The sequence below is a fragment of the Phoenix dactylifera genome, chromosome 1 (genome assembly GCF_051530095.1).
Source record: "Phoenix dactylifera cultivar Ajwa chromosome 1, Ajwa_hap1_PhDact_Kaust_v1.1, whole genome shotgun sequence".
NCBI classification, from domain to species: Eukaryota; Viridiplantae; Streptophyta; class Magnoliopsida; order Arecales; family Arecaceae; genus Phoenix; species Phoenix dactylifera.
In genome coordinates, this window is record NC_143190.1 from 22,277,806 (window position 1) to 22,402,242 (window position 124,437).

Here is a 124,437-nt window from a genome sequence, read left to right on the forward strand (position 1 = left end):
ATAATAATAATAATTGAATATCCATGATTCACTGTTCATATGAACAGTGTCCCGTGAAAACACTATTCATATGAACAGTGTTACAAAAAAAAATAACAAAACTAATCCCACTGTTCATCTTCTTCCTCCCTCCTTGCATCAGGGCCATCCACCTTCCTCTCGTCGTTCTCGCGACCAGATTCGCCGCCCGTGCCAGCCGCATCAGCCGCGTGCCATCCGCCCGTGATGCAGCCCGTTCCACCTCCCAGCAGCCGAGATCCAGCTCCTCCGCCATCAGCCTCCCGTCGTTCCTGCAAACAGCGAATCAGGCGTTCGTCCGAAGCGTCTTCAATGCGTTCATGGCACGATTCAAGGCTGCAGCGAATCTCCGGCCATCCTTCCATTTCGAATACAGCCGAGGCGTCCCAGATTTCAGCTCCCAATCGCGACCAGCATCCTGTTTTTCGCCATCACCGTCCGCATCTTCTCCGGATTCAAAACCCCCAAATCACAGATTGACGCCCTTCACCCGAGATCCAGCCATTCTCCCAGCATCACGCCCTCGCGTGCAACAGGAATCAAGCCTCCGCGAGATCGAAGACCTCAGACCACGCCCTGAATCCATCGCTGGGTCTTCAGCGGTCTATAAGAAGAGCTCGATTGGGAAGAATGGAGGAGGGCACGGTTCCAAGAAAAAAAAAGCAGAGCTTGCTCTGTTTTGAAGAGAAAAAGAAAACCAAAAAAAAAGAGAAGAGGATAAAAAAATAGAGAGGGTTTGAGGCGGATGGCAAAGGAGTTCTTCAGCCAACCAATGGAGATGACAAGCACCATGAGCAGCTGAGCCTCAGTTTAGGGGTTTGATGAAGCCATAGAGGAGTATTCGTTTCATTTTTATTGATTTGAGTTTGTATTGTAAGATGGTTGCATGATGAAGAATTTATCAATTGATCTTATGATTTATCCAATTTATGTGAATCATTTATCTTGCATAAAATATTTTACATAGATTGATCTATTTCATCGAATCCAACACCTGTGGTTTGGAGGAGATATTCATGTGACATCGATTTCATGTTTAATGACTTAATGATCAGATGCATCATGCTAAGTTAGACAGGTCATGCAGAGTAGATGGTTTGTGCTAGACTTAGATGATTCATGCTAAAAATTAGTTATAATTTTCTTTTATGATTGCTTTGGCTTGTAGTCGGAAGCAATCAAGTCTTAAATACAACTCAATCATTGAAAGCGTCACGAATATAAATCTATCGGTGGACTCTAGCCCTAAACATCTCTCTCCATAGATAATTCATACTATTACATCCATATTGATTTTTAGTTTTTATCATTCACTCTAGCTTATACCCTTTGAAGTAATTATTTAATTAGGAAAAATAACTTGTCTCCAATCCCTGTGGACCGACATCCGTAATCACTATCCTACAGGATACGTGCTATTGCGTGGTTTATTTTTGAAATTGAAAAGAACCGATCAATTTTTGGCGCCGTTGCCGGGGATTGCTAGCATAGTTATTTTTCCTATCATTAAAAAAAATTAATTAATTAAAAAAAACTTTCAAATATATATATATATATAAAAATAAAAAAAATTATTTTCTATTATTGTTACTTTTCTTATCTCTTTTTTCTCTTCTACTAATTTTTTTTAAATTTTCTTTTGATCTTATTTGATCAGGAATTGAAGGAAAAATCTGGGATGATCAAAAAGAGAACTGCTGGAAAAGGAATGCTGTAGAGGTTTGCCTAAAAAAAAAAATTAAATTGCTGGGGAAATTTTCTTTGGTAACCTCTAAAACTTTCTTATTTAAATTAAGTATTAGCTTGAAATTTTGTGGTGATTGTTTGATTTTAATTTCAGCAAAAGTGTGAATGCATGCCTGATACACATACACCAACTAATCTGCACTTAGTAAGGGCAATCACCCCAACAAGATAAGAGCCGGATTTCATCACCGGACTCTTGCCCAACTTAGGTGAACTCAATCTCACATAGTGTCACTTTAATTAAAATCAATTAGACATTGGCCCCTAGGGACATTCGAGCTCAATAGGACGAAGATCACCGAAAGTTGCACCAATTTCGCTCTGTGGCTTAGTTGATGTCTAGGCAAGCTTTGTCCCTATAAGGGAGACAGTTCATCTGTTCGAGGCAAGTGGGTTTTAAGTGGGACCTTTGCGAACGCACGTGACCCCTCCACTTACCTGGGAGCTTACCTGGTCAACTCGGTTCATTAGACCGGATTGGAGGCTTAGGTGCCCTCTTCAAACCAGTTAGGAGCTGTCTAGTGATTTTAGGACAAAGACTAGGATTGATATGCTTTTCTCTTTTATTGCATGCTTGATTGATCGAGTACTAGTGTATGCACGGTACTCGTTCTAGAGTACGAAACCTATTACCTTTTGACCCTGAAATAGAACGAACCCTTAGGAACATTCTGTCACGACCCCCGCCCCGTTCCCGGCGGGCCGCCGCAACGGTCCTAGGGTGCGGGTAGGCATAAGGCCACCAGCCACCGCGTAGAACCCTACTACCTATCAATCATCAATAGATCTTGAAAAATTTGGCATGATACATGCACAAAATGACCACTTTTCCTATAGTGACCTGTCAGGATTATCTCAATACATACAACACACTACCTGTCAGAGCAGCAATCACATAATCCGTCACATAATGAACCTGGACAATATATATCAATACATTATCTCAGGCATATAACTCATCTGTATAAAAATCTGGTTCCCATTCCATCCATGGTCAAACCCATATCCACAACAGGATCTATGATTGTAACTATGCACTATATACAATAGAAGGTTTATAATACACCAAAAGGGTATAAACCTCTATCTACATTATACTATACTATGGAGCGGCACAGCTAGCAGGCAACCACTAATCCTGCTCTTCTCTATACAATACCTGCCCTGCAATCAAAAACACCAAACTGGGGAGTGAGTATATAAATACTCAGTGAGTGGAGTAGAGAGTACTATGCACATGAGACAGAATATAATCATGGCTCGAGATGAAATCTCAAGATCAATAACAACATGAACATGAACTCAACATAGAGAATATAGAGTAAATCATCAATATCACCACAATCAATATCAACTCATCTGAAGCATATATGGAATAATCAAGTAAACATATATGCTACTCATGAATATGCTCAACAGATCATAATGCTGGAACATACAAATCAGGTGTCAATATGCTGAAATCATCACTAGACAGCTGTCGGGAGGTGGGTTTTACGCCCCAGGCGAACCAGCAACAACTCCCTACTGTCACATGCATATGCAGGATAAGACACCATATCGATAATGTAAATGCTAGACAGCTGTCGGAAGGTGGGTTTTACGCCCCAGGCGAACCAGCAACAACTCCCTACTGTCACATGCATATGCAGGATAAGACACCATACCGATAACATAAATGCTAGACAGCTATCGGAAGGTGGGTTTTACGCCCCAGGCGAACCAGCAACAACTCCCTACTGTCACATGCATATGCAGGATAAGACACCACACTGATCATATAAATGCTGGCCAGTATCCAGAACAGAAATCCATCTCACATCTACATACTAAACGGCACCTCGCGGGAATTCTACATCCGCGGAAAGCCATACTGCACCTCGCGGGGTCTTACTATGCCCGGCGGCAAGCAGAATATAAGTCGTAGGACCGGCCGATCCTACGCCTAGGGCCGTGTCCCCCCCTAGGAAGGGACTGGGCTCCGCCCACCCAGAAGGCTACTATGTGCACAAAGGCCGATGTTCAACCCCATCGACTATAGGTGTCCTGCAGATACTGCCAAACCATGCATAAATGCCATAATGCACCCTCCCAATACTCTACTAAAAAGGAGTATGATCAAGACTACCACTCACTCGATCATGACCCAATCATAAACTAACATCAGGGTTAGGAGTGAGGGTCAAGGAAGTGCAATACAACTCAATATACCACTAAGAAGGTTCTACAAATCTTTGAAATGGAGGAAATGAAATCAATTTACAAAAGAAGTTATTTCACAATTTGGAACCAATTTAATTACTCATAAAAGAGTATAATCAAGCTACGACTCACAAGTCTTTAAAATAGAGGAAATGAAATCAATTTACAAAAGAAATCATTTCACAATTCGGAATCAATTTGATTACTCATCAACCCCTCGTAATTCCTCTCAATGTTCCCTCAAATGCATGTACAGAATAATCAAGCATGGAGAATCAAGATTATAGAGGAATCTACTACAATATCAATCAATATGCTCAAGTGGAATCAATTCACACTTGGCGACATTCATGAAAATGAATTAAGAATGCTCATAGTGCAAAGTACATGACTCCCACTCACCTGTCAATTCGGCACAGCCCTGATACGCCTCCAAAAATCTACAGCAGACAGTGGGGAACTTCTTCCTCTTGTTCCCTAGCTTCTTGCCCAACTGTGACATGCATTTACAATACATTTAGTCTTGTATCAAGGGCCATAATCTACGTGCCAATTATAATATAGGGAACTTTAATTGATTCAACTCCCCCGTTCCCTAAATCTTTTCTTTTCTTTCTCTTTTTCTTTTTCTATTAATTAACTCATCATTTATGTATACTAGGGATTCCCTTGCATGAGTACAAGGTCCCTTTTAGCTTGATCTAGGCTTAATACCCTATTATGGCATGAAATCCCTTATTTTCCACCCGGATGAACAGTAACCCGAACTGACAGTGGGTTACTTCATCCCGGTTTTGATCCACTTTCAGGACTCCAAATTTGATGAAATTTTTACCTAACATTCTACACTCATAGAGGATTCCAAAGAGATAATATGCATCATCATCGGAGGCCGTTTGACCCCCTAAATAATTCGCCGATGTTGGGACTTCGACACAGTTTTTCCGTAGTGCCGGAAAAATTTGTTAAAATCCGATTCTTCCTCTTTTAACCACCTCTACAACCCTTATCCGACCCCTCTAGACTATATCCACCCTTTGTATAGCCTAATGTCATCAAAAGACTAGATAGGGACGGATATTTACCTTTTTCTTTTTGGAAATCGAGGTCCTTGCGTAGAGGGGAAGGAGATCTACGTTTTTCCCTTCAGCTGGAAGTGCAACCGGGATCCCTTTCCTTCTTGAATCCCCTTCCTCTTCTTCTTTCTTCTTCTTCTTCTTCTCTTTTTCTTTCTTTCTTTCCTCTGTTTCACGCCTGAGAACCCCCTCCCTCTTTCTCTCGGTTTCATTCCAAAAGCCAGCTCAAACCCTCCAATTAAATCACATCAAAGCACTATTCACCTTTGTTTAATATTATTAATTTCCCATTTTGCCCTTGCCACTTCGATATATCTGCAATTATGCCATTATCTTTTGATTCCTTCCCTTTTTGCCCCTAACACTTCAACGCATCTACTATTATGCCATTAACTTTTGATTCCTTCCAATTTTACCCCTTATATCAATTTTAAAGGACTATTCTATCCTTTTTTTATATAAAAAAAATATTTTGGGGTTATTACATCCTCCCCCCCTTATATAAAATTCGTCCTCGAATTTAAAAGAGTAAATTACCTGTCATAGCTGCATTCGATGTCTGTGCCTCCTGTGGATTTACCGTGAACACCCTTCCTTGCCCTCTGCCTACTGGAGCTGACAGTTGAGATGGTCCAGCACTCTGCTGTGATGTTTGTGCTTAACCTCTACCTCTGCCTACAGGCTCCCTACTACTAGGCCTGTCCATCTGCACAGAAGGATAGGATGCCAAAGGCACAAACTGCTGGGTGGCACCCTGCGGGCATTCTCTGACAAAATGACCCGGCTGTCCACATCTGTAGCACACTCCCTGACCCATTCTGCATCTGCCAGGGTGCTGCTTCCCACATATGCCACATACTGGCCATGATTGGAACCTAGATTCAGTTCTGGCTATAGTGACTGGAGGACGAGGTACTGATGGTAGAAAAGTATCTTGTGATTGACCTCTTTCCCTCCATTTCCTCTTACATGGGGCAGGTGGAGCTGAGCGTACAGACTGCTCCATCGGGCCCTCCGAGAGATCTACTCCCTCAGATCTATCTCTACTGCTTTGCCTTTTCCCCATACTCATTTTCCTCTGTTCTCTTTCAGCTCTTTCCTCTTTGTTTCTGGTCTCCCACTGTTTTGCTTTATCAATCAGCCTAGATAAGGTGGGGACCTCTACTGCCAGTACTGCATTATAAAGCGGGAAAATCAGACCCCGCCTGAATCTTTCTATCCTGGCAGCTTCAGTGGGGATGATGTAAGGAGCATACTTCCCCAATCTAGTGAACTCACGAGCGTACTCAGATATGCTCATTCCGGGCATCTGCTTCAGCCTCTCAAACTGAAGAGCCCGATTCTGCCTCTCAGCCGGAGACAAAAACTCATCCATCACTGCTTGCCTGAACTCTTCCCAGGTTGGAGGATTCCTACTGTACAATCTGTCCTCCACGTGCCTCTGGTACCAGCCCCAAGCATCTTCCTTCATTGTAAGCCCTACAAGTTCTATAGCTCTTGCATCAGAAATGGGCAGTCTCCGTATCATCTTTTCAATCTCCTCCAGAAATCTCTGAGGATCTTCACCTTCTTCCCCCTTAAACTCCGGGGTTCTGAGCCTAAGAAATTCCTGTACAGTAATCCCCTCATCATCTAGAGCCCGCCTGGCCAAACTTCTTGGCACAGGTACAGGAGGTGGGATTGATACTACTGACGGGGCAGGAGGTTTCCCCCGAGCAATCTGCTCTCTCAGAGCCTGATTCTCCGCCAGTAACCGTTCCATCAATGCATCTCTACTTCCTACCTCTCCTTGATCATTAACCCTCCGTCTATCAGCAGGAGGAGATTTTTCTCTTTGGGGCTCGACATGTGCAGAACCCGCATCCAATGCTATATCTGGCTCCATCCTCCTTCCAGAACGAGCAGGTCCTCTCCTTGGAGGTATTCTTTATATCTCTCTAAAAAGTCAAAAAGAGAGGATGGTCGTTACACACTGAGTCATGATATATTTTACTGAGTTGTAAATGACTCATAAAATAACATACAGAAAAATCCTATGCTCCATAGTATAATCCTATACTTAATCCTGACTCATCCTATTGCTCTGACAGGACTCTTATTTAACCTTTGCTCTGATACCAAGCTTTGTCACGACCCCCGCCCCGTTCCCGGCGGGCCGCCGCAACGGTCCTAGGGTGCGGGTAGGCATAAGGCCACCAGCCACCGCGTAGAACCCTACTACCTATCAATCATCAATAGATCTTGAAAAATTTGGCATGATACATGCACAAAATGACCACTTTTCCTATAGTGACCTGTCAGGATTATCTCAATACATACAACACACTACCTGTCAGAGCAGCAATCACATAATCCGTCACATAATGAACCTGGACAATATATATCAATACATTATCTCAGGCATATAACTCATCTGTATAAAAATCTGGTTCCCATTCCATCCATGGTCAAACCCATATCCACAACAGGATCTATGACTGTAACTATGCACTATATACAATAGAAGGTTTATAATACACCAAAAGGGTATAAACCTCTATCTACATTATACTATACTATGGAGCGGCACAGCTAGCAGGCAACCACTAATCCTGCTCTTCTCTATACAATACCTGCCCTGCAATCAAAAACACCAAACTGGGGAGTGAGTATATAAATACTCAGTGAGTGGAGTAGAGAGTACTATGCACATGAGACAGAATATAATCATGGCTCGAGATGAAATCTCAAGATCAATAACAACATGAACATGAACTCAACATAGAGAATATAGAGTAAATCATCAATATCACCACAATCAATATCAACTCATCTGAAGCATATATGGAATAATCAAGTAAACATATATGCTACTCATGAATATGCTCAACAGATCATAATGCTGGAACATACAAATCAGGTGTCAATATGCTGAAATCATCACTAGACAGCTATCGGGAGGTGGGTTTTACGCCCCAGGCGAACCAGCAACAACTCCCTACTGTCACATGCATATGCAGGATAAGACACCATATCGATAATGTAAATGCTAGACAGCTGTCGGAAGGTGGGTTTTACGCCCCAGGCGAACCAGCAACAACTCCCTACTGTCACATGCATATGCAGGATAAGACACCATACCGATAACATAAATGCTAGACAGCTATCGGGAGGTGGGTTTTACGCCCCAGGCGAACCAGCAACAACTCCCTACTGTCACATGCATATGCAGGATAAGACACCACACTGATCATATAAATGCTGGCCAGTATCCAGAACAGAAATCCATCTCACATCTACATACTAAACGGCACCTCGCGGGAATTCTACATCCGCGGAAAGCCATACTGCACCTCACGGGGTCTTACTATGCCCGGCGGCAAGCAGAATATAAGTCGTAGGACCGGCCGATCCTACGCCTAGGGCCGTGTCCCCCCTAGGAAGGGACTGGGCTCCGCCCACCCAGAAGGCTACTATGTGCACAAAGGCCGATGTTCAACCCCATCGACTATAGGTGTCCTGCAGATACTGCCAAACCATGCATAAATGCCATAATGCACCCTCCCAATACTCTACTAAAAAGGAGTATGATCAAGACTACCACTCACTCGATCATGACCCAATCATAAACTAACATCAGGGTTAGGAGTGAGGGTCAAGGAAGTGCAATACAACTCAATATACCACTAAGAAGGTTCTACAAATCTTTGAAATGGAGGAAATGAAATCAATTTACAAAAGAAGTTATTTCACAATTTGGAACCAATTTAATTACTCATAAAAGAGTATAATCAAGCTACGACTCACAAGTCTTTAAAATAGAGGAAATGAAATCAATTTACAAAAGAAATCATTTCATAATTCGGAATCAATTTGATTACTCATCAACCCCTCGTAATTCCTCTCAATGTTCCCTCAAATGCATGTACAGAATAATCAAGCATGGAGAATCAAGATTATAGAGGAATCTACTACAATATCAATCAATATGCTCAAGTGGAATCAATTCACACTTGGCGACATTCATGAAAATGAATTAAGAATGCTCATAGTGCAAAGTACATGACTCCCACTCACCTGTCAATCCGGCACAGCCCTGATACGCCTCCAAAAATCTACAGCAGACAGTGGGGAACTTCTTCCTCTTGTTCCCTAGCTTCTTGCCCAACTGTGACATGCATTTACAATACATTTAGTCTTGTATCAAGGGCCATAATCTACGTGCCAATTATAATATAGGGAACTTTAATTGATTCAACTCCCCCGTTCCCTAAATCTTTTCTTTTCTTTCTCTTTTTCTTTTTCTATTAATTAACTCATCATTTATGTATACTAGGGATTCCCTTGCATGAGTACAAGGTCCCTTTTAGCTTGATCTAGGCTTAATACCCTATTATGGCATGAAATCCCTTATTTTCCACCCGGATGAACAGTAACCCGAACTGACAGTGGGTTACTTCATCCCGGTTTTGATCCACTTTCAGGACTCCAAATTTGATGAAATTTTTACCTAACATTCTACACTCATAGAGGATTCCAAAGAGATAATATGCATCATCATCGGAGGCCGTTTGACCCCCTAAATAATTCGCCGATGTTGGGACTTCGACACAGTTTTTCCGTAGTGCCGGAAAAATTTGTTAAAATCCGATTCTTCCTCTTTTAACCACCTCTACAACCCTTATCCGACCCCTCTAGACTACATCCACCCTTTGTATAGCCTAATGTCATCAAAAGACTAGATAGGGACGGATATTTACCTTTTTTCTTTTTGGAAATCGAGGTCCTTGCGTAGAGGGGAAGGAGATCTACGTTTTTTCCTTCAGCTGGAAGTGCAACCGGGATCCCTTTCCTTCTTGAATCCCCTTCCTCTTCTTCTTTCTTCTTCTTCTTCTTCTCTTTTTCTTTCTTTCTTTCCTCTGTTTCACGCCTGAGAACCCCCTCCCTCTTTCTCTCGGTTTCATTCCAAAAGCCAGCTCAAACCCTCCAATTAAATCACATCAAAGCACTATTCACCTTTGTTTAATATTATTAATTTCCCATTTTGCCCTTGCCACTTCGATATATCTGCAATTATGCCATTATCTTTTGATTCCTTCCCTTTTTGCCCCTAACACTTCAACGCATCTACTATTATGCCATTAACTTTTGATTCCTTCCAATTTTACCCCTTATATCAATTTTAAAGGACTATTCTATCCTTTTTTTATATAAAAAAAATATTTTGGGGTTATTACACATTCGAGCTAAGATCAAAACATTAGGATCATCCCCACCTCTTAAGATGGCTGAAGAACAACCCAAACTCCTGAGGGAGTACTTTACTCCCACTATTTACACTTCCCCATCTTACATTCGATTACCCGAGGTAGCAGCTGTACAATATGAAATAAAGTCTAGTGTGATCCAAATGCTCCCATCTTTTTATGGGCTCACCAACGAAGACCCATACAAACATTTAGATGAATTTCTTGAGATTTGCACCACTGTCAAGATTCAGAACTTCACTGATGATGCCCTGAAACTTAGGTTATTCCCTTTCTCCCTTAAAGATAGAGCCAAACAATGGCTGAATTCTTTAGAAGCTAACTCAATTCGTTCTTGGGATCAAATGCAACAAGAATTCCTTAAAAAATACTTTCCTATAGGAAGAACGAACCAGTTTAGACGTGCCATTACAAGCTTCTCCCAAACCGAGGGAGAAGAATTTCATGAAACTTGGAAGAGATTTCGGGACCTAATCCGTAAATGCCCTCATCATCAAATACCTAAGTGGCAGCTAGTGCAATGTTTTTATGACGGTTTGACTGAACGAAACCGTCAGATGATCGATGCTGCATGCGGGGGGACTTTCATGCTTCGAAATGAGCATGAAGCATGGCAACTATTTGAAAATCTTAATGAAAACTCCCTCCACCATGCTTCATGTTCTCGTCAAGCACCCCCGAATTTTCAAAGAAAAGGGGCCATTTATGAAATAAGTCATTCTATGGACCTGTCTAGCAAGGTAGATGCATTGTCCCATAAGATTGACCAACTAATGATAGGAGGACATGTCGTTAGCTCTTCCCAAGCACAAGTGTGTGCTATCTGTTCTAGCCCATCGCATCCTATTCATGAGTGCCCCTCAGCACCCCAATATCCCGAACTCGTGCAAGAACACATCAATGCTGCCCAAACATAGCCCAGACCGGGTAATGATCCATTTTCCAATACATATAATCCGGGATGGCGGAATCATCCAAATTTTTCTTGGAGGTAGCAAGCTTCTAATACCTCCCAACCCTTCTCCCAAAATTTTCAAAACCCTCAGAATTTCCATCTCTACCGTCCCTTCACTCAATTTCAGCATCCTACTCCTCCAACCCAAAGAAATACAGCCTTTGATGAGAAGGTGTTGACTGCCTTTCAAGGTTTGGAGGCAAACACACAACTATTGCACTCTCACACGTAATCAATTGCTAAGCTAGAATCCCAAATGGGTCAACTAGCTAATGCATTAAACAAGTGAGAGGAAGGTAAGCTTCCAAGTCAACCAATGAGTAATCCTAGGGGACAATACGTGGCTCAAGAAACTCAACTAAATCATGAGCAAGCTAATGCTTTGACTACCCTAAGGAGTGGACGTATAATAGATAATAAGGTTGGGGAGGGTAACAATAAGGAAGGAGAAGAAAAAGAGAAGAATGTGTCACATGAAAACCCAAAACCTTCTTCAGCTAGTCCACCATCTGCCACAACCCACATTCCAAAGGCTTCATTCCCTGAAGCACTTAATGCACCCTCTCCCTTTGGCAAGAAGGGAACTTCATTAGAAGAGATGATGGAGGTCTTCAAACAAGTTAAAGTCAACCTCCCACTCCTTGATGCTATCAAACAAGTTCCCTCCTATGCCAAATTTCTCAAAGACCTTTGCACCCAAAAGCAGAAATCTAGGACACATGTGCCTAAAAAGGTCCTCCTAACTGAGCAGGTAAGTTCCATTCTCCAACACAACACCCCTCCAAAATTCAAAGATCCTGGCGCTCCCACTATTTTCTGTGTCATAGGAGATAACTTCATTGATCGAGCACTTTTAGATCTAGGGGCAAGTGTGAATCTTCTACCCTATTCAGTCTATGAAAAATTTGGGTTGGGTGAATTGAAACCTACCTCGGTATCTTTACAATTGGCTGATCGATCGGTGAAGATGCCAAGGGGGATGATTGAAGATGTTCTTATCAAGGTAGACAAATTCTATTTTCCAGTAGATTTTATCGTCCTTGACATGGAACATGTGCCCAACCTTAAAAAATAAATCCCTGTGATTCTTGGTCGTCCCTTTTTAGCTACAGCCAATGCATGTATCAACTGTAGAACTGGGGCAATGGATATATCATTTGGGAACATGAAAATTAAGTTGAATGTGTTTCATGCCGCTGACCAACATGTGAGGGAAGACGGGTGTTGCCTAATTGATGAAATGGATGATCTTGTAGAGGAAGTCCTTCCCTATATCTTAGCAAATGACCCCCTAGAGGCATGCTTGGCCCATTTTGACATTGACAACTTTGACTTAGACAAGGCTATAGAAGAAGTCAACATCTTACTCGACAATCAATCTCCCATGAGTTCCCTTCCTTGGAAGATCCGACCTGAACCTCTTCCCCCCATTGCTAGCGCACCACTTTGTCCTTCCATTGATTCTCCACCTAAACTTGAGTTGAAGCCACTTCCGACAAATCTTAAGTATGCCTTTCTAGGACCAGAAGATAGCCTCCCTGTAATCATCGCAGCCAACTTATCTACTGAACAGGAGGGTAAACTTTTAAGGATGCTAGAAGAGAATAAACATGCCATAGGATGGTCTGTAGCCGATTTGAAAGGGGTTGACCCCTCTGTTTGTATGCATCGAATTCATCTCGAAGATGATGCAAAGCCCACCCAAGAAATGCAAAGAAGACTCAATCCTAACATGAAGGAGGTAGTCAAGAAAGAAGTGGTGAAGTTATTAGATGCCGGAATCATTTATCCAATTTCTGATAGTAAGTGGGTGAGTCCGACACAAGTGGTACCCAAGAAATCAAGTATCACTGTGGTTGAAAATACGGAAGGAGAATTGATACAAACACGCACAACCACGGGTTGGCGCGTGTGTATTGACTACAGAAAACTTAATTCGATGACTAGGAAAGACCATTTCCCTCTATCTTTCATAGATCAAATTCTGGAACGGTTGGCTGGTCAAGGTTTCTACTGCTTCTTAGATGGTTATTCTGGATATAATCAAGTACCTGTTTACCCGGACGATCAAGAGAAAACCACGTTTACTTGCCCATTTGGGACATTTGCATATAGGAGGATGCCTTTTGGACTATGCAATGCACCCGCAACTTTTCAACGATGCATGATGGCCATTTTTTCAGATATGGTGGAAAACTTTCTAGAAGTGTTCGTTGATGATTTCTCAGTTTTTGGCCTATCTTTTGACTATTGTCTGGATAATTTGACCTTAGTTTTGAAAAGATGTAAGGAGACCAACCTAGTATTAAGTTGGAAAAAGAGCCATTTCATGGTTCAAGAAGGCATAGTTTTAGGACACGTCATGTCCAAGAGGGGCATTGAAGTAGATAAAGCCAAAGTCGATCTTATTTCCAATCTTCCTCCACCCAAAACTGTGAAACAAATCCGATCATTCCTTGGCCATGCTGGTTTCTACCGTCACTTCATTCAGGATTTCAGTAAAATTTTCAAACTCTTGTGCAATCTTCTGGCCAAGGACACTCCCTTTGTCTTTGATAAAGCATGCGAGGAGGCATTTGAAAATCTTCGCTCGAAATTGACCACTGCACCTATCATACGGCCCCCTAATTGGCCCCTTCCATTTGAATTAATGTGTGACGCATCCGACTATGCAATTGGGGCAGTTTTAGGGCAACGGCTAGATAAGGTACCTCATGTCATCTACTACGCTAGTAAAGCACTCTTAGATGCACAATTGAACTACACCACCACTGAAAAAGAATTGCTAGCTGTAGTATTCGCACTAGACAAGTTTCGATCTTACCTATTAGGATCCAAGGTTACCGTATTCACTGATCATGCTGCCCTTCGACACCTTCTTGCAAAGAAAGACACCAAACCCCGTCTGATTCGATGGATTCTTTTACTACAAGAATTTGACCTAGAAATTCGTGATAAGAAAGGAACTGCAAATGTCGTAGCGGACCACTTATCTAGGATTCTTCTTGAGCCCTCTCAAAATACCTCACCCTTACACGATTCTTTTCCAGATGATCAATTATTTGAGGTACAAGGAATAAAAACACCATGGTTTGCAAACATAGTAAATTACCTTGCCATAGGACGAATTTCTGATGATTGGTCAACTCAAGACAAGAACCGATTCTTTTCACAAGTAAAGTTCTATTATTGGGATGATCCCGATCTATTCAAGTATTGTCCCGATCAAGTAATCCGTCGATGTGTCCCCGAATGCGAATTTCAAAGTATTCTTTCATTCTGCCATTCACAAGCTTGTGGGGGATATTTTGGGGGTAGAAAAACTGCAGCAAAAGTTTTACAGAGTGGATTTTATTGGCCCACTCTTTTCAAAGATGTCCATAACTTTTGCCAAACTTGTGAACGGTGCCAACGGATGGGTACCATCTCCCGTAGAGATATGATGCCTCTCAATCCTATTTTAATTGTAGAAATATTTGATGTCTGGGGTATTGACTTTATGGGCCCTTTCCCACCATCCTTTGGTTTCGAATATATTCTTGTAGGGGTTGATTATGTTTCAAAATGGGTAGAAGCTGTCGCCACTAAAACTAATGACCACAAGGTTGTGATTAAATTTTTACATGAAAACATCTTTTGTCGTTTTGGCACACCCCGAGCCATCATCAGTGATGGGGGATCTCATTTTTGCAACCGGTCTTTCGAGGCTTTGGCTCGCAAATATAACATCACCCACAAAGTTGCTACCCCATATCATCCCCAAACGAGTGGACAAGTCGAGGTGTCCAATAGGGAGTTAAAACACATCTTAGAAAAAACGGTACGTCCCGATAGGAAAGATTGGTCTCAAAGGATAAATAATGCACTCTGGGCCTATCGTACTGCCTACAAAACTCCTATTGGCATGTCTCCCTACCGATTAGTTTTTGGAAAAGCTTGTCACTTACCGGTAGAACTTGAACATAGAGCTTTCTGGGCTATCAAAAAGTTTAACTTAGATATGGCAGTAGCTGGTCCTCACCGAAAACTCCAACTAAGTGAACTTGAAGAATTATGCAATGAGGCTTATGAAAATGCTAAAATTTATAAAGCAAGGACAAAGGCTTTCCATGATAAAAATATTAACCGTAAGTCCTTTGAACCTGGTCAAAAGGTTTGGCTATTCAATTCAAAATTGCGACTCTTCCTGGGTAAACTTCGCTCTAGGTGGGATGGACCATTCGTAGTGAAAAATGTTTCTCCTCATGGTGCAGTAGAGATCCAACACCTCAATGGTAGACCTGTTTTAAAAGTCAATGACCAAAGGTTAAAACCTTATATGGACTGTATTACCGATGGGCAATTGATCGAATCCCTTAATTTAACGAATCCTGTTTATCAAAATAATTAAGGATGCACTGTGTCTGGCTGAAGACAATAAACTTAGCGCTTGTTGGGAGACAACCCAATTCTCTTAGATTTCTTTAACATTGAGGACAATATTAGGTTTAGGTTTGGGGGTATTTTTAAGTATTTTTTTTATTTTTTGTTTTGTTTGCATCTCTTGCATTCATTTTCACTTCATAATGTCATGTTTATCAAAAAGAAATAAAAAAATAAAAAAATAAAAATATCTTTTAAAAAAAATGTGTTCATTTTCATTTTTTATAAAATAATAAAAAAAATTAAAAAAAAAGTTTTTGTTTTTTTAAAAAAAAAACCCATTTCTATACATTAATGCGAGAATGCTAAACACACAAGGAATATAAAATCTAAAAAGCCCAATGACTAGTCGGAAGTAATACAAATTTAAGTTCTTTTCATTAAGTCTCTCTTAGGGAGTTGTAAGCTAATTAATACTTCGGAATTTCACTACACACTGGCCGACACTTCTAAGGTCTAGGCTCGACATTATATTGATAGTATAGTAGCAACCTTGGACCCTGATGAATCATACTTATCTAATCCAAAAAAAAAAAATCATCAATAAAAAAGGATTTAGTCAGGAACATCGAAAAGGGCTACCTATTGTCAAAGGTCAGGTGGGCTTGTGATGAGGACTCTGAGCATAAGTCTGTAGGGGAGTCTTGATGCCCGACATCTTATGCCAACTGGTGTGAGAGTTGTCGAATTGCTCGTTACACGGAGAAATCACCACAAGAGTAAAAGTGCACAATATATATAAAAAGGAACCAAAAAAAAAACTCTCTATTGACCTTGAAAAAGACAATAGTGTGAAAGCCGTCGTTGTAAAAATTCGAGTAAACTGGAATATTACAGATAAAGCCCGTGAGGTACTAAAGTAAATATCCACAACTCTCGAAATCCTGCAGATAAAATGATTTTGAATCAGTGAACAGGTCCTTTTGACCAATCCTTGGAAACTACTAGTCTTTGCAATATTTTGTTGATCCGAACCCTTAGCTTGTGCACGGCCCAGATTTCACCAAGCACTCCAGTATAAATAAGTCTTACAACTCCCTAACGGAAACTTAATGACTTCAACTTGAATTGCATCTTGACCTAAGATTTGGGCTGACTTAGTAAATAAAACCATGTGTGCTTTGAAATTCTTATCATTTATGTATCTTAAATTAGATTAAAAAAAGAAGAAGAAGAAGAAGAAGAAGAAGAAGAGAGTTTTCGAAATTCTTAGCTAATATGCATTTGGAATTTAATTTTCACCTCATAGATCAATTGATTTTTTTTTAAATTAATAATAACAATAATGATAAATAGAAGTTTGTGGGTATCTTCACTGAAAATCCTCACGAGACTACAATGTTGGGTTTCCCAGTGCCCTAGGGCGCAGCAGAAGATACGGGATTATAAAATTTTCTTATACAACCCATTATATGAAACCCTAATAAGCCAAGATCGCCTTAATAGTATAACCAAATAATGTAGAAAATATAATCTTGGTATAGAAGAATACCTATCACGCTATATCCAATATGTCTGAAGACGTCCTAAAGTGCCCAAATGTTCACCCTCCGATGTTGATCCACACAGGAATGGGTTCAAGACTCTAGCTCCACCAAAACTTGATTCTAATTGTTCAATCCTTCCAAAGGATTTAATTGGCTAATTTTTCTTCACTTCCTTCTTCCTTTCTACCTCTAAAACATTCACTAGCCTTTTTGTCCTAAAGAAGACCCTCTTGTCTTGGGTTAGGACAAAAGAGAGAGGCTTGTAAGAAAGAAGGGATAAGGGAGAGAGAAGGAGAGGCTTTTTCTTGGATGATCTTTAGAACCCCAAGGCACCTCCTTATTTATAAGAGATAGAGGGATGCATCATAAAGGGATGCATCCCATCCACACACCTCATCATGATGAGGCATGTGCCAAGAGAGGCATCCCATCATGATGGGGTGCTAAGGAGAAGGGTGTATCAACTTCTTTCTCATGTCTCCCTCTTAAATCCTGATGATCCAAGGGCCCAAATGCAGGGAACCAAAGCCAATGGTCCAGATCTAGGCGCCATCTAATGGTCCAGATCAGGCGCTGAGCAACGGTCCAGATCTTTCATCCAGAGAGCCATCCAGTGGTCCAGATTCAGGCGCTAACCAGTGGACCAGATCCTTCATCCAGGAAGCCATCCAATGGTTCAGATGAAGGCGCCAACCAGTGGACCAGATCCTTCATCCAGGAAGCGATCTAATGGTCCAGAAGTGAAGGCCCTATCAAACCCAATCCAATTGGGTTTAACCAACTTAAAGAAAACATTAAACCTAATCAAATCAGGTCTAATTAAAGCCAAATGGATTTCAACTCTTGGCTAACCCATATTAGGTCATGATCTAATCATATTAGATCAACCTAATCTAAGAATCATATTCGAATTTAATTTGAATCATGAGCTAGGGTTTGCAACACGTGCTAGCATGTTCATCTTGCAAACATGATCTAATCCAATTAGACCCTTGATCAATTCCCTTGTGTGTGACCCATTGGGTTCCTTATCTTAGCCAGCAGTAGGTGCAGGTGCAAGTTGACCTAACCTGATTAGAATACCTCTAATCCAATTTAGGTTCAATTTAGTGCTAAACCTGACTTAGCAATCAGAACCTTTCTGATGCTTTGATCTAATCAAACTCTTTGATCCGATCAACCCACAAGACATGATTGACGTCTAGCAACGTATCATGTCTACCCGAAAGATGAGGAATGTATTGGACAAATCCAAACATACCCTTCAGTGGAAAGTTACGGTGCAATTCAATCCCTCAGTCATACTACATCCTGAATAAGTGCTCGAGTATGGATCAATATCAAACTCAATCACTTATTCATGTCTCTCTCAATCTTTTATATGATAATTCAAACAATGAAACATTAGAAACTCTTTCTAATGTTTATTTTGCTTTGATCAAAGGCTTCTTGAATCATCATAAGATTAGAGTAAGTAGGATGTTACCTTCTCTTACTAGAAGTGATTGATTCCTTATTGACCTACTCACAACCTTCGTACAAAATCCACCATATCCAGAATATCCCGTACACAACGCAATGTCGTGAATGAGGGTAAACCAAAACATAGCTTCAAGTGCACAAGGTACCATGGTGATCTCAGGTCTAAGGATCACTTGCACAACTCCCACTATGAGAACCATCTTTTGATAATTAAGTAAGAATCCATAAGATGTTCTCATGGCTGGTCATTTTAGTGAACTCATTCCTCTAATGAGCACCCACATCTTTGTATTAGTGTCTCACACAAGTGATTGTGAGATCAATCACCCTCTACATTGAGCATACATAAGATGTGCCAGTCTTTCCGGTAATATTGATCCCCGACTCAATATACCAATTTGACTGGGAATATTCTAAATTAGGATTTTAGGATTTTAGGTCTCACTGTATGATCTCATCATAACCCTAAAATCAATGTCCTAATTTATGGGGTTCATCATCCAATAATAAAATAGATAAGCAGCAAATGATGAAACACAATGCCTTTATTAATATATATCAAGTGTCAAAGTACATGATTTGGAGGATTACAAAGAGAAACCCATCAAATGATTGGCTTATAGGGCATCTACTCTTTCAATCTCCCACTTGCACTAAAGCCAATCGCCCTTATATTTTAACCCCATACAATCGAGGTGACGATTGAATTGCTGCTGTGGTAGAGCTTTAGTAAATGGGTCTGCTATATTGTTTTTTGTGTCTACTCGTTCAATCTTGACGTCTTGTCTTTCGATTATCTCTCGAACAAGGTGGAAGCGTCTCAAAATGTGCTTGGATCTATGATGAGACCTTGGTTCCTTAGCCTGTGCAACAGTTCCAGTGTTATCGCAATAAATTGGGACTAGTCCGGCAATCTCAGGAACTACACCCAGCTCTGTGATGAATTTCTTCATCCAGACTGCTTCCTTAGCAGCTTCACTAACAGCTATGTATTCTGCCTCAGTAGTTGAGTCAGCTACAGTTTACTGTTTGGAACTTTTCCAACTCACAGCTCCACCATTCAAAGTGAAGATATATCCAGAGATTGACTTGCTATCATCTGGATCAGATTGAAAGCTAGAATCTGAATAGCCTTCTACTTTCAATTCTGATCCTCCATAAATCAGAAAAACATCTCTAGTCCTTCTCAAGTATTTGAGAATGCTTTTCACAATTTTCCAATGATCCTCCCCGGGATCTGCCTGAAATCTACTTACCATACCCAAGGCATAAGCTACATCAGGCCTGGTACATAACATAGCATACATGATCGACCCTACTGCCGAAGCATAGGGAATAGAACTCATTCTATTCCTCTCTTCAAATGTCTTAGGAGACATCTTCCTAGAGAGTTGTATGCCATGTCCTATGGGTAAGAAACCTTTCTTACTTCCATCCATGTTGAACCTCTTCAGCACATTATCAATGTACCTAGACTGGGACAAACCTAGCATCCTTTTAGATCTATCTCTATAGATCCTTATACCAAGTATATAGGATGCTTCACCCAAGTCTTTCATGGAAAATTTCTTTGATAGCCAAGTCTTGACCGATTGCATCATTGGAACATCATTTCCAATGACCAATATATCGTCCACATATAATATCAAGAAGACAATAGCACTCCCACTAGTCTTCTTGTACACACAAGGTTCATCTATATTTTTAATGAAGCCAAACTGATGCGGAACAGGAATGCAGAAATGCTATTCTTTTTTAATTTAAGAAAATATGGACCGGTGTCGATTAAGAAATCGACACAAAATTAAGGCACCTCGATCTAACTTTTAAATTATACCGGGTTAAGCATAAAATAGGGCTTTTTCTCACATGATTACCAATAACGATCTACTCATGAATATAATTGTGGAAAGGTCTCACCGATACGAAGATTGGATTCCTGGAAGAGGGAGGACGGATCCACGGGTCCTGGCTGTTGTCGGATCGCCCTTCGTCTTGGCACACGACGAACTCCGCGTAGACCTGAAACAAAACTATGGGGGATTAATTTTTGTGGACTAAATATGGATACGGATAAACTCTAACTAAGATAAATAACCCAGACGACGGATCGTCGGATCGGGGAAGGAATCCGGAAGGGAGAACAGAAGCCGGAGTATGTGCGCTAGAAAGAGGAAACCGGAAGAAGGGGAGAGGCCGGTCGATGCGCCGCTTGCGCTAGAAGAACTTGCGGAAGACAGGGAGAAGCCGCTTACACTCTAGAGGAAGGGAGAACTCAAGGGGAGGGGAGCAAGAGAGAGAGCCTCAGCTCTTTCTTTTCAAAATACTCTAAACACTTTCATATTCATTTGCTTAATTCATTCATATCTCTCCTTTAAACATAACAAGAGGCCTATTTATAGGCAGGGGAAACCCAAGTTACAAAACAAAATAAAACTGGTGGATGGGATCCCTATTGAAGACGTCTTGAATCGCGATGCTTTGGATGGTGGAAGGCATTGATGGCTGACCGGGTGATGGAAGAATAATCCTGAAAATCACGATGGGAGCTGGAGACTTCATTCGGTTGGGAGTTTCTTCCGAAAACAATGGAAGCCGGCTGGGAGAAAAATCATTGAATGCGGGCTTCCTTCTTCTCTTCTCCGCGAGAAAGAAAATGCAACGATTGATGGTCTGGTTCCAAGAAAATCGCAGCAAGGAAGGAACCGATTGATCTTCCCTTGGTTGGCTGGAACAGCGGTTGCTTCCGTGGAACATCTTGGGATGGAGCCGTTTTGGGAAGAGGAACGGGCGATGGGACCTGCTGAAAACGCTTGGAATGGCATCGGTTTGTTCTAGGAACCCATCGTAGGAATTAAAGGCATTGAATCGGCAACTTCCTCCTTGCCGTTGCCAATCGGTTGGATGATGGAATCAGGTGCAGAAACCGAACCGTCTCTTGCTGCTTCGGGAGGAAGATGAGCCACGGGAAGTCAGCTGATGGAGGCTTGGATGATGGCTTCTGAAAATCCTTCGGCTGAGGCTTCTTTGAAGACGTGGCTGGGAAGAGCCGGCTGAGGGGAGGAATCAATGCTTTGAAGTGTTGGGAAGAACCACCTGGGGAGAAGACTTGGAGCTTCATTCGGTTGGGAAGAAGCCTCCTTGGAACCGGCTGTGCATGGGAAGATGAGTACGGTGCTTTGGAACAAAACAGGGGAGCTGATGGTTTTTGTGAAGGAACCGGTCTTGATGAGTGAACCGGCTGGTGCTTTGGGATGGTTCATTTTGAATGTAGAGTTTATTATGATTAAATGACAAGGACTCAATACTACTTAGACTGGACCGACATTGACTTGACTCAACATTACTTGAACTGGACTTGAATTGGATTGGACCTGATACGAACTTGACTTAACACAGAAATTAACTGGACTCAAAATTAAAATTTCTGGATGCAAATAAAAAAATGGCATAACAGATAAACCAAAAATAAATGGCAGATAGGCTGGTGTCCCCACCAATTCTCCCAGGCTGAAAAAAAATTCGACTCCGTCGAATGGTTTATGGTTTGGACCTAGCAGAATGTCAGGGAAAAACTGATACAGCTCATCTCGGGTTAGCCATGTGTCAAGATTTTAGGTTGACCTTACCAACGAACCAGGCACCTCAGGTATCCATTCCTCCAAGTAGAAATATTCTGCTCGTCCAGGATTCTCAATGCTATCGTGTTTCTTCAAAATTTCTGGCCGTGGACACTCAGGTGGGGTTCGCTCTTAAAAGATGGATTAGGCTCAATATCTCACTGGGTATCGTTATTGGCTTTATGCACAACCAGGTTAGAAATATTAAAAGGTAGAGCTGATGCCATAATTCATATATTTGATCCACTGTTCTTTTAAATTTTTTTTTTTCAAAAAAAACTTTTTTTTAAAAAAAAGAAAGAAACTCGACTGATACGCATGCAATGTAACTGACTCTAATAACCCTAAATGCAAAGTTACTCTACTAGACTCTTAAAATGCTGACCATCGGTCTGTGGAAGGTATGCAGATGAAAATTTCCATTTTACCCCTAATAAATGCCACAAAGTTTTCTTGACATATTTGGCAAATCGGATATGCTTCCATGGACAGTCAGATAAAGGTATTGGCGAATACAGTCCAGGGTCATATTTTTTTCCACTGAATTTTAAATGGTCATTTCTATTAGCATTTTGATTATACCTTCCTAGGGTTATACTGGCAACATTTCTAGGAGGTACGTCATGTGGCACGTCTTCCTCATATGATTGGAAATAAACTCGTTTAAAGGAGTGGTGCCAATGTATTAATGCTGTCTCTAACCAGGTTATCGTGTATGGGCTCAAGTGGTCAACAGTTATTAGCCCATCTTTTAAAATAGCAGAGACTACATGGGTGAAGCTACCTCTATCAATAAAAATTCGGCGAACATCAATTTCTAAACCTATGAAGGTATTAGAGATAATGATACTCGGCCAATTTATATTTTCTTTTGGTTGGGCCGGGGTGCATTCCAAATTAATTACCTTCGGTTCTAGCTGAACTTCCTTAATTGGACTCGGTTCATCATAGGCTTCAGCTAGGTCTGGGTCCGCTATGTAAATTTCCTCAGGGTGTTCTTTTTCGGTTACTCCAAGGTTTAGAAGTTCGGAGGGGCATTGACTTGCAAGGTGACCTTCTCCGGTGCAGTTGAGACATCTGACTTTGGAGCTACATATTTTAGGCTTCTCGACCAGGGTGCTATAATTCTTAGATTTCTCTCGGGGTTGAGAACTCACTGGTGGAGGACAGTTGGGTGCGGCTAAAACAGTTCTGGGTTTGGAAGTCTGATGGAATTCAGATCTAAGGCTCGAAAAGCTCAGACTCGGTGTTTCATGTGGACGGGTCATAAGATGTCTATTGAACCCGGGGTGGTATGGTTTTTCCTGATAACCATGTGGGTGAGCCCTATCATAACTGAAATGATGATATCTATTTCTGGGGTTATTTGATATGGAGGGACTGTTCATATCCTCATGTTTTTCAAGGGAATCGAATCGAACACATATCTTGCCTAATTTGTCATTGATCTCCTCGAGAGCTGAAAGAACTGGGGATTTCATTTTTTTTTTTTTTCAGAACAGGACCTCGTAGTTAACCGAAAATTTGGAAATACTTCGAGATTGATTTCCAAATCTCCCTTTGTGGTTGAATACCCCCTTTTAGTCTAGTTTCAGAGTTGCCCAAATTTGAGATTTTTGGCAATTCCTAAGGACGGGGAAATTTAGTTTGAACAGTGGTATGTATACTGGAATTCAGGAGCAGGGTGACGTGTAGGGTGATTCGGAGATTTTTCTCAGGGACCAAACAGTCTCCGATTTTAATGAAATTTAGACCCACAATTTCTAACTAAGTCGGTAAGCTATCCCTAGGATTTCAGAATTTTTCAAGCCTTGTGGACGCAGGAAGGGATGAAACACCGAAGGGGTGTTTACACAGGCTGTTGCAGAACAGGGTTGGACGTGCAGACCTGTTTCAGGAATTCTTTCGGAGAACAAACGATCTCTGACGGTACTGAAATTTTGTATCGTATGTCCCACGGAGGTCTAGAAACGAGTCCTATTTTTTTTAGAATTTTTTTTTGACACTACTAGGTACGGAAATTAATGAAACTAGGAGGATGATGCAGAGCTAAATATAGCAGGCTGAATGCTTGATGAATTGCCGAATGTGAACTAAGATGCAGGCCTATTCTTAATGTAATGCGGAATGCATAATGCTAAGGTATGACGATGCCCAAATAAACTATACTTAGAAAGGATGCGGAAAGATTAAAACTGGTGCCCTAGTAAACTTGCTCTGATACCAAATTGATGCGGAACAGAATGCAGAAATGCTATTCTTTTTTAATTTAAGAAAATATGGACCGGTGTCGATTAAGAAATCGACACAAAATTAAGGCACCTCGATCTAACTTTTAAATTATACCGGGTTAAGCATAAAATAGGGCTTTTTCTCACATGATTACCAATAACGATCTACTCATGAATATAATTGTGGAAAGGTCTCACCGATACGAAGATTGGATTCCTGGAAGAGGGAGGACGGATCCACGGGTCCTGGCTGTTGTCGGATCGCCCTTCGTCTTGGCACACGACGAACTCCGCATAGACCTGAAACAAAACTATGGGGGATTAATTTTTGTGGACTAAATATGGATACGGATAAACTCTAACTAAGATAAATAACCCAGACGACGGATCGTCGGATCGGGGAAGGAATCCGGAAGGGAGAACAGAAGCCGGAGTATGTGCGCCGCCTGCGCTAGAAAGAGGAAACCGGAAGAAGGGGAGAGGCCGGTCGATGCGCCGCTTGCGCTAGAAGAACTTGCGGAAGACAGGGAGAAGCCGCTTACACTCTAGAGGAAGGGAGAACTCAAGGGGAGGGGAGCAAGAGAGAGAGCCTCAGCTCTTTCTTTTCAAAATACTCTAAACATTTTCATATTCATTTGCTTAATTCATTCATATCTCTCCTTTAAACATAACAAGAGGCCTATTTATAGGCAGGGGAAACCCAAGTTACAAAACAAAATAAAACTGGTGGATGGGATCCCTATTGAAGACGTCTTGAATCGCGATGCTTTGGATGGTGGAAGGCATTGATGGCTGACCGGGTGATGGAAGAATAATCCTGAAAATCACGATGGGAGCTGGAGACTTCATTCGGTTGGGAGTTTCTTTCGAAAACAATGGAAGCCGGCTGGGAGAAAAATCATTGAATGCGGGCTTCCTTCTTCTCTTCTCCGCGGGAAAGAAAATGCAACGATTGATGGTCTGGTTCCAAGAAAATCGCAGCAAGGAAGGAACCGATTGATCTTCCCTTGGTTGGCTGGAACAGCGGTTGCTTCCGTGGAACATCTTGGGATGGAGCCGTTTTGGGAAGAGGAACGGGCGATGGGACCTGCTGAAAACGCTTGGAATGGCATCGGTTTGTTCTAGGAACCCATCGTAGGAATTAAAGGCATTGAATCGGCAACTTCCTCCTTGCCGTTGCCAATCGGTTGGATGATGGAATCAGGTGCAGAAACCGAACCGTCTCTTGCTGCTTTGGGAGGAAGATGAGCCACGGGAAGTCAGCTGATGGAGGCTTGGATGATGGCTTCTGAAAATCCTTCGGCTGAGGCTTCTTTGAAGACGTGGCTGGGAAGAGCCGGCTGAGGGGAGGAATCAATGCTTTGAAGTGTTGGGAAGAACCACCTGGGGAGAAGACTTGGAGCTTCATTCGGTTGGGAAGAAGCCTCCTTGGAACCGGCTGTGCATGGGAAGATGAGTACGGTGCTTTGGAACAAAACAGGGGAGCTGATGGTTTTTGTGAAGGAACCGGTCTTGATGAGTGAACCGGCTGGTGCTTTGGGATGGTTCATTTTGAATGTAGAGTTTATTATGATTAAATGACAAGGACTCAATACTACTTAGACTGGACCGACATTGACTTGACTCAATATTACTTGAACTGGACTTGAATTGGATTGGACCTGATACGAACTTGACTTAACACAGAAATTAACTGGACTCAAAATTAAAATTTCTGGATGCAAATAAAAAAATGGCACAACAGATAAACCAAAAATAAATGGCAGATAGGCTGGTGTCCCCACCAATTCTCCCAGGCTGAAAAAAAATTCGACTCCGTTGAATGGAATATGGTTTGGACCTAGTAGAATGTCAGGGAAAAACTGATACAGCTCATCTCGGGTTAGCCATGTGTCAAGATTTTAGGTTGACCTTACCAACGAACCAGGCACCTCAGGTTTCCATTCCTCCAAGTAGAAATATTCTGCTCGTCCAGGATTCTCAATGCTATCGTGTTTCTTCAAAATTTCTGGCCGTGGACACTCAGGTGGGGTTCGCTCTTAAAAGATAGATTAGGCTCAATATCTCACTGGGTATCATTATTGGCTTTATGCACAACCAGATTAGAAATATTAAAAGGTAGATCAACGTGCCCTAATTATGTGTTGATTTCCTAATCAACAACGATCCTTCTTTTAAATTTATTAAAGGAACTGATCAATTGTCGGTAGTTTCTTACAGTAAATTCGATTTTAATATAATCATCTGATAGCTGTTAGATTTGAGTTGGCTAATAGTTTATGAATTGGGTTGCTGAAATCTAATTATAAAAAAAAAAAAAAAATTTAGATTGCATGCATTGATCCTGTTCCACATCACAAACTCTTTGACTATCATGTCAAAATGGATGTTCCAACTTCTAGATGCCTGCTTTAATCCATAAATGGATTTCTTAAGCCTACATACTTGATTTGCTCTCCCTCTTGAGACAAATCCCTCTGGCTGTGTCATATAGACCTCTTCCTCAAGGTGACCATTAAGGAAGGCGGTTTTGACATCCATCTGCCAGATCTCATAATCATAGTATGCAGCTATAGCAAGCATAATCTGAATAGATTTGAGCATAGCTACTGGCGAAAAAGTTTCATCATAATCAATGCCTTATTTTTGCCTGAAACTTTTTGCCACTAGCCTGGCCTTGTAGGTTTCTACTTGGCCATCAGCTCCTATCTTCTTCTTGTATACCCATTTGCACCCTATTGGAATCACTCCCTCAGGTGCATCAACCAAAGTCCACACTTGGTTTGTATATATAGAATCTATTTCGAATTTCATGGCGTCCAACCATTTGTCAGAGTCCCTACTCTTGACAGCTTCCGAATAGGTCAGAGGGTCATCGTTATCAACGATGTAGGCTTCATCATTCTCAATGATAAATCCATACCTCTCAGGTGCATTTCGCACTCTTTCTGACCTTCGAAAAGGAGTAGTGTGTAGTGGCTGTACCTCTTCCATGGGTACATCTGGTTGAGGATTATTATGTGTCTCACCTTGTAGGTCTTGAACTTCATCAAGTTCAATTTTTCTATCCTTGCCCTTTTCTAAAAAAAACTCTTTTTCCAAGAAAGTGGCATGCTTAGCAACAAATACCTTTTGTTCGGTAGGATTATAGAAGATATATCCTAAACTGTCTTTAGGATAACCTACAAATATACATTTGTCCGATCTAGCACTTAGCTTATGTCCAAAATTTCTTTTGACATAAGCATGACAACCCCATATCTTAAGATACTTAAGATTAGGTTTCTTTCCTTTCCATATCTCATATGGAGTGCTAGATATAGACTTAGATGGTACTCTATTTAATACTAATGCAGCAGTTTCTAGGGCATGTCCCCAGAAGGAAATTGGAAGATTTGTGAAGCACATCATGGACCGTACCATATCTAATAAGGTACGATTCCTTCTTTCAGCTACACCATTTAATTGTGGCGTATATGGAGGTGTCCATTCAGAGAGTATACCCTTTAATTTAAGATAGTCTAAAAATTCACTAGAAAGGTATTCTCCTCCTCGATCAGATCGAAGGATTTTAATACACTTTCCAGTTTGTTTTTCGACCATACTTTGATACTCTTTAAATTTATCAAAGGCTTCAGATTTATGTTTCATTAGATACACAAAACCGAACCTTGATAAGTCATCAGTAAATGTGATGAAGTAAGAGTATCCATCTCTAGCTTGAGTTGACATAGGACCGCACACATCAGTGTGTACGAGTTCTAACAACTCACTTGCCCTTTCTCCATGTCCCGAGAATGGAGACTTGGTCATTTTACCCATAAGACAAGATTCACAAGTTCCTAATGATTCAAAATCATAAGGGTCAAAGAATTTATCTTTATACAACTTATGTAACCTTGTCTCACTAATATGACCTAATCAGTAATGCCAGAGGAGGGTATTATTAATATTTTCTCTTTTTCTTTTATTATCTTTGCCAATATGAAACATAACATTATTAAGACATAATACTAAAAGACCATTTTCCATAGTGCCATGACAATAATACTCATTAGATAAAGAAATAGAGCAACCATTGCTCTTTCCATTTATTTCGAATCCTTTCTTAAGCAACAAAGGAATTGAAATTACATTTCTAATGATTTTTGGCATAAAATAACAGTCTTCTAGCTTCAAAAACTTTCCGGAGGGTAGCTCCAGTATGTAGGTGCCAATAGCTTCAGCCTGGATGGATTCTCCTCCAGCGCCATATAGCTCGAAGTCACTTTTCTTCGGTCTTCTAATTTTCTGCAGTCCATGCAAAGATTTGCATATGTGAGAACCACAACCGGTATCCAATACCCATGAATTAGAATCAGAAGAACTTAATGTCATATTGGCATGTAATAAAAACATACCTTTTGATGCCACACTTGCATCAGGCTTCACACTTGCAAGAAAGCTCTTGCAGTTCCTTTTCTAATGCCCCGTCTTGCCACAGTGGAAACAGGTACCGGATCTAGAGATTTTCTTTCCCTTCTTCTTTTTGATGCGACTCTTAGGGTTTAGTTTTTTCTTTGAACCCTTGTTGCCCGACTTCTTCTTTGAGCTCTCACCAACAAGAAGGATCGGACCCTTGTCCTTCTTGATGTGAGACTCTGCTGTTTTCAGCATATTTAGAAGCTCAGGCAGGGAGAAATTCAGTTGTTCATGTGATAATTCATGACAAACTGCGAGAATGAGTCGGGTAGTGATTGCAGGATCAAATCCTGACTGAGCTCACTGTCCATAGCAAAACCAAGTTGACTTAATCGAGTGATTAAATCTATAACCTTTAAACAATGGTCTTGCACAGACGATCCCTCGATCATTCTAGCACGGAACAACTGTTTTGATATCTCATATCTAGCAGTTCTGCTCTGCTCACCATATAACTCCTTTAAGTTAAGGAGTATGGAGTGAGTATCCATGCTATCATGCTGCCTCTGCAATTCATTATTCATAGAAGCAAGCATGATACATTTGACAGTCAAACTGTCATTTTTCCACATACGATATGTGGCCAATTCCTCCTCAGTTGCATCTTCCCCTGCTGACCCTAGGTCAGAGATTTCAAGAATGTAGGAAAGTTTTTCTTGTGTGAGAACAATCTTTAAATTCCTCAACCAATCCACATAGTTGGGACCAGTTAATTTGTTTGTATCTAAGATACCTCTAAGTGAGAGTGAAGATGCCATTTTTGCAGAATTAATCTATAATTACAAAGAACACTAATATAAGCAGACCAATCATGATGACATGTATTCAATCAGACAAGGACTTTTATCTAATTGTTACTCCAACTATTTTTATCGAATATCATAACCCTCAAGTATGATGAACGAGAAAATACTAATTTTCTTAGTGGGGTTGAGATCCAAATTCCTTATAAAAGACCTTGTGGGAATCACAACAAGCCCTTATAAGTTCAAAGGTAGGAAACTCTTTCCAATTGTATCCCATGCAATTTTCAACTTTATTCTGTCCTCTAGCACACATATAGTCTTGTGGGAATCACAACAAACTATTGTGTCTAGTTAAGTCAAACCCTTCATTTTTATACAGTCATATTTGAATAATGCTGCCCTTGTGGGAATCACAACAAGGCAACATATTAAAATATGCCATATGCATCATATGCACCAAGATATTACAATATCAATCCCTAATACTAGCCTTGTGGGAATCACAACAAGCTAGCGTAGATATTGACATAATAATATCTAAGCATGAAGGAAGGATCTTTATAGTGTTATATCAGCAATTAGCTTTTTCATGGAGGTCAATCAAATAGTTGGCCAGGTAAGCAGATGGGAGGCTCTCCTTACTTAGTAAGGTCCTAATTAAATAACCACCTGTAGCCTCTTTCCTAGACACCAACTTAGTCAATTGATTCAGAATGGCTCAGCTTAAAGCAATTAACACTACGACTTAATTATGAATTTAGTGAGGGCTTTCAAATAGTAGTATCTTACTAATATTAAGCTCAACCATAAAGGACAATCAAATAATTGGCCAGGAAAGCAGGTGGGAGGCACCCCTCACTCAGAGAGTGAGGTCCTAATTAAGTAACCACCTGTGGCTTCCTTCCTAGACACCAACTGAGTCGATTGTTCCAGAATGGGTCAGCCCAAAGTTTTCATACTACTATATTGGTCTCATTGCACATTCTATAATTTAGTACTAGCAAATATACTGTGCTACAACATGAATATAACACTATCTCATAGCATAAACTAATCATGCATACAAACAACCTAGCTATCTCATAGCATCAAGATAATAGCATGTATTATCATTTGGTTAAACTGATTAAGGGTGGCTCTGATACCACTGTTGGGTTTTCCAGTGCCCTAGGGCACAGCGGAAGATACGGGATTATAAAATTTTCTTATAAAACCCATTATATGAAACCCTAATAAGCCAAGATCGCCTTAATAGTATAACCAAATAATGTAGAAAATATAATCTTGGTATAGAAGAATACCTATCACGCTATATCCAATATGTCTGAAGACGTCCTAAGGTGCCCAAATGTTCACCCTCCGATGTTGATCCACACATGAATGGGTTCAAGACTCTAGCTCCACCAAAACTTGATTCTAATTGTTCAATCCTTCCAAAGAATTTAATTGGCTAATTTTCCTTCACTTCCTTCTTCCTTTCTACCTCTAAAACATTCACTAGCCTTTTTGTCCTAAAGAAGACCCTCTTGTCTTGGGTTAGGACAAAAGAGAGAGGCTTGTAAGAAAGAAGGGATAAGGGAGAGAGAAGGAGAGGCTTTTTCTTGGATGATCTTTAGAACCCCAAGGCACCTCCTTATTTATAAGAGATGGAGGGATGCATCATAAAGGGATGCATCCCATCCACACACCTCATCATGATGAGGCATGTGCCAAGAGAGGCATCCCATCATGATGGAGTGCTAAGGAGAAGGGTGTATCAACTTCTTTCTCATGTCTCCCTCTTAAATCCTGATGATCCAAGGGCCCAAATGCAGGGAACCAAAGCCAATGGTCCAGATCTAGGCGCCATCTAATGGTTCAGATCAGGCGCTGAGCAACGGTCCAGATCTTTCATCCAGAGAGCCATCCAGTGGTCCAGATTCAGGCGCTAACCAGTGGACCAAATCCTTCATCCAGGAAGCCATCCAATGGTCCAGATGAAGGCGCCAACCAGTGGACCAGATCCTTCATCCAGGAAGCGATCTAATGGTCCAAAAGTGAAGGCCCTATCAAACCCAATCCAATTGGGTTTAACCAACTTAAAGAAAACATTAAACCTAATCAAATTAGGTCTAATTAAAGCCAAATGGGTTTCAACTCTTGGCTAACCCATATTAGGTCATGATCTAATCATATTAGATCAACCTAATCTAAGAATCATATTCGAATTTAATTTGAATCATGAGCTAGGGTTTGCAACACGTGCTAGCATGTTCATCTTGCAAACATGATCTAATCCAATTAGACCCTTGATCAATTTCCTTGTGTGTGACCCATTGGGTTCCTTATCTTAGCCAGCAGTAGGTGCAGGTGCAAGTTGACCTAACCTGATTAGAATACCTCTAATTCAATTTAGGTTCAATTTAGTGCTAAACCTGACTTAGCAATCAGAACCTTTCTGATGCTTTGATCTAATCAAACTCTTTGATCCGATCAACCCACAAGACATGATTGACGTCTAGCAACGTATCATGTCTACCCAGAAGATGAGGAATGTATTGGACAAATCCAAACATACCCTTCAGTGGAAAGTTACTGTGCAATTTAATCCCTCAGTCATACTACATCCTGAATAAGTGCTCGAGTATGGATCAATATCAAACTCAATCACTTATTCATGTCTCTCTCAATCTTTTATATGATAATTCAAACAATGAAACATTAGAAACTCTTTCTAATATTCATTTTGCTTTGATCAAAGGCTTCTTGAATCATCATAAGATTAGAGTAAGTAGGATGTTACCTTCTCTTACTAGAAGTGACTGATTCCTTGTTGACCTACTCACAACCTTCGTACAAAATCCAACATATCCAGAATACTCCGTACACAATGCAATGTCTTGAATGAGGGTAAACCAAAACATAGCTTCAAGTGCACAAGGTACCATGGTGATCTCAGGTCTAAGGATCACTTGCACAACTCCCACTATGAGAACCATCTTTTGATAATTAAGTAAGAATCCATAAGATGTTCTCATGGCTGGTCATTTCAGTGAACTCATTCCTCTAATGAGCACCCACATCTTTGTATTAGTGTCTCACATAAGTGATTGTGAGATCAATCACCCTCTACATTGAGCATACATAAGATGTGCCAGTCTTTCCGGTAATATTGATCCCCGACTCAATATACCAATTTGACTGGAAATATTCTAAATTAGGATTTTAGGATTTTAGGTCTCACTGTATGATCTCATCATAACCCTAAAATCAATGTCCTAATTTATGGGGTTCATCATGCAACAATAAAATAGATAAGCAGCAAATGATGAAACACAATGCCTTTATTGATATATATCAAGTGTCAAAGTACATGATTTGGAGGATTACAAAGAGAAACCCATCAAATGATTGGCTTATAGGGCATCTACTCTTTCATACAACTCGTCCACTAGGGTAACCTAGGGGTTTAAAGCCTTGTTACATATGGTAAATGTAACCGCGATGCCTGCGAAAGTGAGTTAAAATTCTTCTTTTCTAGTTTTATTTTGCTCGAGGACTAGCAAAACATAGGTTTGGGGGTGTGATAAGTGCTTAATAATCTATAATTTAATTATCTTTCCATAGCACTTATCAATATTTTTAAACTGATAAATATATATTTTACGATAAAATTAAATAAATATTGAAATGAATTTAAAATATGGTAAGAGGTAAATAATTCTTTTCTCAAAACAGACTCTAAACTTGTCTCTCTCCTGGTTATAATCTTTTATGAAAACATATAAGGAGGAGATTGTGTTGACCCGATTTGGTAACCTGATGGAGTTGTAATCAAGCTAAGGTTATAATTAAATGGGTTTTGGTCCTGATTCGATCTAAAGTTATAATTAAGTATGTATGGGGCAAAGGTTTGATTAACCCTTTTTATTAGGTCACGGTCCGGTTTTTAGTCTTGTTTGGTCGAGTTCGATCTGAAGCAGCTCAGCAAGAATTAAATTTAAATAACATTGGGCTCGAGAACAATTTCAAGCAAATCAACGATCATGACCCACCTCAAATCCAAAGCCAATTACCAACCAATTCCTTACCTGCCTTCATATAAAATTTATAATTTTAAAACAAAAATAATAATAATAATAATAATTGAATATCCATGATTCACTGTTCATATGAACAGTGTCCCGTGAAAACACTGTTCATATGAACAGTGTTACAAAAAAAAAAAAAACAAAACTAATCCCACTGTTCATCTTCTTCCTCCCTCCTTGCATCAGGGCCATCCACCTTCCTCCCGTCGATCCCGCGAGCAGATCCGCCGCCCGTGCCAGCCGCATCAGCCGCGTGCCATCCGCCCGTGATGCAGCCCGTTCCACCTCCCAGCAGCCGAGATCCAGCTCCTCCGCCATCAGCCTCCCGTCGTTCCTGCAGCCAGCGAATCAGGCGTTCGTCCGAAGCGTCTTCAACGCGTTCATGGCACGATTCAAGGCTGCAGCGAATCTCCGGCCATCCTTCCATTTCGAACACAGCCGAGGCGTCCCAGATTTCAGCTCCCAATCGCGACCAGCATCCTATTTTTCGCCATCACCGTCCGCATCTTCTCCGGATTCAAAACCCCCAAATCACGGATTGACGCCCTTCACCCGAGATCCAGCCATTCTCCCAGCATCACGCCCTCGCGTGCAACAGGAATCAAGCCTCCGCGAGATCGAAGACCTCAGACCACGCCCTGAATCCATCGCTGGGTCTTCAGCGGTCTATAAGAAGAGCTCGGTTGGGAAGAACGGAGGAGGGCACGGTTCCAAGAAAAAAAAAGCAGAGCTTGCTCTGTTTTGAAGAGAAAAAGAAAACCAAAAAAAAAAGAGAAGAGGATAAAAAAATAGAGAGGGTTTGAGGCGGATGGCAAAGGAGTTCTTCAGCCAACCAATGGAGATGACAAGCACCATGAGCAGCTGAGCCTCGGTTTAGGGGATTGATGAAGCCATAGAGGAGTATTCGTTTCATTTTTATTGATTTGAGTTTGTATTGTAAGATGGTTGCATGATGAAGAATTTATCAATTGATCTTATGATTTATCCAATTTATGTGAATCATTTATCTTGCATAAAATATTTTACATAGATTGATCTATTTCATCGAATCCAACACCTGTGGTTTGGAGGAGATATTCATGTGACATCAATTTCATGTTTAATGACTTAATGATCAGATGCATCATGCTAGGTTAGACAGGTCATGCAGAGTAGATGGTTTGTGCTAGACTTAGATGATTCATGCTGAAAATTAGTTATAATTTTCTTTTATGATTGCTTTGGCTTGTAGTCGGAAGCAATCAAGTCTTAAATACAACTCAATCATTGAAAGCGTCACGAATATAAATCTATTGGTGGACTCTAGCCCTAAACATCTCTCTCCATAGATAATTCATACTATTACATCCATATTGATTTTTAGTTTTTATCATTCACTCTAGCTTATACCCTTGAAGTAATTATTTAATTAGAAAAAATAACTTGTCTCCAATCCCTGTGGACCGACACCCGTAATCACTATCCTACAGGATACGTGTTATTGCGTGGTTTATTTTTGAAATTGAAAAGAACCGATCATATACCACGATCATCAGTATGCGGTGATCATCTACCCGCACAAGGTGAAGATCTGATCTTCCTAATAGTTTAAAAATTTTTAATCCTTATCTAACTACGAACGGTTTTTGAACAACGTTCATGTAATGAACGGTTGACCCCGCGCATGCCTCTTCCGCTGCCATCTGAATTTTTTTAATTTTCTGCGGCATGGGCAGGTTCTAACAGTAGCTCCTTAGAAATTCCTTTTCCACTCCTCCATTGACCTCCAATAACCGGTAAATCGCTATTCCTTCCATTCCCTAGCCGGTCAATCATCTTGTATGGGAGGATTGTGTGAAGATGGAACCAAAGAGAGCCATGGCCAAACGACCTAGAAGGGTTACCCATTCATCTACGGCTGAGGAGCAAGATAGAGCCCGAGATGAAGTTCCTCCACCAGCCGAAGCACGTGTAGAGTCTTCTCAGCCCCCTTCCCCTTCGGTATTGCTTGCCAAATTCGCGGGAAGGCCCGTAACCACAGGTAGAAAAATTGATTTCCATTTTTTGGACTGTGAGGGATTTAGGTTGAGTAGATGGATTCTGCAGCAGGGATGAGTGTTGTCCAGAAAACAACCCAAGAGGGGGGGGTGAATTGGGTTCTAATTAAAAATGAATTCTTTAATTTTATCTAATGAGGTTAATGAAAGCTTTCTTGATTTTAAACAAATGTGATTAGATGATCTATAAGAAAATAGTAAAGAAGTAAAGCAAGATAGACCACAATACAAACACAAGGTTTTTATAGTGGTTCGGAGCCAACCTTGCTCCTACATCTACTCCCCAAGCTTTTTTTGGGAATTCACTATAATCCTAAGACTACAGCTCTATTGTTTTACAAGCTCACAACCCAACTTGTTGTTTTCACATAATCATAACGAACCTGGTCAGTTTTTTCTGGCTCACCGACTAAAACCACTCCATTTGTTTTTCTGGATTCACAAACAACCCAGTTAGTTTTACGGGCTCACCAACTAAAACCTACACCGTTGGTTTTACGCGCTCACCAACAAACCTTAATCCCTTGATTCAATCCCCTGATTGAATCAAGTAACAAATATCAGAGAAATGGAGTTATAAGAATTACAAGCTTCTAAATAAGCAGATATTGCAATTTAAGCAAAATGTAAAGAAAGAAGCTCTCAAATAGATTTTGCTGATGCAAGCTTGGCTTCTCCTTTACTGGATCCTCTCTTGAATGTGCTGGTAGTTCAGGATCACTTCAATGAGCCTTTAATGTGAGGAGTGCTCTGAATTCACTTGGAATGCAACAATTCCTCTTTTCTGCTTTGAAAGGCTCTAACTTCTCTTTGGTGGTTGATAGACTTGAATGCTCTCAATGGAATGTCTCTCTTCTTGTTGTTTAAACTTAGAACTATCTTTTTTTATAACTTAACTCCTCAAAAACTAGCCGTTAGAGAGGAGAAAAAAAAAGTTCTGACAAAACTGTGCATCTTGACAAAGTATCCGTTTGTATCGGAGTCGACTCGCTCGTCTTGGAGTCGGCACGGCTGAAGCAGGAGATGCCTCGTGAAAATGTGGAGTCGACTCGAGTTTGGGCTCTTAAGAAAAGGCTCTCTATCTATTGTATAAGCGATGGCTCGAAGGAGTCAGGAGTCGACTCGCCCACGGCATCTTCGTAAGTGAAATACCAGCTCTTTTCCAAGAGACGGCTCGAGCAATTTCGGAGTCGGCTCGCATTCTGATCTGTGAAAAAATACTCTCGGCCATTTCTTGTACGAGTCGACTCGTGAACAGTTCGACTCGACTCGGCCACTATGCCGAAAAAATTACTTTGCGGCTTTAATTTGCGAGAGACGGCTCGTAATTTCTGAGAGTCGACTCGCGTACTGTAGCTTGAAAACTCGTTCTCTATTTTTCTCTGTAAGAGTTGGCTCGTGAACAGCTGGAGTCGACTCGAGAATTATGCCTTGAAAATTTGCTCTCTGACTTTTCTGTAAGAGTCGGCTCGTGGACAGTTGGAGTCGACTTGAGCACTGTGCCTTAAAAAACTTGCCCTCTGACTTTCCTGTAAGAGTCGGCTCATGAACAGTTGGAGTCAACTGGCGCTCTGCACTCTTGAAAAACTGTTCTCTGTCATTCCTGTAAGAGTCGACTTGCCTCATCTGGGAGTCGGCTCGAGGAAGTGCCAGACACTGATCATGTGCCAGAGTCGACTCGAGAATTTTGGGAGTCGATTTGAATGCAGGCCGAAGACTTAAATGGTTCCAAACATGAGTAAAACTCAACTTAAAATCCTTGAACTATTTTCTAAGGCATTCTTTCAATTTAAAAGTATTTTACCTGAAATACTCACTTGAATTCATTAGTACAATATGAAATATACTCAAGTATTTTGGGCTCATCAAAATCAATTAGGTGATCAACAATCACTCAGCAATCTCCCCCTTTTTGATGATGACAAAACATTGAGTATATGCAAGTGAATTTACATATACTAAATATTGAGTCAACAAGATCAAAACATTCAATTGTTTTGCTTATACTTATTTAATTATTCTTTTAGTCTTTTTATTGGCTTGTTTTTTTCTTTGTTTTTATAGTGCTTCAATTCTTCTCATGTTTTTATATATTTCTCCCCCTTAATTTATACATTCTTATACTCATTCTTCTCCCCCTTTTTGTCATTAGTAAAAGATTAGTTATTCAGCAGTAAGGGAGTAATTTTCATTCAACTCAAACATAAGTAAAATAAATATACACAATTGGCAGGGAAAGAGAAATGCAATCATTTCATTTCATCAAAAGTTGATTATATTTTTGATGTGAGAGTGAGTACAAAAGTGAGTATAGGAGTGAGTACAAAATGTTCATTGTAATTTCAGTGAAGATCCTAAAGGATCTATACATGAGATTTCAATCAAAATTAGGGAGCAGTGGATCTTGATGAGGAGGGTCCCGGCTAACTCTCCAGAAGCTCCCGAACTCCATTACTGAAGTCACAAAAATTCCGAAGGATTTCAGAGGAGGTCTCTTGATAGGTCTTGCTCAATTGTTTTATCCTCTGACTGTTATTGTGAAGTTGTTCAAGTAGTTTGTTGGCCAGTTCTTCAGCATTTTCATATAGCTTCTCTAAATCCCTTTTCACAGACTCTTGCATCTTTCTTGTATCTTCTTCGATGTCCTCAAATCTTCCATACTGTCCTTGAAGAAGACACCTAATGCTGACCAGCTCTGCTCTCACGTCAGCTACCATCCGAGTGAGAGCTGCAGTGGAAGAAACGATCTCTATGGAAGGTGCTCCACCTAATAAGCCTCGAGAGGCTATCTCATCAACTATGAAGGATGCAATCCTTCGCAACTGACCCTCACTCAGTGCAGGTGGAGAGGGTGCAGAAGATGACTTTGGTGGTAAAGTAGTGGGAGCATGGATAGGAGGGGAAGAAGGTGGAGCTCTAGTGGCTGAGGTCTCCTCTCCATGAGTAGGTTTCCTAACACAAGTGCCTTCTACTTTTAGGAAACCCATCCTTTGGAGAGTTTTCTCACCTACAAAGTCAGTGTGATGCAGTAGACGAGAGGGCACCTCCTTGGGAATAGGAACTCTAAACTTCCTAAAAATCAAGGTAAAGACCATGTCGTAGGGTAAACTCGACTTAGCTTTGGTGGCGGCCTCTACAATGTATAAATACATAAGTCTAGAGAAGTTCATGGGAAGTTTCTTAACAATGTAGTACATAACTACCAGGTTCCTCTCAGAAATAAAATCAAATCTTTCTGTCTTTGGGAAGATGACTCTACCTATGATACTAAGAAGCAGTCGCATCTCAGCTGAAAGCTGATTAGCGAACACTTCCTCCATTGGACATATAGGCTCTCTACCCAAAATAATTCTTAGGGCCTCGGCCTTGTCAGAGTGAGAGGATGGAGAAGGTCCTACATTTGGAAGACTTAAGAGCCTAGAGAGTAGGTTTTCTGTGACTATAACCTTAACATTTTTCACCCACCCTACAAGACCACTGTCACCCCTACTGACGGTGCTGAAAAATTTTCTAACAAGACCGAGATATGTGGGAATGTCGAGGAAACACAAGTGTTCTAAACCTAGAGCCTTAAGGTGATCCCCTAGGACGAAAGCCTCCCGGGAGAGGAAGTGGAAATCTACTTTCCTATCGGTGGTTACGGCCCTACCAGCACACGAATGCGGAGCATCCGGTCTAGGGGAGGAAGGAGCCGAAGACTTGAAGTGAGTCGGCTCATTCCTAGTCTCGAGAATCCATACATCCCTTATCAGTGTATGGACAGTTATCTCTCGAGCACAGGTTTAGGTTCGGCCTCAATGGAAAAATGGAGCACCTAACAACGCATCTTCACAGACCAAGAACTACGAGATCGCCCCTTTCATTCTGGGGTGATGGAGGGATCGTACCATTCGAGCCTTTTTTTCATGCTTTTTCCGGAGGTCTGGAGAAAGCAGCAATCAATAGGATTTTCCTAATCCTCCCTTCCAAAAAGAAAGAATATGAAATTCTTTTTTCTTTCTGCAGGGACCAAGAGATTGGATCTAGCCATAAGAAGAACGCTTGGCATAAATAACTCACTTCTTGGTCTTCGACCCCCTCAGTCACAATGAGCGCCCCCCAATCAGTGCAATGAGATGTATCTATTTATCTATCTCTTGACTCGAAATGGGAGCAGGTTTAAAAAAGGATCTTAGAGTGTCTAGGGTTGGGCCAGGAGCAAGTCTTTGTGAAATAACTTCCGATGGGAAGAACTACCAGATATGGGATTCAAGCTCAGCAGATCTGTAAGGCTCGGATAGAGCACTACCAGATATGGCAAGACTAGGGTGGGAACAGGAACTTAACTTAGCCGCCTTAGCCTGGGGCCTTGGAAAGATCTGGCCATAGTGACAAGAGCTGGTTGTTGGGAACCCCGCCCATGCCGCAGAAAATTCAAAAAATCAGATGGCAACGGAATCGGCATAAGCGGGATCGACGTTCATCTCATGAACATTGTTTCATGAACCGTTCGTAGATAGATAAGGATTAAAAACTTTTAAACTAATTAGAAGATCAGATCTTCACCTTGTGCGGATAGATGATCACCGCAAACTGGAGTTCGTGGTTTTAGAAGAGGGTTCGCTTGAAGCCGTTCAAGTGTCCGGCCTCTACGGGTATCCACACGAAGCAGAGGACCAATCCAAGCTCTCTATCTCCCCGGGGTGCTAGCTCCCTTGCAGAGATTACTTTGATGGCTGATCACCTCCCTTTACTTCAACTCTTGAATGATAGAGGGAGGAGGAAGAAGATGAAGGGATCAAGGAAGAAGATCCAAAAGGCTAGATGCAGCCTTTCCTTTTCCTTGTGTTGAATCCCAAACGAAGGAGGAAGAAGAAGACTATCAAGGCCCTTTTCCTTCTTGCTTGCGGCTGATCCAAGAGGAGAGAAGGGTGGCCACGAATTGGAGAAGAGGAGGGCTTCTTATGATGCCCTAGGTCAGCCGCCCACCTCCCTTTTTAAAGTCATGAAGGGCTCCTACAAGTTAGGAGCCCTTGACTTATTTCCAAGAGGGGGCGCCGGCCCCTTCTCTTCATGCCGCACCAATCAAGAGGAGAGGGGCTCATGCCCCTCTTACTTGGTTAACCTAATCCTCCTCTAAGGAGGATTAGGCGTCCTTCTCATAGTTTAGTCCTAATCTAATTAGGATTAACCAAATCATGAATCAATCGGGTTCAATCTATGCTAGTCCTAATCCAATTAGAACTTGAATGAACCATGACTCTATTGAACTCTTCAATCCTAACCCAATTAGGAGTCATGTTGATTCATTAGATTAATAATTAATTATGACTTAAGAAATCCTAATCCAATTAGGACTTGTTTAATTCTAGTCCTAATTCAATTAGGACTCTAATTTGAATTCGAAGTCCTAATCCGATTAGGACTCTAGGAATCCTATTCTAAGTAGGAATTCAATTTTAATTCAAATCTCCTAATCTAATTAGGATTGTAGGAATCCTACTCCAAGTAGGAATTTCAGTCCTACTCCAATTAGAATTCCCAGTCCTAATCCAATTAGGACTCTAGGAATCCTACTCGAAGTAGGATTCGTGTTTTAAGTCTAATTAATCAATTCCCATTCCTTCTTCAACTTATTATCAATCGAATTGATTACTCGTGATTCATAATCACTTTTCAACCATCGGATCGGTCAATACTTCTAGTGTGTGTAACCCCATAGGTTCTACTCTGACTGGTAGTGAGATATTTTGTGATCTCTATCACAATATCATTGAAAACTCCTATCAATGGGTCGGAACGATTCCAACTCTACTCATTAGGGTTTATCGATCATCAAGATAATCCCTATGAGTCCCATCATCCACCAGTGACACCTAGCAGCATGTAGTGGCTACCCAGCAGAATAGAATGATGAACCTCTAGGTGCAGTTATCATGTGATACAGTCCTACTATCGTGGATCCCTACAGGACGGAGGTCATGGACAACTCGTCAAACTCCATCGTCTGTCATATGTGAAGATTTATTCGACTTAAGTTCGAGAGTGGAAAACTCTTTCTCCACTGTGCATACTGCCCCGGCCGAGGTCTTACGAACTCAGTCTTATAAATCACATAGGATCTCTCCTTATCTATCAAGGTCGATAGATTCCTTATAGATGCATACCCTACTCCTACAGTGAACCTACTGCAGCCAATCTACACTGCATGGACCCATATGGCTAGAGACCATGTATGTGTGCAGTCAAACTACAATAACCTCACTGTGAGTGGCCGAAGCACCGCAGGTCAAAGGACCAGTCACACTACTGCAACATCAAGCAAGTCACTGACGAGTGGATAGACATCCAAGTGACTTCTTATATTGGTCACGCTCAGTACCCTTGTTCTCTAACAAGCACCTGCACTATTACTTCAGTGTCTCCACACCGTGGACTCGAGTCTCTTCCATCCATAGGGAAAGTAATGTGTGCACTGATCTTATCGGATCGATCACCGTCCTCGTGATGATCCATCGATCAGGAGCGTTTAGAAATTAATCACTAATGGTACATGGCTCAAATTCTCAACTCTTGAGAATATGCATCATCATCTTATTAATTTCTTGGACGATTCATAGACACAATAATAATATGAATGAAAAAGATGCATTTCATTTATTCAATAATAATAAGGTCAAGTACAAATTATGTCCTAGAATTAATAATGTGTCAGCCAAAATTGGCTTCTAGGGCATACATCTAATAATCTCCCACTTGCACTAAAGCCAATCAGTCATATATCTTAGTCCCATCTTCTCAAGGTGGGCTTCAGTCTTTTGTTGACTTAACTGCTTAGTGAATGGGTCTGCCACGTTGTCCGCGGAGTCTACTCTCTGCACTTCGACATACTTCTTCTCAACATAGTCGCGTATGAGATGGAAGCGCCGCTCTATATGCTTGGACTTTTGATGAGACCTTGGCTCCTTAGCAAGAGCTATGGCGCCATGATTATCGCAGTAGAGTGTTACGGCATCTGATGACATTACATCTAATTCCGCAATGAATTTTTTGAACCAGAAGCCTTCCTTAGCAGCTTCAGAGGCGGCAATGTATTCAGCTTCCATAGTAGAATCAGCAATGATCGGTTGTTTAGAACTCTTCCAATTCACCGTACCACCATTGCACAAGAACACATATCCAGATGTTGACTTTCTATCATCGACATCAGTCATGAAGTCTGAATCTGTGTACCCTTTTACCTTCAACTCTGATGATCCTCCAAAGACCAAGAATAAATCTTTAGTTCTTCTCAAGTACTTAAGAATATTCTTCATAGCTGTCCAGTGTTCTTCACCTGAATTCGACTGATATCTACTTGTGACACTCACAGCTAGAGCTATATCAGGTCGTGTACATAGCATGGCATACATTAGGCTCCCTATTGCCGATGCATAAGGGATCTTGCTCATGCGTTGAATCTCTTCAGATGTGTTGGGGCACATCTTCTTGGAGAGATGAATTCCATGTCTTAGGGGTAAGAGACCCCTTTTAGAGTTTTCCATGCTGAACCTTTTCAGCACTTCCTCTATGTACATTTTCTGTGATAGACCAAGCATCCTTTTAGATCTATCTCTATAGACCTTTATTCCCAAAATATAGGATGCTTCCCCAAGATCTTTCATGGAGAACTCTTTTGACAACCAGACCTTGACCGAGGTTAGCATGGGAATATCATTCCCTATCAGGAGGATGTCGTCCACGTACAGTACGAGAAATACGACAGCACTCCTACTAATCTTTTTGTAAACACACGGTTCCTCTTCGTTTTTGATGAAATCAAATATTTTGATTGCGTCATCGAAACGAGTGTTCCAACTCCGAGATGCTTGCTTTAGTCCATAAATGGACCTTTGCAGCTTGCAGACCTTGTGATCTCCATCACTGGAAGTGAAACCCAGAGGCTGTTCCATATAGATATCTTCTTCAAGATATCCATTTAGAAAAGCAGTTTTCACATCCATCTGCCAGATTTTATAATCATGAAATGCTGCAATGGCAAGCAATGTTCGGATGGATTTCAGCATGGCTACAGGTGAAAAGGTCTCTTGATAGTCAATGCCTTCGCGTTGACTATACCCTTTCGCCACCAGCTTTGCCTTAAAGGTCTCTACCTTTCCATCCGAACGTATTTTCCTTTTGTAGATCCATTTACATCCAATAGGCACAATACCTTATGGTGGATCTACTAAGGTCCAGACTTGGTTGGAATGCATGGAGTCTAATTCTGACTTCATAGCTTCCAACCATTTCTCGGAATCGATATCAGATATCGCCTCGTTGTAGATTTTGGGATCCTGTATGTGATCCCTAATTCCCACTAGGAACATTTCCTCAGTATCCTCTTCTAGTATACCTAAGTATCTATCGGGAGGATGGGAGACCCTACTTGATCTGCGAGGTGGTTGAGGGACATCGTGTACTGGCTCTGTATTAATGGGTTCAATAGGATCCATGACTCGTTGCTTTTCAGAGACTTTCTCTTCAAGCTCAATTTTTCTCCCACTGCCTCTATCAAGGATAAACTGATTTTCCAAGAAGATGGCATGACGGCTCACAAACACATTGTGCTCCTCTGAGACGTAAAAATTGTATCCTAATGACTCTTTAGGATATCTTATAAAACGAGCACTTATGGTCCTAGCCTTTAGTTTGTCCGCCTGTAATCTTTTGACGTGGGCCGGACATCCCCAAATCTTGAGATGACCAAGACTTGGTTTCTTACCACGCCATATCTCATACCGTGTGGTAGGAACAGATTTAGAGAAAACTCTATTAAGTAGATATACTGCGGTAAGTCAGGCATCTCCCCAAAGAAACATCGGTAGATCTGTGAAGCTCATCATGGACCGGACCATATCCAATAGAGTCCGATTTCTCCTCTCTGACACCCCGTTGAGTTGAGGTGTACCCAGAGGAGTCCATTGTGAGACTATGCCATTATCCTTGAGATAGTCCCGGAATTCTCCACTAAGGTATTCTCCTCCTCGATCTGATCGAAGAGCCTTAAGGGGTTTTTCAGTTTGTTTTTCTACTTCATTTCTGAACTCTTTGAACTTTTTGAAAGATTCAGATTTGTGTCTCATAAGATACACATACCCATACCGTGAATAATCATCGGTAAAGGTAATGAAGTACGAATAACGTCCCCTGGCTAGCACATCGAATGGGCCCCATACATCTGTATGTACCAGGGTAAGTATTTCCGTGGTCCTCTCTCCATGTCCTACAAAGGGCAATCTGGCCATTTTTTCTTGAAGACAGGACTCGCAAACTGGATATGACTCGGAAGTCAACGAGCCGAGAAGCCCATTTTTATCCATTTTGTTCATTCTGTCCTCTCCAATATGGCCAAGCCTGAGGTGCCACAAATATTTTTGGTTTATCTCATCCCTGGATCTTTTGGATCCTTTGGCACTCACTTCTTGCTCAGACACATTTATAGATACATCCATATGCAAATGATAGAGACTGTCAATCATAAAACCACGTGCGACTATTTTATTTCTGAAAAATATAGAACAGCAGTCTTTGTCAAATGTAAAAACATGACCTTCCTGCGCTAGACATGAAACAGAAATCAAATTTCTGCTAGCAGCAGGTACATAATAGCAGTCTCTAAGTAATAAACTAAAACCAGACGGTAGTCGCAGATGGTAGGTGCCCACAGCCACAGCAACAACTTTTGCCCCATTGCCAACCCTAAGGGTTACCGCACCTTCAACCAGCCTTCTACTTTTCTTTAGACCCTGCATGGTAGTGCACAGATGAGCACTAGAACCAGAATCTATAACCCAACTAGAAGTAGAAGAAACCGTTAGATTAGTTTCAATTATAAGCAAGTTTATACCTTCTGAAGGTGTGTCACCTTTCTTGTTCTTCAGGCTCTCGAGGTATGAAGGACAGTTCCTCTTCCAATGGCCGTCGACATTGCAGTGGAAACATTTTCCTTTGTCATTGGCTCTTTTCTTTTGAACTTCCTTCTTTGGCTTCTTGTCTTTCTTCTGCTTCTTAGCAGGCTTCTTTTTCTTCCAAGTAGACTTTCTCTTGGAACCAGAAGTCAACTCAGCAGCAAGGACATTGCCTCTTGAACCTTTCAAGGCTCCCTCAGCAGTTACCAACATATTTATTAGTTCAGTCTTAGTGCATTCAATCTTATTCATGTGGTAGTTTACTATAAACTGTCCAAATGAATCAGGAAGGGATTGAAGGATCAGATCAACTTGCAATTCCTTGTGCATGTTCATACCGAGCTTCTCAAGCTCCTCTAGGTCCTTGATCATAGTCAGACCGTGATCATGGACGGACTGCCCCTCGCGCATCTTTGCTTTGAAGAGCCTCTTGGACACTTCAAAACGAGTTGTGCGACTCTGCTCACCATACAACTCTTGCAGGTGTGCCAGTATGTCCCTAGCAGTCTTCATATTTTCATGCTGGCATTAGAGTTCATTTGACATGGATGCCATCATATAGCACTTGACTCTAATGTCATCATCCAACCACTTTTGATGCATCTCACGCTGAACATCAGTAGCACATGTTGGTAGTGTGGGGATATCTGAATCGAGTATGTAGCCTATTTTCTCACAGTTCAAAACAATTTTGAGGTTTCTTAGCCAATCCTTGTAATTTGTACCGGTCAATCGGTTGGTCTCAAGAATACGGGTCAAAAGGTTTGAGGCTGACATTATGATCTGCAGAGAGTAAAGATTCTAGTTAGACTTTTGTACTTGATCCTTAATCTGTTCTAAGGACTTTTAGAACAAATGTACCTCCCACTATTTTCTCGAATTCCTCACACTCCCCTGATAGGAAAACGAAAATCCTACACGACTAGGGTTTCTAGTAGGTACTACGGTCTCACCGATTTACATGGCACCTCACCTAATAGTTATTGGTGACACATAGATGGATGAGTGTACAACTCTTGTACAATGCTTCTCAAGCATGTTGCAGTGCTTTTTGGTCTCTAAGCCATGAAGACCTCACCTAACAGTTATTGGTCCCATTTCTTAGTTAAGTCAGACCCACCGTATAACCGTAGGAATAAAGTCGTCATTGGGTCCTCACCTAACAGTTATTGGTGCCCAACCCCACCTTTACCCTACAACATCTCATGTCTATAGAGAGGTCCAGCCCCCCGATGCAACTTGACCACTATATCCAGCCGAGATAAATCAACATCAGAAAAACCTTAGCAGCTCTACTACAGTGGAAGACCTATTGACTTAATATTGGTTAATCAGGTCTTAGTGTTTGCAACTTGAGCTCTTCATAAGAGGTAATCGAACAATTGGCCAGGTAAGCAGGTGGGAGGCTCCCCTTACTCAGAGAGTAAGGTCCTAATTAAGTAACCACCTTTCGTGCTTTTCTAGACACCAATTAGATCAATTAATCTAATATGACTTGCTCATGTCGGTTCACTTTCGACTTGATTGAGGAGGTTTTAGTTTAGGTCTCATTGGGTTTGCTACATCACATGTAAACCTATCTACCCGACTCTCATTCACATCACATGCAAACGGCACATTGCAGGCAGTTACAATCGCAGCATCAAATAAAGCTAAACTTTAAATGGGTGATAATCATGGATTCTAATTAGGTCGTATTACAAGCACATGCACGTCAATCGATCAATTGGTCTTCAACTCTTGAATTGGTTCCAAGCCTCCTTGATTCGATCCTTGACCAACTCTTGATCCAATCGCCATCAACCGCTTAGACCCCTATTCATCTCATGCCTTGTCTTCAACTTGATCGTTGACGTACATCACATCACAGAAATACAACCAGATGTAAAATAAAAATAATAATAAATTACATCTTCTTTTAGGAGGCACGCAGGTCTCTCAAAACATCAAATAAGATGCATGCAAGCATCTGAAAAATTATATGACATTGCAGATCACATCGCAGGTCTTTACATTTAATACCAAAAGGGTTTGAATCCTATGATCATCACCATATGCGTCAATTATAATTTTCAGATCTGAGAATTAATTGATTATGTTATGACATAGGTTGCTGATCATGCTAATCATGATTCTAAACTTTGTAATATCATTAACAATGCAATTAGAATCATCATCTTATCACATAAAAATCAGCATGCAAAAATTCAGCAACCCTAAAAAATCTGCATGCAGAAATTTTCAGTACGCATAATCCTTCAATTTTCAGATCTAAGATGCCTTTAGATAATTAATTCTTACCTTAATCTATGAAGCCTAGGCTCTGATACCACTGTTGGGAACCCCACCCATGCCGCAGAAAATTCAAAAAAAATCAGATGGCAACGGAATCGGCATAAGCGGGATCGACGTTCATCTCATGAACGTTGTTTCATGAACCGTTCGTAGATAGATAAGGATTAAAAACTTTTAAACTAATTGGAAGATCAGATCTTCACCTTGTGCGGGTAGATGATCACCGCAAACTGGAGTTCGTGGTTTTAGAAGAGGGTTCGCTTGAAGCCGTTCAAGTGTCCGGCCTCTACGGGTATCCACACGAAGCAGAGGACCAATCCAAGCTCTCTATCTCCCGGGGTGCTAGCTCTCTTGCAGAGATTACTTTGATGGCTGATCACCTCCCTTTACTTCAACTCTTGAATGATAGAGGGAGGAGGAAGAAGATGAAGGGATCAAGGAAGAAGATCCAAAAGGCTAGATGCAGCCTTTCCTTTTCCTTGTGTTGAATCCCAAACGAAAGAGGAAGAAGAAGACTATCAAGGCCCTTTTCCTTCTTGCTTGCGGCTGATCCAAGAGGAGAGAAGGGTGGCCACGAATTGGAGAAGAGGAGGGCTTCTTATGATGCCCTAGGTCAGCCGCCCACCTCCCTTTTTAAAGTCATGAAGGGCTCCTACAAGTTAGGAGCCCTTGACTTATTTCCAAGAGGGGGCGCCAGCCCCTTCTCTCATGCCGCACCAATCAAGAGGAGAGGGGCTCATTCCCCTCTTACTTGGTTAACCTAATCCTCCTCTAAGGAGGATTAGGCGTCCTTCTCATGGTTTAGTCCTAATCTAATTAGGATTAACCAAATCATGAATCAATCGGGTTCAATCCATGCTAGTCCTAATCCAATTAGAACTTGAATGAACCATGACTCTATTGAACTCTTCAATCCTAACCCAATTAGGAGTCATGTTGATTCATTAGATTAATAATTAATTATGACTTAAGAAATCCTAAATCCAATTAGGACATGTTTAATTCTAGTCCTAATTCAATTAGGACTCTAATTTGAATTCGAAGTCCTAATCCGATTAGGACTCTAGGAATCCTATTCTAAGTAGGAATCCAATTTTAATTCAAATCTCCTAATCTAATTAGGATGTAGCAATCCCAGTCCTACTTCAATTAGGATTCCCAGTCCTAATCCAATTAGGACTCTAGGATTCCTACTCGAAGTAGGATTCGTGTTTTAAGTCTAATTAATCAATTCCCATTCCTTCTTCAACTTATTATCAATCGAATTGATTACTCGTGATTCATAATCACTTTTCAACCATCGGATCGGTCAATACTTCTAGTGTATGTGACCCCATAGGTTCTACTCTGACTGGTAGTGAGATATTTTGTGATCTCTATCACAATATCATTGAAAACTCCTATCAATGGGTCGGAACGATTCCAACTCTACTCATTAGGGTTTATCGATCATCAAGATAATCCCTATGAGTCCCACCATCCACCAGTGACACCTAGCAGCATGTAGTGGCTACCCAGCAGAATATAATGATGAACCTCTAGGTGCAGTTATCATGTGATACAGTCCTACTATCGTGGATCCCTACAGGACGGAGGTCATGGACAACTCGTCAAACCCCATCGTCTGTCATATGTGAAGATTTATTCGACTTAAGTTCGAGAGTGGAAAACTCTTTCTCCACTGTGCATACTGCCCCGGCCGAGGTCTTACGAACTCAGTCTTATAACACCCAACCGAATCTGATTCAATCGTTTACTCATTCAATGAGTCAATTTTCAAGTTCAGCCAATTCTTTTTTCAAAATATCAAGTAGATAAAATCGTGAGTAAGTGTGTTTCATTTCTCTATCATTATAGAAAATACCATCTATATTAGATTATCTATGGAATTATTTCAAGGATCTCTCCTTATCTATCAAGGTCGATAGATTCCTTATAGATGCATACCCTACTCCTACAGTGAACCTACTGCAGCCAATCTACACTGCATGGACCCATATGGCTAGAGACCATGTATGTGTGCAGTCAAACTACAATAACCTCACTGTGAGTGGCCGAAGCACCGCAGGTCAAAGAACCAGTCACACTACTGCAACATCAAGCAAGTCACTGACGAGTGGATAGACATCCAAGTGACTTCTTATATTGGTCATGCTCAGTACCCTTGTTCTCTAACAAGCACCTGCACTATTACTTCAGTGTCTCCACACCGTGGACTCGAGTCTCGTCCATCCATAGGGAAAGTAATGTGTGCACTGATCTTATCGGATCGATCACCGTCCTCGTGATGATCCATCGATCAGGAGCGTTTAGAAATTAATCACTAATAGTACATGGCTCAAATTCTCAACTCTTGAGAATATGCATATCATCTTATTAATTTCTTGGACAATTCATAGACACAATAATAATATGAATGAAAAAGATGCCTTTCATTTATTCAATAATAATAAAGTCAAGTACAAATTATGTCCTAGAATTAATAATGTGTCAGCCAAAATTGGCTTCTAGGGCATACATCTAACACTGGTCACCCCGGAGAGATGGGAAGGAGGGCGGTGGGTGGGTCAAGCCTGGACAAGTACACTACTAAATTACAGCACCCGGAGTAGGATCACTTAGATGAGCATCTTTCAACTATGAAATCATGAGTTTAAGGGGCCCAGTGCGGGGGCCGAAAGCTCCATTTTCTATACAGAGATCTAGCTGCAGAATGAAAATTTTTTATTGTCTCTAGAAAGCGATTGACTTTTATGCCAAGATTTATAAATAGCACGGGGCTAGCCCTTTTGGCTATGCCTTGTCTTTGACTTAGACCGCCTCTCCATTCCGCTTGCCACAAGGGGGCATTTTCCGCCCTCTTGGGTGCCATTGGAACGAACTCAAGGGGAAATGGCAAGAAATCCTAGAAACTAAGGTCAACGGAACGGCTCTAAGGGCAGAGATGAACGGAGAATGCTCAAGGATGAAAAGAGAAAAATAAGAATGGAGATGCCTCGACTAGGTTAAAAGGCCATCAGTCCGTCCTCGAGATGACTTGCGCAAAAGCCCAAGTCGACTCGAGCACGAGTCAACTCGAGATTTTACTTCGAGTCGGCTCGAGCCCTATCCTATCCAAAAGTATTCAAAAATTTTGGATTTTTCAAGTTGAGTTTAAATGATCCCAATAAACTGATATAACAAAAATAGGCTCAGATTAGATTGAAATTTTGGATAGAAGGTTTAAAATCAATAGGAGTAAAGAATAAATCATTTAAATGGATCAATCACTCCTAATCCTCTTCTAAGAGTACAAAATCTATCTTTACTTAAAAGTTTAGTGAAGATATCAGTAAGTTGATCATCAGTACACACAAACTCAAGCAATACATCACCATTCAAAATATGATCTCTTATGAAATGGTGTCTTATCTCAATGTGTTTAGTTTTTGAGTGTTGAATTAGATTTTTTGTTAAGTTTATAGCACTAGTATTATCACAGTTTATGGGTATTTTAGATTGCTTAATGCCATAATCTTCTAGTTGTTGCTTAATTTATAAAATCTGTGCATAACAACTTCTGACTGCAATATATTCGGCTTTCACCGTAGATAGTGTAACTGAATTTTGTTTCTTGCTAAACCATGATATTAAGTTTTCTCCAAAAAATTGACATGTACCACTTGTGCTTTTTCTATCTAATTTGCATCCAGCAAAATTAGCATCAGTATACCCTATTAAGTTTATGTTTGAATCTCTAGAGTACCACAATCCTATATTCATTGTTCCAATTAGATATTTAAATATTCTTTTAACAGCAAGTAAATGTGATTTTTTTGGATTAGACTGAAATCTTGCACACATGCAAACACTAAACATTATATCAGGTCTACTAGCTGTAAGATATAAAACTGAACCAATCATACCTCTATACAGCTTTTGATCAACATTTTTACCAGATTCATCTTTGTCTAATTTGCATGTAGAGCTCATGGGTGTGCCAATTGACTTGTTCATCTTTATATCAAACCTCTTAAGTATCTTCTTAATGTACTTTGATTGATTGATGAAGATTCTGTAGGCTCATGTGTGGCGCATCCAAAGAAAAACCAGCTCAAAATTCAGTTTCTACAAGGCTGGGGTCGACCCATGAAGAGCTGGGGTCGACCCTAGTAAAGGAAGGGTTGACCTCAAAAAGTCACAGGGAGACGAGAGAGAGCACTTCTCTGTCGGTCTCCGGTGGGGTCGACCTCTAACAGTCAGAGGTCGACCCCTAGGGTCGACCCCAGCGAAGGAAGGGTCGACCCCAAAAAGTCACAGGAAGACGACAAAGAGCCGTTCTTTGTCGTTTCAGGAAGGGTCGACCCCTGTATGTGAGGGGTCCACCCCTGAAGTATTGGGGTCGACCCTTGATCTGCAGGGGTCGACTCCAGCGCTGTGCCAGAAGTGCCATTCAGTCAATGACGGGAATTTTTGGTCTTTGACTAGCTTAGGGACTTCGAGACCGCCCTTTTCTTTCCTCCAAACAACCTGCGGAGGCCCCAGTCTTTTTATTCCCCCTAGCATCTGTCACGGTCACAAAGGTCTTATTTTTGATCAGTAAGACATGGACCGTGAACGGATTCGCCTCTGATTCCTCCATCGACTTTGATAACAGCTTGATCCAGATCTAGCGCTGACCTTTGACGGGTGATCTCCCCTTTCCAAAATAGAGGACTTTGGTTGAGTGCTTTCTAATGTGGCTTAGGGGTAGATTGAGTTGGCTTGGGATTAGACTAAAATTGAGAGCCTATATAATGGCTTGATGTAATCAGTTTTAGGGTTATCACTTGTATTATTTTCTAGAGAAATATATTGGTTGTGGCATTACCACCTTGGCCACATGGGAGATCGTGGTATGAAGATGCTGAGCAAAGATGAACTGATATCAGATCTGGATGGAGGAGTTTCACTGGTGTATGAGCCTTGCCAGTTAGGGAAGCAACACAGGGTGAAGTTTGCTACCAGTACTACACGCAGCGGTGGTCCCCTGGAGCTAGTGCATACGGATGTTTGGGGACCGGCCTCGGTCACAGCCAGGAATGGGGCAAAGTATTTTCTAACCCTTATTGATGACTTTTCAAGAAGAGTTTGGGTGTACTTCTTGAGGAAAAAGTCAGAGATCTTCTCTAAGTTCAAAATCTGGAGGGCAGAGGTAGAGAAGGAGAAAGGATGCTGCGTGAAGTGTGTGCAGTCCGACAATGGTGGCGAATTCACAAGTAAGGAGTTTCTGAAATTTTACGAAGATTGTGGGATCAAGAGGCAATTTTCAATAAGGAAGACAACTTGTGGAGTGATTGATTAAAACCCTATTTGATTTTGATGAGCTCAAAGCATTTGAGTATATCTTTTGTTTACTAATGAATTCAATTGAGTGTTTCAGTGAAAATCTTGTCTAAGTGTCTCTAGATTTGGTTCAAGATAGTTTGGATAAGTTAAGAAGTCAATTTGAACCAAAGTCTAAGACTCGAGTCGACTCCAGAATATTACGAGTCGACTCCAAGCGTATCAGAATCACTGGCACGGGCTCGAGTCGACTCCGGATCATTACGAGTCGACTCCGACTGAGAACAGACAGATGAACAGAAAGCATCAACTCAAAACCTATCAGCGAGTCGACTCCTGAAGTGCGCAAGTCGACTCCGATGCTTACCGAGTCGACTCCGGAGTAATATGAGTCGACTCCAAGGAGTTACAGATAGAAAAGTCAGAGAGCGATTTTCGACCCTGAGATTCGAGTCGACTCCTATGGAACGCGAGTCGACTCCGATGGTTGGCAGGTCGACTCCAAAGAAAGCGAGAGTCGACTCTCAGTGGTTCACAAGGCAAAAGTCAGAGAGCAGTTTTCGGACTCTGAGATTCGAGTCGACTCCCGCAATGCGCGAGTCGACTCCGAGACAGCGCGATCCCAAAAAAACAGAAGACCAAATTATTGTCTCTGAGAGCCGAGTCGACTCCCAGACAGCTCGAGTCGACTCCAAGGCAGAAGGGTATGTTTCGGAAACTGAGAGCCGAGTCGACTCCGGAACAGTCCGAGTCGACTCCAAGACTGGACGAGGCGAATGACAGAAGATCGGGAGTTCGGGCTCTGAGCGCCGAGTCGACTCCCAGGACTGTCGAGTCGACTCGAGTGGGCCAAGTTGAAAATTAGCTCCATGGACTTCATGGGATGAGCCGACTCCGAGAATGCCAAGTCAGCTCCAGAAGTTGGCGAGTCGACTCCAGGTTAAGTCGAGTCGACTCCCAGTCGAGGAGTTCACTTTAATTCAAATCCGGAACAGTTGCCGAGCCGACTCCAGAAAAGCATGAGTCGACTCCCGCTACAGCCGAGTCGACTCCAGATCGCGCGAGTCGACTCTGACCCCCAACGGACATATTGTCAGGTTGTGCAGAGTGTGCAGAACGGGCAGAAAAAGGTGTCTAACGGCTAGTTTCCATGGGGGATGGGTTAAATAGCCACAGAGGACTGTAGCAAGGCAGAGAACTACCATTCCATTCAAAAAGATCAAGCATTCATTCTCTGCAAGTGGTTTTTCAACGAAAAGAGGGAAGAGCGCCATTAACTCCTTCCAACCACATCTTCCCAACATTGAAAGAGATCTCCTCCTGCCTTCAAGTCGTCCAGAATTTCAAGAGGAGACCCGAAGTTCAAGAAGCCCTTTCTCTTCTCCAACTTAAACGCGTTTGAGGGCTCTTAACTTTGCTTTTATTAATATTGCTGTATATTTGCTTTTGAGAAGCTCTGTTTTTCTGTTTGTCCTTATTATTAGCATATTGTCTTAGCTTGGTTCAATCGGGGGATTGAATCAAGGGTGTAGAGGTTGGTTGGTGAGCCTAGGTTAAAACCAACGTGTAAGGGTTCGATTGTGATCCCGGAAAAACAATCGGGGTGGTTCTAGTCGGTGAGCCAGGGAAAACCGACCGAGTTCGTTGTGAGCTCGTAAAACAACAAGTTTGGTTGTGAGCTTGTAAAACAACCGACTGTAATCCAGGGGGTTATAGTAAATTCCCAAGTGAGACTTGGGGAGTGGACGTAGGAGCAAGGGTTAGTTCCGAACCACTATAAAAACCTTGTGTTTGTGATTGTTTGTCCCTTTCTCTTACTCTCATCTCACTCACAGCACATAGCAACTAACTAATCATCTTGCTAAAATCTTAATTAGTCTTCCACAAATATTTTAGTTGCAAATTATTTTAAAAACCCAATTCACCCCCCCTCTTGGGTTGTCTATCTGGGCAACAAGTGGTATCAGAGCCTAAACTCTTCTACCCTAAGAGTCAAAGATCAAAATGACAACCCCATTTGGATCTTCCCACATCGAGGGTCAGTCCACCCAAAGACTCCCATTCTTTAATGGATCCGACTACTCATATTGGAAGGCTAGGATGAGGATATTTATCCAAGCCCAAGATTATGAGATGTGGACCATCATATTGAATGGACCATACATCCCATCCATCCATGTAGAGGGTGTCACAGTACCCAAACTCGAAAAGGATTGGGATGACCATGACTTTAGGAAGGCACAACTCAATGCCAAAGCAATGAATGTGCTCTATTGTGCACTAGATAGGAATGAATTCAATAGAGTCTCTACTTGCAATTCTGCAAAAGAGATTTGGGATAGACTTGAAGTGACCCATGAGGGCACAAATCAAGTCAAAAAATCCAAAATAAATATATTGGTTCATAAGTATGAACTATTTAAGATGGATTCTAATGAAACAATCACATGCATGTTCACTAGATTTACTGACATTGTTAATGGCCTAAAAAGCCTTGGCAAAAACTATACTAACAGTAATCTTGTCAGGAAGATTCTTCGCTGCTTACCAAGGTCATGGGAAGCCAAAGTGACGGCAATCCAAGAAGCAAAGGATTTGAACAAGCTTCCTCTTGAGGAGCTTCTTGGATCTCTAATGACGCACGAGCTAACCATGAAGCAACACAACGAAGAAGAGTCCTCCCATAAGAAAAAGGTAATAGCTCTTAAATCTACTTCAACTAAAAAAGACTTGTCTTGCAGTAGCAGCAGTGAAGAAGAGGATCATGAGGAAGATGATGATGAGGCTCTTCTCGTGCGCAAGTTCAGAAAATTCATCAACCAAAAGAAGACCTTTCATCAAAGGAGAGGCCCCTCAAATTCCTATCGCAAGGATAAAGGTAAGAAAAGGGAAAATGAGGAAATTGGGTGTTATGAGTGCAAGAAGCCGGGGCACATCAGAGCTGAGTGTCCCCTACTGAAGAAGGGGAGCAAGTACAAGAAGAAGAAAGCTCTTGTCACCACCCTATCGGACTCCGACGCATCATCGTCATCATCGGATGAGGAACTAGAAGAAAAGGCCAATTTCTGCTTCATGGCCAATGACAATGAGGTAACATCCGCACCACATTTAGATTTTACTTTCGATGAACTATATGATGCTTTCAATGAATTAATGGATGAATACAAAACAATAAACGTTAAAAACAAAGAACTAAAAGTAACTAACCAAACTCATCTCCGTAAGTATGATTCATTAGTTAAGGATAAAGATGTTCTTATCAAAGAGAATGCAGAACTTAAAACAAGCAACCAAATCTTGGTACAAAAGAATAATACCTTAACTAAAGAAAATGAAAGGCTGAACAAAGAAACATTAGAACCCAAAAACAATAAACATATAAATGAGAGTATCACAAAAGAACTAAATGATCTAAAAGCAGAAAAACAAACACTAACTAAAGAACTTGAAAAATACAAACCCTTGGTTGAAAAATTTACATATAGTTCAGAAAAATTGAATATGATACTTAATAGTCAACGAGCGGTATTCAATAGAGCAGGTTTAGGATATAAACCTAAAAATAAGCAAAAACTTCTTAGTAACCTCTTTGTTAAAGCAGGAGAAAGCAAAACTAAGAAAATAACCTGTTTTTGTTGTGGAACTTTAGGACATAAAGCAAATGTGTGCAATTATAGAAAAGGAAAAATAAAAAGAAAAATTAAAAGGGTATGGGTTCCAAAAAGAACCAACATGACTAACCATGAAGGACCCAAGAAAACTTGGGTACCTAAGATTATATGATTTGCTTGTGTAGGAGTGTCTTGCAGCCAAGGTCAACAAAAATTGCTGGTACTTGGATAGTGGCTGCTCAAGACACATGACGGGTGACAAGGATCAATTCTTCACCCTTGAAGCTAAGAAGGGAGGTGCTGTGACTTTTGGAGACAATAACCAAGGTCACATCATTGGTATAGGTAAAGTTCAAATTACCCCTTCTACTTTTATTGATAATGTTCGATATGTTGATGGTCTTAAGCATAATTTATTAAGCATTAGTCAATTATGTGATAGAGGTTATAATGTTATGTTTAAACCATCACTATGCATCATAACAAACCCAAATGACAATAGCTTAGTTTTTAAAGAAATAAGACGTGGAAATGTGTATGTTGTAGACCTTGAGGAGCTTGCCAAATACAACCTGTGTTTAGTTGTTAATGAAACTAAGGATAATGATGCTAGTTGGTTATGGCACCGTAAGTTAGGTCATGCAAGCATGGACACAATATCTAAACTAGTTAAAAGAGATTCTGTGATAGGTTTGCCAAAATTAAAGTTTGAAAAGAATAAAATATGTGAAGCATGTCAATTTGGCAAACAATCAAGGAACTCCTTTAAATCTATAAATTGTGTCTCTACCTCTAGACCTCTAGAACTACTACACATGGACCTATTCGGACCAACTAGAACAACAAGCTTAGGTGGAAATAAATATGGTCTAGTTATTGTAGATGATTATTCTAGATACACTTGGGTCATGTTCTTAGCTCATAAGGATCAAGCTTTTTCAGTTTTCAAGAAATTTCATAAAGAAGTAACCAATGCTAGAGATACTTCAGTAGTAGCTATTAGAAGTGACCATGGTACCGAATTTGAAAATCATTTATTTGATGAGTTTTGTAGTAAAAAGGGGATAACACAATTTTTCTGCACCTAGGACACCACAACAAAATGGAGTTGTGGAGAGAAAAAATAGAACTCTAGAGGAAATGGCTAGAACTATGTTATGTGAAAGTAACCTCCCTAAGTACTTTTGGGGAGAAGCCATTAATACTTCTTGTCATATATTAAATAGAGTTTTATTGAGACCTATTATTAAGAAAACACCTTATGAACTTTGGAAAAACAGAAAACCAAAGGTAAACTATTTTCATATCTTTGGATGTAGGTATTTTGTTCATAATAATGGGAAAGATAATCTAGAAAAATTTGATTCTAAATCTGATGAGGGCATATTCTTAGGGTACTCTACAACTAGTAAAGCATATAGAGTCTTTAATAAAAGAACCCTAGTTATAGAAGAATCCATACATGTTGTCTTCGATGATTCTAGTGATATCTCTTCTAGTAAGAGAGTTAATTTTGATGATGATACGGAAATTCTTGAAGAAAAGATTGACGAGATGACATTACAAGATAACAGTCAAAAATTAATTGAAGATGCATCATCAAGCCAAGAGACTATAGTAGATCATGGGCTAACCAAAGCTTGGAGGTATGCTCACGGGCATCCTAAGGAATTAATTCTAGATAATCCGTCTCAACCTATTAGGACTAGAGCATCCCTTAGGAACTTAAACAATCATCTAGCTTTCGTTTCACATTTTGAGCCTAAACGCATAGAAGAAGCTGAAAAAGATGTAAATTGGATAAATGCAATGCAAGAAGAATTAAACCAATTTACTAGAAACAAAGTATGGAATCTAGTTGAAAGACCTTCTGAATATCCAATTATAGGTACCAAATGGATTTATAAAAATAAACTTGATGAAAATGGAATTGTCATAAGGAATAAGGCTAGACTAGTAGCAAAGGGCTATAATCAAGAAGAAGGTATAGATTTTGATGAAACCTTTGCTCCTGTAGCTAGACTTGAGGCTATTAGATTATTATTAGCATATGCATGCTCTAAGGACTTCAAACTATTTCAAATGGATGTAAAAAGTGCATTTTAAAATGGGTATATTAATGAGGAGGTATATGTAGAACAACCTCCTGGTTTTGAAAATCATCAATACCCTAATCATGTATATAAATTGAACAAAGCACTTTATGGTTTGAAACAAGCACCTAGAGCATGGTATGAGAGGCTTAGCAAATTTCTATTAGAACATGAGTTCTCTAGGGGTAATGTAGATACAACACTATTTCTGAAAAAGCAAAACAAAGATATGTTATTAGTGCAGATTTACGTTGATGATATTATTTTCGGTGCTACTAACAATCGCCTCTGCGAAGAATTTGCTGATTTGATGCAGAGTGAATTTGAGATGAGCATGATGGGAGAGCTGAACTACTTCCTCGGGCTTCAAATCAAACAGTCTGAAGGAGGCATCTTCATCAATCAAGCCAAATATATCAAGGAGATACTTAAAAAGTTTGATATGGAGGGGAACAAGTCAATCAGCACCCCCATGAGCTCTTCATGCAAATTAGACCAAGATGAATCAGGTAAATCTGTAGATCAGAAACTATATAGAGGTATGATAGGATCTTTATTGTATCTTACTGCAAGTAGACCTGATATCATGTTTAGTGTTTGCATGTGTGCTAAATATCAGTCTAATCCTAAGGAATCACATCTAATTGCAGTTAAGAGAATCTTTAAATACCTAATAGGAACTAAGAATATAGGTTTATGGTATTCTAAAGAATCTAGCCTGATCTTAATAGGATATACAGATTCAGACTTTGCTGGATGTAAACTTGATAGAAAAAGCACCAGCGGGTCATGTCAATTCCTAGGAGAAAACTTAATATCATGGTTTAGCAAGAAACAAAACTCGGTTGCATTATCTACTGCTGAAGCTGAATATGTTGCAGCCGGGAGTTGTTGTGCTCAAATCTTGTGGATCAAACAACAATTAGAAGATTATGGCATTAAACAAGATAAAATACCCATTAATTGTGATAATACAAGTGCCATTAATCTAACTAAAAATCCAATTCAGCATTCAAGAACTAAACATATTGAGATAAGACATCACTTCATAAGAGATCATGTACTGAATGGTGATGTGACACTACAATTTGTTTGCACTGATGATCAATTAGCTGACATTTTTACAAAACCCCTAAGTGAAGAGAGATTTAGTGTGCTTAGGAGGGGATTAGGAGTGATTGATCCATCCTAGTGGTATTTTTCACTAGTTCATTGATTTTGATGATTAGATCATGGTTAATTTAGAGTTTCTTTACAATGATCATCAAATCAGATCATAACTTAGTGATTTTTCCTCATTCGGCACGAACATAGCATGATTTTTAGGTGCGTGCCAGAGTTCGAGACGACTCGAGCAAGTTTCAGAGTCGGCTTGTAAGGGGGAGTCGACTCGCACATTTACGGAAGTCGACTCGAGAACGATGGCAGCAGAGGGGGAGTCGACTCGCATACAGTCGGGAGTCGACTCGAGGTAAACAGGCGCATAAGGAGAGTCGACTCGCGCATATTTTGGAGTCGACTCGAGGTCGAGTCGACTCGCGACTCAGTGGAGTCGACTCGCAGTCGGGATCCGACTTTTTAACCCTAACTCCATCGTTTAGAAAACACATCTTTTCACCGCCGCCACTGTTCAAAACCCTAGAGTCGACTCCTAGAACGTCTCCGGCCGCCTCTAGGTCCTTTTCCCGTCGATTTTTCATCGTCCATTAGGTTTTCATCCCGTTCTAGGTCAACCATGCCTCGCAAAACCACTGTCCCAAGCCGGAAGAGGCCCCATTCCGCGACCGGTGCCGAGCGGTGTTCCAAGGCCCGGAACGACCCCGTGAGGCCACAACCTCCGGCTCGTTCCCCGCCGAGGGCCGTTCCCTCGAGGCCGTGTGCCGGAAAGGCGGTCTCCACCGGGAGATACGTCGATTTCGACTATCTCTCCCGGGAGGGCTTTACGATAGGAGAGAGGTTGCGAGTCTAGGGACTAGAGTATTTCCTTACCCTAGATCTCCCCACATACCCTGGACTAGTTAGAGAGTTTTATGGTACCGTCCATAGGGGAGATGGGGGTATAGAGGGCACGGTAGCCGGTGTCCCTTTGTTCGTCTCGGAGGATATCATTGCCCAAATCCTCCACCTTCCACAAGTAGGGGTGGCTCCCACACACCCCGAGGATAGGACTGAGGCCCTTACGGCCATTCTAGGTTATCCACCTCAGTCCCCCTTAGTTGAGGTATCCGCTAGCTCACTTCCAGTTGAGGTGCGGATCCTCCTGAGCATCCTGTCTAGGTCCCTCTTCCCGAAGACTGGCCGCTTCGATTTTGTTTCTGAGAGGGACCTCGCCCTTATGTTCTATATTCTCCAGGACACCCCAGTCAACTTCCCAAAACTTATTTATAGATATCTATGTGAGCCACTAGATAGACCTAGGCTCACCCTCCCCTACGGCATGATGTTCACCCTGTTGTTTAGGGAGGCCGAGATCTCTATTCCTGAGGGGGAACCCTCTCGTGCATTGCGATGGACAGATCGCACGCGAACGGAAACCCTGCACAGGATGGGCTTTCGGAAGGTAGAGGGGACATGGGTTAGGAAGTCTTCTACCTCCACACATACCACCAGACATTCTCCTAGTCCAGACCCTGATTCTGATTATCCCACTCAGCCTTCCACTCCAGTACCCTCCACCTCAGCCGGACCCTCCTCCTCAGCTCCACCTACTCAGCCCATGGAGGTCCGGATCGCTCCTGAGCAGCTCCGGGAGTTGCGGCAGGAGATAGTTAGAGATCTCCGGGACGACCTACTTAGGGAGCTCCGGGGTTCAGTGCCTGCTCCTTCTCCTGCACCTTCTTCAGCGTTGGTCCCTTCCCTGTCCGCCGTGGCTGAGATGACGGCCCATGTGCAGGAAGAGATCGACAATGTAAGGTTCCTGGTCCAAGCCCAGTTCCATAGCATGAGCGAAGTCTCGAGCACCACTCGGAAGATGCGCGATAACGTCCGACAGGATATGGGCACCACTACCAAGGGGGCCGAGCGCTTGGCGAATGTGCTCATCGACAAGCTGGACACACTTCAGAAGTCGGTGACCGAGCTCGATACGACACATAGCAGGGCCACCTCGGCCATTATCCGACAGCTCGAGCACGTCACCAATGCAGTCACACTACTTGCAGAGCGCATGCCTCGGGGACCCGCATCCACCTCGAGGAAGCCTTAGATCATTTTGTGTTATTTTGACATGTATTTTTTTTTGTTTTACTTATTGTATTCTAAAATGTCTTTACATACAAATCAATACAATGAGTAGACATATTCTCTTCAATTCTGTGCAATTTGATCTATGATTGATTGTGTGTTCTGCTTACCTCCTTTTTGATACGATGACAAAAAGGGGGAGAAATACTTAATAGATATGTAAATGGAATCAACATAAAAAGAATCAAAATGAAATTTGTTCTTAGTGGATTTGGTACCTCGAGGCTCATTATCTCTCTGTTGGGGCTCCTAATGGAGTAATCTCCAGAATCTATTCAAGGGATATTCGGAGATTAGTTGAATCCAACTCAAGAACAAATTGACAGATTTTCCCTCTAAAAACCAAAAATTTCAGTCCAAAAACTTCAATGCATTAAAAGAAAATTCAGAGAACCAAAACAAAGATGAATGCATATGTTGAGGGGGAGAATCTGAATTTTCTTAAGAAAGCTAAATCATTAAATATATATAAGCCAAACAATTGATTGCATGATATGAAGGCTTATATAATTCCAAATGAAAGGGGGAGCTTTAACTCCAAAATTTATTGTTTCACACCTTTCAAGCTTGGATAAATTAAATAACCAGACACTTGAATTCATTTATGGATTTTATTTTCCTGTTTATTGAGCAATTCACTTTACATATACTCAATGTTTTGTCATCATCAAAAAGGGGAAGATTGTGGAGTGATTGATTAAAACCCTATTTGATTTTGATGAGCTCAAAGCATTTGAGTATATCTTTTGTTTACTAATGAATTCAATTGAGTGTTTCAGTGAAAATCTTATCTAAGTGTCTCTAGATTTGGTTCAAGATAGTTTGGATAAGTTAAGAAGTCAGTTTGAACCAAAGTCTGAGACTCGAGTCGACTCCAGAATATTACGAGTCGACTCCAAGCGTATCAGAATCACTGGCACGGGCTCGAGTCGACTCCGGATCATTACGAGTCGACTCCGACTGAGAACAGACAGACGAACAGAAAGCATCAACTCAAAACCTGTCAGCGAGTCGACTCCTGAAGTGCGCGAGTCGACTCCGATGCTTACCGAGTCGACTCCGGAGTAATATGAGTCGACTCCAAGGAGTTACAGACAGAAAAGTCAGAGAGCGATTTTCGACCCTGAGATTCGAGTCGACTCCTGTGGAACGCGAATCGACTCCGATGGTTGGCAGGTCGACTCCAAAGAAAGCGAAAGTCGACTCTCAGTGGTTCACAAGGCAAAAGTCAGAGAGCAGTTTTCGGACTCTGAGATTCGAGTCGACTCCCGCAATGCGCGAGTCGACTCTGAGACAGCGCGATCCCAAAAAGACAGAAGACCAAATTATTGTCTCTGAGAGCCGAGTCGACTCCCAGACAGCTCGAGTCGACTCCAAGGCAGAAGGGTATGTTTCGGAAACTAAGAGCCGAGTCGACTCCGGAACAGTCCGAGTCGACTCCAAGACTGGACGAGGCGAATGACAGAAGATCGGGAGTTCGGGCTCTGAGCGCCGAGTCGACTCCCAGGACTGTCGAGTCGACTCGAGTGGGCCAAGTTGAAAATTAGCTCCATGGACTTCATGGGATGAGCCGACTCCGAGAATGCCAAGTCAGCTCCAGAAGTTGGCGAGTCGACTCCAGGTTAAGTCGAGTCGACTCCCAGTCGAGGAGTTCACTTTAATTCAAATCCGGAACAGTTGCCGAGCCGACTCCAGAAAAGCATGAGTCGACTCCCGCTACAGCCGAGTCGACTCCAAATCGCGCGAGTCGACTCCGACCCCCAACGGACATATTGTCAGGTTGTGCAGAGTGTGCAGAACGGGCAGAAAAAGGTGTCTAACGGCTAGTTTCCGTGGGGGATGGGTTAAATAGCCACAGAGGACTGTAGCAAAGCAGAGAACTACCATTCCATTCAAAAAGATCAAGCATTCATTCTCGGCAAGTGGTTTTTCAACGAAAAGAGGGAAGAGCGCCATTAACTCCTTCCAACCACATCTTCCCAACATTGAAAGAGATCTCCTCCTGCCTTCAAGTCGTCCAGAATTTCAAGAGGAGACCCGAAGTTCAAGAAGCCCTTTCTCTTCTCCAACTTAAACGCGTTTGAGGGCTCTTAACTTTGCTTTTATTAATATTGCTGTATATTTGCTTTTGAGAAGCTCTGTTTTTCTGTTTGTCCTCATTATTAGCATATTGTCTTAGCTTGGTTCAATCGGAGGATTGAATCAAGGGTGTAGAGGTTGGTTGGTGAGCCTAGGTTAAAACCAACGTGTAAGGGTTCGATTGTGATCCCGGAAAAACAATCGGGGTGGTTCTAGTCGGTGAGCCAGGAAAAACCGACCGAGTTCGTTGTGAGCTCGTAAAACAACAAGTTTGGTTGTGAGCTTGAAAAACAACCGACTGTAATCCAGGGGGTTATAGTAAATTCCCAAGTGAGACTTGGGGAGTGGACGTAGGAGCAAGGGTTAGTTCCGAACCACTATAAAAACCTTGTGTTTGTGATTGTTTGTCCCTTTCTCTTACTCTCACTCACAGCACATAGCAACTAACTAATCATCTTGCTAAAGTCTTAATTAGTCTTCCACAAATATTTTAGTTGCAAATTATTTTAAAAACCCAATTCACCCCTCCTCTTGGGTTGTCTATATGGGCAACACAACTCAACAGAATGGGGTGGCCGAAAGGATGAACAGGACTCTCATGGAGAAAGCTAGATGTATTAGATTGCAGGCAGGGCTTCCCAGGATGTTTTGGGTGGATACAGTAGACACAGCTTGTTACTTGGTGAATCGTTCTCCTCATACAAAGCTAGATTGGAGGATTTCAGAGGAGCTATGGTCTGGAAAGAAGGTGGAGGTTGGCCATCTTAGAGTATTTGGGTGCATGGCATTTGTGCACATTGATCCCAGTGAGCGGAGCAAGTTGGATGCCAAGTCACGAAAGATGGTGTTCATAGGATATCCGCGTGGAGTCAAGGTTTATCGGATGTGGGATCCCTTGGAGAAGAAGACTACTATCAGTAGGAATGTGGTCTTTGATGAGAATTCAGTCCTAAAGATGCAAAAGGTGGAAGAAGAGCGGGGGGAGAACCAACCGGACAGGGTTGGACAGCTAACTTCTTATTTAGTTTTAACTTTTGCTGCATTTATCTAAGGGAGGTTACATCAGAAAGGTATTGCGGAGATATGGCATGGATGGAGCGAAAATGGCGGCATTACCAATAGCCGGTCATGTCAGTCTTTCGAAGATAATGTCACCACAGACTGAGGTGGAAGCTGAGGAGATGAAGAGCATTCCATATGCTTCAGGAGTTGGGAGTGTGATGTATGCCATGGTTTGCTGTAGACCAGATCTTGCACATGCAGTTAGCCAGGTCAGCAGGTTCATGGCTAACCCTGGCAAGGAGCATTGGAGAGCATTGAAAGGTGCTTTCAGATACTTGGTGGGCACAATTGGAGTTGGTATTTGCTATGGATGGGAAAGTAGCAAGGAGAAGAATTCCAACATGACCAAGAAGAACCAGAGCCAGATGATTGGTTTTGTGGATGCTGAATACGGAGGAGACATGGACCCACGGCGTTCTACCACGAGTTATGTATTTTGTTTGAACAGAGGTCCAGTGTCCTGGAGATCAAGCTGCAACCAATCACGGCATTGTCTACAACGGAAGCGGAGTATATTGGCATCATAGAAGCTGCCAAGGAAGCTCTATGGTTGAAAGGATTGGCATTGAAAATGGGATTTGCACAGGAGGCTGTCAAGGTGCATTGTGATAGCCAGAGTGCATTATGTTTGGTTCAGAACTCGATCTATTATGCGAGGACCAAACATATTGACATCAGGTACCACAGGATTAGGGAGTTGGTGGAAGAACGTGAAGTGGAGCTAGCCAAAGTTCATACGAAGGAGAACCTGACAGATGCACTGACCAAGACTCTTCCAAGGGATGGCTTCCTCAGGTGTGTGGCGCTGATGGGATTGATGGACCAGAAGAAGCTTGCAGAGGCTATGGAGCACCAAGGTGGAGATTGTAGGCTCATGTGTGGCGCATCCAAAGGAAAACCAGCTCAAAATTCAGTTTCTGCAAGGCTAGGGTCGACTCATGAAGGGCTGGGGTCGACCCCAGTGAAGAAAGGGTCGACCCCAAGAAGTCACAGGAAGACGACAGAGAGAACTTCTCTTTCGGTCTCAGGTGGGGTCGACCCCTAACAGTCAGGGGTCGACCCCAGTGAAGGAAGGGTCAACCCCAGAAAGTCACAAGAAAACGACAGAGAGCTGTTCTCTGTCGTCTTAGGAGGGGTCGACCCCTCACATAGGGGTCGACCCTGTATGTGAGGGGTTGACCCCTGAAGTATTGGGGTCGACCCCTGCAGAGGGGTCGACCCCTGTATGTGAGGGGTCGATCCCTGAAGTATTGGGGTCGACCCCTGATCTGCAGGGGTTGACTCCAGCGTTGTGCCAGGCGTGCCATTTAGTCAATGACAGAAATTTTTGGTCTTTCACTGGCTTAGGAACTTCGTGATTTATGTTCCTAAGGATCTAAGTCATTCTTGGGCTAGGTTTAGACTCAAGAGGAGAGAGCATGTAAGTCATGGACTTGGGTTTAGTACTTTCTAATGTGGCTTTGGGGGAGATTGAGTTGGCTTGGGATTAGACTAAAATTGAGAGCCTATATAAAGGCTTGATGTAATCAGTTTTAGGGTTATCACTTGTATGATTTTTTGGAGAAATAAGAGCCACCAGAAAACTTTCTCCCACATTCTCTCTTCTCTTCCTCTTCTTCTTCACGAAAACCCTAGTTTGTGATTGTGGTTCTTCATCTCTTCTTCCTTCTTTCTCCACGCGGCCTGATGCCCTAGGGGACGCCCTAGGTTATCGGCTATGGGATCCCTTGGAGAAGAAGACTACTATCAGTAGGGATGTGGTCTTTGATGACAATTCAGTCCTAAAGATGCAAAGGGTGGAAGAAGAGCGGGGGAAGAACCAACCGGATAGGATTGGACAGCTAACTTCTTATTCAGTTTTACCTTTTGCAGGTGCACCAGAAGGACATGAAATTCAGGTGGAGCACCAGTCAGAGGTGCCTCCACATGTGGAGAGGAGCGAGATGCTAACTCGGAGACGAGATGTGCAAAAGGAGGAACAAGATCCCAGCAGAAGCATCGGAGTCGCATTGCACAAGCCTAAGCAGATTGTGAGGCAGTCGGAGAGGTATGGCTTTGACGAAACCATGTCTTATGCATTGGTTGCTGTGAGTGGAGATCCCGAGACCTACGAGGAGGCATTGGCACGCCAGAATAGCGATAGATGGGTCCAAGCTATGGCAGAGGAAATGCAGTTTCTCTAGAAAAATTAGACTTGGCGGTTGGTATAGTTGCCAAGTGGAAAGAAGCTCATTGAATGCAAGTGGGTGTTCCAATGCAAGGAAGGACTTTCAGATAGAGAAGGCATCAGATACAAAGTCAGGTTAGTGGCTAAGGGATACTCCCAGAAGGAGGGCATTGATTATAATGAAGTATTTTCCCCAGTTGTTCGATATACTTCTATTCGGATGCTGTTGAGCATTGTTGCCATCCAGGATTTGGAGTTGGAGCAAATGGATGTTAAAACAGCCTTCCTCCATGAAAATTTGGAGGAGAAGATATATATGGAGCAGCCAAAGGGGTTCGGTGAGCCAGGGTCAGAAGGAAAGGTCTGTTTGCTGCAGAGGTCACTCTACGGGTTGAACCAATCATCAAGGCAATGGTACTTGCGGTTCGATACGTATGTGAGGTGCATTTGAAAGTGAATCCTAGGTTCTTCGGTGTTTAGCATGCTGAATTTTTTTTTTTTTTGAAAACCATGGCTGAACCTGATCGGGTTGCCTACGTACCCCTTCCTAAGGGGGATCAAGCCATACGTAGATCTTTTTAAGTTTTAAAACGCAGCGGAAAAACCAAATCAAACAATTTAATTCATGCATGCTTACAAGATCAAATCTAGAAATCAGCACCTTAAGAACATATAGGATTATGCCGGAATCGTTTAAACAATTATGCTAAAACTTTTATGCATGATTAACTATCAGATCTGAAACTTAAGAACTCTATTCCAATTAATCTCTGAATATCCATCGAATGGATTCTGGAGATATCTCTGTGAGGAGCCCCAAAAGAGGGTAAAACCTCAGGAAATTGGACCTAGACCTTGACACCATAATAAATGATTAATGCTTGATTAATACCTTTTATGATGGATGAAAGTTGTGAATCTGATTCTTGACTTTGCAGCCACGCACACGAATGGCCTCTACGAGAAGTACACACGAAGTCCTGAAGGATCTTCTTCCGCAACAGTGCTAGCAGCTGCAGAACACTTGAAAGCTGAAATCTGCCCGCCGGGATTCAATCAACTCTTGATCAATCGTCTTGAAGCAGATAGAGATGAGGTTTGTAAGGGAAGTAGAAGACTCAGATCTGATCTTGAATCTTCTAGATATTCACCCTGAAAACCCTATCTAAAATGGAGAAGAAGAGGAGGAGGAGGCGGGTGAGGAAGAAGGCTGCAATGGATGTGTTTTTGGTGCCCATGTTTGACCCCTTTTAATGGCCTCCGAATTTTCATTCAAAATTCGAAATTTATTTTCAGAAAACCTCTTTTAGTTGGCACATGCAAAGGAATAGGAACAACCCAAATCAGATCTCAACCAAATCTGATTTAAATTCAAATTTTAAACACATGTGCAAGAGGGAAGGAATTTGAAATCCATGCGGCAAGGTAAAACACTTCATAATTTTGAAATCACCTCTTGAAATTCGAATTTAATCCATTCAAAAACTCAGACGCCACCTTGGCTGATGGTTTGAGTGATTAAAATCATTTAACACATTGCTTAATGTTTGAATTTAAATTCAAATAACAAACAATGTCGCCATGTGTCAAGCAATGGGTCCATGTGCCATGCAATAATTTTGGTTTATTTAAAATTCATGAAATCCAATTCCATGTCACCAATAATTGCCACATCATCTGAGCCTAATCCCCTTGGGTTGCACCTAATCAAATTTGGTCAAACCCGAATTAAAACAAAGCAATTTGGTTGAACCCAATCTAATCAGGTCAGACCCTGATTGAGCTCAAATTGAATCCAATTCAATTTTGGCTCATGCAAACTCAATCAAATTGAATTATTACTTTGTGTTGGACCTAATTCAATTAGGTCAATCCCCAATTAAGAACAAATTAATTTAAAATTTATTTGATCAGCTTAAGTCCTTTTTGGTTCTGACCTAATCCAATCAGGTCAAAACCCTGATTGAGCCCAAACTTGAATCCAATTCAATTTGGCTCATCCTTAGCACAATTACTCAATCAAATTGAGTTTATTAGTAATTTAATTACTAATTAATCCTTCAATAATTACTTTAATTATTTTGTAAGATAATTTGCCAATCAAATTGACCAAATTACCCCTGAATGATTCTTAATCATTCATCAGCTTTCTTGATCAATCAGGAATCTTCTATGCGTGTGACCTCATAGGTTCGAACCTAAGCCGGTAGTATAGGAACAATTTTCTACACTAATCGATGTGACCATCTAGCAATGGTACCCGACGTCCGGATAGGTCGAATATATGCGAAGCAAATATTCTGGAACCCTGAACTATGGTTACTGTATAATTCAATCCCTTTGACTCCTAATGCCAGGATGACTTAGAGCTCACTGTCAACCCTATAATTAGTACATCCATTATGTGATTAACTTTAGATATCCCGTGACTCCTCACTGGGATTACCCTGGCCAAGGTTTTGCTAAATTAATCACAAGACATTATCTCCTGTTTTCAGGAGGGGTCAATTCCATCTTGACTCACAACTGACTACGCAAGTACTTGACTGCACCCAGTGACCTTCCGTCACTGAATTAGAAATTCAGATAGTCCGGTACCAAAGTACAGTGAGTTGCTTGCTAGTCACAGGTTGCGGTCTCAGGTCAGAGGGCCAAACTTATACCCATATCCACTCGGAACATCTCTCGACAGTAGAGCGTTCCGAAATTGGTCACGTTTAGTGAAATGTACTTCTACACTTCACTTGTGTGGCATACCAGTGTCTCCACACTCCTTGGTTAAGAGGACAACCAACGTATATGTCACACAATGACCTAATCTCGATAATGTTGTCATCCTAGTAACAACATATCATTTCGTCGCAAACAAGTTTAAGGACTCAAAGATAAATCCTCCTTTATCATAACATAAGTCCTAAGGACTTCATCATATAAGAGTTCATTTGAAGATGAAATGATGAATAATGCCAAATAACACTTTATTAATTTGTCAATTCATTTACAAAATTCAATCATCAATATGCTGACGATTGACATTTAGAATACAAATTCCAACAACTCCCACTTAGCCTAATGTCAATCGGCACAGTATCTAATACCCATCTTCGACTTGTGTTCGTCGAACTCTTTGATGCCGAGGACTTTGGTAAATGGGTCAGCCAGATTTTCTTTTGTGTCAATCTTCTGAAGATCAATATCACCTCGATCGATGATCTCTCGAACCAAGTGGTAGCGACGTAGAATATGCTTGGTCCGCTGATGTGCTTTGGGTTCTCTTGCTTGAGCTATAGCCCCAGTATTGTCACAAAATACAGGCACTGGACCATCAATGAAGGGTGTCACTCCAAGCTCGGTGATGAACTTCCGCAACCATACAGCTTCCTTGGCGGCATCAGATGCGGCGATATATTCTGCTTCACATGTAGAATCTGCCACTGTATGCTGCTTGGAACTCTTCCAGCAGATGGCCCCACCCTTAAGAGTGAAGATATATCCTGACACGCTCTTGCTATCATCTTGATCTGACTGAAAACTTGAATCAGTATATCCCTCAAGTTTTAAGTCAGAATCACCATAGACAAGCCACTGATCTTTAGTATTTCTCAAATACTTAAGGATGGTTTTTACAACCTTCCAGTGGTTGCTACCTGGATCAGACTGGTATCTGCTCACTACTCCTAGTGAGTATGCCACGTCTGGTCTAGTACATGTCATGGCATACATTATAGATCCCACTGCCGAAGCATATGGAATTCTATCCATACTCTCTCTTTCTTGAGGGGTTGTCGGACAATCCCTTTTAGAGAGGTTAATTCCATGGCCCATCGGTAGATAGCCTTTCTTGGAATTAATCATACTGAACCTCTTCAGTATAGTATCAATGTATGTGGATTGGGATAATCCAAGCAATCTTCTAGATCTATCTCTATAGATCTTCATCCCTAGGATGTAAGATGCTTCTCCCAAATCCTTCATGGCAAATTGAGATGATAGCCAAACCTTTATTCCTTGTAATGCAGGAATGTCATTCCCGATTAAAAGAATGTCATCCACATACAAAATAAGGAATATAATAACTGAACCATTTGCCCATTTATAAATGCAAGGTTCCTCTTCATTCTTAATGAAGCCATATGTTTTGATTACCTTATCAAAACGTATATTCCAACTCCGTGAAGCTTGCTTTAATCCATAAATGGATTTTTGAAGCTTGCACACTTTAGACTCATCTGCAGATGTAAAACCTTCAGGTTGTATCATATACACTTCCTCTTCTAAATCTCCATTTAGAAATGCGGTCTTTACATCCATTTGCCAGATTTCATAGTCTAAATGTGCTGCTATCGCAAGCACAATCCGAATGGACTTGAGCATTGCCACAGGAGAAAACGTCTCGTCATAGTCAATACCATAACGTTGACGATAACTCTTGGCAACCAGACGGGCTTTATAGGTCTCTACCTTTCCATCTGCGCCCCGTTTCCTTTTGAATATCCACTTACACCCTATGGATTTAATTCCTTTGGGTGGGTCAACTAATGTCCAAACATCATTGACCTTCATGGATTCCATTTCAGATTGCATGGCTCCAAGCCATTTATCAGAGTCATACCTCTGCATTGCATCCATATATGTGATCGGATCCTCATCGTTTTCATCAAGTTCGATAGGATCCTCATCCCGGACCAAGAAACCGTAGTATCTGTCCGGCTGACGTGGTACTCTTCCCGATCGCCTTAATGGTGCATCTAATATGGGTTCTGGATCTGATCTAATCAAATCCGACTCAACTGGTTCAGTAGATGGTGTCGGATCTTCTACATGTTGAACTTCTCTAAGCTCAACATTAGAGCTATTTGTTCCTTCACCAAGGAATTTCTTTTCTAAGAAAATTGCTCTATTGCTTACGAACAACTTTTGTTCTTCAGCAAAGTAGAAGTAATATCCTTTAGTTTCTTTAGGGTAACCAACAAAGAAACATTTGTCAGACTTGGGTCCAAGTTTGTCTGTCTTCAAACGTTTGACGTACGCCGGACACCCCCAAATCCTAAGGTGAGAGAGCATCGGCTTACGTCCAGTCCACATCTCATGTGGTGTTTTATTTACAGACTTACTTGGAACCTTATTTAGAATATAGCAGGCTGACTCAAGAGCATATCCCCAAAAGGATACCCATCATGGATCGAACCATGTCTAACAGAGTTCGATTTCTCCTTTCTGACACACCATTATATTGTGGCGTACCAGGAGGAGTCCATTGGGAGAGAATCCCATTTTCTCCTAGATATGTCAAAAATTCACTGGAGAGGTATTCACCTCCTCGATCTGATCGAAGAGTTTTAATACTCTTTCCAGTTTGTTTTTCTACTTCATTACGATATAATTTGAACATTTCAAATGATTCAGATTTATGTCTCATTAAATAGACATAACCATACCTAGAAAGGTCGTCTGTAAACGTAATGAAATATGAATACCCACCTCTAGCATCTGTGCTCATTGGCCCACATACATCAGAATGTACAAGGGTCAATAAATCACTGGCTCGTTCACCTTTTTAGGTAAAAGGTGATTTGGTCATTTTACCAAGAAGACATGATTCACAGGTTGTCAATGATTCACAATCATTAACATCAAGGATTCCCTCTTTACTTAACCTATTCATCCTATTCTTGTTAATATGACCTAGCCTATGATGCCAAAGATAGACATCCGTGACATTATCTATTCTAGGGCGCTTATTGGATTTATACATTACATGAACAGGCTGTGACAAAATGTAAATGCCATTACTCAGAATTCCATTCATTACAACAACACCATTCCAAATGACATTGCAATAATCCTTTTTTATTGATATTTCATAACCATTTTTGGCCAAAAGGCCTACAGAAATGATATTCAATAGAAAACTTGGACAATAGTGACAATCACTAAGGACATTTACATGAGAGCTGAATTCAAGTTTAAGAATTCCTAAAGCTAGAACTGGAACTGGTCTTCCATCTCCAACATTCAGGAACCTTTCTCCTTCTTCAAACCTCTTACTGACTTGTAGCCCCTGCAACGAATTGCAAATATTAAAAGGACTACCGGTATCCAATACCCAGATCGAATTATCACAAATAGAAAAATTGCAAGGTGTTATCATATAAGTACCTTGATTGGCAACTGATTGCCCACTTTTCTTAGGCCGGTTCGGATCGAGGGATGCAATGTAAAGAGGACAGTTCCTCTTCCAATGTCCTTGCTTCTTGCAGAAGAAGCACTCCGCCTTGCTCTGATCAGCCTTTTTATTCTTTTTCTGACTAGGCTGAGCATAGTGCACCTGTTTCTTTTGGATTTTATTTTTCTTTTTTCCTTTCTTAAAGGAGCGACCCTTGGATGAACCTCCCACTAAATTCACCGTCTTCTTAAGAAGTTGGTGATCATTCTCAAACGTCTGTAGTAACCCCAACAATTGGTGATAATTCACTACAGGTTTCGTCATACGAAAATGAGTGAGAAAAGGACGGTATGATCCAGGCAATGAGTTTAGTATGGCATCCTTCCCCAATTGATCATGAAGGGGAAAGCCAAGAGAGCTTAGACGCTCGATCAACTCAATCATGTACAGTACATGATCAGTTACCGAGGTCCCATCTTTCATTCGGGCGCTGAAGATGGCACAACTAGTTTTGTGCCTCTCAACGTCGTCAGGAACCCCGAATGATTCATTCAACACTTGAATGATACCTTCCGGCTGTGTATTCTCAAAACGCCTACTAAACTCATCACTCATTGCTGCCAACATGATGCATCGAACAGTGATCCGGTCACTGAGCCACTTCTGATAAGTGTCTCTGGCCGATCTTGATGCATTAGCAGCGGGCTGCTCAGGTGCTTGATCCGTTATCACATAAAGGATCCTCTCATGCTCTAGCACTATTTTCAGTTTCCTATGCCAATTATTGAAATTTGGACCAGTCAACTTGTCATTGTCCAACAATGAGCGAAGTGATAAATTAGTGGCCATTTCTGCATAAAAAGAAAATTTGGCTATTAGTATATGAATTGACTAAACACAGTAGACTTGGACTTTAGTCTAAAGATATTCCCACTATTTTATACAAATTGGTAGCCTCTACCTCTAATTCGAAAAATTACTCCTAATTCTTTAGTGGGCACTAGAACCCAATAGATCCCATATAAGCCCGAGTGTGGCTCGGCCAACCCATATGCACCTATTGGTAGGTTCTTAACCAATTGCTTCACCAAGCAACTTCTAGTGATGATTTTGCCCTAGGTTTTCCGGCAGGCGTGTGGCGCCTCCACCGAATACCCTAGTCAGGTCCAACCATTAAATGATAGGGTTAAGTCTAATCAACTAATAGACGACCAAGCCCGAGTGTGGCTCGGCTCACCTGACCGCCTATTGAAGGTACACTTAACTCATCATATATTGAATGACAATTCCAATGCTTGATAAGTACCAGGCGTGTGGCGCCTCCAATAATTATCAAAATATTGGACCCATTATCACCCAACTTAATGGGAGGCTATTGTTGGGGTATGTGGAGACCATTGGTGATGAAGAGAATTGAAGGAGAATCAATTCTGCATAATTCTGTCTGGCGGACTGTCGGAGTCGACTCGAGCTACAGTCGAGTCGACTCGGGAACAGTCGAGTCGACCCGGGAGGAGAAAGACCAGAAGACCGAGAAAACCATGTTTCTGTCTGGACTGTCAGAGTCGACTCGAGCTACAGTCGAGTCGACTTGAAGCATCGTCGAGTCGACTCGAGCTACAGTCGAGTCGACCCTAGATCGTGCCAGTTTTGTCCAGACGTGCCAGAGTCGACTCGAACCACAGCCGAGTCGACTCGGGCTCGCGGAAAATCGTACGGACGAGTTTTCTTTGGTGTTTTTTGGTGGCGTTTCGACGGCTATGATCATCTGAAGGTCTTGAGACTATATATATGACTCATAAGAGCCCTAGGGTATGTGAGATTGCCGTATATTTGAGAGAGACTCTTGTTTGTGAGGCTAGGGTTCTAGAGAAGAAGAGGATTGGGATCCTACTTCTTGTGCAAAGGGAATTCTGTGTGAATCTCTTGTAGATCGATCGCTTGTGATCGTTCTGGTGTGTGCTATCTCTGTAATCTGTTCATCCTAGTTGAGATTTGGAGCGGTGGAGGACGTAGGCTACTTGTAGCCGAACCTCGTTACATTTTTGTGTTTGCTTTGCTATTTTCTTCCTTCTTCTTCTTCTTTTGGTTTGATAATCTGCTGCGGTGCTCAAGTGTTTTACCCTATTGATACTACGGGATAATCTTTTGCCCTTCGTAGCGGAAGCGAAGCGGTGATCCTTGAGTCCGGTGTCGAGGGAGCGAGAGAGTGCTTATCCGTTTGCTTCTCTCTTTGCTTGTCCGACGTTGGTGGTTGTACCGGTGTGAGTGGGTTCCGGTGCGGGTCGCTGCCAACAGCTATGACCTAGTTATCTCCATAACCATTTCATTTTAAGGACCTAATAATTTTAGAGGATTTCATAATTAGGATAGATGAGAAGATCCGGTTAGTCTAATTTCTCCCACTGACTTCACGAAATCAGATTAGACTCAAACCGGTTAAGGAGACACCTAAATCAGTCATACTGATTTTCCTTAAGGCATGGGCTAACTCGAATCATTAAGTGATTCAATCAAAATGTGATTGACCATGTCGGCCAGGTAAGTGAGATCGGTGGAAGGGATATGCCATTAACTCGACAAAGACGAATCAGTGCGAGTAGCTCCCAATTAAAAACCACCGGTCAAAACTGCCAAACTTACCTTAGACACCGACTGGTTAATCAATTTCGATTTGATTACTCAAATGACTCGGGCTACACCTCTGAGCCTAAATCAAGTTCCATCTTGGTCTAATCAAAGACATGGAATTGATCAATCTACAACTATTGTATTTAACCTAGAGTTTCCTTGACCTAATCTAGTTACTACTTAATTAGATTTGATCAATTAACTCTAATTAGACCATGTTTGATTCTAACCTTAGGTCTAACCCAATCCTAAGAACTTGATTCAAGCTAACCCATATGCCCAAAGAATTATGCAATGTCAATTAATTGAGTTACAATTCTATTTCATAATACTTAATTCTCAATTAAGTTTAGACTTATGAAAGTTTTGATCATTGCATATTTCTTTTTAATTACATATTAATTACAATCTTTCAGTTCTTAAAACACATTTTCAGATCTGAGTTTTTGTAATTAATCACATGTAATCAGATTTAATTCATGTTTAAGTCATTATGTTTTATGTTCATGCATCACATATACATAACAACATGAATTAATACAAACAACATACATCTTATGTATTTGTTTTTTCACTTTTATTTTCAAATCTGATTTGTTCATTAAAATCAAAGATCATATGAATCATAAACTTTATTTAGATCTAATCTAAACAATATTATGATTTCAGATTTATTCATGTTACTAATCCTAACACAAACATGCATCATATGCATCCAAAATTTCAGATCTACTTAATCATGCATAATCAGCAATTAAATCAATCATAAAAAGCACTTTAGATCTAATCTAAACATGTTAATGATTTCAGATTTAATTGCAAGAATTAAAACATAAAAGTTAACATAAACCTTGCTCTGATACCACTGAAAGTCAATCCTAGGTTCTTCGGTGTTTAGCATGCTGAATTTATTTTTTTTTTTTGAAAACCATGGCTGAACCTGATCGAGTTGCCTACGTACCCCTTCATAAGGGGGATCAAGCCATACGTAGTTCTTTTTAAGTTTTAAAATGCAGCGGAAAAACCGAATCAAACAATTTAATTCATGCATGCTTACAAGATCAAATCTAGAAATCAGCACCTTAAGAACACATAGGATTATGCCGGAATCGTTTAAACAATTATGCTAAAACTTTTATGCATGATTAACTATCAGATCTGAAACTTAAGAACTCTATTCCAATTAATCTCCGAATATCCATCGAATGGATTCTGGAGATATCTCCGTGAGGAGCCCCAAAAGAGGGTAAAACCTCGGAGAATTGGACCTAGACCTTGACACCATAATAAATGATTAATGCTTGATTAATACCTTTTATGATGGATGAAAGTTGTGAATCTGATTCTTGACTTCGCAGCCACGCACACGAATGGCCTCTACGAGAAGTACATGCGAAGTCCTGAAGGATCTTCTTCCGCAACAGTGCTAGCAGCTGCAGAACACTTGAAAGCTGAAATCTGCCCGCCGGGATTCAATCAACTCTTGATCAATCGTCTTGAAGCAGATAGAGATGAGGTTTGTAAGGGAAGTAGAGGACTCAGATCTGATCTTGAATCTTCTAGATATTCACCCTGAAAACCCTATCTAAAATGGAGAAGAGGAGGAGGAGGCGGGTGAGGAAGAAGGCTGCAATGGATGTGTTTTTGGTGCCCATGTTTGACCCCTTTTAATGGCCTCCGAATTTTCATTCAAAATTCGAAATTTATTTTCAGAAAACCTCTTTTAGTTGGCACATGCAAAGGAATAGGAACAACCCAAATCAGATCTCAACCAAATCTGATTTAAATTCAAATTTTAAACACATGTGCAAGAGGGAAGGAATTTGAAATCCATGCGGCAAGGTAAAACACTTCATAATTTCGAAATCACCTCTTGAAATTCGAATTTAATCCATTCAAAAACTCAGACGCCACCTTGGCTGATGGTTTGAGTGATTAAAATCATTTAATACATTGCTTAATGTTTGAATTTAAATTCAAATAACAAACAATGTCGCCATGTGTCAAGCAATGGGTCCATGTGCCATGCAATAATTTTGGTTTATTTAAAATTCATGAAATCCAATTCCATGTCACCAATAATTGCCACATCATCTGAGCCTAATCCCCTTGGGTTGCACCTAATCAAATTTGGTCAAACCCGAATTAAAACAAAGCAATTTGGTTGAACCCAATCTAATCAGGTCAGACCCTGATTGAGCTCAAATTGAATCCAATTCAATTTTGGCTCATGCAAACTCAATCAAATTGAATTATTACTTTGTGTTGGACCTAATTCAATTAGGTCAATCCCCAATTAAGAACAAATTAATTTAAAATTAATTTGATCAGCTTAAGTCCATTTTGGTTCTGACCTAATCCAATCAGGTCAAAACCCTGATTGAGCCCAAACTTGAATCCAATTCAATTTGGCTCATCCTTAGCACAATTACTCAATCAAATTGAGTTTATTAGTAATTTAATTACTAATTAATCCTTCAATAATTACTTTAATTATTTTGTAAGATAATTTGCCAATCAAATTGACCAAATTACCCCTGAATGATTCTTAATCATTCATCAGCTTTCTTGATCAATCAGGAATCTTCTATGCGTGTGACCTCATAGGTTCGAACCTAAGCCGGTAGTATAGGAACAATTTTCTACACTAATCGATGTGACCATCTAGCAATGGTACCCGACGTCCGGATAGGTCGAATATATGCGAAGCAAATATTCTGGAACCCTGAACTATGGTTACTGTATAATTCAATCCCTTTAACTCCTAATGCCAGGATGACTTAGAGCTCACTGTCAACCCTATAATTAGTACATCCATTATGTGATTAACTTTAGATATCCCGTGACTCCTCACTGGGATTACCCTGGCCAAGGTTTTGCTAAATTAATCACAAGACATTATCTCCTGTTTTCAGGAGGGGTCAATTCCATCTTGACTCACAACTGACTACGCAAGTACTTGACTGCACCCAGTGACCTTCCATCACTGAATTAGAAATTCAGGTAGTCCGGTACCAAAGTACAGTGAGTTGCTTGCTAGTCACAGGTTGCGGTCTCAGGTCAGAGGGCCAAACTTATACCCATATCCACTCGGAACATCTCTCGACAGTAGAGCGTTCCGGAATTGGTTACGTTTAGTGAAATGTACTTCTACACTTCACTTGTGTGGCATACCAGTGTCTCCACACTCCTTGGTTAAGAGGACAACCAACGTATATGTCACACAACGACCTAATCTCGATAATGTTGTCGTCCTAGTAACAACATATCATTTCGTCGCAAACAAGTTTAAGGACTCAAAGATAAATCCTCCTTTATCATAACATAAGTCCTAAGGACTTCATCATATAAGAGTTCATTTGAAGATGAAATGATGAATAATGCCAAATAACACTTTATTAATTTGTCAATTCATTTACAAAATTCAATCATCAATATACTGACGATTGACATTTAGAATACAAATTCCAACAGCATTGGCATGACCAGATGTGAGTATGACCTTTGTGTCTATGTGAAGACTCTTGAGGATAAGTCTAGATTATATCTACTCTTGTATGTAGATGACATGCTGATTGCTTGCAAGAGTAGAGGAATTGTGGAAGACTTGAAGGTAGCCTTATCACGGAAATTTGAGATGAAAGATTTGGGTCCAGCCACGAAGATTCTAGGCATGGAGATTCTCAGGAATAAAATCAAGAAGGTGCTGCATTTATCTTAGGAAGGTTACATCAGAAAGGTATTACGGAGATATGGTATGGATCGAGCGAAACCGGCGGTATAACCAATAGCCAGTCATGTCAGTCTTTCGAAGACAATGTCACCACAAACTAAGGTGGAAGCTAAGGAGATGAAGAGCATTCCATATACTTCAGGAGTTGGGAGTGTGATGTATGCCATGGTTTGCTGTCGACCAGATCTTGCACATGCAGTTAGCCAGGTCAGCAGGTTCATGGCTAACCCTGGCAAGAAGCATTGGAGAGCACTGAAAGGTGCTTTCAGATACTTGGTGGGCACAGTTGGAGTTAGTATTTGCCATGGACAGGAAGGTAGCAAGAAGAAGAATTCCAACATGACCAAGGAGAACCAGAGCCGGATGATTGGTTTTGTGGATGCTGATTACGGAGGAGACATGGACACACGGCGTTCTACCATGGGTTATGTGTTTTGTTTGAACAGAGGTCCAGTGTCATGGAGATCAAGCTTGCAACCAATCACGGTATTGTTTACAACGGAAGCGGAGTATATTGGCATCACAGAAGTTGTCAAAGAAGCTCTATGGTTGAAAGGATTGGCATTGGAAATGGGATTTGTACAGGAGGCTGTTAGGGTGCATTGTGATAGCCAGAGTGCATTATGTTTGGTTCAGAACTCGGTCTATCATGTGAGGACCAAACATATTGACATCAGGTACCACAAGATTAGGGAGTTGGTGGAAGAACGTGAAGTGAAGCTAGCCAAAGTTCATACGAAGGAGAACCTGGCAGATGCACTGACCAAGACTCTTCCAAGGGATAGCTTCCTCAGGTGTGTGGCGCTGATGGGATTGATGGACCAGGAGAAGCTTGCAGAGGCTTTGGAGCGCCAAGGTGGAGATTGTAGGCTCATGTGTGGCGCATCCAAAAGAAAACCAGCTCAAAATTCAGTTTCTGCAAGGCTAGGGTCGACCCATAAAGAGCTGGGGTCGACCCCAAGAAGTCACAGGGAGACGACAGAGAGCACTTCTCTGTCAGTTTCAAGTGGGGTCGACCCCTAACAGTCAGGGGTCGACCCCTGGGGTCGACACCAGGAAGTCACAGGGAGACGATAGATAGCTGTTCTCTATCGTCTCAGGAGGAGTCGACCCCTATATGTGAGGGGTCAACCCCTGATCTGCAGGGGTCGACTCCAGCGCTGTGCCAGGCATGCCATTCAGTCAATGACAGAAATTTTTGGTCTTTGACTGGCTTAGGAACTTCGTGATTTATATTCCTAAGGGTCTAAGTCATTCTTGGGCTAGGTTTAGACTCAAGGGGAGAGAGCATGTAAGTCATGGACTTGGGTTTAGTGCTTTCTAATGTGGCTTAGGGGGAGATTAAGTTGGCTTGGGATTAGACTAAAATTGAGAGCCTATATAAAGGCTTGATGTAATCAGTTTTAGGGTTATCACTTGTATTATTTTCTGAAGAAATAAGAGCCGCGCCAAAAAACTTTCTCCCACGTTTTCTCTTCTCTTCCTCTTCTTCTCCACGAAAACCCTAGTTTGTGATTGTGGTTCTTCATCTCTTCTTCCTTCTTTCTCCACACAGCTTGACGCCCTAGGGGACGACCTAGGTTAGCGGTTATCAGGGATCCACACGCTTCCGCACAGCGCCAACAGGTTCCTTCCTTTAATTGTTTGATTTGCAGTCCAAGAAAGTAATTCAACTCACCCATCATGCTCATTTTAAATTCTTCCTGCATGAGCTCAGTGTTAGAAGTATGCCCTAGAAGCCAATTTGGCAGATGCATTGTACTTATTCTGGGACATAAAATTTGTACTTGACCTTTTTATTAATTAAGATAATTGGGCTTTCTTTTCATTTATGTTATTATGTGTCCATGAATCGTTCTAAAAATTAATAAGATGATAACACATATTCTCAAGAGTTGAGAATTTAAGACATGTGTCATTAGGTAATTAATTCTTGAATTGCTCCTGATGATGGATCATCACGAAGGACGGTGATCGATCCGATAAGATAGTGCACAGATCACTTTTCTTGATGGACGAGTCTTGAGTCTACAATGTGGTAACACTGAAAAAAATTGTGCAAGTGCTTGTTAGAGAACAAGGGTACTGAGCGTGACCAAAGAAAGAAATTACATGGATGTCTATCCACTCATCAGTGACTTACTTGATGCTACAGTTGTATGACTGGTACTTAGACCTGCGATGCCTCAGCTGCTCATGGTGAGGTTGCTATAGTTTAACAAGCACATGAATATGGGCCCTATCCATAAGGATCCTTGCGGTGCAAATTCGCTGCAATAGGTTCACTGTCGGATTAGGGTTGCATCTAGATGGGATCTGTTGTCCGATTCCTGTTTACCTAAAAATATGCTAAACAGATCGTTGTTAGAACCGACAAACAAAGTTTAATTTAATTTTACTCTTACCTTTCCTACTCGAAGAATAGCAGTTGTAAGAGATCGATCCACAGGAAGGCGATTGGAGTTGCATAAAAATTAGAACGTTCACTCGGATTTGAAATTGATTTTTGAATGATAAAAGAAAAACATTACGTCGGGGATGTTGATAGATTCTCTAATCTACCGGAGAATAATTTTTAATTGAAATTAACTAGAAGACATGTACTTAGATTCAAAGAGCATTTATATATTTAACTAATCAAAGAAGAGCTTTGGCATAAATTAAAATGGATGAAAACAAGAAGATTGAAGCGAACATAAATTGCATAAAGAAAGATTTAATGTATTGTATAAAAAAAAATTAAAAGATTGCATAAATAAAATCTTAAAAGTAAAACTCTCCACCAAAATAAAATTCTCTAAAGTTAAAACTTAAAACATTGTTCTCAATTAAAACTCAAACTTAAAACATTGCTCTCAATTAAAATTCAGACTAAAAACAACACATTGCTCTTAATTAAAATAAAACTAAACATAAAACATTGCTCTTAAAAATAAAACTAAACATGAAAAGAAAAAGAAAAAGAATAAAAAGAAAACAAAACAAAGCACTGTGCTCTGTTTGAAAACAGAGCATGAACACTCCTCCCCTCTGTTTCTTCTTCCCCCGACCAGCCGACCACCCTCTTCTCCCCTATTCTATGGCCCAACCGAGCACCACTGCCGAGCGCTTTCCGCCGAGAGCTCCCCCCTCCCCTCGTTCTTCACTTCTTATAGATCGCCACAGCATGGAGAGGAGGAGAAACGGGCGCGGGATCTCGGGAGGTGGATCCGTGGATGATGATTCGGAAAGGAAGCTCGCTGCGTCGCCTTGATCACGGACGGCTTGGATCACGGGGACGTTGATCACGGAAGAGGGCACTGGAGATTCGAGGCGAGACGGGCCAACGGAAGGAGCTGGATTACCGGCTGCTGACAGTGGGATTTCTTGGACGCGAAAGGATGGCTGCTGTGACCGGAAGAAGAGGAGATGGGAGGCTGAGACGGCGGCTTGATCACAGCACGGGATCACTGGGCGGATTGCGGAGGAGGGGGTCGATGATCGTTGGAGCTCGGACGCGGCGTCGGAGGCTGGGATTACGGACTAGCGTCCACATCACGGGCGGCTGGATGCGATCATAGGAGAGGCAGTCATCCGGGCTGAGAGAATGGCTGAGGGAGCGACGCGGACGGTTTGAATCCGGAAGAGAGGAGGATGCTGGAACTTGCCCGGAATGCTCAAATGGAGAAGGAACGGGGACCACGAACGGCTGGGATGCGGCTTCGGCTTGATTTGGGAAGGAGCTGGGACGTTGCGGGATCACGAGAAGGAGTTTGAATCTTTGGCTTCACAGCTAAAGGAACTCCTTGAAATGGACGGCTGCTGATCGTGGGACGTTGCTTTGATTGCGTTGATGGCGTGGAGGAGCCGATCGAAGTGGATTTATTCGGGATGTTGATGATTGGCTGGGCAGATGGCCGAGAAGGAAATGATCGCGGGGCCTTGATGCGGGACTGATTTGGAAGGTGATCTGATGGACGGCGCGAAATTTAATGCTTGCATGGCAGCTGGAGAATTTGTTGAGTTCGGGCTGCCGGGCATTGGGCTCAAACCCAATGTTATTTGGGTCTCTTGGATTACTTGCACTCAAACACAAATACAACGTTAATTAATTAATTTTATCATTAAAGATTAACTATAATAATTAAGATAGTACGATGATTGCACTTTTGTGCTCTCATCACACCCCCCCAACTAGCTTATTGCTAGTCTCTAGCAATTTAGTGCGAAAATGATAAAATAAGAGTACAAAAGTGTTCTTTATTATATAAATATACTAAGATAAATACTCACTTTCGTAGAGCATTACGATTGCACTTAGCACGTGCAACAAGCCGTTAAACTCCTAGGTTACCCTAGTGGACGAGTGTTGTCTCGTGAGGATTTGCAGTGAAGTTACCCACAAACTTCATTAGTCAGGGATTTCTAATTTTTAACTCGAAATTTGAATAAGTATTACTGTATTAAACTAGAATTGCAAGGACAATAGAGACTTGTTGCTATCATATTTAAACAGACTCTAACTCAAGTTTCATTACACCTCATCTATCTGCTAACAAGTCAAGAATGTAGTGAGATGCAAGATAGTATCATATAAATAAGTGGCTTTCACTTACTTCCAACATGATCACTCCAATTTTCAAGACTTTCTAGAGTTAAATGGTAATGAACATCCCATATTTATTTATTTATTTATTTTATCAGACTGAATGCTAAGAAGAATGACTTGTGCAATATCTAGCCTTATTAAGCTTTCTAGCTGACCCATGTAGCGAGTGTTAGGCCAATGACTCCCAATCCGATGGCTTAGGGCACTAGGTGTAGAGACACCCTAACAAGCTTAATAACTCAAGTTAACTAAGCTTCAAGGCCAAATTAGTCACTCAGAGTTTAATCTCAATCATCCTCACCTTTTTACGCGAACACTCGCTGCTTGTCAGGCAAGAGGCCCGGTTACTCAGTGAGAAGACTTAAAATAAACTCATTATTTTATTTTATTTTATCTTTTTTTTTCTTTTTTTCTTTTTTTTTGATTAGGGTGTTCATCACACATATAACTTTAAATTATTCCGAAGATTAAAAGTATTCATATTAGTTGCAAGTATACATACCCCACTATTCATATGCTTACGTGTAGGTGCTAAATCATCTTGTATCATGTTAGCAGAAGATAGGTGGGACGAAAACTCAAGCTAGAACTGCTATCATATTTCTTAACTCAAAGCTATTGTCAAAGCAATTCCTAGTTTGTACAGCCAAAAAGATTAGAGTTTGAGTTAAAAATTTGAAATCCTTTTTTTTAATTTTAAATTTATTTTTTTTAATTGCATAAAAAATCAAAAATATTCTCATCACCCCCATACCTAAATCTAACATTGTCCTCAATGTTGAAGAAAATTTAAAGCAGTAATAGGATAGAGGAGAAATTACCTGATATGGGTGGGTAAAGTGACAATTTGGGGCCAAAAACCTCCAAACCTGAATGTTAGTAATTTATTGAAACTATTATTATTATTATATTATATATATATATATTTTTTTTCTTTTTTTTTAGTATTTACATGTTGGGTTGCCTCCCAAGAGCGCTAAGTTTTATGTCTTCAGCCAGACAAAATGTGGATTCATTTTTTTTTTCAACCATTATCTAAGAATGGTTTTGGAAGAGTCCGAGGAAGAACAGTCGGCTAATGACGATCTATGCTCATGAGGGAAACAGAATTAGGGAGCGCATGCTCGATCCCTTCATCGAAATGGGCAAGGTAAGCTTCGAAAGGGTCCTTACTATAAGTTTGAAAGAAAGTCTCCTGAACCAAACATTCAATCATGTCAACTTCATTGATTTCTTTATTGTCTGGTGGTTGTTTACTTATGTTAAAGACATTAAGCTCGACTTTCATATTGCCAAAAGATAACTTCAGTATCCCATTTCGACAACTGATCACAGCATTTGCTGTGGCTAAGAAAGGTCTCCCTAAAATTATAGGTGTGTGAATGTCTGGATGTATTACAGGTTCGGTCTTAAGGATAACGAAATCCACAGGATAGTAAGACTCGTTTACCTTCACTATTACATCCTCTACAATCCCCTTGGGGTACTTCACCATCCTATCTGCTAAGGAAAGGGTAAGATTTGTGGGTTTTAATTCCCTCAAACCTAACTTTTGGTACACACAGTAGGGAAGTAAGTTCACACTGGCTCCTAAATCTAATAGGGCTCTCTGGATGATTGTCTCTCCTATTTTTATTTCAATGGTTAGGCAACCAGGGTCTTTGAATTTCGGAGCAATCTGTTGTTGAATGAGAGATGAGGCTTGTGCAGCCATAACAGCTTGCCTAGGAATGCTGGTTTTTCTTTTGACCGTGGTGAGGTCTTTCAAGAATGTTGTATAGGAGGAAATTTGTCGTATGGCATCTAGAAAAGGTATATTTATTTGAACAGTTTTAAAGACTTCCATTATTTCATCAAAGTTAGATTGTTTCTTAGAGTCCTGAAGTCTACTGGGAAAGGAAACCTTAGGTTTGTATGTTTCTGTGGGTTCTTCCTTTTTTTTTGATTTATCCTGTTCTTGACCTCCCTTCTGAATAGGATTCTTATCGGATTCATTTTATTTTCTTTTTCATGTTCAGAAAGTTGGACTTTATTGTCCACTTGCTTGCCAGACCTTAAAGTGGTAATTGCCTGGACTTCATAGATCGGATTTTCATTAGAATCGATTTGATACTGACCTCTCTGACCTTGATTTTGTTATCTACTAGGGTTAGGCACTAGTTGACTAGGTAGTTCACCTTTCTTTCTATCCCCTAGAGAGTTTGCTATTTGGCTTAGACTAACCTCAAGTTTTGCAATTGCTTGCGCATGGAATTGGTTAGTCTGGGCTTGGGCTGTATTGGTCTGTTGTTGTTGCTTGATAAAATCTTGTTGTTATTTCATCATATTAACCATCATGGTTTCTAATTGTGAAGATTGCTGTGGGATAGGGGCATTATAAGGAAGTACAGATGGAACCAATAGTTGGTTCATTTGTGATGGACCTATCCTGGAGAAGTTGTTCTAAAAACCTGGTGGACCACCTTGATGCTGAATAGGTTCATTCTGCTTGTATGAGAAATTTAGGTGGAACCTATTATCAGGGTGGTAAACTGGGCTGAACGAGTTGGGAGTGGGCTTCTTAAAGGCACTATATGAATTTAGAGCATTTGCTTGCTCGGCCTTTATAGTGGGCAGATTAGGGCAGCACTCCACTAGATGCTCTGGACTGTTACACAAGATACACAAACTATATGACTCGTGATCCACTTTCATGACGGGATTTGACTCTTTGTATGAACTCGAACTAGTGGAAATAATGAAAGCATCAAACTTTTTACTTAAGTTGTTCATTCCAGTCACCAGATTAGACATGACATTTTTGAGTTCTGGGTCTATTTTTATTCCGTAGGTACTTGGTTCTCTAGACCCGAACTCATCTCTATTTACTTCTTTACGATAGCTACTCCAATTTTGGGCGTTCTCAGCTAAGTCAACAAGGAATTCATAGGCTTGATCCGGGGTCTGGTTCATGAACCTACCCTTTTGCATGGACTCGATCATGTTTCTATGTGCCGGAGGTAGTCCTTTATAAAAGAAGTAGACTAGATCAGCTTTATCAAGCCCATGGTGTGGGCATTTGACCAACAAGTCATGGAATCGTTCCCAAATTTGAAAAAATTCCTCTTCAGATTTTCCTCTGAAAGTTCTTATGGCATCCTTAATTTTTTCTATTTTAATCATGGGGTAAAATTTTGCCATGAACTTCCTAGATAGTTATTCCCATGTTGTGATGGAATTTGGGGCCAGAGAATATAGCCATGCCGCGGCTCGATCCTCTAAGGTCATTGGGAACAATCTCAATTTTACACTTTCTTCATCTAAATTTTGATTTTTGAAAGTTTGACAAATTGTCATGAATTTATTTAGATGAATGTAAGGTTATTCACTTTCAAACCCATGGAATTTGGGTAGCATATTTATTGTCGCAGCCCGAATTTCAAATTGGGCTGCGTTATTTATTGGCAACACTATACATGTAGATGGACTAGCGGATGCAGGAGCGAATAATTCATTCAGGGTTCTAATATGATCACCCATTGTAGAGATTGGTGGTTGATCAATAATTCGTCGGATGTGACGATACTTTTTTCCAACCTCTAGGTTAAATGGTGTTAACTTACCCCTTAATGATCTTCTACCATGCATACATTATCCACAACTTAATTAGACTCGACTCCTGAACGAAATCCTAAAAGAGAAGAAGGGCTAGACACAGATGACCACAACCAACACCATACAACAATTTGACCCTATTAGTCTTAGAATTAAGTGAGGTTTAGTAGCTTCTTAAATCTAGTTGCACAGAGATTTATTCAGGTTAAAAAGTTCCTGAAATTCTCTCTAGATTAGACAGCTCCTAATCTCCCTTTCAGATTAAGCTTGAGCTTGCCAGTTAAGCAATCCAGTAACCAGTGACCAGAAAAGTCCCGGGGTGTGTGGTGATGCCAGAAGGGATACACCGATACCACAATATCCGTAACAGTTTTTACTGTTGTAAAACTTTCCTAGACATTACCAAGTACTAAATTCTCACTAGAGTGGCTTTCAGCCGCTTCTTTCCAAGAGTCTAATTGAGCTCGAAAACCCTAAGGCCAACGTCTAATTGATTTTAATTTAATTTGGCTTAGGATATGTATGCAAGGTGGTGATTTTTGGTCTAAGGACAGGTAATGACTTTCCGACCTTATCTTTTTAATGGGTTTTGCCCTTAAATTATTTTATACAAATACTTAGTACTAAATGCAGCAAAAATCAATAATTTTTTTTAAAAGTTTATGCAATGTCATTAGGTTGTACTGATTAAATGAGCAAGCAAAAAAAAATTTATATTTACTATTTTTTATTTTATTTATTTTTTTATTTAAATTTTTATATAGCAATAACTTGAATGCAAACTAAACACAATCCTTATGCGTCAATCAATCTCCAAATGCCCGTTGAATAAGCTCTGGAGATTACTCCGTGAGGAGCCCCAATAGAGGTATGATAACCTCGAAGGATTGCACCCTATCAATTACTAGCAAAAATAATAATTTTTTAAATTTTTTTGATTTAATTATTTTGTTTTTAATTTAAATTTCAAATTTCGAATCTCAGAATTTAAATTTTGAATTTAAAAATTTTTTGAATTTTAGACTTTTGGAATTGTTTTTTTATTATTATTTTTATTTATTTTTTTAAAATTTCGAATTTCAAATTTCAGAATTTAATAACTATGAAATTATTAACTAGAAATTATCAAAATAAGGAAAATTAATAAAAATAAAAATAAAAACTTACTACCGGAGTGCGTTCACTCCGGACATCCAAAATTCGATTTGATCTTCGTGATCGTTCTTGCTTCTCGATTTGCCTTCCCGGCAACAGTGCCAAAATTTTATTGTCCGATTCTTGTTTACTAAAAATATGCTAAACAGATCGTTGTTAGAACCGACAAACAAAGTTTAATTTAATTTTACTCTTACCTTTCCTACTCGAAGAATAGCGGTTGTAAGAGGTCGATCCACAGGGAGACGTTTGAAGTTGCATAAAAATTAGAACGTTCACTCGGATTTGAAATTGATTTTTGAATGATAAAAGGAAAACATTACGTCGGGGATGTTGAGAGATTCTCTAGTCTACCGAAAAATAATTTTTAATTGAAATTAACTAGAAGACATGTACTTAGATTCAAAGAGCATTTATATATTTAACTAATCAAAGAAAAGCTTTGGCATAAATTAAAATGAATGAAAACAAGAAGATTGAAGCGAACATAAATCGCATAAAGGAAGATTTAATGTATTGTATAAAAAAGAAATTAAAAGATTGCATAAATAAAATCTTAAAAGTAAAACTCTCCACCAAAATAAAATTCTCTAAAGTTAAAACTTAAAACATTGTTCTCAATTAAAACTCAAACTTAAAACATTGCTCTCAATTAAAATTCAGACTAAAAACAACACATTGCTCTTAATTAAAGTAAAACTAAACATAAAACATTGCTCTTAAAAATAAAACTAAACATGAAAAGAAAAAGAAAAAGAATAAAAAACAAAACAAAACAACCGACCACCGACCACCCTCTTCTCCCCTGTTCTTTGGCCCAACCGAGCACCACTACCGAGCGCTCTCTGCCGAGAGCTCCCCCCCTCCCCTCGTTCTCCCCTTCTTATTGATCGCCACAGCATGGAGAGGAGGAGAAACGGGAGCGGGATCTCGGGAGGTGGATCCGTGGATGATGATTCGGGAAGGAAGCTCGCTGCGTCGCCTTGATCACAGACGGCTTGGATCACACGGACGTTGATCACAGATGAGGGCGCTGGAGATTCGAGGCGAGACGGGCCGACGGAAGGAGCTGGATTACCGGCTGCTGGCAGTGGGATTTCTTGGACGCGGAAGGATGGCTGCTGTGACCGGAAGAAGAGGAGATGGGAGGCTGAGACGGCGGCTTGATCACAGCATGGGATCACTAGGTGGATTGCAGAGGAGGGGGTCGATGATCGTTGGAGCTCGGACGCAGCGTCGGAGGCTGGGATTACGGACTAGCATCCGCATCACGGGCGGCTGGACGCGATCATAGGAGAGGCGGTCATCCGGGCTGAGAGAATGGCTGAGGGAGCGACGCGGACGGCTTGAATCCGAAAGAGGGGAGGATGCTGGAACTTGCCCGGAATGCTCAAATGGAGAAGGAACGGGGACCACGAACGGCCGGGATGCGGCTTCGGCTTGATTTGGGAAGGAGCTGGGACGTTGCGGGATCACGAGAAGGAGCTTGAATCTTTGGCTTCACGGCTAAAGGGACTCCTTGAAACGGATGGCTGCTGATCGTGGGACGTTGCTTTGATTGCGTTGATGGCGTGGAGGAGCCGATCGGAGTGGATTTATTCGGGATGTTGATGATTGGCTAGGCAGATGGCCGAGAAGGAAATGATCGCGGGGCCTTGATGCGGGACTAATTTGGAAGGTGATCTGATGGACGGCGTGAAATTTAATGCTTGCATAGCAGCTGGAGAATTTGTTGAGTTCGGGCTGCCGGGCATTGGGCTCAAACCCAATGTTATTTGGGTCTCTTGGATTACTTGCACTCAAACACAAATACAACGTTAATTAATTAATTTTATCATTAAAGATTAACTATAATACTAATTAAGATGGTACGACGATTGCACTTTTATGCTCTCATCAGGATCTATTGACCTTGATAGATTAGGAGTGATCCTATGTGATTTGTAAGACTAAGTTCAAAAGTCCTTGGCCTGGATAGTTTTGGAAAAGAAGTTTTTCAATCTCGAACTTGAGTCAAATAAATTTGACATATAACAGACGATGGAGTTCGACGAGTTATCTATAACCTCCATCTTGTCGGAATCCACGATAGAGGTATTGTATCATACGCTAACTGCACCTAGAGGTTCATCTATTCCGTTCTGTTGGATTGCCACTATATGCTGCTAGGTATCACTAGTGGATTGTGAGATTCGAAGGCATCCACTTGATGATCAGTGAACCTTGAAGAGAACAGTTGAAATTATTTCAACCCATTGAAAGGAGTTTCAATGATATTGTAATAGAGATCACAATATATCTCACTCCAGACAAAATAGAACCTACAGGGTCACACACATAAGAGGTTTTGATCGTTCCGACGGTTGGATTGCGATTTAGAATCGCAATAGATCTTGATTGTCAATTTGGTTGACAATTGGTTTAACCCACTAAGAGTTAGTGAGTTAAAGAAGGAGAATTTGCAATTTAATTTGATTTAATTAGATTAAATCAATTAGGCTTAACCTTATTGGATAAGGATGGAAAGTCCTGGTTGATTAGAACTCCTTATTAAATAAGAAACTTAGAGTCCAATTTGGATCCTAATTAGATTAGGATTCACATTAATCAAATTGGAGGACAAATTGGCTCCTAATTGGATTAGGATTCAATTAATCAAGAGGGACCACATGTTTTCTAATTGGATTAGAAAATTTAAGCATGAAAGGAAGGGAGTATCCCTTCCTTCATGCGGGCCAAAACAAAGGAGAAAACAAGGAGGGGCATTCGCCCCTCCTCCTTGTCACACGCCCAAAGAAAGGAGGGGCGTTCGCCCCTTCTTTCCTTCTTTGGTTCCCCATGCCCAAGAGGAGAGGCATCCGCCTCTCCTCTTTCTCTTCTTGGCTTGCCACACGGCACAAGGAGAGGCCCTGTTGCCTCTCCTTGATTCTCTCCAATCCCTTTTAAGTAAGAGGTAGGGAAGAATTAATTAATGGGGGTGGAAGAATTAGGAGGGGTGAAACAAGAAAAGATTTGGAAAAAAATTTTCCTTATTTTTCCAAGGCATGAGATGCCTATAAAAGGAAGGGTGGCGTGAGGGCTTAGAAGCATTGTAAGTCCATTGATTCAGCCGCCCACCCTCTTCCTCTTCCTTCTCCAGCCGTGAGCAAGAAAAAGGGAAAGAGAAGCAGCGCGCCGTCTTCTTCCTCTTCGTCCTTCTTCTTCCTCCTCCTTCCTCTCAAAGTAGCAAAGTGTTGATTGAAAGAGAGAGAAAATCAGACATCAAAGGCGATCTCTGCAAGGGAGCTAGCACCCCGGTGAGATCTTGGAGCGATCTGTACCTCGTGTGGATACCTGTAGAGATCGGATGATTGTGCAGCTTCAAGCGAACAGAATCCAATGATCATCAGATAGCGGTGAAGATCTACCCGCTCAAAGGTAAAAGATAGGATCTTTACAATACTTAATTATAGATCTGAATTAATCAAGTTAGTAATTTTAATCTTCCTTTAGATTTCATAATTTCCTGAGTTAGAGAATTCAGAATTTTTTTGAAATTTACGTTCTCTAGAACGTTCATGAGATGAACGACCCCGCGCGTGTGTTTTCGCTGCGATCGTCGCAACGCATGCGGGGCAACTCGATAGTGGTATCAGAGCCGTATTTTTGGGATTTAGATTAAGATTAATAGGCTTGATTAGAATTTAATTAAGATCTGAATTTTTTATATGCTTGCTGAAATTTTTCTGTACTAAAATTTTAGATTTCGGCATGCTGATTTTTGTTTTAAAATTCTGATCTTGCGTGATTAATTTTAATTATAATGAGATTGCAATAATTAAAATCATGTCTTGCATGATCAAAGTTTCAATTGATAGCATATTTAATTAAAACATTCAGATCTAAAAATATATGCATGAGATGCATGAGGTATGATCAAATCATGGATTCATGATCATAAAAAGATATTTTTGATTATGCTTATGCTTAAAAGAAAATTGATATATGCATAAGATGTATATATATATGTTAAGCAATTTTTACATGATATGTGAATAAAAATTTAAATAGGTTAGATTATTTACATAAGATGTAAACTTGAACAAATATGTCATTTACATAAGATGTAAATACATAACATATGAAAAGAGTTTCATATTCGCATAAGATGGGAATAAGGCCTAAACAAATATGAAATTTACATAGGATGTAAACTTGAACAAATATGTCATTTATATAAGATGTAAACACATAACATATGAAAAAAGTTTCATATTCGTATAAGATGTGAACAAGTCCTAAACTGATATGACATTTACATAATATGTAAACCCTAATCGAGACCTAAATTAAATTTCTCTTTCAATCATAGTGAAAGATACTTTGAGCTAACCCATTATTGATTAATTGACCAATTGGTGTCTAGAAAAGTATTAAAGGTGGTTACTTAATTAGGACCGTACTCGTACGATTTTTTAGAGCCTCCCATCTACTTACCTGGTCAATTGGATTAACTATCTTTTATGGATGGCCTAATGTTGAAATCACTAAACTAAAAACCTAATATTAAGTCTAGAGGTCTTCCACTGTAGTAGAACTGCTAAAGTTTTTCCGACGTCAATTTGTCTCGGCTGGACATAGTGGGCAAGTTACATCGGAGGACTGGACCTCTCTATTGGCATGAGATGTTGTGGGGGTAAATGTGGAGTTGAGGTCCAATAACTGTTATGTTGCCCAAGGCGACAACCCAAAAGGGGGGGGTGAATTGGGTTTTCTAAAAATTATGTTCCCTAATCTTTACTTTGAATTAAATGCAGCGGAATGATAAGATGTTATTTACTTAAGCTCTAGGCAATTACAAGTAAAGTAGTGGAAAATTAAGCTAGAGCAATTATACTATGGCTTTAGGGTGCAATTGATCTAAAATTAACTTATAGTTGTATGATCAATTTTAATCTATGTGTATGGTAAGAATGGAGAGGAAGCTAAGCAAATTCTAAACAATCACTTATAACTCTATAGAAAACAAAGCTAGAGATATTACATAATCAAGTACGAATGTAAAGCATGAAATACAAGAGATAAGGCATCACATACACAAAGATGTATAGTGGTTCGGTGCACCCCAACACCTACATCCACTCCCCAAGACCTCTTGGGAATTTCACTATAATCCCTCAGATTACAGCCGGTTGTTTTACAAGCTCACAACCCAACTTGTTGTTTTGCGAGATCACAACGAACTCGGTCGGTTTTCACAGGCTCACCGACTAGAACCAATCCGATTATTTTCACGGGCTTACAATCCAACCCAGTTGGTTTTTCCAAAGGCTCACCAACCACAACCTTACAACGATTGTTTTCCGGGTTCACAATCAACCCAGTTGGTTTTCCCAAAGGCTCACCAACCACAACCTTACAACGTTGGTTTTTCCTTTGGCTCACCAACAAACCTTAACCCCTTGATTCAATCCCTTGATTGAATCAAGTTACAAGATATTAGAACAAGAGTTTAAATCAAATACAAGCTTCTCAAATAAGCAAATATAGCGAATATAAACAAGTAAAGTAAAGAGAAGAACCCCTCAAACAAATTTGTAGATGAAGGAACTCGGCTTCTTCTTTACTTGACCCTCTTCTGATTTTGCACGAAGTAGAGGATCACCGAAACAGCACACAGTTGGAGAGGAAGCTTTGGGATTCACTTGGATGCTCTTCTTCTCTCTCTTTTACTTTGAATGGCCCTTTTGTGCTTTTGGGAGATTTCTCTTGTAATCTCTTTAAAATCTCTTCCCTAAATGTTCTCTTCCACTTCCATAACTTCTTCCCTAGCTCTCCTCTTGATTTTATAGCTTTGGATGGCTTGGGAACAAAAATCTAGCCGTTAGAGACAAAAATAGAGCCGTTGGAGTCAAGAAAAAACTAGCCGTTACGCCTTCCAGCGTGCTGGAGTCGACTCGGCTGAAGTAGGAGTCGACTCGGCTGAAACAGGAGTCGACTTGTGAATAGTAGTCTGTCGGCACTGTAGCTGGAAGTCGACTTCGCACTGTAGCGCTGAAGTAGGAGTCGACTCGAGCACTGTAGCACTGAAGTAGGAGTCGACTCGAGCACTGTAGCGCTGAAGTAGGAGTCGACTCGAGCACTGTAGCGCTGAAGTTGGAGTCGACTCGAGCACTGTAGCGCTGAAAATCAACTCTCTGTCTTTTTGTCTGTTCTCAGTCGGAGTCGACTCGCAGAGTCCCGGAGTCGACTCGAGCACTGTTCCTTGAAACTCCAGAGTGCCAGAGTCGACTCTGAACTTCCAGGAGTCGACTCGAGGACTATTCTTTTGAATCTTTCTTGGAATTTGCTCCTCCAACTTGAATCCTTTGAACTTGAAACTTGGGCCAATAAAGTGTAGCTTTCTTCCAACTTTTCTTGAGAGCTTTTGAGGTCTTCTTGTATTTTTCCAACTTGCTATGTTCCTTGCAAAATAAATTATCTTTCTTCTTGCAACACAAACATTAGTATTTATACTTCAAGATTTTGTGATCATCAAAATCAATCTTTAAATCAATCTTTGGGTCATCATGTTAGGTGATGATCCAATGACGACTTTACTTTTGCGGAAATTATGGTGGGTCTGACTTAACCAAGGAACGGGACCAATAATTGTTAGGTGAGGCCCTTGTAACTTGGAGACTAAGTTGGCTACAATTTGCTTAAGAAGCATTATACAAAGAGTTGTACCCTCATCGTTTATATGTCATCAATAACTGTTAGGTGAGGTGGCATGTAAATTGGTGGGACCATAGCACCCTACTTAAAACCTAGAGTCGCAGGTTTCCATTTCTCTACTAGAGGAGTGTAAAAGATTCGAAAAAATAGTGAGAGATGTTTGTTTTAAAAGTTTCTAAAACAAATAGAAATTTAAGTACAAAATTCTAATTAGAACCTTTACTCTCTGCAGATAAAATGTCAGCCTCTAATACCTTGACCTGTATCCTTGAGAACAACCGATTGACCGGACCCAATTATAAGGATTGGCTCTGCAACTTGAAAATTGTTTTAAGTTGTGAGAAATTAGGGTATGTGCTGGACCATGACACTCCCTGTTACCAGCCCGTCCGACTGCTGAACAGCGTGAGACGCATGTTAAGTGGACGGAAGATGGCAATAAAGTTAGATGCTACATATTGGCATCTATGTCCCATGAACTACAGTGCCAGCATAAGAACATGAAGAATGCCAGGGACATATTGAATCACCTGCAAGAGTTGTATAGTGAACAAAGTCGCACAGCTCGGTTTGAAGTGTCTAAGAGGCTCTTCAAGGCCAAGATACGTGATGGGCAGTCTGACCATGATAAAGGACTTGAAGGAGTTTAAGAAGCTCCACATGAACATGCACAAGGAATTGCAAACCGATTTGATCCTGCAATTCCTTCCTTCTTCATATGGGCAGTTTATAGTAAACTACCATATGAACAAGATTGAATGCACCAAAACGAAATTATTAAATATGTTGGTAACTACATAAGGGGCCTTGAAGAGTTCAAAGGGCACAGTTCTTGCTACCGAGTTGACTTCTACTTTCAAGAGAAAGTCTATCGAGAAGAAGAAGAAGTCTGCGAAGAAACAGAAGACCAAGAAGAAGCCAAGAAAGGATGTTCCAAAGAAAAAGCTCGATGACAAGAAAAAGTATTTCCATTGCAATGAAGACGGCCATTAGAAGAGGAACTGTCCTATCTACATGGGGTGTATAAAGAGCAAGAAGGGTGACACGCCTTCTGAAGGTATGTCAAATATGCTTATTATTGAAACTAATCTAACAGTTTCTTCTATTCTAGTTGGGTTATAGATTCTGGTTCTAGTGCTCACTCGTGCACTACTATGCAGGGTCTAACGGAAAGTAGAAGGCTCACGGAAGGTGCGATAATCCTCCGGGTTGGTAATGAAGCAAGAGTTGCTACTGTTGCTGTGGGCACCTATCCTCTGCGATTACCATCTGGATTTAGTTTGATACTTAGGGACTGTTATTTTGTACCTGCTGCTAGTAGAAATTTGATTTCTGTATCCTGTCTAGCATAGAAAAATTTTGAATTCAATTTCAATAAAGACTACTGTTCCGTTTATTTAAGAAATAAAATGGTTGCATGTGGTTTTATAATTGACAGTCTCTATCACTTGCATTTGGATGTATCTGTGAATGTATTTGAGCAAACAGCGAGTACCATAGGATCCAAAAGATCTAGAGATAAGATAAATTAAAAGTATTTGTGGCACCTCAAACTTGGTCATATAGGAGAAAACAGAATAAACAAATTGGAGAAACATGGGCTTTTAGGCTCATTGACTTCCAAATCATATCCAATTTGTGAATCCTGCCTTTAAGAAAAAATGGCCAAATTACCCTTTGTAGGACATGGAGAGAGGTCCACTGAAATACTTACCCTAGTACACACTGATGTGTGTAGCCCATTCGATGTGCAGGCTAGAGATAGTTATTCTTACTTCATAACATTTACCGATGATTGCTCTCAGTATGGGTATGTGTATCTTATGAGACACAAATCTGAAACTTTTAAAAAGTTCAAAGAGTTTAGATATGAAGTAAAAAACAAACAGAAAAACTCACTAAGATTCTTCGATCAGATCGAGAAGGTGAATACTTTAGTGGAGAATTTCGTGATTATCTCAAGAAGAATGGTATAGTTTCACAATGGACACCTTCTGGTACACCTCAGCTCAACAGGGTGTCAAAGAGGAGAAATTGGACTCTATTGGATATGGTCAGGTCCATGATGAGCTTTACTGATTTACCCCTATTCCTTTGGAGAGATGCCCTACTTTCAGCAATTTACATATTGAATAGAGTTCTCTCTAAGTCTGTTCCTACTATGTCGTATGAAATATAGCATGGCAAGAAGCCAAGTCTTGATCATCTCAAGATTTGGGGATGTCCAGCCCGCATCAAGCGACAACAGGCGGACAAGTTAGAGGCTAAGACAAGTTAGAGGCTAGAATAATTAGTGCTCGTTTTATAGGATATCCTAAAGAGTCATTAGGATACAGTTTTTACGTCCTAGAGGATCACAAAGTGTTTGTGAGCTGACATGCTGTCTTCCTAAAAAATAGTTTATCCTTGATAAAGGCAGTGGGAAGAAAATTGAGCCCGAAGAGAAAGTCTCTAAAGAGCAACGAGCCACTGTGCCTATAGAACCTATTCATATTGAGCCAGTATATGTAGTACCTCCTCCACCTTGTAGATCTAGTAGAATCTCTCATCCTCCTGAAAGGTACTTAGGTATGCTTACAGAGAAAGTAGAGGAAGTGTTCCTCATGAAAAATAGGGATTATTGTAAGGATCCCAATACCTTCGACGAGACGATGTTAGACATCGATTCCGAGAAATGGCTAGAAGAAATGAAGTCAGAGATCAACTCCATGCATTCCAACCAAGTCTGGACCTTAGTAGATTCACCAGAAAGTATAGTACCTATTGGGTGTAAATGGATATACAAGAGAAAATTAAGTTCGGATGGCAAGGTAGAGACCTATAAGGCAAGGCTAGTAGCGAAAGGTTATAGTCAGCACGAAGGCATTGACTATCAGGAAACCTTTTCACCTGTAGCCATGTTGAAGTTCTTTCGAACATTGCTTGCTATTGCAGCATATCATGATTATGAGATATGGCAGATGGATGTAAAAACTGTATTCTTAAATAGATATCTTGAGGAAGATATCTATATGAAGCAGCCTTTAGGTTTCACTTCCAGTGATGGTGATCACAAGATCTACAAACTGTAAAGGTCCATCTATGGACTAAAGCAAACGTCTCAGAGTTGGAACACTCATTTCAACGATTTCATCAAGAATGAAGAGAAACCATGTGTTTATAAGAAGGTTAATGGGAAGGCTATTGTATTCCTCGTATTTTACATATATGATATCCTCCTAATTGGGAATGATGTTCCCATGCTAACTTCGGTCAAATTATGGTTGTCTAAAGAATTCTCAATGAAAGATCTTGGGGAAGCATCCTACATTTGGGGATTAAGATCTATATGCAAAGCGCAATAGAAGATCTAGACTCCAAACTGAGACAATGGGCCACAATTAATGGGTACAATGGCAACCTAAAGGCAGCGGACATATTTCATAGGATTCAACACATGAACTCGAGTGCCCTACATTGGGAATGCTAGTATCAACAAGAGTACTCACAACACTAGTATTCACTGTAGAATGGAAAAATAGTTGCTAGCCAATCCAATAAGTTAGCCTTGCTTGCAGAGTTGCTTGAATGCAGATATACGGTGGAATAGAAAACTCAACGTGTTCTACTATTAAGTTGATACATTGAATGACTATACCATATCCCAGTAGCATAGCACTTGTGAATTGAAAACCTTGATAATTTGGTATGCTGTTTTTCTACATCATGAGATGTTTACTTTCCATGCATTTGGCTTTTATTGATTGGACTTTATTTCCATATCTAGTTACTTCTTTTCTGCTAATTAAGAACATTATATGACTACTTTGACCAATGATAATTTGGTTGAACCGAGCAATTATAACTATTGATTTGTCCCCTAGACTAGACCTATGTTGATTCTAAATTATCCAATGCTATGTTGTTCTCAAGGACCAGCAGAATCGAAATAGCAAAATTCTTGGGTCTCCTCAAGGGGTTCAAAACCCACACGTTGCATAAAATGATTGTGAGCCACATTGTGAGTGAAGAAATCTACAAGGTCTTAAACATAGGAGTGCCATGAGAGCCAGCTAATAAGGAAACCTTTGACAATGCCGACGTTACTTATCTTAATGGCATCGACTAATTATTCTCTACACAAACACCGAGCCTGTAGAAAATTCCGCCAACTAGCACAATAAGAAGGCAATCTTTTCTCAGTACAAACAGGAAGGCTTTATTTGCTGTATGTCTTTTATGGCTTTTCAACAGCATACAAATAGGATAAAGTTGAAAAGATGACAAGAGACTACTTTTGTTTCCACAAGGTAAATTAGGATCTACTCAAGTAGACAGAAAGATGATTCAAGCTGTTAAATATGACCCATTATCTCTAAACTATTTAGACACAAAAAATTATGTAATTTAAAGACCTCTAGAATAACATCAAATGATTTTGATGCACAAAGCAGAATAATTTTTTATGTGCAAGCAGTCTAAAATTAGTAGATCATATACAATGGCTTGGGATACGAGACATCCATCGTGCAATCAAGATCTGACCCGATTTGACTAGAAATCTCCTCAACCTCATTCTAATCTCTCTCTTGTTTTCCCAACTAATATTGAAGAAAAAAAAGACCTTTGTACTCGCAATTCTTTCATCATCCGAGGACTACATGGAATTTTGCATTGCATGCCTTGTTTTTTTTTTTTTTTGCTAAGAAAAAAGGGGTAGGGGGGAGGAAGAGACAAGCCCAACCCCGCGTAGCAGCCCTCACTAGGCCCCCGCCCCGCCAGAAGAATGTTCGATGCGGGCAGAAATGGCCGTGTGTTGGGCACCCCGACCGGTTTTACTCATACCCTCCCCACCCATGGGCCCGGCTCAGCTACCCCTCTAGGCTCTGGCTCGAGTCCCAAGTGTGAGTACGTCACACCCAGCACCACCCCGGCTACTAGCAGTTCAAGAGCGGTCCTATACCTCAAGTCCAAGCAGTGGCCCAAGTAGTGAGCTCCGGTCCACAATTTAATCGTCGCCGCAGCGATTTGAACTTGAGACCTTAAGGTTAGAATTTCTGCCCAGTACCACTAGGCTACCACCTTGGTGGCATGCCTTGTTTTTTCAGATTGATCAAGTTCATCTGCATTGGAAACCCACATGTATTTCTAATTTCTACATATTGATAATTGAACTATACATAGCGATACAGAAGTAGGGTGTGTGTTGGTCATAGTACAACACATGAGGATGAAAGCATTCGCTAGACGATGATAAAATTGAGTGCCCTGAGCCCCCGACAAGCAGGCATCAAGGATCCCACTAATTCATGAATCAGACAAAAAAGTTTCCAAGTATCTATCTACATTGTCCAGCCCGCATAGCTCCTTAACAACCGGCATGGTTGCAGGAACCTCCAATTGGAATATTGATGGGGAACCTTCAGATTCAGTGCAAGAAAATAACTCCAATCTTGCTGCTCTGATGGCTTCTCTTGTTGCACAATGAACTGAGGCTGCTAGAAGTAGAGGTGGCTCCCCAGAAGCTAAAGGAGAGGATCATAGTCAGCTATCAAATAATACATGTAGACATCCAAATTCAAGAACAAACCACCCAATGAAAGGAGAAGAAATTTTTGCAGCACAAGACTGTAACTGCCAATATCAAAAGATATTATTCATTTCTTTTAACAAGGAGTGCATGATTTTATATTATTGTATATCTCAAAAAAATGACAAATACATAATATTTGAGATTTGTCGGTTTTTTTCATTTAAAGTTTTTACCCTTTATTGTAGTACATGTTGAAACAACTTATATTTTTTTGAGAAATAGAGTGATAATGTCACCTTCAGTTTCTAACCCAGAACGTCTCCCTAGTGCATATGATATGAATAGAGGTGACTACCATCAGACTCCAGAATAATTGGAAATGCAATAACTAAAATTGGAACATTTATTTGGAAAAGCAACTAATACTGGAGGTCAAGGAATGAGGAACCATCCCGAACCATTCGGTTTGGGGCGTACCGGCCGTTCCGGCAACAGACCAAGATGGTTCCGGCATTTAAAACGGTAAACATCAGGTGGGGAGAGGGAGAAGTAGGAAAGAGAGGAAAGAGAGAGGAGGGAAGAAAAGGAGAGGGAGAGGGAGGGAGGGAGGGTCTCTAGAGGGCACCAGAGGGGCTTCGAAGGGCCAGAGTAGGACTCCACCCTTCGGATCCCTACACTGTTTCGAACAAAACAGGGTCCGAAGGGCAGAGCCCCTGCTCCGGCCCTTCGGGGCCCCTCCGACGGCCCTTCCTCCCTCTTCCTCTCCTTCCTCCCCCTCTCTCTCTCTTCCTCTGTCCCATTCCCTCACCCTCTCTACTGTGTCAGTACGAGCCCGACAAGGAATGGCATGGGGGTGTACCAAATAGTGTCGCCGGCTGATCGATATGGGCTGCAGTACTAGCACAGCAGACCTTACTGGAGGTAAAATTTAGCAAGCCTATTAACTTTTCTCGACCATAACCATAACAGCCTATCGAGATGCCTCAACTAGACAATATAACTAGTCTCATCAAAACCTTTCAATTATCAGTCCATAGGACAAATGTCAAAGGGAGCTTGGTAAATGTTGCAAACAGCAACTGATTACTTTAAACAATGCCAGGCTCTTACAATGAAAAATAAAATGATATTGCAAAATACAGATTCTCAAATTGGAGACAGATATAGATGTAAATATAGGAAAGAAAAGTGATACCTTTCGAGGAGAGAACATGCTTTTGATGATGTCCACTGTTTAGTATCTCCACATTAAACTGTTTTGGGATGGTGTCAACAGTTGGGACCTTGTATGTCCATGTACCATCTGAAACCACCAATCCATCTGCATTTGTCAAGTATTCTTCGTACATATAGAAACCAACTCCTTGAACAAAGGCACCTTCAATCTGAAGAGGAGAGGTGTGAATTACCTTTTTATTTAAAGGAAATCACGGCTACAAAATGTTAGGTTTAGATTCTTAAGCAAAATGACAGACAGCAAGATAAATCTACCTATTCTCTTATCAGTACAATCTCAGATGGAGAGGAAAAGGATGACACATTCTCATTAAGTAGCTTAACAAGCAGACCAATCACACATGCTCCTAAAGACTACCTCTACTAGTGAACATATTCGTCAATTAACACATTTTTGAACCGCACTTTCATGGATATGGACTGACGAGGAGGTCAACATGACTGCGAGAATATCTGATCCCTGAATATCTGACCACCGGTATTACCCATATCCACTAATCAGCTCATTAACATTGATGGCGTCATTCCACCCATATTCGTAAAATTTTATTTAGTTATAATTAAGATGTAAATTTACTTCTCCTGAGCTTAAGGTATCAGTTTACCCAAACTTCTGATGATATATTTAAATGCGGTGTAAGTTTTTTGAAAGATTCGTGAGAATATATCAAGCATAAGTAGCCTAAAACATGAATCAAAGCTGACTATCATTCGCATCTCTAATTGGTATTTAGTTGGCAGTTTGAAAACTACAAATCTGTAAAAAAATCCTGTCATACATATTCGTTGCCACGATTAAAGGTCTAACAAACCTGTCCCAAATCAACCGCAGGATTTAAGCTCCGGCCACAATCATAGGTAAGATCACTCTGCAAGATTGTTGTAGCGCCCGTAAGGAGATCTATCTCCACCTGGAATGCCCACCATCCACATGAGATTAGTATTTAATATTCATGATTTGGTATTGAAGTAAGCTGGATGCATAATTCTCAAAGTCTTGATGTAAACAGCAGTAATCTGTGGTTACAAAATGAATGGGTCTTGTTGCCAAAAAATATGCATGGGTTTACCTCGCTTACAGCAGCTCCAAAATTTAGGTAGCTTCTAGAAGTATAGTCTGGGGCGAAATACGTACTTGCTGACAAATTGACAGCTTCCAGATTTGCCTGAAGATGAAAATGGCATGGAGCTATGTTGAATCAGGAAAAAAATATAGTTCACCCAACCATTTTTCTTTTATATAAAGGAATATTATGTCAGTGAGGTGTCAGAGTACATGGACTGTAGATAATAGGTAAAAATAAAAATATGGACTTCAGAGACCTCAAGTAGTACAATCTCAGAGATTGCTTGATTCTATAATCCAGTTTTAACAGTCCTGAGAAACTAAAAATACCCAATGTTACTTGAGAACAATTAATAAATCAGTCTCATTTAGCACTTCTCTTATTATAGTGTCTTGTATCATGATATTTACTGCAGGTTCTACAACATTTTGTATGCATAATAGTTCTCATTCAACAGAAAACAACATATATATATGTTTATCCAATCCAGAATTAGCCTGTGTTACTAGGCGATTCTTAGTGAGTTGTGATTTATCTTGAACCATGGTCAAGGCATTACCAGATCAGCTGGGATCAAGAATCTATTCAAGCAGTGCACAAATTCAAGGAACATAGTTTTTCTGGGATTGAAACTTGGATGTGTTGGAAAGGGAGATGAAAAATGATTTGGGGGATGAGAAGCTGATCCAAGTATAGATGGTTATTAGCAGATATTAGGGAAAAAACAACAAGCAAAAACAAAAGAGTTCTGTGAACAGCTCGAGGAAATGAACGAGAATTATGTGAACAGTGGGTTCATTTTAATTTAGATGGGCTACCTCTAATGGTAAGTGATAAATTTTGATGTAATTGTAGACATTGACTTCCTTATTTTATTTTATTATTTTCACTGTCAAAATACACAGAATGTGTAATGAACCACATAGGCGTGTGTTTAGTCTAACATCAGTAGTGTGTTAGAAAACTTTTGGAAACTTAAACAAGGCCAAGGAACCCAATTACAACTTCTGGCTAGTCTTTTAGGTGAGGTCCTAGATTATTAGTAAAGATATCAAAGCTGACCTAGCCTATGGCCCATATGTGACTAGGGAATATCGTAGCATGAGCCCTCTTGGGGCTGAATCTCTTTCTGGTTGAGGAACCCACGTTTTCCGGTCTTAGCTTGACCGATTCACTCAACTGATACCACTAGCCTTGCATTGTGTGGACTACAATCTGATCATCATATTTCTATTTCTGATTGGATCCTTTCCTATTGAGAATGCTAGGGCTTAAAAGAGGGAGTGTGTGAGGACCCATGGCGCCACTTGTATAGTCCTACATCAGTTGTGCAGTGGGGAGGTCTTGGGCATTTAAGCGGGGCCTATCATCCCAATTAATGATTTTTTACCTAGGCTTTTTGCATTAGGTTCTGGGTCATTACACAATGTATCATGAACCAAAGAGGATATGACATAACAGAAAATTTAGTAGATGCAAAGCAAAGTTCTGAAGCAGGTGGATTAATGAAGTAAAAAGTCAAAGAAAGACCTTATAGATGGGCTGATGTAATCAAGGTTTTTAAAATTTTGTGGGGTGGGGGCATTCCGGTTTCTCTATGGAATGGGGCACCACATGTCCCGCCCTATCCCGGTGGCCATCTCCATTGAGCATCCGACTTGCTTGGGATGCCCTTTTTTATATTTTTTTCAATTTTTCTTAATTTACCTATGAAGTTTCACCATTTTATTTTTTAAAAATATATTTGAACTTCAAAAGTAATATATTTAAGATAACCTGGGTCCATTTAGCATAACTCTAAGGTGAGAAGCTATGTAAATGAGAATATAATTATCTAAATCTTGCCTATTAATATTTCTTTATTGATCAAACAATTCTAGCTAATATAACCATGCCACAATTGATCAATGTTGCTTAAGTTGTATTAAGACCTGCTATTGTCAGATTTCATGAGGGTAAATATTTGCATAGGTTAAGCATATCTATGTCTATTGGTCCATCATTCACGGAAACTTTTTGCTTGAATCAAGGTCCACCGTACCAGGTCCGGTAGGCGTACCGGTTGCCTACCGGACCGGTACGGGCCGGTTCGTACCGTGCTCCGGGCGGTACGAACCGGAAAGCTCTTCCCCGCCGGAACCGGGGAAGAAGAAGAGAACCAAAGAGAGCGCGGGGAAGAGAGGGAGAGAGCCCACCTTCGGCCGCCATCGGAGAGCCGCGGAGGGGCGTCGGAGGCCGGTGGGGGGCGGCGGAGGCCGGCGGGGGGCAGGTTTTAATTTGGGAATTTTTAAGTGAAGTCGGCAACTGATTTGCCGACTTCACTTAAAATCCCTAAATTAAAAAACGCGGCCGCGTCCCCTATTTCTTTCGAAACAGTGACGCGGCCGCGGCCGCGGCCTCCGCAGCGCCCCCGCGGGCTCCCCCGTCCCCCGCCGGCCTCCGCCGCCCCCCACCGGCCTCCGACGCCCCTCCGCGGCTCTCCGATGGCGACTGAAGGTGGGCTCCCTCCCTCTCTTCCCCGCGCTCCCTCTTTTTCTCCTCGTCTTCTTCGTCTCCGGCAAGGAACCGGCCTGTACCGGTTTCCACGGCTCCGCTGTATCGGTAGCTGGCCGGACCGGTTTGTACCGGCCGGTACCGGCCGGTACGGGCCGGTTCGGCATACGCGGGCTTGAATATTTTGTGATGATCGGGTCTTATTCATATATCTACTTAAAATTGACACTAATTTATTGTCGCCTTCTAGGTTATTGGATATCTTTGATTTCCAAGCAACAATCACAAGCCTTTGACAAGACAAAAATGATATGATTTCACAAAAAAGTGCCAGTTTTATTGCATAGAGCTTAGTCTCATAACCAATTCGCCTTCAGTTTCTCTAGCTTTGAAACTTATAACTTGATACTTAGATGTCACATGAGTAGCAGTGAAGTCAACAAAACTGCCATAAAAATGAACATAAGCAAAATCTATTAAGTGTATATATATAATTATTTTATTATTGTTTAATCTTATTAAATTGCTGCTCCTGGCAATTAACATGGACACCTGTTCTCCTACGTTTGAAAACATTGCTATTCGAGAGGAGCAGAATGAGCAATATTATCTAAAGTTTCATACCCATTAGAAATAAAGGATTGACTATGTACTTAATTAGGATGCTTTTACTAAATTTTTTGTTTCTTATATAACATTATTTATTTAAATATAATATTACATATCTAAATATAATATAATGTAATATAATATAATATAATATATATTCCCTTTTTTGTATGTTTTTACTTTTTATATAATATTATTTTGAGCAAAAATTTAATGTTGGATGTGGGGTTTGAATCTATATTTTCTTAATTTTTTATATAATAATATTGTGAGATAAAATTCAATGTTGAATGTTGGGTGTTTTTTATTTTTTATATAATATTATTTTGATGAAAAATAAATATTGAATGTGGGGTTCAATTTTATATGTTTTTTAATTTTAAATAATATTTTTTTGATGAAAAAAATAATGTTAATTGTGGGGTTTGAATGAGGTGCTCCGGCCAGGATGGAAGAGGCATACAGCTATAGTCATTCCTTTCTTTCACGACGCAGGGCTAAGGCTGGAAGGACCTGACAGGTTGGTAAATCATGTCCAAGCATTGGGAGTCCTCAAGCCCTCAATCACTGACTCATCCTTAGATGAAGGCATTTCCCATCCAGGGCGGCCCTATCGTTGCATGGTCCATTTGGGATGAAGGCAAGACAGCTCGCAGATGTGGGTTTCATTGTCCCGCACCCTTTTCGGGTCCCGTTATCTCACAAGAATGGGACAGGACGGCCGGGGTGCCTCTCATTCCACCAGGACTTCAACCCTTGGATGTAATGGATTTGAATTAGTTTGGTATGCAAAGGGCATGACTTGGATAGGAAAAAAAAAAGTCAAGAAGCTGGATCACCCTAGAATGGATTCATGTAGATGTCCTTCAACAAATGGCTAAAGGCTTGTCTCTACAGGCTCTCAAAGATGGACATAAAGGCTTACGGGGACAAAATTACTAACATATAACAATTTTGTGAAACTTGAAGTCCTTAAGATCAATAAATCAGTTATGGCATCAATTAAAATTGTAAAAAAGATATATCATCACCTGAAAAATTAAAGGTTCCCATGAAACAAAACCCATTTGTTCTTCCAATCTCTTCTTTAGAGGTTTTAGTCTTTCAACCAGGACATTGCAGGAATGACGAACAGCTTCACAGCTTGACTCAGATGTGGTGCTCCCGCCAGTCCATCCACCTTGTATCAAACTCAAAGTATCTGCCTGAATAACACGCACCCTCTCCAGAAGGTACTGACCTCCATCAGCACATAGTTGTCCAAGAGCAAATGCTGCCATCTGCTTCACCTTTGTCCAGAGCCCTTGGCCTAACTCAATCCCTCCAACTTCAACAATGATTGAACCATCATTGAGAACAGATACTTTCCCTGGAGTTGGCCTTAGCATCACTTTATATATGATAGGTACACAGGAAATTCCCCGTTTTCTCCATTTGTTGCGACTATTAAACTCTTGAATCATTTCAACATGGTGGTGATAGCTCGCAGATAAAGCCAATTTATCAAAAATAGATGGTAAAGTATGTTCGGAAGCTTCTCCCTCGCAACCTCCATAGAACAACTTGAGGCTCTCGAAGGTGTGAAGATTCTTTCGTCTAATAGAATTGGCATCAACAGAAAGGGCTGATGCAACATGTTCAATAACAGCTTCAGCAATAAAAGATCCTTGTACATCTCCAGGGCCCCGCATGGTTGATTTTGTTGAAACATTTGTCCTGCAGACCTTCACGTCAAATGAAAGAGCACCCCAATTGTATTTCTTCAATGCTTCTATTATGTTTTGCGGCATTATTGGGCTCCAATCTTCAGATATGCCTGCATTAATTAAGAGATCTATATGCAAAGCTGTAACCTTTCCATCACATTTGAAACCAACAGAGTAATTTATTTTCATTGGATGTCTCCCTCCTGCCATTATCATATCAGTTTTGCGATCAAGGTACATTCGAACAGGACGTTGCAACTTATACGCCGCAAGTGCACATGCAGTTGCCACCTTAACATCACAAGATGTCAATTACTTAGTTGCCTTTTTCTGACTTCATCCATTTTATGCATAATTCCCATAAATATAAAATGAGTGCTAAAATAAGTTTCAACTTCAAGAAACATAATTGGAAGTAATATTCAATACTCATGAACCATTTCTGAGACTCAAAACACATGAACAATCTATGATTTACTGTAAAGTAATAAGCGGTCCTAAAGTAAAATAGGCATCTAAAGAATGTTTGAAGGTTATTTAGCAGCTTGCACATAATGCATCAAAATATATGTACACAATTAATATTTAAGTAACACATAGAAATGAATGAGGTGAGCAGCAACTTGCACAAAATCAACAGAACTATGTTGGTGTAAAATAAAGATATAATTATTTTGGGGGCATTATTCTAAAAGTACCAATGAGTTGCTGTCTCACAAGGAATTTGACGCAAGAGACAACATCTGGACAACCATGTATCATAACTGCATGCATCAAACAGTAAAAGTTTCTACATATTATGTGTTCTTGCCAAAAAAATCAGATCATATTTGTTGCAAAAATGGCAAAAGATATTGATGATAGTAAGTTTGAGTTCTCACAGATAATGCTCTTGTAGCCTTCCCACCAAAACCTCCTCCGACTCTTCTTGTAATAACACGGACATTGTGAAAGGGAATTCCTAGGCACTTTCCAATTACTTCCTGTGCAGTCTCAGGGCACTGAGTTGAACTGTAGACCATTATGCAATTATCTTCATCTGGTACAGCTAGAGCTGTTTGAGTCTCCATGTAAAAGTAATACTGAGAACCAAATTTAATCTGAGGACAATAACTGCATTAGTTAATTGTCAAATGGAACTAAAACAAAAAGTTGTTTTAACCACTAAAGAACAAAGCAGTAATAACTTCATAATGGTATGGATTGAGGGACCATATCATTCCAGTATAGTATGTACTATGTACTATTCCAGTAAGGTACTTGCACGGTAGAAGAGGTACATAATCCTGTATTGTTCATGTCTGTTTTTGCTACCCCCTGAACCAACCCATGCCAGTGCATGCTATTCTAGCAAGGACTGTTTCTGTTTGCCATGAATCGGCCCCATGATTGAGCATGTGGCTGTCTCATGCAGGGCATGCAGTACTTTAATTCTTAATTGATGCAAGCTACTGGTAGCTCCGGAAAACATAGAATCATTAGCAAGACTGTATTATCTAATTATTCTTAATATATATGAGATAGAGCGTGTCTTAGCATCAATTCACAGAGTCTATATAGTGAAAAGAAGATCCAGAAAGTTGAAGTGGAAGGGCATTTATCATTAAATAAACTAAAAAGCCTAGCTACTGATTTGCACATCCTCCAATTGTTTTACTTTGGCTATTTGTGCACCAGCATCTCTCACACAGTATCTCTGAATAAATGGTATGAAACATCTAAAGTATACACTTTCAGCAAATTCATTTACTGGTCAACACTAAAGAGTAAAGTCAAATTCACTGTTCAAGTAACCAAATATTGTCATATGCACATGTCTGTCATTGGATAAATGTTTTATGGAAGCTACTAATGAGTTCTATTATCAACATCATTTTCATGGTAATCAGCTGTGTGTAAAAGGAGCAGCATAGACTTAAAGACCAATGATCAAGGCGCATACTTATGATCTTTGTTCATCACTGGTATACATACAAGATATGGAAGAAAATGGTGAGACACCATACTTGGCACATGAATATGTACCTCAGCTGAGAGAATCTTGTGATCAGCTTCAGCCATTCCCTGGGAGAAATCACCAACTTGTTTAGGATAAATAAAAGGAGGGACCTCAAAAAAACTGGATTTTCTGACAGCCTCTTCAATTGATAGAATGGGTGCTTCTAAATTTTCTGTGCTGTAACTAACATCTGCTTGCTTGGCACACATGTTGGCGAGTCCCTGTGTCTCTGCAATCTAACCAGCCATTCAAAAAGCTTTACTTAAACAATTCTAGACATGATTCCAGGCACACATTCAAAAACTCCAACTTAGCAGTTCTCTTTTAAAGGGTATTACAGCAATTCAACCAAGCCAGGTAGAATATTTCAATATCACATAAAAGAAAAAGGAAACAGAATAGTAAATTAGAAGAACAATTTACCACAAGACCAAGTGGCTGACCAGAATATTCACTAAGAGAACTAGCAAATAATGGTTCAGTTCCAAACATAGACATAGACCCAATGTTCAGTCCTCGTTTTGGAATGTCTTTGAAAGAAATAACTGTAATGAGTTTATTTGATGCCAAAGAAGACCTGAAGCTGATGCCCTTTATATGAGCCAAAGGTTTTGTGCTATAGATGAATGCACCATAAAGACAATCTTTTGGAGAAGGAATATCATCCACATACACTGCTTCACCTGCATGATTATGTCGTGTGATTACTATCACGAGAGAGGCATAATTTATGCTCAATGCAGATAAGCACATAAGATATAATAAATTAGCTCAGGAAAGCAATAAGCATGATAAAGTCAACTGAAGAATATGCAAATGAATTGTACAGATATCAGGCAAATGGAAATATTTGAAAAAACAATTGAAAGAGAGCGTCAGAAAATAAAATCTAGAATATAAGGAAAGAAGACAGTTGAGGATAGTCTCTTGTAGACACTTATCAAGGTCCCAAAGGGACAGGAATCCTATAGGATATTATGCACAGACACACACACATACATATACATATACATACAATTCAAACGAGAAAAGCAACAAAGAAAAATGAAGTTCCCTGGATGGGACCTCAGCGACAAGCAAAACAAACAGTCATATGGCTTCATTTCCCAGAACCCACTATTAAGAAAATAGGATGCAATTGGTCATAACTCCCCAAACTCTATTATGTTTCTTTAAAATTGAAGCTCTTACCTTTTCTAGGATTCTCACCATAGCGCATGTGTATTCCATCTAAATTGTTTTCTATGTAAGCAACTTCCTAAGCATCCTCATTAGGTAAGAACTTATATAAAGGACACAAAAGGGCCCTTTTTAAGTTAAGATGGTGATGCTGATGCAAGATGTTATATATTATTTGCATTTTGGAAAGATTTAGAGATTTTCAAAGTGTTTTGAGCTGAACAGAGTCCAGTGTGCCAGGCCGTAGCCACGGACATGAGTGTGAACGCGCCAGTTCATCCACGCGGGGCAGCGCGTGGGCACGCTGCCCCGCACAGGTCATAAATGCCACAGAGTGGCATTTAGCCTTCTTTTTTTACCCGCGTCCCCGCGCATCCGCACGCGGACGAGAACCGAAAAAAGAAAAAAGAAAACCGGTTCATACCGGACCGGTTCCGGTACGAACTGGTCTCGAACCGGTCCGATAGGCGACCGGTACACCTACCGGTACCGGTTCAGCGTACCTTGCCTGAGACCCTATCTTTTACTTCTTGATAGTATTGATTTGGTTTTTTATCCTTTTAATAGCTCTCAATCGTCTTTAGCAAGGTCCACCGTACCGGTACCGGTCGGCGTACCGGTGGCGTCCCGGACCGGTACGAAACCGGCCCGTATCGATCCGTACCGGTGGCATACCGGCCGAACCAATGGCGTACCGGTCCGAACCGGTGGCGTACCGGTCCCGTACCGGTCCGATACCAGTTCTTCAACAATAAATTACCGGTACCGGATTTCACGCTGATCCGGTACCAGTCCCAGGCCGGACCGGTACGGCAGACCATGGTCTTTAGTGATTATTCATAATTGTTTTATGATTTTGACTAATTGTTATTGGAGCTTAATTAGCCAATTAAAGCTAGTTAATTCTTTTGACTAGCCATTTATAACCATTTATAGATGTTGGGCTGGTGTTGATGGATCTTTGATGTTTGAGTTGCCCTTATAAGATCAGGATAATGGGCCTTAATGTCTTTGACCCAATCAAACCATTTCTAATCTCTTGAATTTCTCTATATAAGAGATGTTGAGCAGCGGTTTTGACCCGTTGAGGCCGATTTTAATCTCCTAGATTTCTATATTTGAGAGGTTAGGCCTCTTGAGATCTTAAATTCTGAAATACAATGAGGTAGAGAGCCATAGAGTGACACCCAACACAATGTTCCCATCATTTTCTTTTTTTTTCTTTTTCCTGGTCAACCTAAAGGTGCATTAGTGTTAGTTTCTTGAGGATCTACTAGTGCACTAGCACCACTGGTGCAAATCAGGTTCGTCATGTCTTGTAGAGAAGCTGAGCCTGAAGCATGTTCCTATGAGGGCAGAAAGAACTTCTCCAAAGATAGTGCCTAGCATACCTCGGATCAAGGTTTGAAGAACTGGTGCTAACAGGTATGCAGGTTGGTGACTAGTACGGTATAGCACCAGTCCATTCCATACCGAACTACAGAAACCGGAACCACGAGGAGGGCGAGAGAAAGAGGTCGAAGAGGAAGAAGGAGAGTGAGGGAGAGAGGAGGATAGAGAGAGAGATAGAGAGGAACTACTCGCCTTGTAGAATCCCACTTCTCACTCACTCCAACGCCTCTACCACTATCACCAAATCTGCCATTCGCGCGATTTCTACTCACCGCCTTCACCATCCTACTCGTCCTCCACCTCACCATCTCTCCCCTCTCCAAATCCACAAACCACTCCCTCTTCCGCTCCTTCTCTAACAACACCATCACCTTCCCCACTGGAGAAAGTTGTAGTCTAGGGACTCCAGACTAGAAGGATTGAGGGATTAGGCCTCGATCGGGAGGAACAGAGTTTGAAGTGTTGAGAAAGGGAGGGAAAGGGAGAGAAGGGAGAGGAAGAAGGAGAGGGGGAGAGAGAGAGGCCATTCACCACCATCATCAAAATCCTTTTGAGAGAGAATGTGTGTGAAACCAGCGAAACCCTAGAGAAGAGACGATTTACCAGGGTTTTGAAGAGGGGAGAGAGAGTGTGTGAGCCAAAGAGGTCACTCTCGATGAGTCTCGAAGCTTCAATCGAAGGGGTGGAGAGGCTTTTATATAGAAACCTATCCGAACAACTGAACCGTCTCGAGCTAGCATCGATTCAGTTCGCTTCATGCTAAACTGCCTGGTTCGGGTAGGTTCAGCATTCCCTACATCAGATCATATGTTGTTTTTCTTTTATTTGCATGGATGCTAATACACACTACCGTTTAGGCTGGTATGCCCTATAGTACATGGTATGCTGATGTACACTTTAGAAAAGCTAGCACAAACGACTATACACACCTTTGTTCATCCTGATACATATCACAGCATACTCTTGGTTTGTCTTTACCTTTAGAGACCTATGATAGTATACTTATTTGTACCATTCTTAATAGAAGATAACTTTCAAGAACACTTGTAAGCAAAGTCTGCAATCTTGGTACCAGGTACTGTATCGGTACCTTATCGGTTCGGTACAGTAATGATACACCTCTGTGCCGAAATAGCTCTCCAACCATTTTTCTTAATTTCCATCTCGGTACGGACCAGTACACACCTTGGTACGCCTTAGTACAAGTCGGTACACCTCGATACAGAGCAATACGTCTCGGTACGGACGGTACAGAGCTTGTATTGACTTGAAGGTGTATTTCGTACAAGTTTTCTGCCGGTACAGTACGAAATGCCTCGTACCAGGCGATACGGCAGACCATGCTTGTAACCAATGTTTATCTCTCACTCCATGAAAACTCTTAGGGCCTGTTCAGGTGATCCAGCACGATCTAGGTTGAATGTTCAGTTGGATTCATGGACTAAGAAGTCCATTTGAGCATGGCAAATATCGACCCAACACCTTTCCAGCCCAAATCCTGTGGAAAGGAAAAAAAGACCTCAATGGATGGGGGTCTTTTTTTCCTTCCCGTAGAGTAGCAGGCCCACAAGTTGGGATTTAGGTTAGAACTTCGGTAGGTCTTTAGAAGATGCCAGGCTGGATGGGCCAACAAGCCAAATTCTTGTGGGATATTTCTATAGGAATAACCAAACAATCCCTGAAACATAAAAAAAGACGTTTAAATTTTGCTTACAAAAATGAGTTGCATACCATGCTTTCTTAAGCTCGATAATATTTGCATCCAAAATTAGATCTACATGACCCATAAGATTTCATACTACTCCACAGCCATATTGTTAGATCATTCATTGTGATGTATATCTTTAGCCTCTGATGAATCATGATTTCTATGTAGAAGGCATATATGCTCAAATTCCACATCACTGGATTCTTTTTTGTAGTGAGTCCCAACAATCTCTCCCTTCCACCATGCCCCTTCATGGCACCCAAGAATCTCCAAAGAATATATAAAAACATGCCCAACCTAGTAGCATATGAAAATCTAATCCTTCTACCTTGCCTGATATGAAACAAACTCACACCGAACACCAGGCTACCTTTTAAAACCTCTCTCTAAACTATCTTAGATATTGGGATTTACAACCTCACCCCAATCAGTATCAGCTATTCTTTTCATCAAAACCTAACCTTGATAGTCGATCTCCACAAAGCACCCTCATTATTACCTAGCACCAAAGAGCCACTAGTATTGACCTATTAGCCAGTCTCCTAGATGCCAAGCTTTGAAACTCCGAACAGATATGTAGTCTACATTTTTGTCTATAAATTTTGTAAAGCAAAAGTCTGCTCCTTATGGAACCAAAGAACTCCAAATAACCAACAGCTAACCAAAATGCCTGGCATAAAACTCAAAATGACAGGAAGACTATAGCGATATTTAATTGACTGAAAAAGAAAAATCATGGTGGCTGGACTAATTACCATTCATATGCAAGTTTGAGTGAGTGATTCTCCACAAATGCAGATTTAATTGATACTTTACAAATGGCATGAAGGGCCCAATTCATTGAAATGCTTTTGTTAATACTCGAACACCAATATCATGGAAGTGATCCCAGCTTATGCAAAAGCTGTACTATATTACATGCAGTATTGAAGGCAACAAGAGAAAAAGGAAAATGTTCTTTCTATGTAAAGAATACAAAAACATAAGAAAAGTCTTCCAAGTGTCAAAAAAAGAAAGATGTTGATGATGATGATAAGTTCATTAAAGAATAAATAAAACAATATACCAGATGCTTGAATTTCAGCTCCAACTTTCTTAGTTGGTTCACCCAATGGATTATTTTCCTTGCTAAATTGCATCACCTGCTTGGACAATAAAAGTGTATCACAGTTGTCAAATCGACCATTATTTGCATAAGTTGGTGCCTTATCAGGTGAAACATAAACAGCTCCATTAAGACTCTCTATTGAATATTCAGCACTAGCAGTAGCATTAAATACATCTACATGTATATTCTTTTTAGGTTGTGCCAAGTCCTTGGATAGTGGATGAAGAAAATCAAATAGAAAAGAAACAGCCAGACTTGATCTGTAGGAGGGATGTGGAGTGCCTTCTTTTGGTATAATAGCTTCTCTAAGCAATCTAATTGCTTCAAGTAGAATAGATGCGGTAACAGGTTTACCCACTAAAAAATTCTCAACTTTCCTTGCTCTGATAGCATATTCACTCCCATAAGCACCAAAAGCCAACCGAAGGTTATCTATAACAAGATTGCCTGATATTTTATCTGAGGAAATCTGAGCTAAAAAAGCAGAATTGAGATAAGCAACAGCATTTCCAAGAGGGCGAGGAGCTGCTCTAAATGTTTCAAATAGCAAATAGGATTCTTTGGTAGCTTTAGAATCAACAGATTCCTTAATCTCAGAAGATGCATTGCTAGTATAATTCCAACAAGGAATATATATGCTCAACAGTAGAGTTCTGTAGTCACACGGAGGCTTCTCAAAGAACTCCTCCAGTGTAAGAACCAGTCTTTCTGAAGCCACCTGTATACAAACAGTTGAACCAGCAGCAAGAAGTATTGTGGCAATGTCCGAGGGCAATTGACTCCTCTGTGTCATGATCAGATTTCCACCCAAGCTTGCTGTATTTCGAACAAATTGTGAAGCCACCTTATTCATATGATCAGCAATTTTAGCAAAAACCAACCTTTGGGATGAAAATAACATACGTTCACAGTCTTCTTTCAACACTTCAATAGCCCTAGAAATTGTTATGGCTGCTCCAATTTCGATGCCTTTGTTGTTCCTTCTGATGACCGAGAGCTCTGGGATCCCTCTCAGATCAATATATTTGTCATACAATTCTAGTTCCTTGTAAACACCAGAACCAGTATTGCCAACAACCATCTTAACACGGCATCCACTGAATGTCTCAGAATTCAGTAGTTTATAAAGCCCATCAACACTATAAGGGCAATACCAACAACCCTCTGCCAAGCTTGTATAATCAGAATTTTTCAAGGCATCCAGCAAGGATTTAACTTCAGATTTTAAGTATTCTGGAAAAGTGCAGACCCCATTGCGGCTGTGATATGGCAATCGGCCAACAAGTGCATCTTTGTCCCCTTTCTTCCAAAAAGAATTGAGGCCCAAATCTTCCAAATCAACATCAGCTGCAAAGCTCTTGCAAGCATCTAAGATGGGTCGATAACCAGTACATCGGCACAGATTGCCTGCAATAGCCTTCTCTGCTTCAGATGCTGTGAGCTTTGAGAACCCATCTGGAGGCTCAGGCCTATTGGATTTATCTGCCTTGACAAGGGCAGAGAAGAGAGACATGCACATGCCAGGTGTGCAAAAGCCACATTGAGAGGCATGAAACCCAGAGAACCTCTGGTGGATTGGATGAAAGCCATCATTGCTGTTGCCAAGCCCCTCTGTCGTTATGACTGAACAGAAATTTATGCTGCAAAGAAGTGTGAGGCAAGAGCTTACAGCAAATTCTTCCACTCGATTATGTACTGGGTCATAGGTTGACAGAAGAACGACACAAGCTCCACAGCCACCTATAGCATGTGGTAGAAGAACGAGTAAACTGATTCAATCATCATCAGCAAACTCCTATATCATTCTTTTAAATATGAGAACATATGTACATTTGATTAAGAAAAATCCAACTACAGCACCATTCTAGAAATCTTATAGCTTGCAAAACCATGAATTTTAATTTTTTTTACTCCAAATGTCATATATCTGGTCTTCAAATAAAACAAAGAATCCATAAATTTGTGCCAAAAACAGAATTCTTTCAGAAACTTATATTACTTCTAAAGTAGAAGGAGACAACTGAAAACTTTAACTACCCATGACATCAAGAAAAAAAATCCAACAATCTTTAAAAGAAAAAAAAAATCCAACAAACACCAAACCAACATTCAGAACAGGCATCAAAGCAGCACATCTGGCAAATTTATGCTCCAGGCATAGTGACCAATACCGCTAGCCTATCACCAAAACAACAACAAATCTTTATGCTTGTGCAGTGGTCAACACCTTTAAAGCATGACCAAACTTCAGTTAAGGAAAAGAATCATATATTGAAGCTCAGAACAATGATATGCAAAGAGAGAAACAGTAATCTATTATATAAAATGAGGAAAAGTTCCAAGCTTTCTGTTTGGATTGAGAGAGTAGGAGAGAAGAGAAGAGAAAGAGAAGAGAGAAAGTAATGACATGAAATTTTTGAGAAATTCAGGGGGAGTACCACCACCGGGCTACAATAGGAGAAGGGTGCCAACCAGAAGAGCCAAGGCTAGTTGGCTTAGAGACAACTGAATAACACAAATTTGTGAGCAAACTTTTATCAGATAACGAAAATCCACTAAGAAATGTGGATTCCTTTGTACAACAGCTCCTGCTAACCAAAATTCAGAAATCTAATTTAAAAACAAATCTAAAAATTGCCAAACAAAAATAAAAAAACCATTTGACAAATTCGTACTCCAGATAAGTCACCAATAGCATTAACTTCTGACCAAATTTCTATATATTTGTAAAATACAATATCTTCAACCACGTATCAGTAATTTACCTAAAATAGCAAAAATCCATAAAGAGAAACAAGTAAAAGATCACAGCTTTTCTTACCCTGGTAACGAAAGATCAAATCTTTAAACAGAACTCACCTCATCCAACATAAGGAGGAAAAACAAAATATCTTCAAAGGAAAAAAATAAAAGCAAGAATCCTCACCTTCTCCACAGGCGAGCTTCGCTCCTTTGAAACGGGTCTGGGTCCGCAGGAACTCGAGCAGCGTGGTGTTAGGGTCGACCCTCGAAAGCTCGAACCGCTCCCCGTTCACAGCGAACACTAGGCTACGCTCCACCACCTCCCCCTTCTCCGCCGCCATGACCGTGACTTCCTCCTCCTCCTGCTCTGGAGACATTCTGACCTCCAATTTTTACTGACGACTAAGACGAGGTCGATCGCCGCCCAATCCGGAATATGGAACCTGGGCGGCCGCCCGAGAGCCAAGACTAAATAATAAACCAAACAAAGAGTTATCACGTAAGAAGTCACTATATTGCGGTTCTCACTGTCAACTACTGGGGAGTGACGACAGTCATGAGAAAATTCTTTTTTCCGGCGGGGGCAGGTGGCGATGGGGAAGGCGACGACAGAGATAGGCATGGCTTCCGATAACCGACCGGTGCATCCAGGCCCAGATTGGAACCTCCCGGACGTCTCCTGTCCTGTGCGTTATTGCGTGCGGATGCAGGTACTCGTGCCAACGTCTAACACGCTCTACGTTGTGATTTTCTTACTTTTACAAATAAACATATAAAAAAAAAAAATAATTATCATCATGAATGACTTGCATGATGCAGCAATACGTCATTGATCCAATACTTCACGTTACTAGCTTAAAAAATAATTGTTCTATTAATAAAAATTCATTTTCAGTACAATATATAATTAACTAATCAAGATGTCAATTAAAATGGACAATTTTTATTCAAATAAATCTAACTTAGGCTAAAGTAGTCAAAAAGGTCATTATAATGTCATTATAATAGAAAATAATAATAGTTGAGATTCGTTTTTAAATATATCAGTGTTATTATAAACTTGATGTGAATTGTTTGATTTGGTACTAATATATAGTCAGTGCCCTCTATAGCTTTGAAAGTTGAGGAAAAATCTAAAGTTGGGAGAAAAAAGAATCGACATTTTACCTACGTTGACAGCGAAGATAATAATATAACATTCATTGCACCATTCAAAAGGCGGATTGCTTGCATAAGTTATTACCTTTTTCTTTGCACCAAGTCAACTAGAGTTTTATTATTATTTCATCTACAGTAATATAAGATAACAATAGAGACATTTCACCTACATTCAAATGGTAGGTTTTTATAGAGGTGATCATGAATTTGGCCGAGTATAAAAAATATCAAATTTTAAATAGGTATGCCTTAAAGCCTGTCTAAAAATAAATATAGTATAAAGTTAAATTCAAGGCTCATCCCATAATCAGCTTTAGTTGCTAGTTATATAAGTTATTAGATAATGTTACCCTAAGATAATTAAAGTTCTACTGCCACCACCATCATTATTGACGATGATGATACTGCTATTGTTGATGTTGTTGCTGTTAATATTGTTGTTGTTGTTTGTAATAACTGAGTATTGTATTATCTATATGTTTAATAATAAACAAGTACAAATAATAGATAATGAAGTATCGTACTATTATAAATATTAAGTATCAATTATAAAAGTACCAACTATATTTATATAATTGATATTTGAAAATATTATATAATTATAAAAGTTTTACACTCGTCACGTGGATGCCTATACTAATAATGTCACTAATATGATTCTTTATTTTATAAAATGAGTAGGGATCTTATAACTAATACAAGAGGATGATAGGCTTTAAATAATTATGTATATATAGCAGATATATATTATTAGTGAGTATTATATTATATATTCCTTTGATGATAAGTAAGTATAAGTGATAAATAATGGAATATCTTACTGCTATTAATGTTAAGTATCAATTATACCTATATAATTGATATAAGTATGTGGATTCCTATACTAATAATATCACTCATATGATTCTTTGTTTTGTATAATAAGTAGGGATCTTATAACTGATACAAGAGGATGATAGGCTTTAAATAATTACTTAAATGTAATAGATATATATTATAAGTAAGTATTATATTATCTGTTCCTTTAATGATAAGTAAGTATGAGTGATAAATAATGAAGTATCTTACTATTATTAATATTAAGTATCAATTATACCTATATAATTGATATATGTAGAATTTATACTCGAGAATATCATCTATCTAAAATATATAAGTATTATATATGTATAAACTGATATCACCATATTAATTTATACAAATCTAAATTGATATTCATTTGGTTATTGAAAAAAGAAGAAAAAAACCATACCTAGCACATTGCATGGAATTGGTATTAGAGTGTCATTATTAATGGTAAAAGTTTTTCCATAAAGGCTCAACTTTTGCAGAGTTCTCCATTCACTATATAGATATCAATATTAATAACAGGAGATTCTACTCATCCATCATTAAATTTAATTGCTTAATATGTAACAAAAATAAAAAAGGCTATTGGTGCCTTCTATCTATTATAATTTATTATATTTCAAGAACAATTGAGAAAAGAAAAAAAGAAGTGCACCTCGCATCACGTAGGTTATATGTTAGTAGTTCTTCACCATACCAATATTCCTACTATATATCTATTCATATAGATAATTCATGACACTTCTTGTCCCCAACATTAAGACTTCTCAACTTTCTAAAAGATATAAATAAATAACTTCACACCACATATTAACTATATTTACTGAAGCCTAAAAAGACTAATAAACATATTGAAAATTAACAAAACATGATTAAAACATTATAATTACTACTATTGATAACTAAATACTATTGACTTTGTCTTTGACTAATTATGGCTTCTCCAAGATGGGTCGAACCAAGATCAGTGGACCCAACATGGTTGGTCCATTGCTCCTGTATCATATTTGTTATACTTCGACCTAGCATTTAGGATGTCATTTATTTCGTAGCCACACTATCAGTAAGCTTATATCATATGATATTTTTAACATCATATGATAGAAAGCAATATCTATTAGGCTTCATAGGAGGTATTACCTCCATGAGATCTCAAAAATTCTGTAGTTTGTTAGGAGTAAGATCACATCAAAATTGTAGTACAAAACATGATATGAAATTCTTGAGCTTATTTCATCACTTATTTATTTTGTATTTGTTTTCTCTTTTGGTAAGTTAGGGAATAAGGAGATAAGAGAGTTGCAAGGAAAGTGTACTTGTTAATTTCTAAAAGTTGTTAAAGATACATTTGCATTTGGTTGACCTATATGCCATATGTAGGTGAATTCTACCACTATCACAAACTTAATAATGTTAAAATATTTCCATATATACTTCTGTAACTAACACCATTAAGAGGGCACAAAAAGGTATTATAATGGCATTGCTCGGGTAAGGAGCTTGTCGTGGGCACTTATATAATAGTGACTTTATTATTAAAGAGTGCTTGCAAGAATGATTCCTAATTATACTCCTAGGTTGCTAGAGTCAGTAAACTTGATCTAAATTGTTAAAAGTATGTCCTAGAAGCCAATTTGGCTGATGCATTATTTAGTTTAGGACATAAATTTGTAATTGACCTAATTATGAATTTATTAAGTTGGGCATTCTTTTCATTCATGTTCTTATGTGTCCATGAATCGTCCAAAGAATTAATAAGATGATGACGCAGATTCTCAAGAGTTAAGAATTTGAGGCATGTGCCATTGGTGATTAATTTCTGAATTGCTCCTGATTGATGGATCATCATGAGGATGGTGATCGATCCGCTAATATTAGTGCACAAATTACTTTCTTTGATGGACGAATTTTGAGTCCACAGTGTGGAGACACTGGAGTGATTGTGCAAGTGCTTGTTAGAGAACAAGGGTACTGAGCGTGACCATAGCAAGTAGTCACTTGGATATCTATCCACTCGTTTGTGACTTACTTGATGCTGCAGTTGTATGACTGGTCCTTTGACCTGCGATGCCTCGGCTATTCACAGTAAGGTTGCTGTAGTTTGACGAGCACATAAACATGGGCCCTATCCATTTAGGTCCTTGTGGTGCAGATTGGCTGCAGTAGGTTCATTGTAGGAGTATGAGTGCATCTAGATAGAATCTATCGGCCTTGATAGATTAGAAGAGATCCTATGTGATTTATGAAACTGAGTTCGTAAATTCTTGACTAAGGTAGTTTTTGAAAAAGAATTTTTCAATCTCAAACTAGAGTCGAATAAATCTTGACATATGACAGACGATGGGGTTGGACGAGTTATCCATGGCCTTCATCCTGTCGGGATCCACGATAGAGGGACTGTATCATGCACTAACTGCACCTAGAGGTTCATCATTCCATTCTGCTGGGTTGCCACTACATGCTGCTAGGTGTCACTGGTGGATTGTGAGACTCAAAGGCATTCACTTGGTGATCAGTGCATCCGAATAAGAAGAGTTGGAATTATTCCAACCCATTGAAAAGAGTTTCAATGATGTTGTGATAGAGATTATAATATATCTCATTACCAGATAGAATAGAACCTATGGGGTCACACACAAGAGAGGATCTGATCGATTTAATAGTTGGATTATAATTTGGAAACACAATAGTTTGTAATTATCAATTGGTTTAGCCCACTAAGAGTTAGTGAGTTGAAGAAGAAATTAATTGCAATTGGATTGCAATTTGATTGAATCAATTGGACTTAATTAATTGGGCTCGATCTTATTTGATAAGGTTCAAGAGTCCTACTTAGAGTAGAATTTCTAGAGTTCTAATTGGATTAGGACTTCAAATTATTAGAGTCCTACTTGGAGTAGGATTCCTAAAGTCTTAATAGAATTAGAACTAAAATTATATGAGTCCTAATTAGATTAGAACTGCTAGAGTCCTAATTAATATTGGTCTAATAGATGAAGATGACTCCTAATTGGATTAGGATTGAAGAGTTCAATTGAGTTATGATCCAATTGGATCCTAATTAGATTAGAACTCCAAGAGTCATAATTGATTCAATCTTATGGATAAGGATCTTGAATCAAACAGGGAGACTAATTGGGTCCTAATTAGATTAGGCTTCAATGTATCAAGGGCCACCTAAATCCTAAGTTGATTAGGATTAGAAGAGAGGGGCAAGAACCCCTCCTTTTCCTGGGTACTCCCGGAATTCGTGTCCCAGTTGGCCGAGACGCGCGTCCTGGGTGTCCAGGATGCAAGACCCAATTGGGGCGTGGCTCCTCCTAATTTTAAGGAGGAGGCCACACCTAGGGTAAGGCTATAAAAAAGGAGGGCTAGCCCTAGACTTGTTTCATCGGTTTATGGTTCCTTTCTTGGTGTTGGCGGCCTCCATCCCTCTCTTCCTTCATCCATCCGCAAGGAAAAAAAAGGGCAGAAAGTTGGAGTCTTCTTCATCAGCCGCATGGAAGAAAACATAGAGAAAAAGGTGTTCTTCTCT

At 40.5% G+C, this 124,437-nt stretch overlaps 1 protein-coding gene and 1 non-coding gene across 7 annotated transcripts; both read right to left on the minus strand.

Annotated features, from left to right (window-relative positions):
- Positions 1-7,403: 7,403 nt before the first annotated feature.
- Positions 7,404-119,657, minus strand: LOC103696182 (indole-3-acetaldehyde oxidase-like). Of its 6 annotated transcripts, none has more exons than XM_089930497.1 (10): positions 119,080-119,628; positions 116,112-117,893; positions 111,190-111,449; positions 110,793-111,002; positions 109,649-109,867; positions 108,093-109,058; positions 103,963-104,058; positions 103,705-103,803; positions 102,852-103,041; positions 7,404-7,659 (listed from the first exon to the last, which is right to left on the minus strand). In XM_089930497.1, exons 1-10 carry the CDS (start codon positions 119,270-119,272, stop codon positions 7,628-7,630), a joined length of 4,047 nt encoding a protein of 1,348 aa, XP_089786623.1. In that variant the 5' UTR covers positions 119,273-119,628; the 3' UTR covers positions 7,404-7,627. The 6 variants fall into 6 exon arrangements, with proteins under 6 accessions (XP_089786623.1, XP_089786622.1, XP_089786621.1 ...); XM_089930496.1 differs by lacking the exon at positions 7,404-7,659 and adding an exon at positions 20,445-20,656; XM_089930495.1 differs by lacking the exon at positions 7,404-7,659 and adding an exon at positions 24,235-24,785.
- On the minus strand, positions 10,682-10,787 carry LOC120105743 (small nucleolar RNA R71). The gene has a single exon (XR_005508059.1). It is a non-coding gene; the product is annotated as a small nucleolar RNA R71 (small nucleolar RNA).
- Positions 119,658-124,437: the final 4,780 nt, after the last annotated feature.

What these genes read in the sequence shown, in the direction of transcription:
- LOC103696182 (XM_089930494.1), bottom strand. Translation starts at nt 119,272, where the DNA reads ATGTCTCCAGAGCAGGAGGAGGAGGAAGTCACGGTCATGGCGGCGGAG. An exon ending in TTGGAGCTGCTGTAAGCGAG is followed by an intron (nt 103,804 to 103,962) that starts GTAAACCCATGC and finishes TGGGCATTCCAG; the next exon opens with GTGGAGATAGATCTCCTTAC. An exon ending in CTGCGGTTGATTTGGGACAG is followed by an intron (nt 103,042 to 103,704) that starts GTTTGTTAGACC and finishes TCTCCTCTTCAG; the next exon opens with ATTGAAGGTGCCTTTGTTCA.